Source organism: Pseudopodoces humilis, chromosome 14 (assembly GCF_049639895.1).
Source record: "Pseudopodoces humilis isolate 2021_Gansu_Grassland_sample_001 chromosome 14, ASM4963989v1, whole genome shotgun sequence".
NCBI classification, from domain to species: Eukaryota; Metazoa; Chordata; class Aves; order Passeriformes; family Paridae; genus Pseudopodoces; species Pseudopodoces humilis.
Genome location: NC_142213.1, coordinates 8,840,563 through 8,984,741, shown reverse-complemented (window position 1 = coordinate 8,984,741; position 144,179 = coordinate 8,840,563). Strand labels below are relative to the sequence as shown.

Below are 144,179 nucleotides of genomic sequence, written 5' to 3'. Positions count from 1 at the left end.
ACTTTTACTGATAAGCTGTTAATTACTCCTTTGCTGTTGTCATGTCATCCTTACTATAATTCTGTTATGAATTGGTTGCAGAGAAAGAACTCATTTTCTCCTAAGCTTTGTGTGTGTCATCGAAGCAAGCAGTGAGTCAACATCAGAGCAAATTTGACTGCAGTGGTACTGTGGTTTAACCCTCTGCAAGGTCCTTGTTTCAAGATGCTGCATCAGCAGCTTTCCAGTCCTCAGCACAGGACCACCGTTCTCTGCATTACCAACTGCTCAGAGCTGGTGTACAAACTTGTCTCAGTAGCAAAGTTAAAAATTATGAAATGCCTATCAATTCGAAATGGATATAATGGGTAATTTTCAACCCACTGCACTTGTAGTTTAGGACATAACTATAGGACTCATTTACTTTTCTAAATAAGGCACCCTATTTCAAAAGGTGTGTGGGAAGCTATGCACAAGTGCAGTCAGTAGGAATTTGTATGCTAAACTCCCACATTACATTAAAATGTCCTGCACCACAGGAGGTGGTATGTAGGAGTGGGTGGGCAAACTTCAGAACAGAAGAAGGTAGTGAATCACTCGAAAAATTCTCCTTACTCTTTATTTATGTATTCAATTACTTGTTCCAGTTTTTACCTCCTAAGCGCTCTTATTTTACATGGTTATTTCAAGGCTGAATAGAAGTGCTACATTCTTGATGCAAACCTGTCTTTACACCCACTTCCTCTTCTTTTTAAATTTGAGATGCAAAATTTTACTGAAACATGATGAACAAATTCCCAATGCAAGTTCCAAACCTAGCTTGCAGTTGTCTGTTGGTATCCAGGATTCCCAAAGATGTACCACAATTCTGCTACACTTGAATTTAAGGACATTCGTATTTTGTAGCCAAACAAGTCCAGTTCTGTAACTGTTCACATAAAGCAGGAGAGATATATGGCACATATTATAATACAAACTTTCATTGGGTGCATCAAGAAATGCAACTTTTCCTTTTGGTTCATCCAGGTCTTAGAACTGCCCCAGAGCTGGCAAACAAAATCTTCAGTGGTTAAGAAGATCTCCTAGAAAAAATAGCAGTGTTTGAATTCTAACTCTGCATGGCTAGAAAAGGGACAATAGGTAGGTGTCTGCATGATTCTAGAGCAGCAAAAACATCAGGACCAGCTGCTTGGACACACAGTTGTTATACCCTTGACCAAAGGCTGCATTTTTAAGTGGCCACAATTGATTCTAAAGTTGTGTGTTTATGCATTTCTCTTTTTACAGAGAATTCAAACCTGAGTTTATTGCATTTAAAACTCTCCTCAGCTTTACCATCAATCTGCTCTCTAAGTTAGACTTTCCTTGGAAAATCAACTATGGAAGAAAGCACATCTTCTAGTTTATTACTGAATTTTTTATTTCTGGTAACTTTCAAAACTTCTGCCTGAAAAAACTGCATTTAGTCCAGAGACTTATTATATCGTGCTTTAAAATTAGCTTGTGACTTTTAATTCCAGTTCTAGACTGGCAGGGTTTCATTAGAGATGTTTCCAAAACTTGTAATTATCCTCTTAATGAGCCCTGGAAGATAGTGTTTATATTTATAATTAGATGTACAGAGGATACTCAATCAGTTCAAACACAGCTGGGTGCATGATGCTGGCTGAGACAGTCAATCCACTGGAAAGTCCAGTCAGACACAATTGCCTTTTGACAAAGATCACTGAGCACTGAGAGCTGGCATCTTGCAATCTGTAAAGCTAATGAAAATACTGCTGCTTTGCATCTTCCACCATAAAAATGGTGATTCTCTGCCAGAGGAAAGATTTTTGATTTTTATTTTTTAATCAAGCTGACTCTCAGTTGTGTTCCTGCTGAGCTCTACAGTATTTGTGGATATTTGTGATTTTTTTATGGTGCTGGGGGAGGAAGTGGTGTCTCATTCACTGAGATACCTAGCCCAAGAACAAGGGGGAATGGCTTGTAACTGAAAAAGAGTAGGTTTAAGATGAATTTTATTTAGTCCTTTAAGTCAGAACTGTTAGGACAAGATGTACGAGTCCATGATCACATGGAAACTTTCTTAATGTACACCTGATGGCCAGTCCAGAAATAATGGGGCACAGCAGAGCACTAACTAAACACAAATCTACAAGCCAGACATTACAGCAATTCCTAATGTTTAATTTCTATGTTGCTAATAATAAGCAATGGCTTTGACTATTTAAGATCCAGAGATATTAAGAAGACAAAAGTATTTATGTACCTGGCAGGGTGATCTGAAAACTTGTAGAAGTACTTACCTATGTAGTTCCTAATGTTAATTATTCTTTACTGTGTAATTTCTTTCTTCTTCAATATCTTTTTACATTGCTTTTCTGTGCTCCATTTATTTCAGTGCATTTTCATTACCCACAGTACTGTTCTAACCTACAAACAAGCCCATGAAAACTAGAGGAGCTCCATGGAAACTAAGGTATTCCTTTTCAAACTGACTAATTTTCCTTACGTAACTGCCAGAAGATGATCTGGCAGAGCTAATGCATTGATGAACATGGCTAGAATATGCAGGCAATAATGTGTTTACCCAGACTGATGCTTGCTTTAAAAATTATTTTCTGTAGTCAAGTGCTGCTATTGTCTTCTGCAGCTGGAAACTAAACCAGGAAAGCTTTATGTTCCGTTTTCTCAGAGTGAACATGCCTCTTAAGCATACCAGCTGCAGAATAGAAGGCAAAGTTACAAAGTTGTTAGTAACATTCTAATTTAATATAGAAGTTTACACTGGGTTCTTAAGGCTGACTGACGAAACTTCCCCCTTAATTTAAAAATAAAAATTAATTAAAAAGTTAGGTTTCAGCTTTGTCACCCAGCTGCAGCAGCGTGTTCACACTCAATAATCTCCATTGCCATAGCAACACATGCTTGTCAGATCAGGGCTGACTTGATGCAGGAGCCTCCCTGCAGAAATCTGCTAACTCTCAGATATGCAACTCTAGTATTCACTAGAATTTCTTTTTACTTTTAGAAAGGATACAGGATAAACATCTCAATCTGATCTGAATCTGTGTGACTTCTACTACATCAGAGTTCAGAAGTGCTTCGTGCAGCTAGAAATAGAAGTAGATTATTCAGGTGACAGGTTTTCATGTAGGAAATAGTAAATGAAAATTGAATCATAGATTATGCTGAGTTGGAAGGGACCCACAAGGATCATCGAGTCTAACTCCTGACCCTGCACAGGACACCCCATAAATCCCACCTTGTGCCTGAGAGCATCATCCAAGTACTCCTCGAGTTCTGTTAGGTTTGGTGCTGTGATCACTGCCCTGGGGAGACTGTTCCAGAGCTCAAGCACACTCTGGGTGAAGAACCCTTTCCTAATATCCAACCTAATTATCCCCCAGCAGAACTCCAGCTCTTCCCTCGGGTCCTGTCACAGCAAGAAGAGATCGGTGCTGCCCCTCCACTGCCCCTCCTGAGGCAGCTGCAGCCCACGATGAGCTCTGTCCTCAGTCTCTTCTCCACGCTGAGCAAGCCAAGCGCCCTCAGCCACTCCTCATATGGCTTCCCCTTTATTTAGCATTTAAATAATAGTGCCCAAACACTGGATATCATCCTGTTCCCTTTGGAGTCAACAGAGAGTCCTTCCTCCTTTTATTCTTTGTGGAAAAATGTTCACTTTTCACCTACAGTCAGGCATAAGACGCTCAAATTCCATTGTCATCATGTACAGCTGGATTAAGAAAGGTAGGGGTGCAGAGATAAGTGATTTGTGCAAGTTAATGTATAAAGTTGGCATGACAAGCACTGTTCTGCAGCTCTGGATCAGTTATTACTGCATTTACCATTATTACATATGCTACCAGCTATATTTTCATCCTTACCTGATTAAAAGAAAAATAATAATAAAAATCTCTCAGCTAATGTTGCACATTTCTTCTGGTTCTGGGAATTCACCACATGGATTTCTAGGCCTGGCTGTCACTCCAGTATGCTGTGGTTTAGAGCTGTGGTATGTTATTAATCAACCAAGCTCCAACTGGGTTATCACAGCATTCCTAATTCAAGATGGAACATAAATACACAATTTAAATGTTAATCTTTAGAACAGACAGAATTTCAGGTTTGCAGTTAATAATCTACTCCCACAGAATATTTCTTCTTTTAAAAAATAAGTTTTGAAACCTTTAAAAATATAGAGCTAATTATGGACTTCTTAGTTTCAGGTTTTCTAGCCTCAGGGTCTGTGGTATTATAGAAATCATTAATTTCTACTATTCATTTTGTCTGGGTGCGAAAGGTTCCCACCCAAGGGTCCTGGGCTCCCAAACATACACACATACACTATGCCATCTGAGTACCCACACAATGTGTATGTGTGTGAGTGTGTGTGTTTATTCAGGCAGGAAAAAGTATGTGCACACATAGAAATTTAAACTAAATTTGCTACACTTACATACCTAGGCTACCATGCAATAGCAATGTTGCTATGGGAACAGGTTTTCAAAAAAGTAGATCACACATGACAGGCAGCACATTTTTGGATGTTTTGTGTATATTTTATGCCAGGGTGGATAGCAAGCATATCAAACTAAAGGCTAACTTAAAGTCTTATGCCCTGATCTACACTGAGATTCCACTGATAATTTTGCATTATATTTTTTTAAGGATTCTACAAAGCACTACTTGTTTCTAGGTGTGTAAGAACTCTTTTCCCTCATCTTTACATACTTTTTATTTAATTTGTAATTTCCTGTCTTCCTATCAGGTTCTCCCTTTTTATTTTGTTTTTCCCTAAATATATTCACAATGCTCATTTACTCATTCATTCTTCCTGTCCATTATATACCTCTTTCTTTCTTTTTTCACTCTCTCTCTACGTATATTTTACTCAGGATTTTGAACCCTCTTTTATGTATTTTGCAGTCTCCCTTTACTCATAGTATTAACCCCAGACAAAACACTCAGCATTTGCTCTGACACCAAGGTCAGCAGACACCCAGAGCCACTGTAACAATACTTAGACTAGCAAGTTTTCATTCAACAAAATGGAATATGTATTTCTTCTTTCCACTTCCTCAAAAGATAACATAAGAGGAAGAGTCACTTCTGCTTTTTATTTTATGCATTAAAAGAACTATGGCAAAATGACATACACTTTCATTTGTTCTTTTAAAATCTCTCAATAAATCCATTTTTCAGAGTTTATTTCCTACTGTGCAGAGTAGCAGGTATGATGTTTTCTGTAAACTGATGATATAGCCCTTACATCCTAGAAGGGAGTTTCAAAAGCTTACATCCCCAAAGCTTTAAAACTGTAAGGTAACACAGGCAGCCAGCTGAAGAACAGCTAGAGACTCTGCAAGTGTAGCAGTGCTCCAGAAATCCGTCGCATCAGTTCCCTCTTTTCAAATGCCCACGAAAATGTTATTAAAGATTTTTGTAGGTCTTGACATAAAAAATGGTATTTCGTGCCTTAATTTGACTTAATATGCATTGAAGAACTCTCTAGACTAATAACTTGCCTGATAAGCATCCTGTCCTGGGGTATAGAAGCCATATTGTGCTTCATTTGACATTTCGAGCTGTTAGTCAGACATCAGCAGTGTCAGGAAAACGTCATCCAAAGTGGAAGGTAATTTATTCAGATCAGTTCTACTTTTCCAGCTTTCTGATTTCTTCCTGTTCCATGATTATTCTTCTGCATCAACATTTGCAGGAATTTGTAATTCAAATATAGAATTTTTCAACCACCAGAAGCCCAAGTTCCATCTGGGATTTGAACAGTCAAGCTGAGCTCCTTCTGCTGCGCACAATACTTACACCACCACTGCCAATAAATATTGTGAAATTAGAATTCTGCAGGCAGACTTTCTAATGAACAGAACAACTTACTCTTTCACACTCTTACAATGATTCTAATTATGATTCCCATAAAAACTAATTTTGTGAGGTAACACTATTATATCCCAGTCAATCAAAATGTTAGTCACATAACCCTAAATACATGTGCATACTGAAGTTTTAAAAACTGAGTACGAGTGGCATGTCTACATGAACATGCACTGAAAGGTGTATAGCACCAATTTCCTTAAGTGATAGTGAACGGTGTGAATTGTATGAATCACTTTTGGCTTTTCTTTTCTTTTCTTTTTTTTCTTTTTTTTTTTTTTTTCTTCTTTCTGTTACAGAAACACAGAAGACTAAATGTAAGCTTTTGCAAAACTTAAAGTGCAACAAGAGTAGTGGTATAATTGGCTTATATATACAGAAACAGAAGAGATTTGAGAGTTACCCTGTTTAAACTGAATGTATTCAAATCATTAAAAACACCAAGATCTGCTATATTTCAATTGACATTAATTTTCAAATAAAAGTGTGTGTCATTTTTGTAAGATGTGCCATTTAATCTTTTCCATGTATAGTCTTCTACTTCACCTGCTGCTAAGTCAGAAATACAGTAGTTCTAAAGTTCACCATCATAGTAAAATTACTCACTATAAGCCGCTTCCCTTCTTCAACTACAATCAAGATAAAGTTGTATTTGTCTGGCAAGTACTTTAAACAGTTCTCATCTCAGATGAGATGGCTGCCAGACCACAAAACATACTGCTTCTGCACTGTTTTCTACACTGAAACTGTTAAAAATGAGGCTAGAAAATTGATCAACATAAATATCAGAAACACAAAGAGCTTGAATACAGTGAGTTTCTCTGTTTTTCCCTCTTGTTTTGATGAAAAAGAATGACGTATCATTATGTAAGTTATTGTGTGAGGTGGGAAAAAATCTCCCAGGTATTAATAGCTTTGTAAAAGGTCTTTAAGCATACATAACATACATACTGACTGCATGAAACCCCATCAGTTTGTAGGATAGAAGCAGAGTAAGTCAACGCTGACCAATTAAGCTTATTAAAAGACTATTCCATTGCATTACAAAGCATATTGATGAGTAATCCTTACAGAATCTCTGGGGCTATCAAGAGTTTTCCCTGCCCAGGTATATGCATTTAGAAGCCCTTAGAAAATTGTTTCTCTTTGTAATTTAACTTCTTTGTAAGTATAGGTTGAAGAGAGCACCCTCATATAACTGTTATACAGGTATAAACAGTTCCTTAGGCATAAACACCAAAATGCATGGCTGTAGCTGGGAAAAGAGTTTTTAAATAGATGTGTATCCACAGACAACAAGGGTTGTTGAGCAGAGCACTACATGGCAAATATTAAACAGTCAGTACAAACAGATGTAACCATTAGTTCTTTGCTGTTTATGATCAGTTTATTCCTGAACACCCAACATATAGAGAATCCCCTAACTCTCCAAGTGTACTGCTGATGAAGGATTTTACAGTGTTTTCCTCCTTTTGGGGAATGTGACACTAGATGGCACATCACACCATGAAATGTGTAATGAAGTATAGGTAAATGCTGCTTGCACTAGAACACACTACTCACCTAAAAAGCTCCTTAAATCAATACAGTAACACTTCTATATAAAACTCGAGGTCTGCTTCTGAAAAAGGTCCTTGAAGAATAAATTTCAAACAGTATTCATAGGTAGATGTTTAATTTACTACTAAATTAATCCTAACAGGCTTTATTATAAATTAAACTTCTATTACATTAGCTGATGCTGAAATACAATTTAATATCCACAGGAGAGTCATAGGTATTAAGTTATGCTTTTCTTTCAAAACCATTTGCAAAATAATACCACTATGGTTTAGTTTCACTAGTGATGTGTTACTGTCTAAAGTATTATTTTAATTCACACGGCTTTGAGTGTAACTGTCAAACTTGGAACTCTGAACTGGTAACAGTTCTCAGAACTCAGTGATTTTTTGCATATTAGAAATTACTTAGACTATAAAGTCTTATAGCTGTAGTCCTCCAGACCTCATTTTTTCATAAAGTAAGGTCGTATCCCAAATCATAATGGATCCTATGGTCAAAGCTCTACAGCTCAAGGTCTGGAGCTCGCCAGGCAACCACTATATTTTATTCATAAGGCAAGTATTAAGTGCATTTTTAGACCTGTAAAATCTATGATTCACCTAGGTATTATATTTGTGATGCATGGTTGCAAAAATCCCTTTAAATTAGGTCTGGATCTGTATTTCACATGCCTTGTAACAGCTTGCAAACATTTAAGTAGGAATCTAGCAGGCAGAGTATTCTTAAGCTACACTGATGTTTGATGCATGAATCCTGTAACGAAATGCAAAATAATCTCTGAGTAAGAATTGGCATGCACTTCTTTTAAGCTCCATGAATAAAAAAAAGAGAGCTTCTCTTTTAAAAATAGAAATAAAGGAAGATCTCATAGGAAAATAATTCAGTCAGTGGAAAACAGTGCTTATATTTGCCTTCATATGAAGGCAAGGAAGTGAGAACATAGAACAAAATGTAATTTTTTCTGGAAAATAAAAGTAATTTTTAGAACTCCATTTCATATAAACTGAGTCAAAAGCCTAGAATGTTTTAAATTACAATGTAATTGAAAGAAAAAGAAGTTAAATGGTTGCCATGGCTGCTTTCAAATGCCTTGATATGCTTTCCTGTCTTTATTTTTTATTCTAACTCTGAACTAAATCTGAATTTATGTCTTTTACTGCCATATCAGCCATTTTTCTTTAGAAGTCTATTCCACTGCTTGATATCTTTAACTGGTAAGGCCAGACAACTTTGGGATAGTAAATCTCCCAGTCCAATATTTCAGTTCAACGTTTTACATGTTAAAAACAAGACTGGAAAAGAATACTTCAGTATCTAGTTTCTCTGCTATTCAAAAATAACTGCAGTTAAACAGTTATTTACTTTCTCAGCATGACTGTTCTTGTCTCTGGGTAGATACCCAGCCTAGAATAAGGTTCTCTAACTGCATAACATGATTTGCTCCACTTACATAGGAAAAAGAGCCCATGGTGCTCTAAGTATAGCTAGGCAACCAGCACACTAACCACAGCTATTTCGGTAGCAACAGCACCTTACAAAGTGGGCTCCACAAAGATAATGTAGTTAAACTGTATCTCTCAAGGAGGTTAAATTGTCAAAAATAGCTTTCCCTCAAATGCAGTAATCAGGCTTGTATTTATGTGTTGAAATTACAGGCAGTTTTGCATTGCAAACAGCTTTGTGGCAAACCAAAAACACAGAGAGTTTTTTCCCTTCCCAATACCCACATGTTGATTTATGTCGTCCAATAGGTAGAAGGAAGTTTCCTCTGTGTTCAAAATAAAGCAATCCTTTAATAAAATGAGTTTGGACTTTGAAATGACAAAATAGTAGCTGGGATATTGTAATCCAAAAACAAGCTTTCTCCTGTCATAATGCTGTGGCTATAACTACCATAATCCCTTCAATTCCATTATTTTTGAAGAAAGATCCTGGCTTGTACTACCATCAATGAGGCTCTGTTTCCAACAGATTTACGCTCTAATTCAGATAGTTTAGATTATGCCATGTTTTACCCTGTAACTTAAGAGGCAAAATGGAAGTTCAAAGACTGGTCAGGTTCTTCATGAACAACTGATGCTAACAAATTATTAATGAAAGAACTGTGTTTGCTGTTATGTCATCACAGCGTGAGGGTGCTTTGAACAAATTTTACATAGAAATCACATTTTTTTTTTTTAAATTGCAGCATTATATAGCATTCCATCCTAGGATGGACAAATGAAATACAAATAATAAGCACTGGGGAGATCTATAATCTCAGCCAGCATCCAGATATATATGGCTACATAAACTGACAATTATCAGTGGGTTGGGAAGCCTTCATTTTATTTGTGTTATTTTAGTTAGTGATAGTGTTAGAATCAGAAGCTGAAGATCCAAGGATACAAAAGGATTCAGAGATAATAACACAGCCCTGAACTAATGACATACTCCTGTACTATAAGAAGAGCAGTTTAGGCTTTGAGGATAACAACCACTAACAGTTCTGAAGTCACTGTAGGATCATGTAGGAGCACAACCATATGCACAAACTTAAAATAGCAAAGAACATGAAACCAAATAACCAGATTAAAAGGCTACTCTTTCAAAAAATCTCTGGAACTGTGTGTTTTGTACTTTACCATTTCAAGCTCAGACTTACAGCCCTGTGTTAGCAATCAAAGTCTACAATTAAAGGGAGAGATTCTTTCAAGAAGTCAGCAGTTTCCATTTAGGATAGAAATGAAAGAACTAAGTCTCCTAAACTCCTGATCAACCAGCAAGTTCCAGTCAGTTCATGTATTTTTAACATGTCACTATTGAATTTTGAGGTCTAAATATGAATGAGGTCTTGTTAAATAGGATCTTTTATGCAGTGTGGACAAGAGGTATTTGAAAAATATTTTCCTTTAAAACATAGTTTTAAAAAACCAGAACCACCCCAACTAAATTGTCATCCAGTCTCTTACTGCAGCCACAGTGTTGTAATGACTGTACAGCAGTGCCACCTTATTTGCAGCAACAAAACCCCTACAGATCTGCCATCATAAAAGCAGAGTTTTGTAGCATGCCAGCTGGGTGCACTCCTTAGATTTGCATCCTTAATAAACACTAGACAGTTAAAAATCTGGTAAATTTATCCAGACATTTCTGATTTATTTCTTTCTTTGTAAAGGGTATATATTTTTTAACATTCCAAGTCTATACATCAGCAGAGAGCAAAAGTTGGAAAGCTGATCACAGTACAAAGCTGATTAAGGAGAAAATAAAAGACAACAATGTACATGCTTGGATCAGGAATGTGTTTGCACTGGTAGATAGTTTGTACACATCTCTACTCTATCTGAATTTATAGGAAGTAAAGCTAAGAGCAGAAGACTACTATCACTCAGGAGTGTAGCTCATGAAGTGAAGTGATGAAATTTCATGATTGAAGCTCATGAAAATTACTGAGTATTTTCTTTTAGTGTTTCAATCTAACTTTACAAATTGTGTTCTCCATTTTTTGCACTCATTGTAAACTACATAATTAAAAGACATACTCTGCCACTAAAGAATTCTCTGTTCTCATTCCATTTCCTGAAACAAATTCAAGTTAAGGTACATTATTATCATTGATGTCTAGGAAAGCAGAACACATCTAAAGCTTTTAAGTGCTCCTTCCCTAATTCAGTTATTCACTTTAAATTAAAAACTTTCACTTCAGAATGTGCAGTTGATATTGCTATGGCAACATTCAAGGAGTGAATCCAATTTTTGGAAAGATTCAGTATCCAGATTTGTTGCAGTATGACAAGCCAATGGTTCCACTCTGGGACCCACTGTATCTTACCACATTCAAGAATTGGGAATTAAAAGAACTAAGCAGGACCCTCTGCTGGACACTGCAGGTATTCATAGATTTAAAAGTGGCCTAGGAAAAATCTGGAAAGCAAAGGTAAAGACTCCTGATACCTTACCCAAAAAATGTCAATAAATTCCCTCAGTGTAGGAGAGCAAGCAATGACAGCAGAAGATTAAAGTCTTCCAGTCCTTGAGATGTCACAAATTTATGGACAACAGAGTAAGTCAGGTTGAACTGTAGTTCATTGCAAATTGAATTTATTACCAGCAGTAGAGATTAGGTGTTTTCACTCTGCATAGCAAAATTTTCCAGTAACTCACTGGAAAGGTTTAAGTAAACAGGAACAATTTGTTCAAGAAAAACGATATCTCTATGACTGTTATAAATGCCCTGTGTCATCTTATCTATAGCAAAAGCAAAGGAAGAAATTTAAATACCTAATACCAGAAAGAGACTTTACTTAGACATATGTCAACTATACTAGGCTTAGCTGAATACCATATGCCATGGAGACATGACTTACATTCATATGCATATGCAAGTTAGGTGACATTTTGCTTCTCTATCAAATTAATATATTAAAGGATATTGAAGACATGGTGGAAAAATGGTAAAAATCAGATTATATAGGTAGATTAGCATTTGGCATTCTCATTACTTTAAAAATACTTTCATATTGGTCTGTATCATTTAAGAATAACTCTTTAAAGAATAGAAGCCAAGATATAAGGAAAATTTAGACATAGATTCCATTTAATAAAATCTTGCCAGATCAAAGCCACCCTAGGCTTAATTTGAAATTCATATGTTTAAAACCACAGAATGGAAATGTCCAGTTGTATTGAAAGCCATGTTCTGCATATAGCCTTTCCCTTTTGGAAACTGGAACCACAGCCTTGCTCTTTATTTACTGAACTTTCTCTGTACTTGCTCATCACTGAAGTCTGTCATTACAGACTCTGCATAGTTCCAGGCCAAGAAGCAGAACTATTTATGAACTTTTGTAGTACCAGAGGTAAAATAGGGATACTAATAGGAATTCAAGGCATGTGTTAACATTCAGAATCTTGAGCAGAATTCTTTAGGCAAACAAGAATGAGCTGCAAATACTGTGTACATTAGTCCTAGACAAACATATGCAACAGAATAAAATGAGCTGTCATTCATTCACTTTACTTCTATTTTTTTCATTTTCATTTCCAAATGAACACATAGTTTGAAAGGAATCCTGCTTCCTGATCTTCTCTATGATTTGCCGAAACTAGAAAACTTGCCTGAGGTGTTTTCATGAAGAGAAGTGTAGTTTAATTTTTTCCCTTGTGTTCAGTTTTGAAGGATCAGTGAGTGAACAGCACATCTATCAACATGGAGAAAAAACTGGAATATTTCTTAATTATGATGTTGCAGCTATGCTGATGTAGGTATTAAGAAACAATGATTTTATAGTCTAAAAACTGTTTTATGAACAAACAGAAGCTCAGCAAGTAGAAAATTGTCACTGAAATATAGTCAATCTGGTACATGCTAACTAAAATCAGACATATTTAGCTGTTAATTTTGCCTTATAAAAAACAGTGATTATCTATCCTTATCACAGCTCTTTTTCAGTTTACTGCTTATTACAAAATACCATTTGTTAATGTAATCTTAATATTATTACAGTAATATTTTATTGATGCATGTCTGTGTGTGTAACAGAATTTTCTGGTTAACTATTGTTCAGCTTTTTATGGCTTAACAAGCAATGCGTACTCACAAGTGTTCACAGCCTAACTATTTAATCTCCTTTATTCTTCCAAGGATCTTATTATTAGCAGGAATTTGATTTGTTAATTCTAAATTTAATTGAAATTTAGAAGATTTATATAGTATTTGCACATCAATTGTAACATTAGCTCTTCATTCACAAAATTCTCTTTTTGGTGTCACGTGTCTCTTTTAGGTGGTCATCCCTATGTTTAACATAAAAATAATTGGGAAATTCTACATGGTTTGAGTAGGATAAATCAGCTTTTGTAACTATAAAAAACTCCAAGAAAGTGCAAATGAACAGTTCTACATATTTTCCATGAACAAACAAGCTAAAATAAGCAAAATAACTGGAACTATGAAAAAATAATCCTGTAATTGGAATTCCAAAAACAGCATAAGTAACCTACATTCCTTTTTTCTCCATTCCACACAAATTCTCTTGATAATCTTCCTTCCATCCAGAGATGAACCGTGAAAGGAGTAGAGACCATACATACATACACACATACATATATAAGAATAATCAAAATCAAAATGAAGAATGTACAGTCAGAGTAACCAGACTTTGCTATTTTTCTGGCCACACTTGATCTCATGAAGTCAGAAAATGAAGTGTCATTATGTGCCTTAAACAGAGCTTTTCATTCAATTTTTTGTCATTCCTCCAGAAGAGGAACTGTGTTTGGTGGATTTGAGTACTGCTCTTTTTTGCATGAAAAAAAACCAATCTTCTTCATTCTTCCTGTTCTATTTAAGTAGTTTCATTGCTGGCTCTGATGACAGTCATGTAATCTCCTAATTCACATGTAATGTAATATCTGGCTAATGAGTGGCAAGATTTATGTTCATATAACCGACTACATCTATAATGTGAAAATCTAGATGCTAGAAATATTCAGCATCTTAACTCTTACTTAACTTTTCTGATTTGCTTAGTTGAATCCCCTTAGAAATGGAGATATTAGTTGAATTTTCAGACTTTGAACAGAATGCTTGCTTATCATCTAAAATGAAATTATTTGCATTTTTAAAGAAAAATGTCTGTGCTTATCACTATAGTTGCCAGTGCAGAGAGGACCTATATCTAACAATGGGATGCACAATTAAAAATAAAAACAAAAAAACCCTCAAAACATCCACATGCATTAAAAAAAATGCAGTTTAAATCAGCAATTTAAGCCAGGGCTTAGAAAGAGGCATTAGGATACAATATGCTGCTGTATTTTATGCTCTACTGCAATGAAATGAAATTTTAAAATGAGCTGGAGGCTACACACTTCTCTAAAACACATGGCTATAGACACTCCTGGAATCATGATAAAGGCTAGTAATTTATCTTAGTTTTAAAAAAACTCCTATAAGTTCACATTTGCAATTAATTACTGCATCTAAAGAAAGAACATCAAGTGACGGAACAGGATGTTTTAGCACAGAGTTACAACTAAGTTCTCCTTTTTTTATCTGATCATCTCTGTAACACGCAAGGAAATACCACCAGGCATGGATTAGTGGTACTACTCCTGAAGCTGTGGGTAACTTGGAGAGATACTCCATAATCCTTCACTCATAGCAGAGTATCCCAGCTTCAGAGGGGCTCGTAGGAACACTCTATATTCAGCACATAATGAAGAGAGAAGCTTTGGGCAAGGCAAGTATGTAGGGAGAGGGAAGGTTGTAAATTATTAAATGTTTCAAGAACTATGATTGTTACTAAATGACTGCACAGTTACACACGCTATATCATTTGTAAAGGGATGTGATTGTGAAACAAAGCAGTATTAGAACAGAATGCTGAAATCAGTTTAAAGAACTCAAAAACTGTTCTCTCTTGAAAGGTTTATACCACAATATTCATAAAGTATCTATAAAGATAGATTTTTCAAAACCTAGAGAAACATTTAGCCACAGCATTCTGCTACTAACAAACAAACTAAATAAAGAAATAAGTGCTAGCTTGGATAGACTAAAAAATGCTGCAGTGTAATAAACATATCTATGCACTCTTACAGAGTGTTGATATTTTGATATGTTTCTGAGGAGGAAAACTAAGAATGTACAACTGTTTTGCATGTGATAGTTTGTGATAGACCAGGTGGCAAACCAATTACAAAATTTTGATTTGCTAAAGTTCTCATTATATTTTCTCTTACTCTAATTTTTTTTTATAAAGCTTCCACTTAAAATTATTTGTAATAAGCAGAAAAGAAGAATGCCCTTCAAATAACACTAAATTGGGTATGTCTCTACATAACAAAAGTCAAAATCAACATTCCAACTTGAATGTATGTTGTGCATCTCTTTGTTACAGGTAAAGTACATCTTACCTTTATCTTTGCCAATTATGTGCATCATCTTGAGCATTATTTTCTCTGAGAATTGCTGCTGCTTGTAAAACTGAAAAAACCAGAAACAAGAAATGGTCACATTGTACTTTCTTAAGGTCATAATATAAATTGTCACTCCTGTTACTATAGAAACAGAATGGATTTCATCATTCTAATGCATGCAGTGATAATTGTTCTGCTTTCACTCTATGGATAGGTAGTTAATGGTGCCAGTTGCTGTTAGCACAGACACAGACTATTGTCATCTAAGCACAAAGCTGCTGTCTCCTGTTCTGTCACTGTGAGCTTTCCTAACCATCAGCAATTCATAAGGGAACATTCAGGCAGAATGAAGAGCTGTTCACAGGCCTCCATTCTGTGGCTGAAATAGAATTCCCTGCAGGAATTATGTTTTCAAATGAAAACCAAATAAATACACAGAGTGCTTCTTCAGATTGTCCTGTCACATTATTGCACAAAACTGTTTTCTGAGTGGTAGCTTATAAAATTAAATTGTATTGAGTAAAGCTTCAGTTGACATCCTATCTATAGAGCAAGCTTTCAGTGGTACAGCCAGATACCATGACACACATCTCTGTGCAACTGCATATTTAAACCTTGAGATTATAAACAGATCAATGGGTACTAAATAAATGTAAATACTGCTGTTGTGAAAGGTTACAGTTCTTCCACGGGTGCTCGAATTTAGGCTCATTTAGAACATGGAAGTGGAAAGTAACACAAAGGGAAAGCAATATGGGATAAGAGAACAACTGTCCAAATTCCAGCATTATCTAGTCTCAATCCAAAACTTAGGTGCACCAGTTTTAAAACAGATGCACTCTCAAATAAGCAGATAGCGAGTTACTAAAACTATTGTTATCACTTTTACTCAGGTTTGGCTAAAAACATGAAATATTTATTCCCATTCAGTTATTCTCAGTTCATGTTAATTTGGTGATAATTAATGGAATATTATCCCCCATTATAACAGGGAATATTATCTCCTTATAAGAGATGCAGCTAATGTGTAGTTTAAATATTAATGAGGTTATTCTTTATAAGGATAACTGCAATGCTTAATATAGATTAGTCAAGCATACAGATACTTTTCTTAAAATTGACATGCTTCAAATCAATAGGGTTACAGGTTAACTATAAAACACTGTACTTAGCCTTCCTCACTCAACACCATGAAATACATAAATTGTACACAGGATTGTATTTCCCTCTGACATATGTTTGTGTAATTTGGTTCTGAAACTCTTTCAGAAACCAATACTATATGAAAAGCAATTGGCTTTTCTTGTCAGTTTTCCCAGTCTAAAACTGACAAAAATGCTGTAATGAGTTAGAGAAATGTATCATCAAAAATAGACATTTATTCAAAGTACTATGAAAACCGAATTATGGCTGGAATTATACTTGGAAAGGTCTGTTTAGATGTCCCATCTGTGAAGACAGAAAATTATAACAGATGAAATGTTGATGGTGGTATAATTTGTGAATACCTATAATGACATTAGCTGTTGCTGGACAGATAAAACCACCAAGCCATACAACTCCTGTACAGTTCTTCTCAGATCCTAAGAATTGTAGCATATAGATTCTTACTCATGAGATTTTATGCAGCGTATCCCTGAATGTCTCTGACTCCTGAGGTTTTCCCAATTTCCCTGGGAATCATCTCTCTGTTATTCATACATATGTACATACATACCCTACTTATTTTGTATTTAGGTCACATCAGCTATGCGCACACAGCAGCACCAAACAGGTCACCATATGTCCAAAAATTACACACATATTTGCCATGTATGTACATCCTGTAATGCATTCCATTTACTACAGTGAGCATATACATTTGTTCAGAAAAAATGTAACCACAAATAGAATTTTGGCAACATATCAGCTACACAGTAAACTCAGTCTTTTGTAGAAACATCAGGGTTCCTGCATGAGTGCTCTGTAGTGCACATATGCATACAAATTCCTCACAAATCTCAGGCAAATATGATAGTCTTGTGTTTTCTGAAGATTTTACTTTTTTGGCAGACAGCCAGGCTGAAAAGATTCTGCTGGAGCCCTATAAGCCATATTTGGTAATATCTCACTTCCTAGCAAGCATATATAAAATTACAGGAGAGAAGAAACAAGGATCTAATTCTCCCCCCTTTGACAAGAGCCCAGTGGAAAGAAAACCAGCAGTGTTTTCTGCCAGTGTGGCTTGGTGCAGAAATGGCTGTGACCATGATTCCTGCCCTTCAGGCCCTGGCACATTTGCCCACAACCTGGCTCATTTGCTCAGGACAGGCATTGAGCTGGGACTTGGAACAGAAACAAAGTGTGATCAGTGAAGTTGTGTTGACTTTTTTTTAGAAAGTGTTTGCTTTGAGCAAGTATAGATAAAATAAATAGACTATAATAAGAAGAGAGTAATTTAGGCATGTTTCAGTAGCCAACTTGACTCCCATAATACTTTGTTACAGGCAATATTAAATACTTCACTTTCATTAATGATACTGCAGTGTATCACAGTATACTGTTTTCTAACCTGAACTGCACCAGAATGCACTGTGTGGTAAAAAGGCAAAGGAAAATTAAGTAAGAAGAAATTACATACAGTGGTATGAAGAACAGCACTACAATTAAAATTTGGAGAGCAATAGTCCAGTAAAAGTGCTATTCTTTTTATATTCCAAATATCAGGTAACTACATCAGGACCTTGTAAGCAAAACTGAAGCATGTAAAAAAACCTGTAATACAAACATGCAATATTTCAAAACAAATCACCTATGCAATTGCAGCATTTTTTATGATGAACAGTACAATCATAAAAGGCTGAATGAACTCAAAGACAAACCAGTTAGAAAAAGTTCACTGCAAAATACATCTACAGCTCATTTGTGAGATACTTAGATGAGATTGCATCTCTTTTTCAGGGAAAGCTGGGGAGAGAATCTATATCTGTTATCCAGGACTTTTTGAAATCCAGACAGATATTGCACACAGAATAAAATCAGTTTGCTTTCTTACAGGTGTCTTTTGGACACAGCTGTTAATTTTCTTAATAGCTTTTGTGCTTTCCTTGTATTTTCCTATACTTGGCATGGTGGGCAACACCACAACAAACAGAAACATATGCACATTTACCAAAATCTAGAGCTCACAGTATACTTAATAGAACTTTTTAGACACTAATATGGAATACTTCCAGGCCACGCTCCCTTTATAGCTATTAGAGAGGGGATTGAGACAGGAAATTACTTATTAACAACATTTTAATGTAGGCTGCCTTGTTCAGCAAAGCAAATTTGGTCTGGGAAGAAACCTTTCCCCATCAGGTCTTAAAATGATTCAGGTAATATTCTGCCTGATCAAAAGACTAACCAATTTCCTGCTGACCACATCCTTCTCTACTCTGACAGTGAATGCCATGAAATAAAAGCCTGTAGGCACATGTTGAAGTAAAAATATTTTTAGATTTTTAATCCCCTGGCTGGATACAGCCATATTAAATATAGATTACTTTTCATGACTAGAGATAAAATGGAATGAAAGTAGGAAAATTGTCACAGAATAAAAAAGAAGTGTGGCAATGAAGTATATCATGTAGTGTAGATAATACAGTACAGAGAAATCTAATGTATAAGTTCATCATATGAGGCAGAACAATGAAGATAGTATTTCTGATGTATATAATTTAATAATAAATATATTCTTACTCTAATTCCATGCCTGAACCATTCCTGAATTTACAGGGTCTTATTTTAAAATGTCCTTTATACAAAATGAGATTCAAGCCCTGCAACCGCCATTTACATAGTCATGTCTCAGGACATAGAGAAAATATAACAATTTTCCATTAAAAAAAAATCTAAACCTCAGTGATATTTGTACTTAGTACACAAAACTTCAGTTGATTTTGCTAGTCTTGCAAAACAGAACAGTCCCATTGTGATGAAGGATTCCAAATACAGCTTAGTATTATAAATAGCATGACGAGCTGATCTTTCAACTAAGTTTTCATTGTACAGGTACAGACAACAAGTTGAAGTTTTCCTGTTATAATTATAAATATGTTGACTTTCCATTGAGGTTTCAGGATATCTTCTTTTGTTATGGATAACATTTATATTTTCTAGAAATACATCTGCCTTTAATACAGAAGTACCAACTGAGCAAACCAGCCAATCCTCTCTGTGTAGCTAACCATGCAAATGCCAAGAGTTCAGTGGGATGAAACTGTGTAGCTGCTGTGAGCAGCGAAATGACTGCTGGGAAGGACCTCTGTGACATTTGTCTGACTACCCACAGAACAGTTCAGCAGTAGACAGAGAGAAAAAACATTAAATACTATCTTTTAAACTATTACCCCCAATTTATCCAATTGATTGCAAGATTCATATAACCAATCTTTTCTGTCTGGAGCAGAGTGCATATAGGATGGATTGGGAAAAATTGAGGTGTTCCAAAGAATGACTCATAACATTTGCATTACCTTCAATGGAAGTAGCAAGGCTTTCCTGTGAAAATGCTTCTTTGACTACTCCAGAATCCAAATTCCAAAAAAGGTGGAAGCTTCCTTTCATTTAAAAACTTAAATCCTTTTCTTAGTACATCTTAATGACATATATTAAAACCCAAGGGCAAAGAAAAAGGAAAATAACTCCCTGCCCTTGGTGCACTTTTTTTCTACTCCAGTTACATAAATCAGTCATTTACAACAGGAAAAAAGGAACACCTTCACTTCCAACACAGGAGGAATATTGACGTATCTGACTACACAGCCAGTGGGGTGGTAAAAGTCCTGCATTTTTTAAAAAAAAGTATTCTTTGATTTCCCCCCACCCCCCCAAAATAGTACCATTTCATGTGTGATTTGTTCTGGTTAGGTTTGTTGGGTTTTTTTCCAGAACTAGCTCTTTTCTCAAAATGGCATGGCAGACATCTGAAACACTAATCAACTGAGAGACTGGAAAAGTTCTTAGTGGACACAACTCTGGCTAGTTTTCACAGAATAAACACGGCCACTTAGCAGTGACTGAATGTAAGGGCTCTGCTCCAAAAATAATGAAGAACTCCAGTTTTGCCTGTTGCATAGAAGGAAAAAACATTGGAGTTCAACATCTTTCTGCTGATGAAAAAGTGTTATTTGGGTTGAAACTCCATATTAAAGTGTAATGTTCATTTTTGTAAAGTAAGAATCATTAAATAACACTGAAGTATCTATTATTGCACAGTGTTTAAAACATTTTTAACTCATAGTTCTATTTCTGGATACTTCTTTGTCCCTGTTTGAAATTTTGAAATTGTTCACAGCTCAAAGAGGAAACTGAAGGCAGCCTTTAAATAATTGTCTCTGCAGATGAGAGATAACTAAATTTTGAAGATCTAAGGAGTCAAGAAGAGCACAGTAGCACACAAAGCCAGTTTGATTACAGAGGGTCAGACTAGCCTATGTTTCATCAAGTGTTATACATTCTATTTTAAAAAAACATTTAAACTTGTGGAAACTTTCAATACATTACAGTATGTGGAATTGAGAGCATAAGCCTTCACCCCTGATATTGAACTGCCTTTGCAGAATTCCTCTCTCAAAATGTCTTCTATGAAGACTTCATATTAGCTAAAACAGCATGTTCACAGAATTCTCCTCTTTTCATCACTCTTCCTAAGAAACAGGAGTCAGCAGACTGAAATTACTTCTGGTTCCAACGGTCCCTGCCCAGTTCTGAGTTCATGATCCATTCTCCAACTTCTGTTATTTTATTTATTTTCCTATTGGAAGATCATCTTCTACCAATGGCTGCCTGAAGGGAGGGTCATTTGAAAACCTCACCAGTTATGAGACAGTATTGTGCTCAAACCGGACACTGCTGTAAACCAGCAGGAGTCAGCAGACAGGCACCGGCTCATTCCAGAGCTGAATTTGATACTTTGTGTTTACATTAATTGTTTCACCATTTGAAACAAATGTTTATTTAAAGCTGATTGAGGTAAGAGCTGACACAGTGTGCCATTTATATCATCAGTGCCTTTGCCACTTCATCTCAGCAGGTTTTACTTTGAAGAAGCAAAAATAGCTTCATCAGACCCTGAAAGAAAATCTTAATGTTCTGGTTAATCAGCAGCAGTCTGTGAAGAAAACAGCAAAGTAATGAAATCTCCACTTCTGAATAAGGGAAGCAGTGAGATTCCAGCATAAATTAATTCCTAGCATCCAGCTCAGTTTTCAGCTAGAATCAATCAGTCAAGTACTGAAACTAAATTCACAGCTCTTCACAGCACACTCTTTCTGGTAGGATGCAGAAAGATTAAAAAAATAAAATAAAATTAAGACACTAAATTATTTTTTTCCTACTCAGGAGATCCATTATTTGTACAACAGAATTCATTTACTGATGCTGAGAATTTTAATAACCTTATGTTCTCAATGTTCCAAATCCAAGTGATGGAAGGCACATTGAGGTATATGCCTCAGAATTCTAACTAAATGTGATTTACTACTGGAGAAATGTTAGCAACTCTATCCTAACACCCCCAATCTTCTCTTGTTTTACATCACATGTGATCTTTGCTCAAAGTTCATAAAATACTCAACCATAAATTTTGAAGAGAAGTCCACATTAACCATGCTTCTCAGACTGAATTTCTCATCCTAACAACTTTTAAAAAGTATTTGAAAAAAAACAGCTGAAGGGCTCTTTAAGATATATATATACCATTAAACCTGGGGGCTTCACCACCTTCAGGTGACAGGGAAGAGAAGGAGCCAGGAAAAATTTTAGCCACAATAGTATTTTATGCAGTGTCAAGCATCCAGTCACAGAAAATGAAAATCGCATAAATAGAATGTAAGAGTAAGGTGTAAAATTACATCCTAGGTTAGAATTGGGCTGTTATGGCTGAGCCAAATGTAGGTCTAAGATCATTCCATTTTAGCTAATCAGAATTTACAACCTGCTCCAATTTAAGTCTCTGAAGTGCCTGAAAACATCTTTTTGTAATTTTATTCCGTCACTGCACACATCTGTCTCAAAGAAAAAGTGTCCTTAAATCCATGAATACAACATATGCTACTCATTCCATTCCTTTGGGTACTTGACCAGTCTTCCAGAGTCCAGTGAAATTTAAAAGCCATTAACAAACAGCAGAAATTCTAGACCAATTAGAGAGCTGATAAAGGACAAAATTTCTGTGGAAAAATATCCTTCTTGTGACTGGAATTAGCTAGAAAATGTCTCCATTATTCTGCTGTGCTTCAAGGCAAATGCCTAAACTTTTAACATCCCTCAAAAGTTTTAGCAATTTAAAAACCTAGAATTCTGAGAAACTTTTCTGAGGAGGAAAAAAGTAATTATTTTTTTACTAAGAAACCCATCATTAATTTAAACTCTAACTTGTGTAATCCCTAGAATCTAGCATTTTACAAAGTGGGATTTTTATCTGAAGAGAGACTCACTGTATTTCATCTTCAGACTACAATTTCATGGCTTCTGCTGAGGGCCTCATGACAAGGAAGTTGATCAGTTTTTGTGGTAAAGAACAGTTCACCCTAGAGATCAGTAATAATACCATATAATTTCAATATATATAACACCAACCACTGAAAAAGCATCCTGACAAAGGAGCATAAACTGTTCTGTGCTCAACAGGCCCATGTTTTCATCTAGGTGAGAAAGGAACTGAGAGTAAAAAGGTTTAAGTTTTCTAAAAATGTTATCAATACCAGGAACTGCATTCCTTAATATAATATGCCATTTTATATTAGAAAACAATATTATTTCAATTTTTGATCAATTAAGGAACTTCTCACTGTCTAGTAATCCCTGCATCACAAACAATTGATGTTGTCTCCAATTATCAAATTACTGAACTAACTTTAGTAAAACAACACTAAGAAAAAAAGTAAAACTAGTTTAGTAAAACTAACAGTAAAACAAAGACCGTTGTAAAACTGTGTGTGCAATGCTGTAGAATTAACAACCTTTACTCCAGTCTCTTTTGTACTGAGTGAATTTTTTTAACTTATGGTGGTGGGAGAATTACCTACCTATCTTACCATAAGAAGAAAACATGCACAATCTTTTGCTCTCTGATATTTTTTTTCACTTAGAGATCGTTTAAAAGCTAAAAGATATTTTAGACTCTATTTCAGCAAATTACTGAGCTAATGCTACAAGAATCCCCTCATTTGCTCTTTTTCCTTCACCTTCAACTAAAAGGGAAATAATTCATTAACCTGGGACCAAATCTGAAATGATCACAACAAAGAAACAGATCTGAGAATTAACAGTACAATAAACAGTTGTGTTTTCCAGAAAGATAACTGGAATGACTGTCAAGAAATAAGCATCCTAAGACTTCTGAAAAACAAACCAATTGGAAGCTTACTAATAAATGAATATTGCTGATAAGACAGAACACAGGGCACATAAACCTAAATATGATGGTTTTGCATCATTGCCACAAGAGACACATGCATAACCTTTCCTCTTGTCTCAGTTTGAAAGTCCTGCTGTAAATCTTTCTAAATCACATCAAGTTAGAAGCTGACCAAGAATCAACTTGGAGTTTAATGTTGTGAAATGGAGTGTAGTTTTCTTATTTCTCATCACTTTATGAAGGATGGTAATTCTTCTTTCCCCTTGATACAGAAGCTGAAAGCTCTCCATTCATTTGTTATGGTATCCCAGGAAATCAAGAGAGACAGAAATTACATTGTCATGACCACAGCTCTCACCATTTGCTTTCTGACTAATCTCAGATTTCAGTTTTGTTTTTAATGCTTACTAGTTACCCATATCAATGCAGTTTGAAGACAACATTATTATGTAAAAGTAGCTACAGAGTCCAAATTAAAGACCTCATAATTGATCTGATGGGTCTATCCATAGCAGAAGGCTTGAATTGCAAGGCTTGCTTCTCCTTAAACTAATGGTAGACTCCTCTGTGGTCTCAGTTTCACTCTTTATTGCTTAAATTAAAATATCAAAATACAGTAGTTAGTAAAGATGTTTTGGACCACATTCATCTCTGCAATTACTCCTGCAACTTGAAAAAGTAAAAGTAAGCATTTTTTCTTTAAAAAATCACAGTGGAACCAGTGTTTTACTGTGAGAAGAACTTATTGTTATTATATAGATATAATTTAATTATATCTATTAGAAATTTAGAAACAGAAAAATAAAGCTCAAGCAACAGCAAGAAATGAAAGATTTTAAACACTGTCTAGGTACCTGGCTGCACAGATGCAACAAACAAAAAATCCCAATTGGCTTAAACTAGTGGTTGTCCACTTTGTGGTCACTTGATATTAATTTCCATAGTTTGGGAAAACTTTAAAAGTTTAAAAAATTTTAAACTTGTTTCTTTGTGACAAAACTCAACATAACTGCAAAGTTGATGAAAATTATCATGAGCAGAGGAAAAGCAAGGTAGTAAAACTACTTTTTGCATACTGCAATAAAATTGTATAAAGCAATGTAGAAATGTCTTCCTTGGCAGTAGTTAACCACAGGTCAGTTTGTTTCAAGCCAGATTTTGGGTGCAACTCAGCCACTGTTTGCTACTCAAACTCTATCCAACATCATTGTAAAAATGATTTTACAAGCAGAAATTATTCAATGTCAACTGAAACAGAACTTTGGCCCTTGTTCTTTAATCAATAATGGACCACATATCACAAGAAGAAAGATGTTGGTGTATCACAGCTGCTATAAGAACTAGCAAAATCCTGGGAATGAGCAAGGCTGGAAAACTGTAGCAGCCAGCCCTGTGATGCTGCTACAGAAGACAAGAACATAAACTTCTTGCTGAAATACTTGGCATTATCAAAAACTATATAAACCACCTGAACAGACCAGCTCAGCAAGAAAGTGTCCACCTACCAAGGTTATCCATGACACTTGATTGATTTCTGTTATCCTCTAGGATTTAAAGAGCCTTATACCAACATAAACCAATGCAGTATAACCCTAGAACATCTCCTCTATCCCAGTTATTTCAAGTCAGAGATGTTTTAGGGATTCTGAAGGAGAATTCCATTGTAATGTAGTTCAACAGCTGCCAGTATCTAGCCAGTCAAACAGACCTAACAGCAGGACCCAAGGAAAACCCCCTTCCCTGTTGAGTTAACAGAAAGGCAAATGCGTAATCCCTGACATGGAAATGCACCCTCAATGTGACTTACCCATGGGCTCCTACATTCCTGCTCTCTCACTTTTGTGAGGGAAATTTATTTATGCCCCCTTCCCTTCCACCAGCACAGACATGTGCAGTCAATAAATCTGGGAGTGGAAAACCACATTTTCACCAAAGACCGATTTTCTGAAAAGCACAATCACAACACCACATATGCACCAGTGTCAGACCAGCAGCAGGTTGCAAATTTCTGATCACAGATGGCTGGGTTTGGCTTCAGTCTCCTAGGAACTATAGCCTAAGTTCTTACTGGTTTGTGTATTTTATAGTCCACTTGTACGTCAGTATAACTGAAACCCATTTCTATGTAATGCTCTCCGTGGTTTTAAAATGTATTAGTGTATCTCACAGATTCTCTGGTAGGAGATCAGTGATCCTGCCAGAGGGGGAAAAAAAAAATCTTTTAAAAGATCATGTTTACTACATTTGAAATTAAATGCTACTGATTTGCTATATGGAGAGATTAGGCAAAGTGCAACTAAGAAACACAACTGAGCTTTCTTTGGATACTGAATACTTTGTAACAGTCTACAGAAATTCTTTACAATTAACCTCAAGAAAACTGTTACTGCAGTTCATTTAATCAGAATTCTTCCTAGCACAATTTCTTGTCTACGCCTACTTACTGGGCAAGAAATCACTTACTACTGAGTCATTACAAAACCTCTCCTGGAAATTACTTTCACTGACAAAAACAAACAAAAGCCAAAATTCAATTCTGTATTGTTTAGTGTCCTCTCAAAAAGAGCCAGCACATAAAGATTAAAAACATTCATGTGAATGATGAAAGTAAGAATTTAATTTATGCCTTATTTTCAGCCTCTTGTTAAACAAACCTTTCATTTGTTTGTCAAGGAAGATTTCATCCTTAGGTCAGTTCTTTGCTACTATATGTAATCCTCACGTCAGATACTGTACAGAATACACATTTGTCTTCTACCTATAAATTAATCAAGCTAAAAAATTGCAACAGTTTTTCATTCTCACACGAAGACACTTGTGAATTCTAGTTGGTAAAACCAAAGAAATTAAAATATTCTTGTTATCTTCTGTGTTTTTTCCTGATTTCCATAATATAATGACAGAGATCAGAAAAAGCCCAAATGATGTAAAAAAGTTATTTTAATCTCATCCAAATCCATACTAATTATTCTAATACATTTATTTACAGAGTTCAGAAAAAAGAAATAGGAAGATGCATAGTGACTTTCCACTGGACTTTTATCTCTCCTTATGTTTTCTTAATCTATTCAGGGTGTCTGATGTAGCAACTGTTATTTTACATCTTTTAGTACTTAAATACAGTTTAACTGATATTTTATACACAGAGGAGTAAGTTATCTACTTGAGCAAAGACTTCAAAATTAGTACTTTCTGATGCTATTTTTACTCTACTGAGCAAGAAGCTAGAAAGACAAAAATTGTTATATTAGCTTGATTATGCCTGTGATTAGCTCAGTCTTGTCTCCAGTGCTGGCCAATATCAGACAGTGATTGCAAAAGCATAACAGTTTTAAATCTTTATAGGCAAACCAGGAAATTATTTTGTTAGGCTCCAGGCTTGCTGTAGAGGTGAAAGTTTTCTAATAATTCTTAAAACCCCACAACATTAATGCAGTAAAAATCATACTAAAGTGTACAAAAAGGCAAAATTCTATTCTGTAGTTAAAACTAGAAAAATTTGAAAACCAAACTTCCTATGTCAGCTTAGAAGTGTCTCTCTTCCAGAGGGCTCTAAAGTCAATTTCTCAACTGTTTAGTAATTCTGCTTCTAGATGCTAGGAGCAATATTTTACAGATCAGAAGATGGCCTGGGACCCTGCTGAAGGGAGGAGGTAAAATGCTCTATTGGATTTGTGGTAGAAGAGAACTCCATAGCAGATTTAACAGGCCCTGCAGAACCCAGTCTGGATGAACACAAAGGTCACAGCTGCAAAATAAGCAAGAAGGTTTCAGAGAAGTGATCATAGGAAGTACATAGAAAAGGCAGTCCTTTCTAAACTGAAAAGTGAGGATGTAAAACAAAGTCTGAGGTTCTGGGCATGGTTTTGATCCTCCTTAGGCTATAATCATGGTGATACAACAGCACCCAATTCTCACATCCATCTTATGTGAAAGATATCTACATTATTGTCTTGGTGAAGTCAGCACTAGGAGCTTAAATAATGAACTTTTAAAGAATTGGTCTAAGTGCTAATTTCTGTGAAGACTTTAGACCTCAGACCTCAGGTCTCTTTTTGCATGATTATTCCCTGTTCCTGCATACTAATTTCACAAACCTAAGACTTCATTTTAAGACACCAGAGAAGATCCATTTATTTCAGTTTCCTACTTTAACTTATAGTAAGAACTAGGCTAGATTTCCCATTACATTGTATGAACTACATTTGGATATATTTAGCATGCTCTATAATTCAGTATTTCAGCTTGATAAAACAGACAGAAGACCCCAGAAGTAGAGAAATGTATTAGTTTGTTATACCAAATGAATTCAGAGTGCATATGAGCAAAGGGACGGTAAAGAAAAACATGTCAAGGTGAACATCTTAATAATTTGTAAAGGTTTCTGGTTCTACAAATAATACAACCACTTATGTATTTGAAATTAGGTGTTTCCTGTGAATTCTTGTCACAGCTGGTGAGATCCCTGCTGCAGGTCATGCATGACAGTACAAGAAGAGTAAACAAAACCAGGCATAGCTTGTCCCAGAGAAAGGAGATGGGAACATTTTGCACAGAGATTGCATTTTAATTTGATTAAAACTTCAGCACTGCTCATGGCATTAAACCATTTAATTAATTTACTGGAAGATTAGTTTCAATGCTATGCCTTTTAATAGAAACTTTACCTGCAAGCCAAAGTTTCTGAAGTGAGCAAGACAACCAGCATACTTCAGAAACCAAAGTAACTCTTATTTAACGAAGTGTGTACATAATTCTAAAATAATCCCATTAAGATCTTGATTGACAGCAGGAACGCTCTGTTTTAGTCAGGGTAAAAAAAGGAGTTACTATCAAAAGTGAAGCTGGCAGAGAATTGTTTTTCCCATTCATCAGTGTTCTGACATGAAAAACAAATCCATTGCAGATCACAATGAAAGCAAGGCTTTATATGTGTTCATGGAAGTATAAGAGGGAACTCTTGTCTCAGGTATTCACTGTTAAATTCAGATCCAAATCCTTGGCTTAGGTAAGTCACCTGCTGCTAACATCCAAGCTACTGCCCATCCATCCAGACAACAGGTTTGCCTCATCACTTCCCTATTGATGGGATTTTATACCTGAACAGATCAACAAAGAAACAAATACTAAGAGCCGCAGCCTGAAAGCAAACCATTTAGAGATGAGAGCTCAAATGCAAACCAGCAAGTTCAGGAAAGAGATTATATTTCTCAAGGTGCTGTTGACAATGGCTGTAATTAATTTTTGGCTCACAGGTAGTAATTTTCAAAAAATAATGAGAATTTGTTGTGCTCCAGCACAGCTTCTGCACAGAGAAGCCGTGAAAATACACCGTTGTCAAGATTCACACAGTAAGAAGGAATGAAAAGAAGGATACTTGGCAGAAAATTTCTCCAATTTGCAGGGCAAGCTACGTGTCTCCTTCAACTTCTCTTTGTTAATAAACACAGATAAAAGGACATGACAACTGTGCAGGGCTCCTTTACATGAATGGAGAGCATATGAGAACATACATGATTTTTAAACTTTCTGTCTGAAAAAATGTACAGAATATGAAGTCCTTATGCTTGCTAGCTCATTCTTAAGTACATTCCATACCCAATTATCGTAAAATAGTGAAAGAAAAAAAGAAAACCATCACCAAACTTTAATGCTGTTCTCTACCTGTAACTAAGAAGTGTTTCCAAAGGACTCCAAGTGTATTTCAGCACTTTTTATTTTAGTCTTCTGACTGAAAATTTAATTTCTCTTGGTCCTCCTCTAATATCAGTCTTAGCAGACAATGTCTAATGACAACATTCTGGTATTTTATTAACAACAAAAAGAACAGCTGTCTTATTTTATGACCTGTGATTGGTTCTGCACCTCTTCTATATTACAGTTAGATTAAATAGTAAGTAAATATATTTCTTGGCAAGTTTTCATATCAAGTGACAATGGATTATGCATAAATAAATCCAACAAAGGGTAACCAAGTAAGGAAATATTCTTCCAATGCCACGGCATACAGCTTTTGGCAATGGTGATTATTATCATGAACAGTATAAAAAAAAAAACATAAAAAAATTTACCAGATTCAGAAAATAGTGAAATGGTTAACATTATACTGTGTTCCAGCTGACTCACAAGAACCACTATCACTCTTTTGGATGGTAGCTTGCCTCAGAAGAGCACAGCTCATATCAGAAGGAAGAGAGGATCAGGGATAAAGAATTTTTTTTTTTTTTTAACGAGGAAATAAATATGGAAATGAGAATTGTTGTTGTGTTAAGCTAGTTTAGGTTTGAAATGAAAGTCAGATATTTCAAAGTTATGATTCTCATAATTAGAAATTGCACTTCCCCTTCTCTGCCATGACACTGCAAAGCACCTGCTCATAGGAGCTTCACAGCAAAGAGATGAGAATCTTCTGCTCCAAAACCCACCTGTGAACTCCAAAACCAGAAGATAATGTTGTCTTTTATTTGCTGAACTTTGCTAGGATTCAGGGGTAAGCGAATACTGAGTATAAATGTGAAGTGGTCTAGAGCAAAGCCTCTGGGTGTGTCTGGGGTTTGTACAAAGGTCTGTTTGTAGAATGGAAAGATTTCATGCCGCCTTTCTTTGCTCTGAACTTATGCTTTGTTCAGCCCTGAGGAAGTGACCTGGAAAGAATGAACTTGCAAGATATGGGAAATAAAGTTTTAAAAATGCAAAGCACATAGCATTAGCAAAAGCAAACTGCCAGGTAGTAAATAAGCTTAATGAAGAAATCATACATATCTTGAAAAAAATCTTCTGGACACAATGTACAAAAATAAACAATGAATATTGCAGCAGTCGATCCACCTCTTTTGGCTAACACTGAGCCTGCTCACATTAAGAACAAACTTTTAAAATAAACTCTACACTAAAAGTTTTAAAGCCCTGTATGAGCTAATGCTTTTTTCAGTTCTCATTCCCTCTCCCAGGAGAAATTATCTTCATACCGTATTCAACAAATATGCATAATCAAAATATGCATGATCAAATGGGTATATTTTATTTCTGCATAAGTTGCTGAATTCCCTTGCTTACTTGGGCACTCTAAGCATTTGAAAATGAAAGATATTTCAATCATCTGCCAAAACAGGTGGCAGAACCTTTGACACCAATAATCTAGGGGGATGAACAACATAAATTTGGCAAGTCTGTTGCAATAAATTGACAAATTGCTTTTACAAAACTGCTCAGCCCCAAATGGTATATAGTAAATAGCAGAAGAGGTTCTTAGCACCTCATCAACATGAGGAAATTCAACACTTTGGATGTCACTGCCCATGGCAGGGGGATTGGACTAGATGACCCTTAAATGTCCCTTTCAACCCCAACTATCCTATGAGTAAACACTTCTAAAATTGAAGTATTGTATAATAAAATATCTGCATTTTAAGTTTAGATCTTGACTATTGGAAAGCTTGCTTTTAGCAGGAAATATTCAATAGCAATGGTGATTAAATAGCTTAACATTTCTGGCACTTCTACTGTCATATCTCTTGAACTCTTAACTTGCTACTTTTCTAGAGCGCACATCTTTATGGAAGCCATTAGTGAAGAATGGGGAAAAACTTTCTTTGGAGGAAATTGCACCTCATTCCCCTTTCCCCTCACCCCCTTCAGCCCCTCAATTCAATTCTTGATTCCAATTTCAGTGAAGATACGATTTTAAAAATTAAAAATTAGTTGAGAAGGAGAAATGAAGAGTTATTTAAATGGCTTTAAACAAAACCACATTTCTGTTCATTCTCAATTTCACATCTAAATGGCTTGTGGCAAATGTTCAGCATAGATAAAAGTTCATAATCCTTTTAATAACAATTTGCCTGCTGTTCAAATCCATTTTATGTTTTGGTTAACTGAAGATATTTGGAAAGTACCATAAAATCATAAGAAACCAATTACATTGTTTTGTTGGCACAATCCATTTTTTTATATCACAGGGTGTGAAACTGCTAAAATGCTAAAACTGGAAATTCAAGGATGAAGTCATACAGAAAAAGAACTCTGAGAAATAAATTAGGGTGTTCAGTGTCATCTTCATATTTTTTTAGTTAGCTTTGGAGAAAGGAGGTATTTTCCACAGAAATCCAATCTGCAACAAGTCTTCATCCTTCAGTTAGCATCCAGTCTGAATAGAGTTCTGAAGGTGAGATAATCTTGTACCTATTGTACAGTTTGAGGTAGTTCTGCAGCTACCAGTGAACACTTTCAAAAAATGCACTCAAGTGCCTGCAGAAGATAAAAGCGAGAAGCTTGGCAGTCTATCACTTGAAAAACAAATCTCTCTGATAGTAGAAGCCAAAAATGTTTCACTGGAGGAGAATACTCTGTCATATCAGAAAAAATGTTAACATCTTCAAATTCTGAGTCAGCAAGTCATTGAGATTTCCACTAAATTCATGTGTTCAGGTTCACTCTCCCTTCTGATTCACTTGTTGAATTGTCCTTAGAGGAATTAAGGATTTAAATAATCAGTAAGTTTTTATAACCAATTACCTAGTGGGAATATCTTTAATCAAAAAATTGTAGAACATATAGCTTTAAATGCTAAAATCTTTCTTTCAAACCCAGAAAGAATTACACAATAGAGGCAACTAGCAAGATCACCACAAGTAGCCACAAACATCTCCATGTGCTTGTTTGTGGATTTTTTTGGTTTGGTTTTTTTTTTGTTGGAATTTTTTCCATCAAGAAAATTAGAAGGAAATAGAGAAGCTGTTTAATTCTAGACTTTGCTCTGATCTTTTGATCTGTTTTATTACACAATGTGTTCATTTTGCCTCATCTCTCTAATATTTTTTCTCAGAGGTTTCTGTTTTAGCAGACAATTAATTTGTTTCATAAAGCTCATTAAACTTTTTCCTAACTTTTTATTACAGTAATTTTTTCACCAGATAGGCAGTATATGCCTTCAGTATGGACTAATACTTAATGAATCTTGTTTTAATCAATTTAATTATTTCCCTCCTCCCTGTACAACTTAATGATCTATATTCAGATCAAATATTCTTGAAATAATCTATTAACCAATGTTAACCTGAGAATCAAAGTCAATTTTTTTACTAGAACCTAATAAGGCAAACTGTTTATGGCAATTATTCAATATTAAACTAATCTGAATTACGAAGCATTCTGAAATTTCCCAACTTGGATGTCCAAATGTAGGAAGCTTGATCTATGCTTAGGAATCTAAATTAATGGTCTGGGTTTTCAAATACGCTATTTTTTTCCTCTAATAATGCCTAAATAATTACATCTGGCACAAAATTAGTATTTTTGAAGGATTATGAAAGGGGTAAATACTTGGTTTTCATTTCACAAATAATTTGCAAAAAGAATAATGATATTTTAATGTTTTTATACAAAAAAGTAATATGATAAGTGGCTTTCTACTCCAACATAAATAAAACATTAAACAAAACAGTAAAATCATCCATAACATCAATGGAGTTGTCTTCTAAAAACCAAAACATCCAATTCAAATGAATAATGAAAGGCTTCAGCACAGTTTTTACACTTACAGTATTTACTTATAGATCATCTAATTTCCTCCTAAGGCTAATGTAGAAACTGGAAGCTGCTACCATACACAATCAATAATCCTCTTAGAAGCTTAGTGTGAGATACAGGAGACATTGCCAAAAGTAGTCAGCCAGAAATTAAATTCATTTCCAGTTTTGTTGCTGTTGCTGTCGTTTGAAGGAAAATGCAACTCTAACAATTCCCAGCATCTCTCATTTTGCTTACTGACTTTTCCTTGCAAAGGATAATGTTCAAATCTTCTAAAGTTTTGTCTGACTGGCTGGACCTTATTAACATGATTTGAACTTGGAGAAAAAACAACAAAACATTTTGTAGTTCATGATTTCTGTGAAACATTGGTTACAATGCAGAGGGCAAATTCAGCTTGTCAGTCTTTACTGCTATTAAACATGCCTTGGGCCCTGAAGAAGGTCCAGTCACTTTGTGGGGGATGAAATTATCTGGTTGCATTAGAAAGCGGAATTCCAATAAAAGATCACATCTGATGAAAGGCACACACATTCTTCCTAGGGACAGCAGGAAGCAGAACCAAGTAGACTCAAATATACAAGATGTTGCACATTTTAACTCATGCTGTTCTCTGACAACATCAAATACCCCAATGCTCTGTGTGAATCGGCCTCTTTCACACTGAGGGAGAGAACCCATTTCAGGCCAACATGAAAAACATCCAGTTATGTAAAGTAGCTTAACTGAACCTCTGAATTTAACTACAGAGTCCAGCAGTATTTTCCAGTTTGTGTTCCTGAAGTCTAGATAGCTGCTCTTCTAGAAGGGATCCAGTCTGACTCATTAAAAGGATAACAATTTCAGAGAATGATCAGAATGGCCCACCACTAAATAGCTGCATCAGGCACTCCCAAGTAAAAAAGCATTCAAAAGAATTTAAAAGAATTATCCACTTCCTCTACAGTCACTTTAATTTCTAAGTTATTAAAATGTACATCCCAAGTGTTGAGTGAGAGATCTGTAGGCACATTTAAGTTTCCCTACCACTGGGCCATCCAGAAAAATAAACATTAAGCATGATTTGGAGAGCTTCCAAGGCAAATATAAGAACAAATTCTTAGATTCACTGACAAATTATTGCTTTAATGTTATTTTGTTCAAGCTTAGAACAGAAGGTCTGAAACCCCTTGTCTCCACAAAAGAAATTCAGACACTAAAAGTGAAGGGAAATAATCAATACAATGTGAGATGTAAGGAGAAGGCAGTCTATTATTCTGAAATGTCTATAATCCTCAAAACTTGGCAATACTATGCAAGGGGAGAGAACAGCTAAAAATCAAGTTAGGAGATTGCATCTACTACTTGGTATTAATTTTAATTCTGATTAAATTACAAAACCCAAAATCAAGAAACGACAAGCATTTAAAAAAAATCAGCATAAACTTTTAAACACTCTAAGTACAAAGGACTAATCAGAAAAATCCTTAAATTTAGTAACTGAGATGTAAGAGTATTTGGGGCACTGTGCTGACTCTAGTTTGCTTTTGGTTTTTAAATCAAGGTTCCCCTTTACTGGAGACTTTTCTATGTTACATAAATCCAGTAATGAAAGAATGTGTCTGCATTCCCAAGGATCGACAATGAACAAGAAGGAATACAGATGAGTGTACAGCTCTGAACAAAATGATTTAAAGTCAGAAACATTTTTATTTGCCGAGAGAAACCAGGTCTGTAGTGTCTATTACATGTCATTAAAACTGTTCACAGGACAAGAGCTTGAGATGCCCTGATGTTTCTGGTTATTAGGAGAAGACTAAAAGCAATCATCATCTTCTATTGCTCACTTGGAAGCTACAATTATCCTGGCCAGTAGGACTTGAAAAAGGATACCCATTCTCCCAGAAATCTGAAGCATAGTCTACTAGTCTGGATAATTAAATTCTTTGCTTAAATTGCAGATCTGACCATAATTATTCAATTTGCTGAGCAACAAAAAGATCTGAAGCTGGAAATAAACATTTGGCTCCTACTTTGCTGTCTTTTGTACATTCTACCTAGGAACATAAGAATGGATTGTGAGCCTTCAATCCAAGATTATGTGTTTTTCTGAGTGACTCATTTTAATCCTTCACTTTTACATTTTTTCTTCCACTAGAATCTTTCTAGATCTCAAGATATTTGTCAGATGGGATTTAAAATGAGATTTCTTTCTTAGACTTCTAATGAACAAAAAAGAAAAATACAGGTCAAGAGAGAGAAGAAAAAAATTCAGTCTGCTTTTCAATCCTGATGAGGTAAAAACAACCTACCTACAAACTTCAGAACATCTTGTTCCCTGAGGATATCCAGATACTAGATAAATCATTCACTCTCGTTACCTTATAAGAGGTAATAAAACCTCTTATTATTTTGAACTCAATAAATTTTTTTGGCACCAGATATCTGATGATAGCTAACTAAGTTAAGTGTAATACTGCTATCCTGAATTTAAACTCTGAGAGCTGAGAGAAATATTGATTGAAAAAAAGTACAAGAAAGTTGCTTTAATTATGCTGTTTTTAACTCTCAACATTTTCTAAATGCAATCTGCTCTATGCAGTTGATTTGACTACAATTTATATTAATGAAACATTCAATAGCATACTGCTTTGCAATAAAAAGCTTGTATCTACAAGCACAACACTGATTAAAATGAAGGTTTTGGTGGTGGTCTGAAGAAAGTTTTGTTGGGTTGTACCCAGTAACTGGGAGGGGTTGTGGTGCTTTTTTTCTCCCTACACGGAAATAGAAATAACCTGTCATGGTTAAAAATGATCTCAGATTAAAACTATTGCACTTTTTTTCCCTGTTAGAGGAAGATAATTCTCACCTATACCTGTAAAAAATTTCATCCATAAGTTATAGGCAGCCTCAAGCTAGTTCATGTACATAAAAAGCAAAAGAGAATACTCACTGTCAACTACGGGATGTCTTCATGTCTTAATCTATGGTAACTTGTCTTCTGGTTGTGTGGTCCAAAAGGTGATTTTGTAAGGCTGCAATAGTGATTTTATACACTGCAGGCCTTCAGGCCTTGAAGGTAAGCTGACTTAGAAGTAATTGCTACTCTCTTGTCAAGCAAATCCAAGTAATTTTGAAAGCTGGGGTTTATGGGCATTATTCTGATTGTATTTAAGAAGATGAACGAAATAATTTTCTTTTTAAGGATTCAGTGTTTAATTAGCACACTTGTTTTACTAAACTCAGTTATAGGGACATTATATGTTTGCCTGACTTTTGGAAACTGACACTGGAAATGCTACTCGGCTAAAGAAGTTAAACTAAAAGTGGTGCTTTTGGGGGACCATGTCAGTAAAATATTTTTCATTGTCAATACAACACAAGTAATGAAAAACCTACATAACTTTACTCTCTGGATCAACTTTTACCTTCTACTACCTTCAGATACAGTTTAGTCATTATGAGACCCCTTATCCTTCCTCGGTGACAGCAGAACAGTCAATATAATCCATTCTCTTTTTTTACACAAAGCACAGCTGCCTTATGATGAGCAAGACATAGAATTTTTCCCAGTAGAAAAAATATTCCTGCTTCAAGTTTCTGGCTGCTCATGTAGACTTCACAGTGAGGGTGCCAGAAGCCACAGCACAAAGTTAGACTGGAAAAATTAATTTCCCACTGTGGCTACTAATAAATAGAAGTATGCAATTAAATCATACCATAATTAAAAAGGTCTCTTCATAGCAGTAACAGACCAAAATTTGCTGGCAACAATTCCAATACCTACCCTATTGCCTTACTGTTCACTCTACCTTGCTTACTCTGCTTTTTTCATTCTCTACTTTTATTCCTTTACCTGACTTGCTTTCCAACAATTCAGCTCAGTTAGAGATACTGCATTGTGCTCCATTTCATTTCTGCAAACATGACAGCTGTTGTCACCTTCTGTGAAGTCACTTGACCACCTTCTTGGATTTTCCAGATCTCACAGAACTATGGCAAAAGATTGGACTGTCTAGTTAAAGTCTTTTAGCATTATTGTCTGACAGTTCCCTGTCATAATTATGAAGTCTTGCACATTTACAACTATTTCACACTTTTTTTCCCTCCTGGTTTGTTAACTGATGCTATAAACTGCTTTCTCAGTTCAGTCTATTCTGTCTGTGCATTTGACATCTACACTTAAACAGTGATAAACAAACCATTACAACTCCATACATAGAATACTGTGCCTTGGTGTCTCTTACTGATGAAACTGAACCTCCAGTGGCAGAATCATGAAAGACTTATGCAAGACACATCAAACCAGTTTGAAATACTCTCCATGTGAATTGAAAGGTCTAAAAACAATTTCAAAGCCCTATTTAGACAGTCACTACTTAAGGCCTGATTCAAGGCTGTATCTATGATTTTTTTTTAACAGTTGTACTTTTGAGCAAAATACCTTGAATTTCTTCTTTTCTATATCCTTTAAATTTTATGTTAACTATTACTGTATATGGCTGTGCCATTTATTTTAGCTATACCATTTGGCACAATCTCAGCTTTTCTATTCTGTTAACAATTTAAGAGAAATTATTCTTACTTTATTCTGTCAGTTTATTTCTTTGCAAGGCAAAGAAAATATTGACCCTGTATGGGTATAATTTACTGAGGATGAGAAAATGGAGGTAGTGAGGGTGAATCATCACATCTGCTGTTCTTTCATTTAATAAGAACAAACCTTTGAAAGCATAATTGGGCAGTCCTTAGACAGAATGATCAGTGATCCTTCAGTATGTCTAATTAAATGTTTACTAAGCCCATCAATAAGAATTTGGATGTACAAAACCTAAAAAGAAGAAACACATTGTGGTATCTGTTGAAAATAACAATAATTTTTTCTTGCTTTCCTTCATAAGACAGATGACCTACTGAGATAAATGCAGGAATTTCATTGAAATCAGGAAGAAATTTAATCTTCTATCTGGGTTTCCCCATATCTATTTTATGTGTGCAGGAAAATAGGAGGCACTGTCTCCAGGGTAAGCAGATTGGTTGCTGCTGACAACAGCACACTACAGCTGCTGTTAGCAGAAATCAGGATCCATGAATCCAGTGATTCAGCTGTACTTGAATGCCTGATATGGCTCCTCATGTAAGATCTCAAAGAACTTTTCATATTTGATTCGATAAAGAGATTCAAATTTTACTTCCATCTGAAATCAAGTCTAAGTGTAAAAACCTTAACCTAGCCAGACCTTATACCAGATTTGAAGGTAGTTCTCAGGAATTTCTATGAGAGCTTGGAAGCAAAGTAATGTTTGTTCTTCTATTTTGGTGCCCAGAAAGTTACAGTTCAGAACTGGGGACATGAAAGAAGAAAGTAGGAATGACGTGAGCATTTGATTAAGTTAATATATATTAAAGTAATTTGTATTAAATTGTTTCAGTCACTAAATCCTTTAATTAAAGATAATTTGAACAGTGTTATGGTTTGAACTAATATATTTAGATTATTCACAATTATTTCAAAAGTATTTTTAATTTGTCTATATTTCTATTTTCTTCTTTGCAAAGAATATGGTTTGTAGTTTAGCAGGACCCTTTCAGCTAACAAAAGAACAAACTTGGCTTCATTAAGATTAATGGGGTGAGGAGAAGAAGAGCAAGGAACAGGGAGTAGTGGTGGCTCTCCTCCACATTAGCACTAAAAGGTTTGCTTATTTGTGGTCTTGTAATTTGGGAGTGAGTGCCCTATAGCTGCCTATACTCCTGAAGGTTTTCCTCAGGCCTCGTGTTTGCTTCAGCCAGGCTCTGGCAAGGCAGGGCAGGTTTCCTGCTGGTCTCAGGCAGCCTTCTGGAAAGGGAGTCCCAATTGCACACTAAAGCCCCAGCCTTGAGGAAGTACATTCTACTGTTACATGAATGTGAAGGAGATGCTGAATGGAAGAAACTTTTTTCCGTAATTTGTTCTTTATTGTATCAAACCCATATCTTGAATAATCTCAAGAATCATTATTCAAAGTGAAGCGTTTGCCATATCTTCATAAATGCTTTCCACATCTACAAATGTGTTTTGGTCAAACAAAAGTTGGAATAAAGTAAAAGCTGTTTTATACTTATCTACTATACTTTGCTACAACTTTCTAATGCTGAAAAGTTCAGCAAGGTAGGGAACAGAATACGTAATTCTGATCTGAGTGAGTCTTGTGGAAACACTGGGGAAGGTACTTCAGGAAGCAATTTAGCAGTCAGCATGTAGCAAAGATGAGAATAATTATCAGACAGCTGTATATATTCCAAAGACTTATGCTGTGATCAAGTTAGCATGCTGGTGGCATAGCATGTCATATCATATCAGGCATCCATTACAAGAAATCTGGCAGTACTTTAAATCCATGTACCACTATGCAAAATGTAACATCAGTATCAACTTCTCAGCCTTTCAGGATGGCTGCAGAAGAGATCTTGCTCACTAGGGTGTGACTGTGTGATCCTGTTGTTCCCTGGGAAACCTATTACCTTTAAGAACTATCCAAAAAAGCATCCAAAAGTGGGCAAGTAATCATTATAATATCTACCCATTGAATAAAAAGAAGCAGTAAACCTAACTCCTGAATCACTGTATTAGAATAAACCACATAGTGACGAAGACAACCCAAAGGGAGGTTTTGCTAACACAGTATAAATAAAACATACTGCTCAGTTTATTTGGCTGTCCCAGATTTCTGTCATACTTTTTGAAAGCTGGCAGTACAGTTGCAAAAACCTTCTCCTAGATGAGGGCAATGCTTGGAAAACAGGATTTCAAAGCATCAAAAGCAGAGACCTTCATGCAGTTTGACCATACTGGATCCTTCACAAAAGCCTTCAGCATCTTTCAAGGCCACATAATTCAGAGTGAGATGGGAGCCCAGACTTCTAAATTTACTTGTTTACTATTTATTTTTTTTTTTAATAACACTTAATTTTTCTCATTATTATTGTACTCATTAGCAAAGGAGTAAATGAACTTCTAATTTAAAACTACATTAAATGATGACTTTTGATGAGCAAGTAAAGAGAAAATGCTTGGGAATACTGTACCATTTCATTTTTAAGTTAACTAATAACACATCCTACTTCAGAAAATGCTTCATAACTACATTAAAAGTCCTGTATAAACACAGATAACAGAGATGCCTTTCTAAAAGCCATTTACAATTGGATTACAGGCTTTTTTTGCTACATTTTCTGTGGTATTTTGCTTTTGATGAGGCAGAGTCCTGACTTTGTTTAGCTGCTCTAAACAGCTAAACACGTATTATACAACATACAACCAGTATCTTGTGTCTTCTGAATCTTAGTAGGAGGAAGGGAGGCAGCACAGCTTTCAGGATTCTCTCAAATACCCTAAGAACTATACTACCACTTTTTTTCCTCCCAAAAAAACAGCCCCCCAAAAAGGACAGTCAAACGTTATGGAAATGCTCTCCATATTAAACCAGAAGAGCCAGAAAGACAATTGCTGGGAGCAGGAAGGCAAGCGTTCAAAATCAGGTTGATGTGACTTGCATCAGTTCTGATGTTATTAGAGGTTCTCCAGTCTGAATAGAAATGTAGTACTTCTTAGATTCAGCGACTTGGCTCTTGTTATGCTTTTTCTTTTTCTTTCTTTTTTTTTTTTTACTAATGCTTCAGGTTCAGATATGTAATTAATTTCCAAGTTAGCATACATTCAATTTGTCTTGTATAGGCTTCAGAGTAGAAGATTTTGTGCTTTACTGTATTAAAAATTAGTTTTTTCTGCCCCCCCAAAAAAACAAAAACAAAAACAACCCAGAAAATAATAGAATCAAACATTTTGGAAAGTCCCCACACAAAGCGCAGCGCCGCAGCGCCAACACCCCGGTGCGGGGCAGCCGCGCCCCACGGGCCGCCGGGCGGTGGCTGCGGCCGCTCTCCCAAGGGGCTCCCGCCCGGGCAGAGGCGATGCGGCCGCCGGGATCAGCCCTCGCACGGCCCCCGGCACCGCCCAAGGGAGCTGGTGCTCTCCGCGCTCCGCAAGCGCCGGGACTACACCTCCCGGCTGTCCCCGGAGCGAAGCCGCCTCCTCTCCGCGGGGCGGCTGGGAAGTGTGGTCACGGCCGCCCGTTCCGCTCGGGCGCCGCCCGGGCCGGGGCCCCGCGGAGCGCAGCGGGGCGGGGCGGCCGCAGCGCGGCGGGAGGCGGGCGGAGCGCAGCACCCCCCGCGCCCAGGGGCGGGAGCGCGGCGCCGGCCCCGCCCGTGGCGCTCCGTGGAGCTGTTCAGCGCCCAGGTGCTGAGTCTCCCCGCGGCTTACGGAGGCTCCGGCGGCGTTCCCTTCGCACCGCTCCCTGGCGCGGCCATGGCCCCGGCGCTCAGCCGCCTCCGCCAGGCGTTCTGAGCGCCCGCCCGCCCGCCGCACTCCGGCGTGGATGCAGCAGCTCCAGGCGCCCCTGGCTCCGAGGGGGAAGGCGACAGGTAAAGCCTTTCCCTCCCCGCCCATCCGCATTGCATCCTCACCCGCCCTCCGCTCGGAGCCGCCGGCTCGGGGGGCTCTTGCCGAGCCAAGAGCCGGAGGCTGCCTGAGGCGTGAGTTGTGTGCAGGGAGCAAGCTCCGCGAGGCGGACCGCGGGGAACAAAGCGGTGCGGTCCAGATGTTTTTTGAGTAGTTTCGGTATTTTAGTTTCCGGGGAGTGGGGAGGGGAAGAGCGGGATGGCTGGTTAACTGCAAATATCTGTACTTAGATGTAGGGGGGAAATACCCCTACGTATATTAATATCCTCATGGAATCGCATTCCTATTCTCATGATTCAGCAGGGGAAAAGATGTGTTATACAGGTAAGATAGTGCTATAGTCAAGACTGCAAGATGGTTTCCTTGAGTACCCTCCTTAAGTGGAATGCTTGTATACATTTTGCACTGGAATAATTTCTTCCTTCTTTCCGTGGGGATTATCAGCCCCACTGAAGAGCTAGGACAAGCAGCAGAAGGTCAGACAGAGTAGCAGCCACAATGTTTCTGTAACAAGGTGTCAGAAGAAGAGAGGAAAAAAATTCCACTGTATTTAAGGCCAAATGGCAAGTTGCATTCTACATGAAGTCATTTACAGCCAAGCATTGTGCTGTTATGCCTGATGCTTCAGGCTCCCTCTTAGTGCTGCGTGATGAATAGGGAATTGAGCAAGCATATTAACCATGCATAATCAAGCAGCAAGTGTTCTTCACTGCCTGTATGTGTAGTACCTTCTGTTACAGGATCAGCGAGTATTCCTGAGCTTTCAAAAGACTGTTTCACCCTAAACTGAGTAGGATGCAGCTGCACCCTTTTTGTGTTGTTGGTAAGACAGTTTAATTTACTGAGACTGGCAGGGGAAAGGGAAGCCTGGCAAAATAGAAGCTCAGCACTTTTCTCAGGTGTAGGTGGTGAGAAAAGTTTAACCCAGGAGACTGCATGGAGTCAGACCGGGAACTTGTACAGTTTCTGTGCTGATTTTCAAAAGAAACTGAAGAACCAAACTAAGATTAAAAAAATAGCTTCATTTAGAAAATTAAATGCAGTCTAATTAGCATGCTCTTAGCACTTTGCCTTAACTTACTTCTGCCCTGTATCTAGAATTTGTGTATTAGGAATGTTTTGCTCCACGTGTTACTGTATCACTGTCAGAAGAAAAGAGCCAGAAAAACAATTGCAGGGAGCAGTAAGGTAAGTGTTTAAAAGCAGAAGTATGGGTCACATAAATTCCCATAATATTAAAGATTCTCCAGTCTGGACAGAAAGAGTACTTCTCATTTTCATTACTTGGCTTTCTTTTTTATTATTTTTTTGTACTAATGATTAAGGTTCAGGTTGTAATTCATCTCTAAGTTAGCATGCATTCAATTTGTCTTATAGGGGCTGCAGATTACCAGATTTTATGCTTTACTGTAATAAATAGAAGTTGAATAGATTGAATGTAGTCTCACAGTCATCTCATATCCAAAAGCTCTCCTTCCAATAGGCACCTTGGACATGCAGGGGCATAACATCTGGCTTTTAACAGTAGCCTTTTAGGGATCAATTGAGTTAATAATTACAATAATGCTTTACTGTAAAATTAAAAATCAATTTGTGCACATGTCTGTGTGCAAGGCAAGCTTCCCCTCACACCAGCAGAATTAGATTTCCTGACACAGCTCCTCCCTGCCTCTGCCTTTTAGTCTAACCATCAAAGGCTCAGAGCATGTGATCAGCTATGTGTGATTTAAGCGATGCTATTGAATTTTTTCCACAGGGAACAATTACTATAGAGTGACAAGTCAACCATTTTGATGTTAACAGATCCAGCTCTGTTTAGTGATGGTAACCATAGTATATTCTGCCTAACTCAGTCTGAATATCTCACTGTAGCAGTTTGCTTCTAATTTAAAAGAACACTGTTTAACCTTAAAATAGGTTCTCATTTTTGGGTAGGAATAAGAAGCTTTATAATAGAAGGACATTGTAGACATTTCAGCTCTATGTTTGCCATTGCTGCTGCCTTCAATAGCCCTCAAGAAGCCACTAAAATATGAGAAAAGCTAAGCAGCATGCTCTGACCACACCCCTACATTGCCATAATTCATAAACCAAGACTCTGTGCTTGCTGCCACATTCATATTTCTACCTGGTCAGTTAGGACAAAGACAAAGCTGCTTTGTCCTAATGAAGCCAGTGCAGCATGCTTTTAATAGAGCCAATGATCTGGGCTTCCCAAAATTTATTAAAAAGGACTCATGTGTTCCCCAACATTGTTTATGCTAAAGGCTATTGCAAATAGAATATTTCTGCTAATTACTTGTATGTCAGCTTGGACAACAAACAATCAATATTTTACTGATGTAGTACCCACTGCAACTTTCTGTGTCCAGTTATGCATTCAGCACAGTAAATTAGATCTCAAGTTGCAATTTCTTTGTGGAAATGTTTATTTTAACTTCTAAAGGAGACTGCTGAAGTAATGGAAATGTTTCTATTTCACTTAAGTGAAAGTCTATTTTTCAAAAAGGCTTGCACCAAAACCTGACCTGGATATATTTTTAATGTTACAGCCACTGTTATGATCACACTACACAGCAACACAGTAAGCACAGGGTTTTTTTATAAAACTAAAAAAAATCCTTATAAGCACAATCTGCACAAAAATGCTATAGTTAATAATCAACATGCTCTATAGAAAAGCAGAGACTTTTTAACTGCTGTCTGTATGACAGAGAATGACAGGACACATACCTTTATATTGTATGGAGAATCAAAGTACTCTGTATTACCAAAATGTGTTTTTAATATTGTCCCCTAGGTATGGCTGAGATGGCTTATGTATTTTCTACAGGTCTAAAAAGAGAAAAAATCATTTTATGTATTGTATAGTGCCAATTTTCTGCTTGAATTCTAGCAATTTTTGGCATTATATATAAACATAACTAGATTTTACTTATATCCATAAACGCCTTTAAATTGTTATATGTTACTCCCAAGTCTACTCTTTAAAAAAGGCATTTAAATGTACACTGCAATAAGCAATTATGGACTGCTTAATTTTAGAAGAAAGGGCCTGCTAACTAAAAACGAGCAATCCTAGTGACTTGCTTCAAGTAGCAGGTAATATTTTCAGTGATTTTTGAAGGTATAGCTTCTAACTTCTAAATATTTGTAATGTTTAAGCATTTAAGTTCTCCACAACAGAAGAAAATTGTAGCTGCACTACAGGCATTATTGCTGTAATCATGTAGTTTTATGTCTCATAGGTCAAAGTCACTCCAAAATCTGTGAAAATGTTAGACTATGGTTGAATTGTGACATTGTTGTAAAAAAGGGACAATCCATAATTGGAGCTGACAGCACAGTGCTGTCAAGATTTGCAGAAATATTCACTTCCATTTTACTTTGTCTTGAACAAGTAGTTTCTGAGAAATGGGCAGTTTGGAGACAGTATTTATGTAGAATTGCAATGAATACAAGATTTTCCTCCTTGAGTAAGTTCTACTCAGCTTTGTTTCTAGTGCTTGGGATGGGGGCAAGAAGAGGAAAACTGTGGGAGAGAGGGCAAGACCTGCACATACAGTTGCACTTATCCACTGGGAAGCCACCAGATTTTGGTGAGTCCTGACTTGGTCATGCACGTACTGCCCTTTGAGGGCTCTACTGTCAGAGCTACTCAACTTTTACTCTAAAAGGAGGCTGAATGCTGTCATACCTTAAAGAAGTGACCAGCAAACATCCTCTTGAGTAAAAGCAGGAGCAAGAAATTAGTGATTATAGAAAATGTCAGTGAATGTGAGGGAGACTGAGAAAACTCTCAGACTTGAATCTTGTGCTGCAAGTTTGAGGTTTCACAAGCATATTTAAAGAACGGAAAGCTCACTCTGTGCAAGCTGACCCCAGACTTCTCAGTGGGAATAAGTGCCTGGGCAGAATGCCTGCTCCTCTGTCAGCGATGATTATTCTCTCTGGCCTAATACTTGATAGTTTGCATTCTTCACTCACCTGCTATTTTACAGAGCAGAGGTGATGGACCTGGACTAGCTCCTGATTGCAACAACTGCATGAAAAAATTTGTTCTGTTATTTTTCAGATTTCTTTTTTTTTTTGCTTTTTTTTTGAGATGTGTCTGAGGCTGCTATCAAAAAATTACACTTGGGTATTTTTAGATCTCTTGCTACTTGTCCTCAAAAAATGCAACTTGACAAAACTTGCAAATACAGACATCTGATATATTCCACATGAAAAACACAGATCCAAATTATTGAAAATTTCTGAAACAAACAGAATTTCCATTAAAGTTCAATTTAAGATGGTTATACAGTCTTCTTTAAACTTGGAACCAAGATGTCTCAGAAATTATAAAAGAATAGTAACCCATACACAACCAATATTCCACTCACAAGAAGTTTATCCTTTGCCTGTCCCCTTAGCTTTATGCCAGCATAAAAGGATTATTCTTGCTGCATTTGCAGTAAAGAGTTGCTCTAGTGACACGGTTTGCTATCTTTGCTTTGGAAGTGCATTATAACTTCAGTATCACTTATACCAAGCAGAAAAAGCATTAAACTGGCATCCTAAAAGTATGGGAGATGATTTTTAAAGGTGCCTTTGTTAACATTCACACAACATCTGTTGAAACTTGCACTTTGGAAAATAGTGTGTGACCTATGACACAGCTCAACTACAGAATAAAAAAAAATGTAACAATTCAGTTCAGTTTTGAGATAATTAAAAATGCATATTCTTCAGATAATAAGATGTTTACTCTAGAAATATGTTACCAGGGAACAGGTTACAATTAAACAACATAGGCTATCAGAAATTCTGATTTAAATATGAATTACATCAATGCTTAGACTTACATCAGTGTCTTATGGAAAAAACCCTACAAGGTGCAGTATGATTTCAGAGCAAACTGCAGAGAGCACGTTCTGGGCTCTGTTCTGGGTAGCTGATTGCTGTCTCAAGAAGTACAGTAAAGGAAAGAGTTTAACGTGGGTTTACTGTACAATCACACCCCCACTCCCTTGTCTTCTAAAAGGCATCAACTTGAATAGCATTCTATTACTGTTACATAATTTCAAAGTTTAACCATATACAGCTGCTTAAATCTGAAAGCTGAGATAATAAATGCAAGACAAGTATTTTCTCTGAGGTACTTAAGACTTCTATTAACTACTGTTCCTCAAGTACAATCTATTTCAGTGTTAACAATAGCAAAAATACCCTTTAAAGTGACAAGCCACATCTGCCACTCAAAAGTACACAAATTTTAATATATTTTAAAACTGACTCAAGCAGAAGAGAGATAATCTCTCCCTCTTGACTATTTCTAAATGAGTTAAGAGTGATTAACAGTTTTGCTTTAACACAGGGTTTTGGTGATTTTTTAGCTCTTCTATATTGTGCTTGAAATAGAAGCTTTTCACTTTTAAGCAGGATGTCTTACTTCATCATTTTCTCTGCCAAAAGAAGAGTTAAGTGGTCATTTTATTCCTTTCACTTACTCCAAACATTGGTACAGCCATGTTGGGAAAAGGGGTAAAATTCCATAGATTTCTTTCAGGTAATTGCATTGCAAAGAGGATAGCAGGAAAATTCACTATCAAGAAGCTGTGAAACTTTGTTTTCTTTCTTTTCTAAGGAATTAGTGGCTGGAGAAAAAACAGAATTTAAGCCTTTCTGGGAAGAGATAGTATCTAAGGGAAGTAAGCAGATATCTGTTGAGGGGCTGTAGCTTTCTGTACAGGCTACTCCACGCTTCCTGTATTGCTAAGCAATACTGTCATTGAAAATAATGAGAGATTCTGTCTCAGTGCGAAATGATAAGTGAAAATACATCAGAATTATAAGCGTGCCCTGAAACACTTCAAGTATCACAGACTAGAAGAAAAAATACTCAGTTCCCGACTCCTTCATCACAGTTACTTCTGTGAAATCAGCACTGCCATAGAGATGAGAGATCAAAGATTTATAGCTTTTCCTCTAGGAGTCCTTCATTGAGCTTGAAGCTGAACTCTATTGATGACCCTACATGCAGAAAGGAAAAACAGGGAGAGTCTAGAAAACACAGCATGGACAGGAGTCTCTTATGCAAGCTAAGGAACTGGCAGCAAAAAGTGAAGAAAGATGAGAATCTTGTTAAGTTTATAATTTCTTTGTGAACTGGTATGTGTTAGTAGATCTAGTCAGAGGATTGAGAGCAGTTGGTGTTCTCTTGTTGCCATGAGTGAGAGAAAAGAAGGATAAAATCCCTCTTGGAATCCCTTAGTGCCTCTTTGAGAGAGAAAGAGAAGGAGGAAGAGACCCTGGCGATATGAATCCCTGGGCAGGTGGATACAGACACTGCTGGAACATGCTGGAGATGCAGATCCTTGCTAGTCCCAGAGGATGCACATACCACATTTTCACAACAGAGCTTTAAGTTGTTGTTACTCTGCAAGCATGGCAAGACAGAGTAAGTAAAGATGACTCTATAGTTTAAAAACAGTCCTTCATTGATTCTAATCCTGGGGAAACTTTTCTTACTCCCACAGCAAAGCTGGAAAAATTACTGAAAAAAATCTATTCCTGATAAGGTGCAATTGTGTAAATTACTCTATTTACTGCCAGGGTATCAGCTATATGATAAACATTCCTTTGAAAGGACAGTGTACAGTAGAAATGAAGCACAAGAAGCTGGCTATCATAGCCTGACAAACCTAATTCCAATGTATATTGCTGTAAACAAATGGGAATATCTTGGATATAAAAGGAATTTTATTCACTGTGAGAAGGCCCAAACTTGCCATTTCACCTTCCTTGTTAAACTATTAACTTTTAAATAAAATGAATGACAGAAGTAGATATTTGAAACTTTTTAAAAAACAGTTTCCTGATAATTTCTCAGAACCTCAGCTTTAGCCCAATATCCTCCTCTTTATTTCTTCCAAAGAAAACATAATGTAGCCAAGGGACATGGGGTGAAAAACTACAGGCACAGCTAAATCTTTACTGAACATTGACACATTTGTTGAAAGTTTGTCTGATGCATAGCACACAGGCTGCTGCTGCACACACCTAATGGCAACAGTCCTGCAAGAAAAGGCTATGAAACACAGAGGAATCAATGTATAGGTACAGAACCCTACCATACCAGACCACTAGGTCAGCACAAAAGAAGTGTTCTTTCTTATGTTGACTCTTTGGACTTTCCAAGACAGTCTTCACAAGTAACTTACAGCAAATATGTGACGTTCATCTCGGCCAGCTGATAAAATTAATTGCTTTCATTATTTCCCAATGGCAAGGTCCTTCAAGTCTAGCTTATACATTAACCTTGCAGATCTTACACATTAAACTTTAGTCAGCTAAGCCCAGTCCTAAAAGAGAATGAAAGAAGAAAAACCCCAATGGAGGTCTCATTTGGGTCTCTCATTCTCCTCATGTCTTAATGTTTTTAACTATTACTTCTCACACAATTTTTTCTTGAACAAACACATTTCAAATGTTACACCTAAGAGGAGAAGAAGGATTTTTAGTTTATTTAGTTATTGTGAATAAATACATCCATTATGCCTATTCACTCCTTTACCTGGTGGTCTCCCAGCAGCTACTTACACTTCTTCAAAAGGGCTCCATAACACAGCCACAAAGAAAGTTTTCCTCCATCAGTTTCAAATTAATCTATTTCCTTCCAATAGAAACTAGGAAAATCCTGACAGATGGAAGAACCAGTAAACAGCTTCAGTCCTGGAATGGCTGCATATTAACTCTATGTCAGGCAGAGATTACAGCTCTAATTTCATAATCTGCCTCTGAAGAGCTACTTCTGACAACACTGCAAGGCCCAGATCCAGATTTCTCCATTCAGAACTTATCTATAGAGTCTTTATATCTCTGCCACAACGCAGCCGTTTTTACAGAGTATGAAAAGTCACTTAATTTAGCTTCTTACTGAACACATTATAGGTAAATGGAATAGCATGCCATGCCCGGTTTTAAAAAGTAAGAAAAAGAATAGTAAACTCTACACAGTGATGTTCCTGTTGCTTTAGGATGTTGCAATGGGCATTTCTTGCCAACTGGGTGTGACTTGCTCACAAAGTTTTAATAAAATGTAAAACTATTTAATTATAATACAATGTAAAAGCTATGATAAAATTAAAGCCACAATGGAAAGATTTTATTAGCCTAATATAAAAATTAAGTTTTTATTTATTTCACGCTTCTTTAACTATATTGGTGGAAATTCCAGCTGGTGTGTTAGCAGTAATTCTCTTTGGTAACTGAGATTATTTAAAGCAAAAGCATAAAATCTTGAAATCTTGTGAGGCCTAACTTTTTTTTTTTTATTATTTTTTTTTTTTTAAAAAAGAGGGAATTAATTGAGATTCCTTTTAGTTAATAGCACGCTAAGTAGTAGCTAGCTTTTTCTAGCCTAGCATGTAACTAGATTTTGTTGGCTCTTAACATACCCTTCCAATGACATTTTGGTGAATAGTTTTATTCTTCTGAAACCAGTTTACATGTTATTTCAAGTAGAGTAAATTATCATAGGTGGTGTGTTCACCTAACAACAGCAACATTCCTTAATGTTCATGGGAAAATGCTTGGTTTGAACCCAAGCTACAGAGTATATCCTTGTAACAAAAAGGGAAGATAAGTTGTAGCTCACCAGTTTCTTCTTCAGCTTTCTTGAATCTGGATACTTGCTCTTCTTAGCCTAAGACATCTGTAGCTTCACTTAATGAGAGAAAAAGTATATTAGTTCTCTGTTGAAGATTTCTGGACAGTTCAAATTTCTTTGCCTCTGCTGGTTATATTTAATCATAAGACTTGCCGTGATCACATGAGTACCTCACTTAATAGGGTTTTGGAGACAATCACCTTCCTACTGAAGTCACATTCTGCATTTAGGGAGTTGATTTGCCTGAGACAAAGACAGAAAAGAAATTAATTTATTCTCACTCTCTTCTATGCTTCTGTCTTGTTTGACTGTTTTCACTTTCTGTGCACAAAGGAGAAAAGGCCTGAGCACTGGCAGAAAAACACTGTGTAACTTAGTAAAACTTTACTGTACCACTGGAATGATTTCTTATACTGGCAAAAATTCTGTTACTAATATAGTAATACAGTTTTAACTTTCTAGCCCAGAAGGGATGACTGTATTATGAACACACTTCTACCAGCATAAGAGCATCAGACTGTGAGTAGACCTGTTTCAGTGGCAATGTTTAATTTGGAAGCAAGCCTTTCTCAGATGGGCAGTCCCTCATGAGAGGCATTAAATGACAGGTATAAATTCATCCTGGAAATCATAAGTACACTTATAAGTACACATGGAGTAATAAAATCCATCTTACTAATTATTAGTTACGACTGTAAGTACACTCTGTTTTCTTTATCGTTAAGAAATGCCAAGTGTGGAAGAAATCCAGAAGATTACAAACAATGACATGCAAACCTGCAAATCGACTGGGAGTTTTAATCTTCTGGGGCTTCTTCATTGTGGACAGCTACCAGCTGCAGATGCTTTGCTGACTAATTTGCACTAGCAATAAACAATATTTGAATTTGTCCAGGAAAGGAACAGAAGGTCTGAGAAAGGATTATCAATACAATTAAAAAGAAGAAAGGCTGGTATGTCTCTGGTGAAGTTATTATCTGTGTGGTTCATTTCTACAACTGAAAATTGCACTAAACCCAAGTAGTTGTTTATAAAGCTTTCAACACTATTTAACTGATTCTTAGCTATTGGAAGATTATAAAGTGAGTATAGTGTACAAAAATAAACCAAACTGCTACTATAATAAGAAATACTATACTCTCAGGGCTTCATAAAGCAATTTTGCATCCAGGCCTGACTGACTTACAAGCAAATAGAACTTTTCATCACAAAGATTTCTAGATTGTTTAGCAGTATGCCAGCCCCTGAGCTATAAGACAATCTATCCTATCTGTAACACTGATACCACCACAAAGAAGTTATTATCTAACTTATTGACAAAAAAGGTAACAATCTTACACTTCTCAGGAGCTATTACTTGACTCCTGTAATATCCGAAAGTGCTTAGATGCTTCTTTCAGTGATTATAGAGTTACTGTGCCACATCAAAGAGAACTGGATTAGGCCTTCCTTGCATTCAGACATGCAATCCCCAGATAGAATTCAGGGACAAGTTATCAAATTGAAGAAAATTACCCTAAAACTTTCAGGAAAAGAAATTAAGTGATAGACAATTTGCAAAGGAACCTGTAAGAAGGAGGATGCAGAAGAAAGCAACCATTAAGAGACAAGGATGGGATAGAGAGAATTGAAATACAGAATATTTGTGTGCAGCAACAATTGTTTTAAAAGCTTCTGAATAAAAAATTAACAGCTGATGGCATACTCACTAGGACTTATATCTAGTCTGAGAAGGAGAGCTGTTAAGATAGTGAGTGAGCCAGCAAGACAGATGGCTGGTGAAGGAACTGACACTGCAAGAGCTGGAACATTCAGTAGAGAGGAAAAACAACAGCTATACCCATGAAGGGACTGCTGCCAAGCACGTAAGTGAAGTGAGCAGAATCACACAATTTCAACAGTTTCTATAGAAATGTTGATGATATGCTGAACTGCAGGCAATGTATAGGGCTCCAAGCTGACAGTTCCACATCAGCGCAGAAGCAAATAGACAAAGGAATAATTAAAGGTCATTACCTGAAAAAAACAGCAGCAAATAGCTCAGAGATATGAAATTGTACAAGTGAGTAAAAAGAGATTTTACAAGTGAGGAAATGCTCAATAGGCCTAAGCACAGAAGAGATGAATATATCCTCTAGAATTCATTTGAAAAAACTACCTCTTGTATTCAATATGAAAAACAGTGTCAGAAGCTAAGGATTATGACATCACCTCACCCCTCCTCCTCAATTTAAATCTGTCGACTAAGAATAAAATAGTTTCCACAAGGCTTGCATTTCTCACAGCTACAGATTTACTATCAGTAACATTCCAGACATTCATAACAGTCAACTTCAACACCTGCATCTTGAAACCCACTAAATATTTGCAGTAAAGTTTCCACATACTTTCAAATATTTTTAGTACAATCCACTTCTCTTTACACTGACAAAAAGCCCCTGAAAAATCTGGCCATAACAAGAAGAGGAAAACTGCATCCTTCTTTTGAGTTCTGGGATGGTGTTTCTGTATTTAGCATTACCACACAGACATACACTGAAGTACACATAGTTTTCATTAATCCTGCACTGTATAATAAGTGATTAAGCTGTACAGTTCAAGAAAAACAGCTCATTGCTGAAGACAGATCTCCAGGAATTCTTTAAGCACTGATGAGTTTATTACCACTACTGCAATAGAAAAATGACTGTGCCATAGACAAGTACAATATTAAAAATCATGTCAAATTTTGTACAGAATGTGATTGTCTTTCTGGTATTTGGGAAATTAGATTACTTTTCAAGATGCACAAAGATTTTAATATAGACACCAGGCAAACTAATTAAATAGACAGGATGGGACAGCTCCAAAACATTATAGATCACACCTTAATGCAAAAAGCCAACATAACTATGAAGAACTCAAGTCAGGCATGAATAAAGATAGTAGGGCTTTTTGATTATTATCAGTTAAGGCACCTTTTCACTGGTTTAAGAACTGTGTAGTTAAAAATTTGTTGCATACCATTAGAAAGATACAGGTTTCACCCTTCATAAGAGCACCTGACTCCCTGGAACAGGGTACTCTGACCAAATCCCCATAGCCACCACCGCCCCAGCGCCCTGAGCATCCCCGCCCTCACACTGCCCTCACACCGAGCTCCCGCCCTCACACCGAGCTCCCGCCCTCACACCGAGCTCCCGCCCTCACACCGCCCTCACACTGCCCTTACACCATGCTCCCGCCCTCACACCGAGCTCCCGCCCTCACACCTGCCTCACACCAAGCTCCCACCCTCACACCGTGGCCCCGCCCCCTCCACCAGACAGCCAATCAGAGCGCTCTCACCTCCGCCCCCACCGCCGGACAGCCAATGGGAGTGCACGTGGCGGGAAAGTGGGACCCAGCCGGCAGCGTGTGCGGATGGATGAGGGCACTGTGGCGGCTCCCTCGAGGCGGGCTGGGAGCACCGGCCGCTGTGGCTCTCCTCCCCATGGGTGTGTCCCTGTAGCCTTGCAGAAAGAGGGAGAATGAGGGAAAAGAAGTGAGGAAAAAGCCTGGAAGAGTGCAGGAATAGCAGCGCCTGAGAGAGGCCAGTGGGTGGGAGGCATGCCCACCATCTCCAGATGTTGAGGGTCATCTCCTCAGACCAGGACTTCGCCTTGTGAAACTCTCGGTTCGCTTTCTCCAGCGTTGGCATGGGAAATTAACCCTCCTGAAGCTGCTTAACAGCGTGAAGCAAAAAGGTGTTTAAATGGCAGTAGCATTACTAAGTAATTAAATTTTTTATTAACTAACTTGTTATTAAATAGGCATTGTTTTAATAGATAATTTTATTTCTGTCACTGTGCAGATCCTTACCCAGACTGAACCGAGCTGAAATCAAAGTTACAGTTTCTCTTGAAGGGAGATGCAAGGTGAGGCTCAGGGCAGATGTGCACATTTTCAGGGCATCTCATGAGGGAACAGCCCAGCGCACGAAATGGGGAGGTAGACAAAAAAAACATCAAATTATTAGTGAGTCTTGCAGGACAATGTCTTTCCTCTGAAAGAAAGAATGAAAATTTCTCTTACTGAGAAATGATGGAAGCACAGGAAGCACATGGATCTCCCATCCTCTCCCTCTTAAGTGAGTGAACCTGTAAATTGGGTAAGCACTCTTAATCCTCTAGGGTAGCCTGGGGTGGCTCTTCCCTAAGCCTCCATCAGATTTTATTGAGGGCTTTGGATCTTGAGATCAAATTGATTAGCTATTCTGTGTTGTATTTGCTCAAGGGACAGGAAGGAAACATTAAATTACACCCACCTGAGGTTACTTGCTAATGAATAATGTAATTATACACCAGGGTATTAGAAGGGTTTTACACTTAATCCCTTATGTTTTTGTTTTCTCTTAAGAATCATCTACGTTTAGATAAGCTAGAATTAACATTGCCTCTTTGAAAAGTCTGTATTTGTGACCACGGTAAAAATAGTTTTTGTTAAGAAAATAGCATGCTTAAATTATCAGGGCAGGTGGCAGAAGTAAAAATCCAAGCACTTCATGCGTATATTTTAAAGGCAGGAGTTCCTTAACAGATGTATGGAGACTTCTCCTCATAGCTTTGATCACAGCAGAAAAATGATGGTTCTTTTTCTATGTGGTAGTTCAGGGAACTAATGGAAAGTGACTTTCTAGTGTAATAACTATATGAATTGGCCAAAACTGTCATTTCAGTTTTACATTTGAACACAGAAGCATAAACAACAACTCTACTGCTAAATTCTAATATCCTCAAATAAACTCCAGTAACAGAACTTTTATTCCTGTCTTTGGTAAAAAGCATTGCGCTGAAGGCAGAATTTTGGCCTTGGTATTTCATATTTTATATTAAAGTTCAAAGTTGTGAAAGCTTTAAAATGTGTAATTCAATCTCATTTTGCACACTTTCTTTAAGGAAGTGAATTCTGGGGTGTGTGTTAAAGCTAAGTGATACCATTCTAGCCCACGTAAATAGCAAATGGTTATGTTCTTTTTCACAACTCTATAAATTTACAGTTGGATGAATATCCTGGGTTTTTTTTTCTTTTTTCCTATGGTGCGTAAACTGGTATAATTTACAGACATTGAACCGGATTTGGTTAAAGGAAAAGAAAGGTGTGAGGGATTGCTACATTTTCCTTCAGGCCAGCTCATTGTTCTGGCTCTTATCTACTGTCTCTAGCAACACCTCAGGCTGATATCAGTGAGGAATTGGCAAAAGGAAGATGTGCTCAGTTCTGGCTCAGAAAGACTAATACATAAATAAAAAAGAGGCTAAACCCAAAAGTGGCTAGTGCCAGTAAATGTAGTAGTAGTAAGCTGTGTGATTTCAAATAGATTTATTCAGTAGATTTACTCTGTTTTAGGTTGCCTCTTGCATTTTTCCTCCCCTTGTAGAAAAATACTGTCAGGACTCCCTTTAGTGACTGCAGTGTTGAACATACGAAAATGGATTTTTAAGAGCTTAGAGCCAGGTTTTCAAGTACTTGGCATCTATAATTGGGGCAGATTTTCAAAAGAGGTTAGCACTGACTGTTCTGAGCTCTTGTGAAGATTTGTCCATTTTGATTTTGTGCCTAACTGAACTGATTTGTTGAAAATCTGGTCTCTGTAGCTAAGCATGACATTCTTAGAAGGCTGTGAGGGCAGTAATAACACTTCCAAGAAAGAAAAAAAAAGCTGTACAGCACCCCCCACTCAGTTCAGTACCCCAAAACTGCCACCCAGAGCAGAGTATGAGTAAGGCAGGGTTATAAGTTGGTATGTGCTGCCAAACAGTTTTCTAGGATTTCACAGTGAAAACAAGTATGGTTTTGCTATTTCTCTTCTGGATGTGTTTATTTAAAGTAAAAGCTGCTGCGAAAGGAAGCTATAAATGCTAGTTATAAGAGTGCAAAAATGTCCTATGTGTTTGGGAAGCCACAAGAGGAAAATGCTTTAATTAAAATTTACTGTAGCTGTCATTAATAATGTGAATTCTGAGATAACAGCACTGCTTCTAGTGTTGTGCTGCCTTTTGACCTGGGGCCTGGGATAAACATTTTGATTGTCTATCACTGTAATCAATGGTGTATATCCTACTGAATTTGATTTAGCAGTGTTGAGTCCTACGTTAAAATAGTAGCAATATGAACAAAAGGAATGTTTTGTGTTGGGAAAAAAAAATTAAATCAGCCATGGACCATCTTTTTTACTGGCAGAGATGTTACAGGGTGGTAATATTGATTTATGTGGTCTTTCTGGCTAGTTATGTCACTTACTATTGCAGATTCCTGCAGAAGATTTCTATTTCTGTTTTCAAATAATTCCTTTTATTTGAAATTAATTTAGTGTCCATTTCTGCAATGTTTTGGCCTTGTCTTTGGTCTCTTAATCACTGTGTCTGAAGAATGAATTATTAATTGTTCCAGCTGAAGAAACAAACCAATTATTTTCTGTGGCCTTTTGAAGGGAAAAGACAAAACAAACCAAAACAGAGCTTTATTTTTGCACTGTACTACTTTTGTGCTGTGCTGGCACAGTTGAAATAAGGACTTCCAATAATCTAGGATAAGCAAACAATAATACTGTAATTTTCATGTAGGAAGTATGGGATACCTGTCTACGTGCTAGGGTTACATTTTTAGAATGGCTGAGTGAACCTCCAGTAAACGAAAATAAACTGAAAATTACTACATTTGAGTTGATAACTCTCAGAGCAGTAAGATTCAGACATTCACATAGAGGTGATAAGGGAAGAGAGATGAGCTATTGTTGAGATACCTGCTTTACAGACCTTTCATAAAATTGAGCTGGAGATTAAGGCATCATGCTATTTCTAGCTTTCCAGTGCTAGGAGGAGTGAATTCTAGGCTTTAAAAAATAAATAAATTAGAATAAGATGGTGATGGTAGAGATTGAAAAATCTTGCATGAAGGGAACTGCTCTTACACAGTCACTGCTCTGTGAGCTCCTGGTACAGTCCTATTTTGCTTCCATTGTCTGGGTGGTTGAATAGAGGTTGTATTTTGTTACTTAACTGTCATGTTGTGTCATTACTCTGCTTTGCTGGTGTCAATTGCAAGTAAGTTTACTATGAAAGCTTTGGACCAGACTTTGAGAAGTGTTCTTGAGTACCTTTTTAGCCATGGGCACAAAGGTCTGGAGTTGTCCTTGTACTGTGTCATATATACACACTAATAAACACATGGGTCCTCTGAAGTCAATGTGCCATATAGATTATATATTTACTGATATCAATTCCATGTAACAGTTGCTAATATTTAATCTTGTGATTTATTTTTTAGAAGTAAAACTTGTACACTGAAATGGCAAAGCAGAGTCTGTCCTACTCTGTAGTTCCCAAAGGTATTTTCCCAGGCACATGACTGGGTCACTGTGCTTTCTCTCTGTCTTTTATGACATGTACATCGGGGTCACATTGGTAAATAAACAGCTTGGAGAAGGGTATGTTTTAAAAAAAAATATTTTTACTGATTATTTATTATCTTTAGTCTTTGCATTGAAAGAATCTCAAGGCTAAAGAAGCCCCACAGCGCTCACAAGCCTCATTTTGAACGAAGAGTATTTGATGTCCTTATGATAAGACTGAGCATCCTTCTGTCACACTTTTGGAGTGGGTGGATAACTTAGCTCTGTTTTACATCTGTATCCCTTGAATGTCCTTCTACAAATGAAAATTTAATTTGGTCAGGTTAATACACTGAATTTGATTCAGTTTGCTCCTCACTGACATTGTGAGCCCATTATGGCATCATTACTTCCAATTACAGGCATGAAGGTGAGAAGTGACCTAGTAAGGAAGGGTACACACCCAGAACAGTGTAGTGGGAATTTTACATGAGGCAAAAGGGAAAAAAAAAATCTATTACGCTGATACCTGCCAAAAGACTGTTTCTCATAAGTGACTGCTTTGAAAGAGTCCCCAAGAAGGGCTTGTGCTGAGCATTACTGTGCTGTTGCTGGGATGTGTCTCGGGTGCAGATATCTACAATTTCTGTAGTTTTATGTACTACACAGTACCTGTACAGAAACAAGGTCAAGCAATTTGGTATCTTTGTATTTATTTAACTTGTGAGAACAATGTCTAAGCTACAGTTTAAAATAATGTAATATGGAATGAAATTTTCTGCTTTAGTGCTTAATGTTCTTTCAGTTTTAAAAAGAATACTTGGTGTCAAATGTAGTCTAGAAAACATAGATATTTACTAGCATTGTTAATTTATCAATTTAATTGTATTCTGTGGTTTAAGATATTAAAAACTAACTTTGTCTGCTTTTCCGAAATGTCTTTTCTCTTGTGTGAGTAGAATTTTGTGCAAGTAACTGTTATGAGATCCTACAGGATACATTTTTAGAGAAACTGCACCTGCTCTAGGATCATTTTATTGAGGCTGTTCTGAATATGCTGCAGTAAACTGAAGGCTCAAGAGGAAGCAGCAGGATAGTAAGTGTCAATAGGAGGCAGAGTCCATGTAAGTTACATTGTACTGAACAGTTTAATGCTACTTCAAACAGATGAGTATTTTCATTCTCAAGGAAGAACAGACCCACAGAGGACTGGTGGCCAGAGAAAATAGAATAAACCTGAGAAGAAAGAAAACAGCTTCTGGTACAGGACAAAGTGAGATCTAAGAAAAATGATAGAAGCAGAGGCAAAAGCTGCACATTCTTTTCAGAAGATGCATCTGAAATTTGAGGTCTTCTGGCAAAGGCATCCAGTGGAATATAAATAGTAAAGCTGTCAACTGGCAGAGTAGCAAGTAATAGGGAGTTTCATTTAGATTCTGGTTTTTTTCCTTTTACCAATTTATGAGTAGTCACATAAAGATACCAAAGTAGTCAGCTGCAGTGTGATGTCCTGAGGTGCTGTGTAATACTTTAGGAATGCAAACCCATGCTCAGTTTCAAGATGATTAAATTCTGTGCTGCTACACAGTTTTTATCTGCATCAATTCTTTGGTTTAGTTAACTGTGCAGGGCTGCATGAGCAGGGCTGCCAGTAACAAGTGCAAAAAATACCATGAAAACACATATAGCAGGTAGGAAAAAGTGCAAACCAATCCTTTCTGGTAAAGGTTCACAGTGGCCAAGTCAAAAGTTCTGTGAACAGATGAAAAATGATCTTGCACATAGTTTAGTTACTTCTTGCCATTTGGAATATTTTATTAAATTATTAAATGTCATCTTGCATTTAAATTTGTCCAGCTTTCTGCTCTGGTTTGCTTTCTGGAAAAAAAAAAATCACTGAAGTTTTCTAGGTGCTATGGAGACAATGCTGATGTCAGAAATGTTTTCAGTGGGGGCCTGGAAAGGGAACCAGATGGCTGCAGTTCCTGGTGAGCACGGCTGGCTGTTGGTGCATGACCGAGCAGTGGAGTGCAGTGAAGAATTGCTGAGCTGGCTGTGGATGGGGTGAGTCAGACTGGCAGAAAGGTGGGAGAGCCTGCAGAGAGGCACAGGCTCTGAACTTTCCCCTGGTCACTTTGTGCCCGGTGGTGTCCCCACAAGCACAGCCACACCACATGGCTGCGTTGGCTTCAATTCATGCCAGCTCAGGCACCCCCTCATTTGCAGATCTGGGCCAGATTACACTGCCTATTCAACTCTGCCTTTTTTTCCTGTCCGGGGAAATGATGAAGTATCTTTCTGGTACTTAGGTTGTCTTGACCTTTATAGACCTTTATTTTCTAGGTGGCTTCACAACTCATGGGGCTTTTATAAGGCCTGATGACCCAGGGGTGAGGAGACAGTATAGATGTAGCTTGAAGTGCCTCTGTTAATGAAATAATTTCTTGGGTTTTTTAAAGTATTAAACTTGGGTGATGTTAAATGCTGGTTTTTGCTTTTGAAAATTTATCACAGTTTTATCACATATTGCATTGAACTGAAGCAAAACCAGAAACAGTACCACCGAAGAAGCTTTTCAAATTCCAGACTTCTCCCACACTCTGAGAAGAACCTCCTCTTCTGTGAACCTTGCATCCAGTTTTGTGCAGTTGACATCAATGCAGAACTGTGCTGCTAAGGTCATTGGTTTGGCTCTTGAGTCAGCCCCGCTGCAGGGTTCTCCTGCTTGCATCTTAAGCACACGAGTGATGGGATCTTGCTAGCTGTTTAGCTTTGGTCTGCTGTGGCTTATCTATTGTGTCACTTGCTTTTAGTTTTTATTCTGAAGTGCAGATGAGCAAAGAGTCTTGGTGGTTTATTTATTGAACTTTATAACAAGCCTTTATTGTTTTACCTTTCCTTGTGTTTAGAAGAAGCTGCTTCTAAAAATTTCTTGGGGTTACCTTTCTTCCTTTCAAGTCCATCCCTTTGAAACTCTTAATTGCTGTGATACCTATAAAGACTTTACAGTGATTAAACAGTGCATATCGTGATGTTCACTTGTGTTTTCCAGTGACTATGTTCGGTTGTCTAAAAATAAAAAGAAATATTCTGTAAGCTCTTCAGAACAGAGACTGGCTTTTCATACAAGTGTTTAACACAGCAGGGCCCAGAAATCCAGGCAAGGGCCTATAATACCACTTCAAGAGAGAAGAAAAAAAAATGTTTCCAGGTATGAATTATTTTTTCATAGGAAGGTAAGTGTGAGGTGCTTTCAGGGATCATTTCTTTATAATGAAATGTGCATTAATTCTAAAAATATGCAATGATTTTTAATCAGGCTGACGTGGAAACAATGGCTACAATGGAAAGATCAAGATTTTTTTTATCAATGGTATTTAGGGCACCAGTAGCATTTATGTGAGCTTGAATGGTCTATGTGCCAAAATGATTCTGCTGGAAAGCTACAATTATTCTGTAAACTTCAAAATCCAGAATTCAAGATGAGAAGAGGCTGAGAATTTCTGCACTTGATTGGCTCAGGCTGAAAGCTGAAGAAAAAGCAGTTTGCCTTTTATGCATTCTGTCAGCTACAACAATGCTAACGAAAGAAAGTGTCATCTCCCTAGAGACTCTTTTCAGACAAATGTGCTATAGGGCAATAATGAATCTTAAAAGAATTTCAAGATAGGAAAAAGCAGTGTTTTGCATATAAATGTTTCTAATGGAGCTATAAGCATCAGTCTTTTGCTCTATTACTTTGAAAAATACCATGTGAATCCTTGTAGCTTTTAGTAATTCAAGATATGAAAGGTGTTATTTTTATTTGTGTTATGTTTCTTATAAAATAATAAATAATCCTTTGTCCAAAAGTACAATTAACTTTTTGAGACTCTACAGAGATATTATTTGTTACTTCAAAAGATTAAGTTGCTAATGGGTGACTTGGATAAACTGTGATCAGCAGAGACCAATTCCTACTGATCTCCTAGATGGGTAGGTAAGTAGAGTAAAATTTGTAAGGAAATATATTTCTCCAGTATTGTTGACCTGATGAGATTTTCAAGAACAAAGTTATACTTTAAAGCCCAAAAAAAGTCACTTAGATTTTGAAAAAAAACTCTTAGTTTTTCTCTTTGTATCACCTGTCTTTATCTTAAGGGCCTACACAGCACACATTTCAAGCTCATCTCTTTAGCCATGGGGAGTAAACTCCCTGACTGACAGTATTTTATTTTAAGATAATTAAGATCCCTGTAATTTGCTGGAACCTTACAAGAAAAAAATCCTAACTCCAACTATATTAGGAGTTGTTAATCAAAAGTCAGCTAGATCGACATTAAATTATAAAGAATATTAGATTTTTTTTTCTGCATTTCATGGGAAATTGATGACTGTTTTGATTGTCCATCTTCATGCCACAGCCATCCCAAATTCTGCCCACAGAATGTGTCATCAGGAAAATGCAACTGTGCTGAGATTTCACTGCTACATATGATTGAAACAAATTTTGACACTTCTTGGAAATTTCACAAGCACATATACAGGCTGAATACTGTGCATAGATTTTTTTGGACCAAGGAAATATTTTGCTGTTTGTACAAGTTTGTCCAAATTTGGCTGTTACAAAATGCTACTCTTAATATAGGAATAAATGGTAAGCTGCACATGGGTGTTCTTGTTTGTTTTTGTTCCTCGTCCTTGCAGAGGACATCTCCAGGGAATGACTATTACAGGATGATCTGACTGGAAAAATCTGTGTTCCATTAAGACTTTGGTAGAAGAAGCAATCCAGCCTATTTAGTAAATAGAAACTTTATCCCATTGTCTAGTTATTGTGTTCCAGTGGTGTTCCCTGAATAAGTTATGATAAAATAAAGGGTATTTGAGTCCTAATAAGTGGATGTAATGTCAACAGTACTTTTCTGTGGTTCTGGAAAATATTGACAACTAGTTTCATTTTTTCTCGGGTGTAACTATGACCTGGTTGCATTGTGCATAATAAGCATCTTCCCCAGTTACAGTTTTTCACTGGGAATAAACTTCTAAAATTCTAAAATAAAGTCACTCAGGAGTCCCTGGCACTTCTTGCAATAGGGAGGGGATGAGAAACTCAAATGACAAGCCCTAATTGCTTTCTGTGTTATGTTTTTCTTTGCTATTAGGAAGTACTGTAGTGATGGCTGCATGTTTCTAAGGCTTGTATGCAGTGATTGTATGCAGCAAGATTCTCTTTTCCTGACATAGCTGGGTTTTGGTGAGGGCTGCAAATATTTTTGCCTGAAGAGAACCAGTTATGATGTGGATTGTGCAGGTCAGTGCTTATTTTGCTGGAGTTTGGCAGTCAACAGTATCTAGTTAGTGGCTACAAAAATAGTGTAGAATACCTTGGGATGATAGTGCTGATTTAGAACTAAGAGACTTTGATTTCAAGCCTTAATGCAAGTCTGAAACTGGAGGAAGTGCACCTGATGAATATGGAGAGCAGCTAGTTCTGAGTTAAGTGTGCAGGCATTATTTGCTTTGCCATGAGCAACTTGTTTATCACAGATGTGGATTCCAAAATAGAGTTTCTTTTAACTAGGTTTTTCTCTCCTGGACTATTTTGATGATTTTTTAATACAAAGTTTTAAATATAGGGAACAATAAATTACTGTCTGACCTAAATGTACCTTTCACTTTAGAAGTCAAGTAGGCAATAAAAACCTACAAATAAGCTGGTATTGCATTCCAACTTTCATAACCAGAGGAATTTGAAAAAGGTTAAAAGTTGCAAATACAAAAGCATTTGTTGCTAGACTGTATTTGTGGACTCTAAAGATGATGGTGTTCTTTGAAATGTCTGTGGAACGACTCTTTGTATGAAAAATCTTTCATGATTTTCTCAGAAACATTGTGAAAGAATAGCAAACACTCTAGAGAGGGGGAAGAGAATACATGGGAAAATAAGACATGCTCAATTTGTAGTAGAGATTTTTTTTGTTCCCAAGTATTAGAAATCCACTTGTAACTGTATCAAAATCTTCCAATATTTCACATTCCTGAATTTTTGCCGATAAATAATCACCTATATATTCTTCATTCTTTACTGCTGGGCACTGAAAAAAAAATAAATATATATATAGACAACATTACAGCAGTCCTTATTGGTCCTAATATCATCAGTGTTTTGTTTTAGAGTCACAAATGCAAGGGTTTTCATGTGCCACATCACCAGAGGAATACTTTTCCTTAACAAGTTACACCTTTTCTCGCTTTAACAGTGACATCTCATAGAACTGACAGATAGATAGTTACTGTTCAATCTCTACAGAAAAGTAGAATTTAAATGAGTTTCCTATTTCTAATCCCTATTTGCAATACCATTCTGGGTAGCATGCTTTCTTTTCCTTAGTAAATCCTGTTTGAAAGATTTGTCTGGTTTCAGAAATTAGTTCTGCTCCATTGTTAACTTCACAATTCTTCATTTTCCTTTGCTGTAAATCTGACTTCTGAAAAAATCTGTTGTTTTTCAAAGGCAAAATATTTTTATTTTCTTTTTACATTTTGTGCATGGAACTCATTCATACTTTTACTCCTTGTTATAAAATATAATGAAATTTGATTTTAGCTAAGTTTGGGGGAGTGAAATTGATTTAGGCTGCCTTTTTGTTAAACTGTGGTTCTTCAGAAACACTGAAGAGGCTTTATGTACTGAGCGTAAGATTTAGGGACTGGGAGATCGGCATTCTTTCCTTGATGTTCCTTCATATTTTATCTGTGTGTCAAGTTGAAATCTTGCTTCCTTCTGCCTTTAGAAATGCTTACAAATTATCCCTGAAAAATGTGCTGAATTATAGATGATAGTGCACACAATGCTTAGCTTTGGATTTAGGTGTTTGAGTCGTGTGAGACCTTGTGCTGTCCCCCTATAGGAAAACTGTTGTCTTTGAATATTCTTAACTGCCAGTTCTTTCTGAAAATATAAAGACATTTTTTGGATACCCAGGTGTTTTTCTGCTCATGATTGTGGTTTTCTACAGTTTAATTAGAGCTGAATTTTTAAACTGGCATGGATTTATCAATACAAGTGACCTTTTCTGCTGCTATCTTCAAGAGAACAAGGACAATGAAACAGGTGTTCTGGCAGAAAGTTCAAAATGCTCAAAGTAGTTTCAAAGGCCAAGGGAAACATAGAGGTTACATTTCTGTGAGTAGTCAGCTTGTGTAGCTTTGTGCAACTACAGCATAAAACTCCAGTGTGCACAGCATCTCAGCTAATCCTCTGTACCTTTTCTGTGTTTTTTTCCCATTTTCAGTGGAAAGACATGGGTACCTCTGTAAGAAGTGTACTTTAACTTTGTAAATCTGAGTAAAAATAGTTTCTTTACAGAGATCAGAGCAGTCTGCCCTGGTATACCCAGAGCATTTCTTGGATATATTTGAAAGCAAAGCACAGCACAACACTTTATCACTTCAAATAATGTTTAAACTCAGTATGCTCAAATGTAGAACAGTTTTGTTTGGAGTAGGTTTTGTCCACACCTTATTGCTTGTAAGAGATGCAGTTACTAATTCACAGCACAGCAAAATGACTGCCAGCTCCTCACAGGGACTTGTGCCACCAGCAAGACATGCTTAATTTATCACATGCACTTTATAATGCTTTCATTTGAAAAGAGGAGCAGTCTATATTTACTGTCTGTATTTACTCCTTCTTGATGTCAGGTGGATGCTGATGTGTTGTTAACTCTGATGCTTGTGCTAAAGGCAACAATTAATTTAAATAATCAGAACTCAAAGAAAATAGGAAGAAACAACAGATCTAGGGAAAGAGAACATTGTAGTGTTACTTAAAAGCTAAAGCAGGCATCTGATGCAAAAAAAAATTGCAGTTTACAGAAGGTTATTCCTGCCTTCTGCCTTGTTTGCTCAGGTGAACTGTAATAGGAAGTGTAAAATATTATGGAAATCAGTGGTTTTTTCCAATTCTTCAAGACCATTAGAATTATGAATACCAAGCTTTTTGTGGGATTATGGTAAAGAATAGTTTGCCATTCCTGTGTCCTGCTTATGTATTTCTTTAGCCTTAATCCAAGAGAAAGTAAAACAACTTCATATATAACCCAGTTTGGATAAACACTGAAAATGTTACATACTTAGAAATTCCAATACTTTTGAAAAAATTTCACTAATATTAGTGTTGCTTTATAACCGAGGACACACTGAAGGGTAGGTAAAACTCAGCATTTCACATTGGCTAGGATGAAGGGAAAATAAACTGTAAAGGGTATCCATGTATAATCTATGCTGGTAAAGTAGCACCATCCCATTGATACTAATGTGATGTTGATGGTGACTATTTTGATGTAAAGTTGGGGATTCCCCACTGTACACCTTCCTTTTTATAAGAATCAGCATGTATGATGGTGTGATTTTGCAATTTGTTTTCTCTTTCCAGAGTTGTGGGAGATTTGCACATTCTGTTGTAGTGTGTATGAAAGACTGATTTCTGCATAGTTATATGGACTGGGCGTATGCAATTAAATACATAACATAGATTTTATACTTTTTATTTGTTTTGTTTATTTGGGTTTTTATTTTAATTTTTTCATTTTAATCTAAAACCAGTTGTAAGTAATCTTGTCAGTAGGTAACTATCTTCCAGATGTGTTGGTAGACTGTGGCTATCTTGTGCAACAAAACATGAATTAAAAATCCACATTAGAAATTTATATTTTAATACCATCTGAAGATAGGTGCCAATTTTTTTTCAGCAGGCCTACAATTGAAATAAATTGCATTGATATATCTTCAGTGTAGTTAAATGTACTAATTTCTGGTTTTACTGCATTACAAAACAAGTACTGCCTGTCATATCAACTGCAATGAAGTAGTACCTCTCCAGTCTTTTTTGTTTAAATCTGCATAGTTTTATGACTATGTCTTGTACTGCTGTTCCTGGACATAATGAATTTTGCCTTTAAAAGTGTAAGGAAGGCACTTTTCAGAAGATGTTTACTGTATATATGCAGAATTGTTCAATTAGATACGACTAAGCCTAAATAAAGGTATTTCTGTCAATGATATGGCTCAGAAGCTACTTCAGTGTAGGTTAAAAACAAACAAAAATGTGTAGTCTAACTAAGGTTTTAGACTTGTGCTTTCATATTCCAAATGATGGCTTGGTGATATTATGGTGTACTGTGGAAATGTGCTCTGACACATGGTCATCCATCACTATGAGCCTGTGATCCCATAATAAGAAGTACAGAGATTAATGTTTTATTACAGCAGGGTTGCTTTTACAATTACATATGTAATGAGAGAGGGAGCAGGGGGATTGCAAAGTCTCCATCTTTCTGGAATTAATATGGAACTTAAATGACCTAAAAATGAAGAACATTATGATCCTGGAAAAATTAGCTGGCTTAAGTTTCATTCTTCTCCCCATCATGGCTCGTTAATGAGGAAAATCCTTTCCATTGCTGTTTTGTTCAAAACGATATTCAGCAAGAACAGAGAGTGCTCATATCTTCTAGATGACACTGAACCTTCCCAACAGCCATACAGAATAATTTTATCTCTGCAATGAAATGTCTGTAGGTCACACTATGGTTCTTTCACTATGGTTTGTAGTAGTGAGGTAGCTCCTTTCAAGAGTTGTTCTTTGTGTTCTTATCTTAGAAATTACTGATAAGATAGGAGGAACAGCATTATGTCAGCTTGATTCTGCTTTCTCTCCTGCTCTTGGGCTTTCTAAAATTCACAAGCATGATCTGGTACAGAAGGTGATTACTTCACAAGTCATTACTGTTTTCCTTAGTAATTTACAGTTGTGAATGGTGGGAAAGTTTTTGATGTCATTGGTTCATTCCCTCAAATTGACTAATACTGACTAGTAAAACCAGGTTTGACTTGAATATTGGGTAGAGCAAGGTAAGGAAATCTACCCATAGTGACCAGAGTCATTCTATTTTGTTGTTTTCTTCTATTTCAACGCCAGTTCTGGATATGATAAACAGAGCAACTGATGTGCAGCCTTTAAAATCTGGGAATAGTCACTGAAAGCTACAAGATGAGAATTATGTACTGATGATGCTTGATTTAGTAACAGACTCATCAATTTCTCAAGATGCAACAAGACAGCTAACAGCCTGCTACACATTCTACAGCTGTCTCCTGAAATGTGAAGAGATCAATAGACCTGTAAAAGGTCAGGGAGTGGGGCAGTTTGAAAAGCCAGACAAACCCAGGAACAACTCATACTGAAGAAGGGTCATGGAAAGGAGAGAGAAGACGATTATCCAGCCAGCATCACAGCTTATCAGGGACACAACGCTAATGCAGCTAATCTGTATAAACCTATTATAGACAGCAACTAAAAATGGGGGGAAAGGCATGCTCTTGAAACCTGGGGGCAAGGAGAAATCCACCTAGTTGTTGATTTGCTATGGGTAGTACTTGCCAATATCAGCACGTCACAGTCAGTGGATAACCCAGGAGGTGTCTTGCTGATTTTATAACTGACATTTGGGAGGTGGGCACAGTGGTAGTAATGCTTCTCATGTCTGTTGTGTGTCACTGTATTGCCACTGTGCAGTGTAATAGGAATATGATTTAGGGAAGAGCCCGAAACTTATTGAAATTGATAGGTATTTTGTTTATCTGCAACTTTGCACTCAGGTTACATCCTTTAGTGTCGGATTTTGTAAAGCAATTAAACATTCTTAAACTGTCTTCAAGCTTGTTGCTTTCCCCCAATGAACTGCTGTCAGGAGAAAAGCAAACATAGCAACTGTTTCTCATTGACAGAATTAATAAAATAGAATGCAGACAGGATACAGAGCAAGTGTAATTTCAGGACTGCTGTTATACACCATTCTTCCAAAGCAGTGGAAGAGACAAGTTCAACTTGATATCCTGCAACAGCCCTCAAGGTGAATTCCTTTAAGTAAAGCTGTCAATTTTGTCATTACATCTCAAGTTTACATCAGAAGTATAGCTTCTGTTATCTATTCTCTCATTTTAAGGAGAAGGAAAAGAAAAAGAGTCTGATGCCAGAGTTGCTAGATTGATGTCAGAATTACTTGTTCCACTTCAGGGACTTGCATACTTGGTTGCCTTCCTGCTGTTAAATGTAACTGGGAACTTTAAAGGGCTGTTAAATTCTATGGAGGTGCTTGCAGGGTTATACCCTCATTTTTCTTCTGCTCACTGTTTTGCTCTATGACGGTTAACATTTAAGACCCTAGTTTGAACCATCTGTTAAATAGATTTAATATTAAATTTTGGAACTGACTGGATGCTCACATCAGCAGATAATGTTTTGGAATGGACATTGCTGCATGTTCAGACCAAAGAGGAAGAAGTGCAGTAGACAGTTAGAGGCTTTTGAGAGTCTGTGTTTTAATTAAACAACCCCCTCCCAAAATACATAATATGCAGAGTGGAAAATTAAATCAGCTCACGTTTGTTAATGCCTTATCACTAGATCAGTTTTTTTGGCACTGGAACCAAACACTGTGGGAGATGGATAGGAAGCAATTTCACATGGAATTTTATTTGGGTAAAGAGTTTGAGATAATTATTACAAAATTACTGTGGATCTATAGGGGAATAAGGCCATAAAAACTTTAGATTTATTGCTTTTTTATTAATGTAATTACTCTCTTGCTATAATAAAATATATTAAAATATTGCTTAAAGTATATCTTGTTAACCTCTCAGCAATCCCAGACATTTTTAAGCAGAGAAATTAACATTTGTTTAGAGCAAATAAAATTTTCAAGTTAGAAAGAGCTTATAGAGAGTTACAAGCTGTGCAGGATCATTTTTCATCCATTTTTCTTTTTTACCACAGTAATTAGGCAAGTTGCCAGGCAGCACAATGGAAAAGACATTTTCTTTAATAGCATATTTTTTTTACAGACACTGCTGGACACATACAGACATCTCCTGTATTTTTGTTCCCGGTGATGCTCTCTCCCTGGCTGTATTTTCCACGGGAAAGACTTTAGGTAATTTTTTTTTTTTTTTTCCCTAAGTTATCTACAAGGTATTTGGGGTTTGAGCCATTTCAGCTAGTAAGACAATTGCTCACACTGGCCAGAGTGTTTCTGAGGTTTTTTTGTCTTTGACATACCATGAGGATAATTGATACGGAGCAATGCTAAGTAGGGTGCTGCACGAAGAACATTCTGGAATAACTCGTACAAGTAACTGTCCTGCATGTTTTACAGCACTGCGAGCATTTGTGTGGTTGTACGAACCCTTCTGCAGCTTAGGCACTCGCCTCTGTAGCTCCCTCTGATTTCCAGCATGAGTCTATGTCAAGAAAAAAAACTTCACTGCAGTAGTTGCTTACCTCTTTGTTTTACACTGATTTTCTATCATTGTAGGATTGGCTATGTTTTCAAGAATATTTTCTTTGGCTGAAATGTTGAGAGCTTTTTGCAGACAACCAAGCTGCAGAGAAGGTTGTTTGTGTTCTGTCTCATTTAAAAGGCTGTAACACCATTTAACTCCTGTTATTGACCCATGGTACATGAGATTTCTAGAACCTTCAGTGTGCTTTTATGGTATTTCTAATTTTATTGAAATCTAGTCTACATGATGTGTGGATTTGGTAGCGTCTGTTTTTCATTCTGCTACTGTAGTTCAACTATTAGAGTATGAATAATCAAATCTGGAGTTGATTTTAAAAAAATCAGACTCTCAGCATTAGCTATTCACTTAGGAGTTGGAGGCACATTTATTTTCCCTTAAATATTTTTAAAGCTGAAGTTTAAACTGTCAGATATAAAATTTGAGATGTTTGGAATTAAATTAGTAATAAACAGATAATTCGAGTTTAACCAGTTTTCATGGTTTTGAAATGCATGACCTTGAAAAGATTTTGTATTGTAGGCTTTCATCAGCACTAATAAGTTATTTAGCAGAAACCTCTTCTTTTCCAAAATCTACCATGAATTCAAAAGTCCTCAGTGCTGTAAATCTTTTTTTTACTATAGTTCAGTGAGTTACTTTGCAAAAGTATACCTCCCCTACTGCAGAGGCAGCTGTCTTTTAATGTTTATTGTGCCTTTTAAGTGAGACTCCAGTCCCAGTTTGTGTTAATGTAGTCTTTTCAGGAGGATAAAACAGAGAACACAAAAATTTTTCAATTTCAAAAATTGTTCAAAATTACTTTATTTCAAAATTTGCATTCTAGACATGGGTTTGGGATTTTTTCATTAATTTTTTAATATATATTAGAATTCAAAGAAACTGAGTGGGGAGTCGAGGACTTTTTTTGTATGCTAAAGAAAGTGATTTTAGTATTAATGTTTCTAAGAGTAGGAAAAAATATCTACAGTTAAAAATTAATTGCCTATAGAAGACTACATTTGAAGTTGCCAGTAAAAAAGATATATAAGGTTTTGTTCATGGAAAATATAACACCTCTTCCACTACTTAGCTTCATGTGTATAATATACTGTCTTACTTGAAGATCTCTGTTGGGGTGGAACAATTTCACCTAGAGTATACAAAGATTAATATTATTGTCTGGCACACATCCTGCTGAAGGACCTGGGAAGTGTCAGAAATTTGGTTACTCAGGCTGAATTTTTTCAGTTTCTTGTTTAGTTTGTAAGGTCGTATAGCATGTGCTCTACAGGCATGTCTGTGTATGCTATAAACCTGCTGACATAATTTTTATCGCAGTGTCTTTACCTTTTTGATATAAAGTGATCATATTGAATACAGAAAATTAAATTAAAAAATAGTTGTGAGTTATGTTACGGTATTGAAAGAAAAATCCAAATGTGCTATTTTGCAATCTAATCACAAATGTTTTTACTTACAAAAAATAGGACTAATACTTGAATATTTGTTCCATCTTCATTCCCTCTACCATTTTCACTTGTTTATAAATATGTTGCAGACCACGTGTTGATTTTTTAAATCAACTTTTGTGATTCTTTCATGGATAACATTCTGTTCCCTTAGACTGCAGCTGGAAAATGGGGAAAATGGGTCACAACCATGGAAAACTGTTCATAGGCCCCAGATACCTAACTTGTATTTGTCTGGTTGGTAATTGGTTAAAAGCCAGTGTGGTACTAAATCTCAGCAGAAACTGCAGCATTTTCTTCCATGGTTCTTTCCAAGGAGCAGTCAGAGAACTGAGATACATCAGCAGCTGCTGTCCTTGTGGCCCTCAACACTGATGGAAGTTCTCTCTTCCCTTCAACCTAAAACAGATCAACTAATGCATTCTGGTAATAACTTTTTAGCTTGTAGTGACAGCATGTGTAGAGATATTTCATCTAAAAATTAATCCGAAATTGCAGTCCCTGTTAGGCAGCTGATGCTCTAAATCATTGCTGTTTCTTTCCTCTTCTGCCTCTGGCTTTAAAATGCTGCTAGGAAGGCTCAGAAGCTTGGTAGTTTTCCAGCAAGTAGGATGAAGTAGTAGCTGCACAGGAGCAGTTCCTTAGCTGTAGTTTCTGAGCCCAAGGTTGGTGCATTCTCTTATTTTACTGTATTAGCTGGAAGTTTTGTTCAGACTTAATACAAGCAGAAAGAACCTTCCCTATATAGAGAAGCTGTTTCATTATGTAACTTATTTTGTAAGTCTTCTGTCTATGTGAAATTTAATAATTTCTCAAAATTGTCAGTCACCTTAAAAAATCATATGCAAAGGCATTTTGTTATTTTAACTATGAAATATACAGTCGGATTATTTCAGACACATGTGAACCAATTTAAAATAGAAAACTAAGTGCTTTTCATTAAATCTGTTGATATTTTTTGACTGATAGCTATGTGCGAATACTTACGTTTTTAAGGGGAAAAAATTCTTTCACACTTTCATTTATTAAAAAAGAAGTTTAATAATCTTCATTTGTTTGTCTCAGAGGTGGCTCTTTTTATTAGAGATTTGCTGTCTCGTTTTTGAAAAGCCCATTGTTTGCTTCTGAAAGGTTCTTAATAGAGCTTTAACAGGAGACTAAATTTGAACAGCCAGAAATATTTGAATAGAAAGTTTGCTCATTCTCAGTCTGGGTTGTTTAAATTTTGATCTTTAGAACTGCAGCAAGAAACTTGAAGATGTCTCCACTCTGCCTCTGCTGCAATTTTAGCCTTTGAATTTTTTCTCTACCAGCAAAATCTTGTATGTGCTACTGATTATTAACATAATTATTATTTGTTACTAAAACTATACACATCAGCATTTTGCTTCTGAAATTAGATATTAGGAAATCTAATTTCTTTTGACATGTAGGGGAAAAAAAAGATATTTTATACACAGACTGTTCTAAAATGTTTGAAGTACTAGATTGTTGTAATTCTTGTAATAACTTGTCCCATTATTGCAAAGGTTGAACTTGTCCCATGTAGAAGACATGGGTTGGTAGTCCCAAGTTTCCTATTTTCTTTACAGTCAGATTTGACCAAAATATTAGCAACTAGCATGGCTTTTTCCTTTGTTTAACCACAGGGTACAAATCTCAGGTTTTTAACTGCCTCTAATCTGTTGCTGAGTCCCACTGAGGAGAAAAGGTTGCTGCATAATGATTTCCAAATAGACCTTTAAAATTAGAAAGCAATATTTTTATTGGGAAATTATACAAAGTTCTTCTTGTCTAATATTACGTTTGAAAGTTTTGCATTAGAAATATTTTGTGGAGCATTAGTTTGTCATGCTGCAGTATTCTTCAGGCAGAAATCATCTTCAGGGACCAGTTGCATACTCATGGTGAGGAAACTCTAAACTATGGGAATTGGAAAGTCACTTGGTTTTGTTTTCTTTTACAAATCTTCTCAAGAATTTGGTAATGGAATTGTGTTCTGGAATGTTTACACCAAGTAGCTGTGTAATCTTGATTGAAGTAGGTTGCTGGGAGGACTTTTTTTCTTTTGAAGAAAGCTGTTTATAGCTCTTGAGTGTAGAAAGATTGGTGCATGAAAATTGACTTGTGGAAGCAGAGGTGGTTATTTATAAGATAAATTTTGTGTTAGTAGCATTGCAGAAGCTTTTTCTTCCTTAAAGCCTTATATGAATAGTCACATTACTCTTATGTGTTCATAATCATTTATATTTAATCTTTCTTCCAGTAATAGCTGAGTATAGAACTATTCTCACCTTTGGCATGCTGGTATTGCTAAAATCAGAAGTGTGCGTGCTAGGACCTGGTGTGAATGTTCACCTGTGTGATTCCTGTTGATGAGAACAGAATAACAGAGCAAACTTCTAGGACCCAAATCTTCAGTTCAGGGAAGTCAAGAATGTGTATTCCTGACAGAATAGGAATGGTGCTGTCTTGCGATGTGGCCAGCACTGGAGGAGTTACAGGGGCTCTCTCCATGAGGACGGCAGGATGCGGCTGCAACCAGGATCTCTGCAAAACTGCAGTGATTATCTGCACTAGGATGAGGGGATGTGCTGAAGTCTGCTGCTGAGAGAGGAGGATGCTGAGCACAGTGCTGGAAATATCCACAGATGGCTGCTGAATATGGGAAAGAGAAATGGATGTGATTTAAAAAAAAAGAAAAAAAAAAGTCCTGAAAATTCTGATAGTAAACATTGTTTAGGAATATGCATATTGAATAGCCTTTGTTTATTTGTGAGATACAAATATTGTAAAAAAATGAAGATATTAGGCCTTTGGGAAGTCAGTGTGTTCAGATACCTGTGGATTTAAGACACATCTGCATGTCTGCTGTTAACTTTATTCTGTGTTACACAAAATGTTGAATCAGTCAGTGCCTCTGAAAACTGATATGGAGAGTGTGTCATTCTGTCTGGCTGATTCAGAATGAAGTACAATGAAAATCAGTCATTGTTTTTTCTTACCACTTCTGTGCCATATGTTCATTTACTGAAACGAGATGGTGACTGTAGAAGACTATCCAGTCTTCTCTACAGGATTGTCTGGAACTGTGTAAAGGGTTCCTGACAGGTGTTTGTAGTAACTGTTGAATTCAGAACTCAGCTGAACATTTCATTTAGCTTTTTTCACTTTTTTTGCGAGAAGTTTCTAAAGTGACTGGAGCATATTTTGCTTCAGAAATGTTGATTGTAAAGCCCTGCTTACTGCAGACAGTGCCTGAGGTGCTCAGTAATTCCAAATGGGATTTGTGGAACCTGATTGTGGAATAAAACCATAGAGCTAAATGTCAAGAATGAGGCACTGATATAAAGTAAAATCTCTCATTACCTGATTGCCAAAACCAGTCTTAATGACCATGATTGGGCACATACCTTTCTCATGCTTTGCTTGGCAAAGGTAAATACGTACAACTCTGAAAATGATGTTGTTGCATGATTCTATTTCAGCAGAAATCAGCAGTGCTTCCCTTGGAGTTTCCTCTTCAACAGGCATTGCTGAAATTTGAGAGATATGTCTCATGAATGATAGCAAGGCAAGCATACCGGTGGTAAAATGTATTTTTTCATTGAGGTTTTTTATTATTGTTATTTTGTGTGCTAGTTTTAAGTCTATTCTAATTGGAAAATGCTGAAGTGAGGAACATCTCAATTGTGGCAGAAATTCATGGCAGGGCTGAATGATGCAGTTGGAAGTAAAAAACAAATGTAATGCAATTTATTTGGCTTTGGTGACTTGCACTTCTCAGGAAAATCTGAGGTGTCTATTATGTGACAAATGTGCTGGTGAATCCAGGCTTGGAAACATAACTTTTGATTACTACAGGGAATACAGTACTTGATTTGTTGGGCAAGATTTGCCAAGAGCATAATGAGAATTGCTTTGTCATTTAATAGATGCTTAAAAGATGCAGTGAGCTTGGATGAGATGTGAGGGATCTCTATTAAGGAAGTGGTTACTGTAAGCCCCAGTGATGCTAGACTGCTAATACCATCTGCCCCTTTGTCTTCTGGTCTCATTTGCAAGATTTCTGCTTGTGTAGTTTTAGAAGCTGTAGTTCTTGAATGTGCAGGGTAGCTATAATAGTGGGTGGGGAAATTATTCATGTACCATTTACCATCTGACTATAAAGCATGATAAAAAGTGATTATTACTATTTTTTTAGTGTAGATAGTAGAACTGTCTTGTTGAACATTTGATATATATATTTACCAACTGGTATGCCAAAATCAATGACAGCATTTTCTGTTTATATGCATCCCTTGTGAAGGTTCTACGATTACAAGGCATATGATGTTTGACCAACTGGTGAGACGTATATGAAGGGGACATTTATTATCTTTTGTATGGAAAATTCTGAGGCTTGGCAGTAGATTTTTTCAAACATTGTTGCTTGGACACTGTATATTGTGCATGGCAGTTACCTGTATTTTTTCTAATAGCATCTGATACCCTGTTATGAATATACTGCTGCTCAGGAGCCCAAATCTTAACAGCAACCCCTAAAAGATCACCTCTTATTCTTTACTTAAACCTGTGTAATTTTTGTTGGTTTGCTAGGAGGGAATTATCTCATTGCAATTCCAAAATACAGTAAGGTTTGGATATTGGTTTCAGATTAAAAGGGAAGAGCAATAATAGAAAGGAGGAGGGCATTTTTGAACTCTAAATAACTCTGTAAAAAGACTGTTGAATTTCCAAAAGAATGGCATGCAGAGAGGTCAAAAATAATAAATAACATACTTAATAAAAGATGTAGCTAAGCAAGATTAAAGCAATAAAATATCTAATGCAAAGGGCTGGTGATTTCTTTTAGTCATGTTGGCAGTAATAAATTTCTAATGGCAAGTCTTGGTCAGTTTTAGACATTGACATGTACTGCTGTTCTTTAAGCAGAATTTGCTGTGTACAGAGAACAAATTAGATTACTTCTGTAAGATTAGAGGTTTACTAATATGTAAATCACTATACATATTCTGAGTGATTTCACATCTATTATTCTGTGAAGTGTTAGAATTCTCCAGTGTGAAGAATGAACAAATAAATTCAGCATTTGTTCCTGAGTGAAAATCACTCTCTGTGTTCTCCAAGTGGCTGATGGGATGATTAAACTGGTATGGGCTATCGACTCTCACAAAAAATATTACTCTTTGGGGCAGAAAGGGGAAGACACCAGGTGCAGGAGAAAATAGGGCTTCTCGCTGTGACTGTTAAGTAATGAATGATGACAGACACAGAAACTCAGATACAAAACTACCATTGCACCTGTTGCTCTCCTGCTTTGGTATTTCAATGGTAGGAACATCTAACAGTGTTTGAGAATAATTCTGGAACCATGTGTTTACCTTGCTATCTCAGTATCACACTCTATTTACTGTGGCACTTTGTTGTCCATTTATGGGGATGGACTTCCTGGGAATTCTATTTGAGTCAGTGAAATAAATTCTGGAAAAGAGCAGCCCTTTCCAGCATCTTGCACCTGACCTTTCAGAAGCTGAGATTCCAATTTCCTGATCCAGATGGTTGAGGAAATAGAATAAGTCTCTACAGAATCTTTACAGATGCAAACAGTTCATTAATAATTCAAATTGCCTGAATTGAGACAGTCATTCCATTCTTTATTCAGTGTCTGAATTAGTGTAATCTTATTTCCTTTATTTCCTGTACTGCCCTTACCAAATCTTATTTTGATATAGCATATGATTAGGCCATGCTATGAAATAGCATGTAAAGGGTTGTACTGAATGACTTTGGTCATAATGATTTAGACAGTGATGACTGGAATGTATTTGAAAAGAAATCTTTACATATATGATCCAGAACAAATAACTTGTAGTACTATATAATTATGTGCACTCATTTGCAGTTACATCAGGGTGACAATCTGGTCTAACAGTAATTTGGATAAGAACTTCCAGACATAACTAGGTCTTCTATTCAGTACATTCTGTATATCTAGTTTTATGTAATTTTGGTACTGTTTAAATATTAGCTGCTTTAGCATTCAGTCTTAAAATTATTCATGGTTGTTTTGTATTAAAAATGAGGTTACATTATTACTGTTGCAAATGAGCAGCTCTTTCACTATTAGGTGTTTTGAAATTAATCTTGTGCTTCCATTTTGGGCACTAAAGGTGTCCTCTCACACAGAGGAGCGTGAGAATCCTTAAAAATGCTAAGTTACAAAAGGAAGTAGGTGATCCTATGAGTTTAATTTAAATTAAATTTAATAAAATAAAATTTAAAGGTGTTTCAGGCCAATGGGAACAGTATGGAAAGGTGTGATAACACTTAAACTTTATGAGGAAAAAAAATTCTAATTTTTTAAACTCTCATTGTCCATATAAGAAATTTTATATTTAGATGGCAAGTTAATTCCAAAGCTGCTGTACAGAACTCTGTGTCAATTAGCCAGAAATGCCGGTTAACTTGTGCTGCCAAGCCTGGATTCTCACACTACAAGACATAGCAGAGCCCTGCAGAGTGAGGCTTATGTAGCTGAACTGAGCTCAAGTGGAGGTAAGATGCCCTTTTGTTCAATCAAGAGGAAAAGCTCTTAAATACTTATTTGAGTTCCTGATTGGTTTTTGTCCATACCTACTTAACCAGTATGCTGCCAACTACCTTTACTAGTGAGAACTGGACTCTCCAGAAAAGTAGGGATTGTAGGTACTAATCAGAGCAGGTTTGCATTTTTTTCCTTGATAGTAAAATTGTAAATGCAGCAAGCTGCTTCAGTTCTTCATCTTGCAAACATTTCTTTGAAACATAGATCCTCTCTCTTCTAGCTTCTTGTTTTAAAAAAGGGATTTTCTTTGAGAAGGAAAGAATTGCCTGATTTAGAGTATTTACCTTTCTAATAGGCTCTGTAATGCTCAGCTGTAGAATTGACTTGAAATTGGTTGCACTTTGAATTCTACAAAATTGAATGGTAAAGTAACAGCATAACGTGAAAGGCCCAGATCACCCCCTGTCACACCTGAGTCATTAGAAATGCCATTTCTGCAAACATCAGGCACAGAGCACTGGGAGTGACAAGGCTTTCTGGCTTCTCTGTCAGGTAGCAATTGTTAGATATGTGAACATGAATACAGAAAGGTTTCCACATCCACTAGTCCCATTGAGGATGGCCAAAGCATTTTGAATGCTTTTGTGAAAGGTCAGCTTTGTTGGTGGGAAGCAAGAAAGGGCAGTGGTTTCAGAGATCTAATGTTAGGGGAGGTGGAGTGGAAGAACTGAGATGTGGGAGGGATCTTGAAGCAGCCAAGACACTTCTGTTAATTATATTGCTTTTTAATATTTTTTTTCTAAAAGCTCTAAGGAACTGGAAAAGAATTAAGTGAGATTTGATTAATGGTTGCCTAGACTGCAGTTTGAAAGAAATGGATAGAGTGCTTTTGAAATAAATTTGACTTTTAAAAAAGAAAGATAATCTGTTATTGCTCTATTTCTTACATCATCGTCTGGCAAATGAGATCCACTCAAAAGAGCAAAACATAGCTGAGTGTGACAGCACATCTAATTCACAATCACAGAAACTTCCAGAAGGCATCAGAATCATGTTCTCTATTTGTTTCTGCAAGAAGAGATCGCACCACTCCTACATGTGTAGAGAGGCATCGCATACTATAGGTGTCTGTAATGCCTGGACTGTCGTTTTGTTCAAAAATAAACATTTCCTAAGCACTGAGTAAACTCCTGCATATCAAAAAGAAAAAGTTACATAAACCTTTAGATTGACAAGGCTACTTAGCTCACTCAGTATCTGTCATGGGATATATCATTGCCCCAGGGCATCCTCATAGCATGTCCACTACAAGCAGTGTCTAATGAATTCATAAGTGATTTGTTATGCACCATGTGCCTTTGAATGGATCATGTCAGCCTATATTGTGCAAATGGAATGTAGGAAAGGGCTACACTAATAGGAAATCATTCACTTGGTCATTGAGGCAATCCTGGAGGCACTTACAGGCAAGGTTAATCTGCATGCATTGTGATTTTGACTTTTTTTCTGATAGTCATCTAATATCTAGTGTTTCATTAGTCTGCAAGTTATTTTTCTGAGATAAAAATAATGGAAGTATGAAGCACTCTTTTCTTTGTTTTAAAATTTAAACTGCCATTTTCCCTATATATAAAATTAGATCCACTAAGATGATGATTGTAAAGACTTTTCCCAGTTCTGTCCATTCTTCTGCTCTTCTACTGAACAAGATAATGAAGAGTGAAAATTAAATTTAGCCTGTTCTGTCCTTAACATGACTCTAGACAAATTGAAAAAGTTGTTGTGTATTTTTTTGTGACACTCTTTTGAGGAGTATAGACATGAATAGCTTTTCTTTATAAGGCTTTTGGGGTTTTTTATTTGTTTGTTTTTGTTGTTGTTGTGTTGGGTTTTTGTTTGGGTTTTTTTTTTTTCAATCTATGTTGTGCTTCTGCTCTTTCCTCATGTAGGACTGGTTGTATTTTCAGACAAATCCTCTCTTCTCTTTTTTTTCCCCAAATAAGTAGTGCTACCAGTCCAAATTTACCTGATCCTGAAGCTAACAAAAAACTCATATGACTGCTAATAGGAAAAAAAAGAAAGACATAGAGCCTGCAGTTACCATGCCAACACTATTCCCTGGGGTGCAGCAACAGAGATGGATGCTGTGAAATTAAGATCTGTGTGATAGGTAGGAGGTACCTTTGCATGTGACTGTGCATGACTTGGAGCTTTCACTGTATTTTACTATTTGTACTTTTAATGTTATACACTAATCTGGTATTTATGTTGTTCCCTTCATTCTCTGTGTGCATATTACAGTTTCCTATTTTTGTGTAATGAGAGAATTTGGTGTTTCTAAATGTATATAGTAAGTTTCATGAAAAATGTATAATAAAATGGGTAAGATTTGATGAAGAAAGAATGGCTTCTGACTTGAATTCTATCTAGAATTTAATTTTCTCTGGAAAGCTGTTGGAGTGCTACTCTACTCTCACCTCATAAGTGCAGTCTTCGTGCAGGCAGTATGGGGATAAGCAAAATATTTCAGAAGAGAGCCACTTACAAAACTCACACACAGGAGTGGTGCAAGATAAAGGTTTTTTTTGTATTTTTCTGCTTATATGTGATTTTTCTATGTTTGCTTACAGCTGAACTTTAGGTATTTGTTAAATATCAAAGACAAACCTCCTTTTTCTTAATGTGCTTGATGTGTTTGCCTAATGCTGCATCCTTCTATGATTATTACAGCTTGCTCCTCACTATGTAAGTACTCCTTCCTTAGATTCAAGAAGAGGGCTCTGTTCCATATACTCTCTCCCACTCTGTGCTTTGTAGGTTGATGGGATGACAAGGAATTAGGGAATATAATTCTTAGTCAATATTTAAGATGTTCATAAATCATTAGGATCTTGATTAGAATTGTATGTTACAATTCTACAATATTGCCCCATTTGAATGTTTTGATTTAGTGACTGCTTTGAAAAGCCCTTTTTTATTACCTTCACACACTTCTTGAAGCAAAACTTTCTGAGTTAAACATCTCAATTAGTTTTCTTTTTTTCCTGCTGCTTTGTTTGTTTCTCCATCCTCCAGTCACAAATACATGCAAAGGAGAGGCAGAGCTGTTTATCACATGATGAAGTTGCCAGGTTGGTTTACTTGAACTTTTTTTGAAGACTGTGGATTGGTTATGTAAGTAGAAATTCTGTGGGATATTTTACTGACACTTTTTCAAGTCTCTGAGAGGTTACTTTGTGCACTAGAAATGCCAGTCTTGAAGACTGATATTGAAAGCAGCAGAAAACTCATCAGCTCCTAAATTTAATGTCTGTTTATATTTTTTTGTGAGTCATATTAAAGATAACAGTCTTTAACTCAATAGCAGCTAATTGAAAATATTTAAATTGCAGTGTTTTTGCATACTGATTTTTGCTGAGGTCACAAAGCAACAAAGTGATATTCATGGTAACTGCACTTATATAATGTCCCAATGAGGTTTCCTTCCTTCCAGGCCACAGCTACACAAGAAATGTTCAGCACAGCTGCAAATGCACTTTGTCAGTGTTAATAATTAACATTCAAAAAGCAGCTAAAACAAGAACTCAGCCAGAAAGGTAAATAAATCTATTACTGATAGTTATGTGAAAGTATAAAAGTATATATTAATATATGTTGCAATGAAATTTTGAAAGCAGTCTGCTACTGGATAGAAACTTATCAAACCAAAATACATGGCTTGTGGTTTAGATCTACTCGATACAGCTATGTATACTGGGGACTTCAAAATTAAAATTTAAAAGTAGCTGAGATGCTAATGCATCTGAGTCCTGTCAACCTCTGGTTCCTTCTGGGAGCGTTCTTTTGAGGTGGCAGCTAAAGTGTCACATATTTAAACCTTTGTATTGAACCAGGCTCAATGAAGCTGCTCTTGACATCTGCAAGCATCATGTTAATGAGGCTAAAGTATAGAAAGGTGGATGAGAGCAGAAAATCTAATTAGGAGCTGCCGCATAACAGCTGTTACATCAAAACATAGCACAGATACAGGAACAATACGCAGATGAGGGACACTAATTTTGTAAGATAAATGTATATTTTGTTTGTTATGCACATAATTGCCTGTCTTGGATATGTGTCTGATACAGTCTGTCTTGGGTTGCCTCAGTTGCATAGTAAACTACTTCCCTGTGACTCCAGAAGAAGAAGGAATTCCTTGAGCAATTGAGGCTAGCTCTTTATCTGTCTACAAAATTTGACTGTGACAGCCATGGGAGTTGCAATTCTGACTTAACAAAGATTTTCATAGCCTCAGTCCTTTCCTGTAAAACCTTATGAATTAATTAAGCTGAGGAAAAGGAACTGGAGCTATAAGTTACTAAAACTTACTCTTCATATTTTTAAAGAATTCCCTTGAACTGCTTATATTTTTCAGGTTGCAGCCTGTAGGGGTTGTGTATTGATCAGTATATAAAAGCAATGAACTTTTCCCTTGAAAATATCCATAATCATGTATCAACTTAGCAGAATTTTTCTTGTAAGCAAAAAAGCCTTTCGTCTTACACCATCAGTTTTGGATTTCTGTTGGCCTTTAAGCAACTGAATTGCATAATGCCAAATTCTGCAGCTGGAACTGGAGTGAAACTCCTGCTGCCACACAGAATGACCACTTGACATTATTCTTGAATGCCTGCTGATACTATGTTAAAAAGAATTCTGTTATTATCTTTGTGACCAAGCTTGGAGAAAAACATTTTCAAAATCAGTTGAATTTTTTCATTTGCTCATATTAGGTAATGAACTAAGTAGACCTCAAATATAACACATTTGTACAACAGTATGTATGAATCTACTTTCTGTAGAGGGTAACGACACTTTTGCAGCTATGTTAATGGATAAAGCCAGGAAACAGTGGGCCATGGCAGCTAGATGAGTCCTCTGTGCCTGAAATTAAACTGAAATTTTTAGGCCTGACTAGTGGTTTAAGCAAAGCTTTTTGATTGTAAATCAAAGGAAATCAGCTCACAGGATACTTTAATCATGCATTATCAGGTAGAGTACCTGGAAACATGATTTAAGTGGTAACTCTAAGTATGGCATCTACCTTCCTTGTGCTGCACAGGAAATGAGTTTGGTATACTGATGCATAAGTGAGGATATGCCTCTGGATTAAACCTGTCAGATTGTCTGAATGCAGAAGTTAACCACCTGATCGGAAATGTGCCTCACAAATATTAAAGCTAACTGCATTGGAAAATAGCAGATTATAACCTCCAGTTAATAAACAGATGCCTTCTCTTTAGCATGTTACCCCTTACCAACTCCCGTTTTCTTCAGGAATGTTTTCAGAGGATTGGCACTTCTCCTGTAGTGGATTAGTTTGTCAAACAAAGACCAGAAGCCTGGGGTTTGTGGCTCTGTCGTAGCGTGTGCTCGTGTGCTAATCTTCATATGCTGAGCAGCTTTCCAGCTTCAGTCCTGAAAGATGTACTTAAAATGGAGATTGTACATTCCCAAATAAGCCTCGATTTGCTGAGTGAAAGGGAAAATCACAGTCAAAGAATGGGCTTAAAAGGAGCTAGGCACAGATCACAATCCAGGGCTGGCAGCAGGGATTATAGTAAAAATATTACCAGCTGTATGACACTGGCAATGGGGGTCTCTCCCAGGAATCTCTTTGAATGTTTGAAGTCAGTGCAGCAGAGTAGTGTGATTAGGACTTCCCACGATGATAGTGAAGTCTGTTGAGTATCCCCATGCAGTTCTAAAATCTAAGAATAAAATTGACCTTGCTTAATTACTGCCCAAGCAAAAAAGCTGGCGTTGAACTGTATATCTGAGTAAAAAAATTAAGACCTCTATAATATGCTTGTAATTCTGATATCATGGAAAAGCAATTCTGAGTTTTGCTATGATGCTGCCTGACAGGGCTCAGTGCTACTTGTCAAGATTCCTGGTTTTTGCTGCAGGATTCTAAAAGCACTTGATCCATTGATCTTGGAAAGTTCTGAGCTTTTTCCCAAAGTCTTTCATACTTGGCTAACATCAAGTGAAATTTTTAGCAGTTTGATTCTAGCTGTAAGTAGAGGTGGATGAATCAAGAAATGTTTAATGATTTTAATTGAACTAGAGAATCAGGAAAATATATGTAAGAGAAATTTCCTCTTTCTGCAGTATATGTTTATAAAATTAGATGAATAATACAAGGATCTCAATAGGACACTGGTGCTTTCCTTGCAATCAGTAACTAAAAGTATATTTTTTTACTTTCTGCAGAACTTCCTGTCTGGTTTGCCCTACACTTACTCAGTTTTTAAACTTGTGTATGGAAAGGAGGCTTGTACTACGTGAGTCACAGGTTGTTTATTTCTTTGTATCTTAACAGTGTGTGTTTTAAATGTGTTTGTAATAGCACTTTTTTTTTTTCATAAATAACCACGTGCCTATTTATAGCATCACCTTAATATAAAATATTGAAAAGAAGAACAAATATGATTTTTTAAAATATTAATTTTTGAAATTTCCAAAATGTGAAAGGCTATTAGTAAATAATGTGAGATCCTAGTTCAAATCTAGAGTTGTAATGTGACAGATCCAAGGTGGAACAGTCCGCAGCTGGTGCTTATCTGTATGTCTGACAGAGCAAAGCTTGGACTTGAGTAACACATACCCTAACAATTCAAGTGTTATTTAGTTTATATATGCATTACCCAAGACCCTTTGCAGTTGGAGTCATTACTTTGCAATCCTTTTATGGAGAACTGTGAGCTTGCTGGTTCTCTGATCTTTATCCTATCCCAGCCTAATAGGGTAAGAGTAGTTGGGTAAATGACAGCAAAATCCTGCTAGCAGCCTTAAATAAGAATCAGCCCAAGTGTAAGCAGAGAAAAAATCAGAGAAAAGTTGTGACAGGTGTATTTTGGAGAACCTGTTATACCTTCATTCAGTTTTCCTATAGTTTGGGGATAGGAAGCAGGGACCTCCCACCTCTCTAAGTGCCACTGCTTTAGTAAACTCCTCTCTCCAAAATGGGGGATTTTGCTTCCTCCTTGCCTATTTCTCCGAGTGATTTTACTGTCTTCTGCTGCATTTTGGAATTGTTTAGACTAATATTCTCTGGGCAGTGCTGTATACTGGAGAGGCTTGGGTTAAAATTTCCTTGATCCCATAAAGGACAAAAAGCTAACTGACCATGTTGATAGATCAGTGAGGGAACTAGGGAAGGCAAACAAATCATTAAATAAATGACTGTTGTGGGCTGATACAAGAGGATTTAAATAAGAGATGCTTAGAAGAGATTGTTTGAAAAGATAATTATGGAAGCTCTGTAAACCCTGCAAAGCAAAGATGGAGACTTATTTAAGCTACTGACTTCTAAGGAGATCAGAAAATCCCACCTTCAATGCTCTGTGTGGGGGGAATTCTTAATTACAAGAAACTTGTTGCTCTTTCTGTAGAGGAGAAACAAAGGACTGACTTGCAGTGTTGGAAAAGTCAGAGCTGTAACACTAACTCACTTCCCTGGTGGCTTTCTATCAAAGATATTTTTAAAGGCATTTGAGCACCAAACTGTTCTTTGTGCCTTTGAAAAATGCCTTGTATGAAAGCAGGGGTGATTTAGAAAGGCTTATCATTTGGAAAACCTTTGATAACACCTCATACTGGTTTCACAATTTCAGGACAAACAATCTTAATTAATTCTCAATAGCAATCTGCTTACAAACTCACTCGTGCTTTCTCAAATGCATTCTTAGTAGTGAGGCCACAGTGAATGTTTGGATACCTGATGTGGATCCCTGAAAAGGATGAGCTGTGAGCAGCATCAGGCACCCTGAAAGAGGTGCCTAATAAAGAGCAGTGCTTCAGATCCTTGTTGACTTTTACACAAATGTGTATTAAATTTTCCAGAGTGCATCTCCATATTTATTGCAAACTGAATTTGGTGCTGGTGCTTTCCTTCATGTTTCCTTCCTAGCTTATTCCTAGCTTACAAACCATGTTGCCTTGGATCCCTGCTGAAGTAATTTGTTTTCCTGTGTAGTCAGGGTTGTTTCTCAGGTTGGAAGTTCTTATCAGCCTTGAGCTGCACGTTACCACTTAACTTCCATGAAGGTTATTCCATGGAGTATGCACAGGAACAAATGCTACTCTGGGGTACAAAATCAGTGTTGTTCCCTTATACTGGACACCATGTGGGGGGTCCTTGTGAGGCCAGTTGCTGCCACCCTGTTGGGGCAGTAAAAGAGCTGTTGCTGCAAAAAGGTGTAAAAGCTTTGAAGACAAGATGTAGATCATAACAATAGTGATGGAAAGTGCTTGTCATGTATTTGTCAAATACCCATCTCCACACAAAAATATGTCTTGGTGACTATTTTTAGGATCATCATGGCCAATGAAATGCCAAGTTTTTCTCTATTTCATTTATTTTCAATAATCATACTTCTGCTGCTGCAGATCTGAGGGAGAGACGCTGTATTTATGCCTTTGCTTAATGGTAAAACTAGCTTAATCTTCTGATTTCAGAGAGTTAACACAAACTGCATTTGAAAATGGTAATTTTCCTTTATGAAATGGTATTAATGGGACTAAAACTTGCTCAGTAGCTGCATGACATTTTAAAGAATTTTCTGATTTTTGTGTGCCATGTGGCATCAGTTTACAGTACTCTGTGTCCTTTTTAAGGAATGCAAGACTAGAAGGGACCATCTGGGTTATCAAACACAAAGCCTCACAATTTCAGGCAGAGAGAAACAGACCTAGTGCAGAAAGGCCCACAGAGTAGTTTTCTTTCAAGTATCCTCCCTTGCCAAACACAATAAAGTCATTCCCAGAACCTTACAACAAAGTAAAAATATTTTTAATTAAGAAGAAAGAAAACTACTGTGTCAGGCTTTATCAAGGCCAAGAAGAAAAGCTGAAGTGTAATAAATTGCATACAAGTTGGGAGGAAAGAAAGAGCACTTACAATTAACTGAGAACAGGATTCAGAAGACTTGCAAATTTTTCCAGTTTACTTATTGCCAACTGCATTTCTAAAAGCAAAAATGAGCACTACTTGGCACACAGGTTGTGTATAAACCTCTTACCAATTTGGAAGGGACACCAAAGCTATTGAAGAATCACACAACGAACTATGATTCCAAGATACAAGGAACATTTCATTTTATAGTATAAATTATTTTTGAGAGAAATATAAACTAACAATTATGAATAGATAGTCTAGTAATGCAGCTATTCATTGTAAGCAATTTTTAGTGTGTTGATTTCAAGTTAATTTTGAAAAACAGCATCTTTTGTTCAGAGAAAGGACCTGCATGTGTTTCCATAATATTATGCAGATCAGCTGCCATTACAGTAGCATTTATTTTAATAGGAGGAGGTTTTCCTGCTGCGAGGGGAGCAGGCAGTTGTTTAGTTCCTTCTTGAGTGCAATTCTTTTTCCTTAGTGTCTCTTGAAAGAGATATCCTTTTTTCTGTATCTGTGAGACAATGAACAGGTGTATGTATACTTAATGTATTTGGAGCTTCTTAATCCACAGGGGCATGTACTATATTGAATTAATCTCCAGAAGGGTTACACAAGGGAAATTGCTCTTCCCTGGCCCTTTCTTCTTCTCTGTACACATAAGAGAGAGATATTCCTACTGAGGATTAAGTATTTTTTATTCTTTGCATGTTATCTATGATTACTTCAAATTATTTTTCGTTGCTTTTAGGAAAGTTTTGTATCATAAAATAAAAATAATTTAATACTATGAAGAAGTGTGAGCTGGCAGTGTTAAACATACACCACAGTGAAATCACCAATTCTTTCCTACAGCTTTTACATGAATGATGATAAAATAGCTTAACAGTTATGCTTATCAATATTAATGTATGCAAATACATCCAGAATGTTGGTGTAGACCTACATAATCATCAGTTCATATAGAAGAAGTCTTGGGTGAGTAAAGTCAAGAGTGTGGTAAGCATGGTGCAGAGTAAGTTCCCTCTTGAGGACAAATTTTCCAGTGCTCCCGATTGGTTTTTGACAGGTGCCCCAGCTCCTGCCTGTGACAAAGTCCTCTAGCTCTTATTTAGATATAGTTTAGGTAAAACTTTCTTAATTTGATTAGAAATTTTGCCTAGTAGAGATTGAAAGATTTGTTTCTATGTGTTGTGTTTAATTTATATAGTACTCATACTTACTCAATTTACAATACTAACAAATTATCTAGACTTCAAAAATGCCTTTTTAAACATACTAATATACAACTGAAACAGTGGGAAGGAAAGTTATTAAATAACTTTGTTGATGGAAACAGAAATTTTAATTAAAATAATTAGGGTTATCTCATGCTTCCATAAAGCCAGTGCACAATATAGGAAGTACAGAACACTAGATACTACATTCCAGAATGTTAAGATGTAGAAATTAAAAAATAAAGCAGAATAAATAACAAAAATGCAAAAAAAAACTTAAAAAGAAAATCCCTGTGTATTTCTCCGGTGTTTGTGGAGCTCTGATTTTTTTTCTTAATGCAAAATGTTTCTGTCAAGGTAGGTTCTTTCCAAACCCTTGCAAAGAAATAGATTCAGATTCTGTTTCATTGCTCATGCACTGTGTAACTTCAATACTAGTAGGGTTTTTTTGACTGTTACCATCTACATCTGGTTTTAAAACTGTCTTGTTGGAGAAAAAAAAACTGTGGTTAGCATTTCCAGTGCAAGCACAGAAAACAAAAAATCTAACAAACATTGCACACTACTGAACATTTTTAAAAATGCTTAAGAACATTTAACACAGAATTACTAAGTGATACTGTAACAGCATTTTTCCTATGAAAGACAGGTAGCAATACCCTGCTGGTTAAATAAGCAGTATTACTGCTTTATTAGTTATGGGAGATTCATTATTTTTGCATTATTTTTATGAATGTAATATTGCTTGCTTCTCTTTTCTTGTTTCTCTTTGTTTCATGTTGCTTTGCTATTTGCATGCAAAGGGTTATCTCCTGTTAAGTTCCCGTCTTTTGCCTGCAGGAGACAATGAGCAGATTTCAAGAATCCCTTTGACATCATTTAGTAGATTTTACTGAGCGCTAATGGTGCTGTAAATTTTATTTTCAGTATCTCAGGGTGTGATACTAAATACGAGCTGAAGAGTTTCAGCATACCCAGACTGAACAAACCTTCTCTGGTTAAAAATGAAAAACAAACCCAGAATTGACTGAGGAGCACCTTGGAGCAGACAGAGCCCTCTCCCTAGGCGATACCGAAGCTGGGATAAGTAGACTCTAACATTTATGTTTTACCTCAGTAAGAATTTGGAAGAATTAATTTATTTTAATTCCTTCTTCTATTTACTATATTCCCATATGCAATTAGATAAAATTAATTTTGAAAGAGTCCTTCTGGATCTCTGCATTAGCACAATGGTCTCTGCTCTTTTGGAAGCTGAACTGTCAGCTGGTTGCCTTTGCTGAGAAGATGTGAATGAGAGTTCAGTTACCAGGGGCATTATAAATCAAGGGATGATGCAATTCTGCCTCAAGAGTCTGATCTTTCTGGGAATGCATTTCTAAGAAGGCCACAAAAATTTTAGACTGAAAGGTGGAGACTGCCCTACAGGAGACAAAGTCCAACTGAAGGAATATGAGAGATAGTTGTAGCTCTTACACAGCAGCCGGTAGCTCTCTGCGTGAATCTGATCTTTCCCTTAGTCCCTAGGTCATTGCAAATGATGCTCTTCTGTTTCTAATGACAATTCACTGGAGGATTCATGTGGGTCTTTACAATCAATAATAGGAATATGCTGAATGCTTAAAAATGTTTTCTGGGGTATGTGTATTTATTTGCTTTGTCAGAATTTGTTTTTGGGGGTAGGAGTGGGAAGGGGAAATTAATGCAAAATAAAGTAGGTAACAGTGTATGTCTTTAATGTGAAATAATTATGGCCGCTGTATGAGCCTTCTCTATGATACCAGTATAGCATCTGTCTTCCCTGTATTCTGCATTTGCACTGACATAATGATTCTGAACTTAGGATCAATAAGCTGAGAAAATTAGTCATTATATATGAGTATTGTGTTTTTTCCCAGGGAATTTAATCAGTAACACCATACACAATTAATTTGAACAAATCTAAGCAGGGTACAATGGGATCAGGAGCAAGAATATATTCTGAACCATCAGGCAATACCTACAATAACTGTTCAGATTAAAATTAGAATTTGAATTAAAATTCAAGTGATACCCATTTGCCTTTAACGAATTTCTTGGAAATAATCACTGCTGAAGTACATATTAAGCCCTTTCATTAACTCTAAAAGAATGCCTCTAAGTGTTGCTCCTTGGCTGAGATGTTAATATGCTAGTCATGCTGATGACCTGTTCACAAAAGCTGAATTACCAGCTGCATTTGCATTGATCTACAGATAAGGAGTGCTATTTCAGAACTGTGGTGTTCTCCAGCTACAACTGTATGCAATTATTTGAGTGATAATACAACAAACATTAATTATGTTGATGAAAATACATCCATTTTAATATGATGAGTATGAAATACATTATTTTATATACATGATGGGAAATCTTATACAACGAATAATAATTTTTCCATCAAAGGGACCAAAATAGGCAGTTACTGCACTCATAAAAGGTTATAGTGAAGGGATGAGACACAGGGCAAGAAATTGAGTGATCTCAGTAGGGAGAGTTGCTTGAGTAGCAATGCCCAGCTGATTGTTGCCTCAGAAAATGAAATTGCCTGCTTTCAGAGGACAGCTTCTCTTCTGATATGCTGACTGTCTGAGCTCCACAGCTCATGGGGTCCTGATCAGGGAGGTGCCTTCCTTACAAACCGTGCCTAAACCCGAGGTCTATCACAGCACAGAACTCAGGCAGGACTGGGAAAGGGAGCACTACTTCACTCTGCTTTGTTGTTTCTGGATCACTGTGGGCTTCCTTCTGTGTGAATGGCAAGGTATTTTGTTATTGATTAGCTTTTTCTTGTGTAGTTACACCTAACCTGTTCCTGTTGGGGGAATTTCCATAAAGTAATAATAATTCAGTTATACTCCCCAAATACGAAAAATATAAAAAAATTCAAAGGATTTTTTAAAAGTAAAAAGGATGTGGTCACAGCCCATAAGGAAAAAGAAATGGGGACAAATATTTTCAATACCCAGTAAATCACTAAAAACTAGGGCCAATAGGTCTGTATCATAAAGCAACACAGTTGAGTCACACATCCTGTGTCATGATTACTTTTAGTATTTGATAGTAAAGTTTCCTAGATTATCCATTTATAAATAAGATTTTTTTTTCATTGAATTACAGTGTAAAGTCTGTCCTTGCCTCACCATATGAAACTGAAATGAAGTAGTTAACCCTCATCAGCTTTCAGCCTCCTTGTATGAGGCACAGTGTCAAATAATCCTCAACTGTTCCTCATTCACTATTACTCAAGTCTTTTACTCTGAGATTTATCTTAAAATATAGCACTGGTACTGATGAGTATTAATCTGCTTTTTCAAATCTGTTTCAAAACATATCCCAAGATTACAAAAGAAGGTTGTCTTCTGAGCCCCTGTGGGGAGGTTGCTTAGAAGGTCCATGCATGGGTATAAAAAAGAAAAAATTTAGAAAAATTTAAAATTACTTTTACAAAATTCCCCTCAGAAAGCCAATAAACCTTTGGGTTATTTCAACTTCTCAAGTATTATACTAAGCACAATACAGCAGAGAAATGGTTTGGGTTGAGCTCTGTTCTGTAAAATAATTGGTGTCTGTGTGGCCTGGAGTATTTTGGAGTTTGAGTTCCTGATCTTTGCTCCTCTACCGAGCCAAGTTTTCCTTTGAACTACTTCTTTCACATGGCTGTTGCCACAAATAGATAGTATGAGTTTTTTCGGAGATTGACACTGATTGTAGCTGATTTTGGCATTCTTGAAAAGCCACAGCTACAATCTGAGAAAGGGTTAGGCCTGGCTGAATTGCTTGTTGCAAATCTGTTGTGTGGATTTGTGGGTATGAGCCATTGTAGGTGGACTTGGTGAAGAACTTTCAAAATAGGCTCCTAACTTAACATACACTGGGAGCTGTGAAGTATTTTACATAAAAAGTCATGTATAAATACGTGTTACATAACCACAGCAAGCAGCTGTAGTGGAGCTGGAGAATGCAAACAGCTTCCGAGAGACCAGGACAGGCAGCAGCCCACAGCCTGCCTGGAGAGATCAGTGTTAATTACAAAAGCAGTTGTTTCCTCAAAACTTGTTTGTCACAGTTCTTGCAATTGAAAAGAGGGATGAATGTGATAAAACAAAGCAGCTATTCGGTTTCCAAGAAATACTCACAAACATGGAATTAGTGCTTCTATTTGTTGTTGTTCTGCTTTGTTTGTTTTCAGATAATGCTGCAGCACAGAAAATACTGGGTTATAGAAAATGGAAAATGGCTTAGGATTTTATTTTATGTAGAAAATGGAAAATTATTTAAACCTGCATTTAAGTTACAGTTGACTTCAAAGAACACCTCTGATTCTGGAGGAGTGGGTTTGGAACTGAAGTGAATTTGCTTTGAATTTGCTTAGCTTCTATTCATGCCTTCCTTTCTTCTGTTGGTTGCTTATAATTTCATTGATGTATCTACCAGTGGTATATATAAAAACATGGCATGCTAATGACATAATTAATATGCCAAGCAGCATGTGAAAGCACCTTGACAGGTTTGTGATTTACCAATACTGGTTTTACAAGATTAGGCTGGAGCTCTACAGCTGCCTTACGTGAGTTGTTTACTCAGTCTCTCATAATTCCTAAAATCAAGTTGTTATCAGCTGAATGAGCAGCAAAGTGCTACCATCTTCAGTGCTTACCAGTTGGGCTTCTTTGCCTTAGTGAGTTAGTCATAATTTTCAATTAGTTTAAGGATAATAAATTCAGAGAAAAAATTTGATCTCAGCTACAAAATTACTTGTTTAAATGCTTTAGAGAGTTTGAGATACAAAGGAAAAAATATTCATATATAAGAAAAAAACCCCAACAAACCCAAAACACAAACTTTTTAAAATTTAGTAGAAGAGTTTTTCGTCTTTGGAAGGTTGAAATGGCTGGATGTTCCATGTAAGGGCCTTACAGCTTTTGGCCAGTAGTACAGTCCATCACAACAGATCAATAATCCTTTTAAGCAGAGTGAACACTGGAAGCAGCTGGTAGCACCTGTGCTCAGTGTTCTGTGCCAGTGCAGTGATCTCAGCCCAGCCTGATAACACTCACTACAAAATGCAGCAGCAATATTTAGAGACTTTGTGGTTGTTTTGGCTGTAGGGCTCGAGGGTGAATGAATGTGGCTTGTAAGTGAAAGCCTTCTGTTCCCTGGGAGAAGGTGATTCATTTTAGAGTAACTGTGTGGAGTGTGGATTGTGCTGTTGCCCAGGTGTCTCTGTGACAGCATTCTGCTGCTCAGAGCTAAGGCAGTTATGTCCCCTGATCAGATTGCAAGTTGTTGACCTTTTGGTGTTCGCAGTTTAATTGCATAGACATAAGTGATTTCTTGTCACCTGTAGCCAAGGCACAGTGGAATTGGAAGTTCTGCTGTGTTTGCTGTACAATATAGTTTTATGTCACACAAGGCCTCAGGTCTCTTCATTTAGCAGCTTAACACCTGTCAAATTCATAGAACAAAGTCAGAATAAAAATTAATGTTCTCTTTTGTGAATTCCCTTCACTAAAGGTAATCCAAAGGCTTTATTTCTTCACTTTTGCTGATGCATTTACTGCACATAACAATAATTATCTGAGATAAAAATCTGCTGTACTTTGACTCCCAGTGATAGTGAAGCTCATTACACCCCCATTATAATTATTATCCTCTTTATGTATACCTCGTTAAACACTTCAAAAGCTGGCATCCAGGAGATGCTGTTTTAAGAAACTATTTAAGTTATCAGGATGAATTATGTAAGATGCTAACAGTACGTTCCTTCTACATCACTTCAAATCTTACAAAATTTGGGGTGCATTATAATCAAAATTATACAAATAATATTATTCTGTCTAACAGTTCTCTGACACTTTCCCAGTATCTAGTTTGCTTCATTAATGCAAATTTATCTCTGGGAGCAGTTCTACTGAAGGCAATATAGGAGTAAAAGCCATGGCTAATAAACAAAGGGTATCTCTGCCTTCAATGCTCAAGTAAATGTATGTCCTGAAAAGTGTAGCACAGGCTAGGGGCAGCCAGCAGAAATAGAAATGCAATAGCCAACAAGGATAATTAACACAAAAAAACAAACATTTGTGTTTTATCAGAGAAGCCATACCATTCAAGACATGAACTCTTGGCTCTTGGTATGTGACAACTTCAGCTGTGTAGTGGGGATCAGTTAACCCAAAGCCACAGAGATTTCCAGTATCAGAAATGTTGCTTTTCACAATTTCCACCTTTTTCCTTGGCATTTCTTTGGCAACTGTTCTGTTACGTGCACGAGATAATGCAAACTCAGAATGAAATATTATTTTCATTTCAGTGCTGAAGAGCTGTACTTCCAAGAACACAGCATTCAATATATGAAAGCCTGCTTTTCTATTAAAGGCAATTGAATTTTTAGAAATGTATTTCTGCTCTGCAAAATGACTCTTAAAAATTGAATTCTGAAGTGAATCATAGGGCAAAATGAGTTTATTTAATAGCAGGACAAGACTATGCTGGTTTGGAATATGTAGCAAAAGTCTCTACAGTTTAGGCATTGCTATTGACAGTTCTGTGTGGGTGCTGTACTGTTTAGCAGTTGCACAAACCTGGTAATTTACACAGATATTTTACATGTGTGAGGATGCTCTTTGAAAATAATGGACTGCACAGTTAGTCCAAAGAATGAAGCAAACTTGACAAAAATGTCAATGCAGGTCTTGTAAAACCAGACTCCTAATTACCCTGCTGTGGTGGAATTGGTTGTGCAGAGTTTACTAAAAACAGCCTTTTAAAAAATGGTTTGTTGCTTGTACTGTGAATATGCATCAGAGGGATGGTTAAAAAAAAAGGTGATTTTTTTGTTTTTCTGACCATATTTAGACCAAATTTTAATGCACTTCATTTTTTCCCTCCCTGGAAGAGCAGTATATATCCATAGTATTTTTTGCTGAACTTTTGTAACAGTGAAGCTTACCTGAGTAAAAGCAGCAATAACATCTAAAATGCTTGCTTTGCATCCTAAAGCTAATACTGAAATCAAGTTGTTTATACTGGAGGTAGGCCCAGGTCTATTTGGAGTCATCATTTCTGATTCTCTACGCTTTTGTTATTTGGACTGAGATCTTATTTAACTTGTCTTATATTCTAGTGTATGAAAATATCATGCATGGAATGCCATGCATGAAAATCTAATCTGGAAATACCACGCATTTGTGCACACAGCTTCTGGTTATTTATTAAGGAACAGCTGTTTCAATTAAACATTTTACTTTTGGTCACCACAAAAAAACTAGTAATAGGTTGACTCAGAAGACATTTTTAAAAGCATATTAAATATTTAAACATTTTTTTTTCTGCTGATGGCTAAGAGAAGCATCTAGTGTACTTCATTTGTTGGTGATCACATAAGAACACTGCAGAGAGTCTTTTTAGATGTAAGCAAACACTGTCCCTCTTGCTCTGTCTGGATGTGGGAAACTTCCTGATTTCATTCTAGTTTCAAGAGTAAATAAAAAATGAGGTGTAAAATGAAATATCTGTAGATTGCCCTAATCTTTACAAATGTATTTAATAACAGAAAAAACTACAAACATTTGCTGTATTTTAAAGGAAATAAAAGTCCACAGAATATTGAGGTGAACTCTATATCCATATATGCATACCCCACTAAAGTAGTTGCTCATTTCCACTCATTCCTTGATTTTATTGTTTTAGTTTTTGTCTGTTACTGGGTTATGCTACTCTCTTGATTTAGAAGTGGTAGAATGTTGGGTATTTAGCACAGCTTCTCTTGTTTCTTTTCTAAGTATGGACCACTTTGATTACCAGTAATACAATTCTGATATGTCAGGTGTGTTATGGATTAAACATATATTTTGCATACTACAAAAAAATGAGATTACCCTTTATTCTTGTTTTTCCACAGTGTTACAAAAGCTTCAGGCTCAGAAATAAGATCCCCCTCTCCCTATCCCACCTCAAATTTGCGTTCACTTTTTTCTACCAAGTCCTTTCCCAACTCATGCACAAACCTGGAGCCTGAAATGTTGAAAGTGTTGAGGCATGAGCCAGGATTTCTTCTGCCAGCAGAAAATATGGGAGACTCTTGGGCAGTTCAGTGTAGAATGCCAGAAACCTGGTTCTTATCAGGCAATGTCAGACGACTTCAAAGGCTGCTTTGTGACTGAACATTGCTTCCTGTGCTGTAACACATCCAGAACAGACTGAGCATATTCTCAGTTTGTCAGGATGTCTTGGAAGGTGAAGAGGAAGGATCAGCATTTTCTGTGAAATTCAATGGTTAATAAAAAGTGAAGGAAGTTTTAGGATAAGTGGGAAACATATTGCAGTCCTTCTGTTTTGCATTCTTGTGAAAGTCAAAAAGATTTTTTTCAAGAATGCCATTTTGGTGGCAAACACATTTCAAAAACACATTGCAGGGTTGTGGTGTTCCACCCTGAAAGAAAGCACCCAAGATTTGTATATGCCCGTGGTTGAAAAGGAACCACAAATGTCAGAGGCTTTTAAAAAGACAGTTTTATTGGTAAATTATACACTTGGCATGGAAATTGGTATGTTAGTCCCTTATCTTCTCGTGTAAACACAGTGGTGGATTTTGAATAAAGGGTAGAGTGAAAGAGAGAGGGACAGACAGAAAGATCACCAGTGCTGGCTCCAGCATTGATCCAGCACACTGGGATGTGCGTACCGGGGCTTTGTGGAGGTAGGTTTTTACAGATAAGTTTTCCCCACCCTGGAGGTTACTTTCTCGCTTTTATGCAAGCTGTTGCAATGTGCGGTTCTTTCCTATTGGCATGTCTGGAAAAGGGTCAGAGCCCTTTGGGGGTCGGGGTGGTCTTGTTTTCTCCCTACTGAGCCAGCCTTTGGTCCATGTCTGCTTCTTGACCTCCCATGGCTGTGCTATGCTCTGCTTATTCCCAGGACCCAGAAAAAGGACATTTGTCCCAGAAAAGCACTGCCCTACCTCCCTTGTGGCCCCTTCTCCAGCCCCATCCTATTGTTTCTCACAGCATGTCCTTGCCAGTGATCTTTGTTGGCTCCGTGGCTGTCTGGCCATCGGTGTTTGAGACCTGCAATCAGCCCCTTGTCCCCGGGTGTCTGCAGGGGTGTCTGTACCAATGTGTAGCAGCAGAACGTGCTGTGAGTCAGTAGATTCCTGACATGGGTCTCTTTAGGTATCCCTGCTCTCCCAGAACTGCCCAGCCTAACAAGGAGGAGCGTGTTCTGTGGAGTAGCCAGCCAAATTTCATAGTTAGAACAAGCCATGAGGCTCCCTAGAATAAACCTGCACAACATCTTCTCTCTGCTTTCTTAGGGTGGTTTTAAGACAAGTCACCACACAGATTTTGTGGTTTTAAATAATTCATTCTTGAGTATTTGAGAGATTAGTTACTTTGTAATATCTGAGCTAAATTTAGCTATGCTTTATGTAAAGACAGCAACAAGTGTTCTTTTAGAGTGCTAAGTGATTGGATGGGATAATTTAAAAAATCATGCATTACTTTCTGTCTTCTTTTATGTCTTACTCTGTAAGAAGAAAATATGAGAGGATTGGTACACTTTAGTCTATCAGTGTATTACATTAATTAACAAATAAGTAAATATAATATTTTTGCTTGAACTTGCTATCACATTTGAAAAGTTTTAAGTGTCAAGTGCTCTGGGTTGGTTTTACTGGTTGGTGTTTTGGTTTTTTTAAAATAATTTTAATAGATGTATGTCTGGCTGTATGAAAACATGCAACAAAAGTACTCAGCCTATCTTGGAGCAATTTGATCGTAAAAAGCTTGAGTTTGAATTCTTTCATTTTTGTCAGAGTGGCTTGACATAGTAGCAAGTTTGGGGGATGGACTTGGTATTTATGTGTTGAGTTTTGAGCAATGCTGGTGTTTTTATGATTACCACCATACAATTGCATCCCTGGGTCTGGGGAAATACACCTTTTTCAGAAAAGCTGGAAACTGTGGAGTCTAGTCTTGGGGTTTCCATGAAAACTTATCCAAATTACAAAGGCTCTGCTTTTCCAATTTTCTGTAAGTGGAACATGAATAAATGTATTTTAATTTTCTTTATAAGGGTAGCTGTGTTTTAATTCAGTGGCATTTTATTTTAATTTCCTTTCTAAAGTATTTTGAGAATTGTAGGTAAGCATTTTCTATAGAGGAACAGATTTATTGGCAGGAATTTGTCTTGGATGTACTGTAGGTTAAGTTAACTTTTCTTTGGCACTTTTAAGAACAATTTCAACAGTATAAAAATATCCACTCTGTGGAAAAATGATTACTTTATACTTCTATTGAGCTGTCTTGGAGTAACCAGAAGCCTGGAGGCTCAAAGTGCTGCTTGAGAAAGTACAGCTTTTCATTTTACAGGGAGTCTGTGCCCCCTGACAATTTATGGGCAAGGCATGGCTGTGTTCAGACCTCTGTAGGATTTAGATGGTGAAAGATGAGTAGGGAAAATTTTATCTCCACTTCTGACTTGTGCACCTAAAGCCAATATTGTTCCATCTCACTGAGTTTTGTTAAACAAACCATCTACAAGGATCAGATTTATTTAGCTATTATTGAATTACTCCAGCTCCTGTAAAATATGAGGCCAAAGCACACTAAAAGGTGATTTTGTAAATAGAGCCCATTCTGTTTCTATTCTATAAACAGTGTTTAGTGTCACAGATTCATACTTTTGTAGGCTGCAGATGTCTCATTACTGAAGTTCACCAAATAAGGTCTCAAAACAGAGAGTGTTTAGCTTTCCAGGTGCTCAGTGACATCACCAAGTGGTCAGATGAACTTTTTTTTGTCTAAATCTTTCCTGATAGCAAAACTTTTCTGAAAACTTAGAGCTCTCTGTATTTGCAGTTATTTTCATCCATCAATATGCTATTGATTCTACTTCATATCAGTTCCCAAGGCCATAAATAGGGATTGATAATTTGGAAGTATGTGATTGTCCCCTCTACAAGAAGAGACAGTTCTGATGATTAGGATTTTTTTGGTATGAATTCTGAAGTAGTTACTTTAACAAATTTATGTTTTAAAGTAATGTCCTTGCAGATCAGAACTGACATTTGTTGTTACTTAGTTTGCATAACGATGATATTTTTAGAGGCCTTTATGGCACTGTCCCCTCTAAAATACAACAGAAACTGTCAGTCTGCTTTTATTTCCACTGAAATAAAAATAATTGAAGAAAGTTTATGGAGACCAGATTTTCAGATGAGTCTTCATGCCCTCCAGTGAAGTAGAACTAAATGCCCTTGTAAAAAGTTCCCACATGGCTTGTATTTGATTAATTAGCTGATGTTCACAGGCTGGTACTGGTGCACTCACAGGCAGTAACAGAATGCACAAAGCTTTGGAGGTGTATTTTAGAATTTGGTGCTGGATTGGTGAAGTTCTCTGGGTTTGGGACAGGCCTCCAGGGAGCAATTAATACAGCTGGTGTGTAAACACAGCATTCATTGTTGGGAGTGCAGTTTGTATGTGTGAAGTAAAGAAAAACCTCTCCTAGGCTTGAGAGCTGTGATATGTCCCTTCTGCAGTTATGACTCTGGATGTAAGTTTTGAGCAAGTATAATCTGTTGTGTCAGGGTAGACTCAGTGTTGCTTGCAGGAATATGAAAGCTGATTGTTTTCTGCAATAATGCATTCATCCATTTTGAAAGAAAAAAGGGACAAAGTGGACACAGTTTTAATGCTTTTCAATGAATTATAATTGTTTAGATCTTTTTTTCACCTGTGTTTCCACACATTAACATAATTGAATTTATATTTTATTAAGTTTAAAGTATAACCGAACTTAGGTAGCAGAAGGTGTGTGGGTCTGGGTTTTGGCCTAGGAATGTGATCTGGTACTACCAAAATCAAGTGATTTGCTTTTGGAAGTGAGAATCAGTTGCCATGGCCCATGTAACTATAAAGCTCAGAGCAAGTTTTACAGTGTGATCACAAACAAATTTTCAGCACTTTGAGAGAAAAGTTCCCATTTGGGGTGAGGAGGTACATAGGGCACCAAGCAGCCCAGTTTCTCTGCAGCTGCAGCCAGTCTTGTCAGAGGAAGGGGATGGCTCCTGTCCTTTTGGTGACCACAGGTACCTTGGTCACTGCTGATCCAGCTCCAGCACTGAGTGACCAATGGGCTCCAAGCGCTGGCTCAGCTCCCTTAAACTGTGGTTAACAACAGCACCACATCTCCTTCAATGTACAGCTTTTAGAAACATGCAGAGAGGTATCAGTGAGATTACATGGAGTCCTTAAGAAAATTTAACCCAAGTGCTTGATCCCTCCTTATTTCAAACAGAGATTGCATCATCACAAGTCTACTCCCTAAACAGGCTTCAGCAGCTCCCTGAACTTGTGGGGGTGCTTGGATTTTTTTTTCTGCAGACATGTGCTCAACTGCTGACATCACTGGTATTCAGTGAGACTTATAAATTCACACTCCTTAGTATTTTGGTTTTTACAGGTTTGTTCAATTAAGTTAGACACCTTGTTCATACTGACTTCTTACCTGATGGCAGCCTATGGACAGAAGAGACAAGTTGCAGAGCAGCCAGGCAGTATTTGATTACCTTCTTTAGAAGGAGGGGAGAGATTTTAGGCAGAAACTGGTAAATGAATATTGCAATGGCAAGTCTGCAAAATCACTGTCCTCCTTCCCTTTTCCTCCTGCCAAATCCTTAGTTTGAATGGGTTCTGCTTTATTCATCATTACCAGTGATTCACCAAATTCAGCTTCTCATACCAAAGAGGATCCATGTTTTTACTAAGTCTGTACAAAGACTTTCCTAAGGTCTAAATTGTTACTGATTTAGGTGGAGGTTAAGGTGAGCCACTAAGTTCTAGTTAAATTCCCTTAGCCTGCATTGTGAACTCCTTCATGGAATTCCCAACCAGGCTGACAGGATTTCAGTTAAAACATCAGGCTGTGAAATGATCTCAGGGGAACAAGAAAACATCTTCATTAGAGCCCACTGACCCCTTGAGATGGCTGCATCTCTGTAATTACAGTCATGTAATCAAGCATGGAAAGCAGTTCATGTGTTTTTGGCCTTTTAGAGTAGGGTTTTTTCCAGTAGGTTAGTTAGCTGTTGAACTAGACTCTAATTAAAAACATATATAAGAACAATCAGGGGAAAGACACTGAATAAAGGAAGGAAGATTTTTTGAAGTGTGTCTGGGAGGAAAACCAGATGAGAACAATGAGGAAAGCAAAAATTAAGTTGTGGTTTGTCTAATAAGTCTGAATGACGTCAGAGCCTGAGTGAGAATTCTCTCAGTCACCTCAGATTTTAATTTCACCTGTGCCCAGGTTTTTTTTTTTGCTGTTTCACATGGCGTAGTGGGACCATTTTTGTAAGATTGTTTTCTCCGATTCAAATTATAATGACAACAAAGAAATCAAGGTAACAAAAACCCACAGCCTAAAATAAACTGCTTTTCTATAACTCATTTTTAGATAAATGTTTCTACAATTTTCACTGGAGACCAACTGTCGGGATTCAAGAAACACTAGATTTAATGAATAGATGTAAATTATGATCTGAAGTTACCCATAGGGTAACTTTCCAAATCAGTTAGTCACTGCAGCAGTTTTATTTCTATTTTTAAATAAGTAACTGTTTTGCCAGTGATTTACTTACAGTTTTAAAAATACAGTTGATATTACTATCACCTTTGAAGAAATTTTAGTTGTCTGAATTTGAAAGTGTATTTTAGTTTCTAAGCAAAAGGAAGTTAAAACTTTTCTGACCATTTCTAGACTGTTCTCATAACCTTATTATTGCAAGATTCGTTGTTTTTCTTCCATTTCTCTTATCACTTGTTGGCTTGTATTGTCTTTTATTTAGTTTGCAAGCAGTGCTGGAGCTAGAAACATCTCTTTTGATCTATGATGTCTCTATCATACTTCTGGGCATAATTATAATCATAAAAATCTTTGAAACCTTTCTGCCTGATGTCTTGTTATCACTAAGGTTGAGATGTTCTATACTGCCACCATAAAAAAAATTAAATAAAGTCTATTTTTAGCCTTCAAACACTCACAAAGTAATAAAAACGACCAAACAAGGCTGCAGTTTACGTCTTTGTAGCATACAAAAATATCTGTTTCATTGCAACATCTTAAATTCTCCCTTAATCTCTCAAACCCCTATGAATAAAGCATTGGATTACCAAGTAATACCCTTCATCACAAGGAATTAGGCACTTTAGCTTTAGGCTCCATCTAAACCATTGCATTAGGAGAGATGTTACTGACGTCATGTTTTCCAAGTTCCTGTTGACTCACAGGGTGCCTTCCCTCACCCTTTAAGATCTTGTTGAGTTAAAATCTGTCTCTCATGACCCTCTTAATTCCCTTTTTTTGGGTGGCTTTGAGGCACTAGCATGCATAGGATTTTCTAGCATGGAGTAGGAAACTTCTCTGTGTGTGCCAGTGAGTCTGTAACAGAGCTTTGGCAAGTTTTGTGATTGCTTTCACCTGTAAGTTTAATAAGGCAAGATAATAATTTCCTTGTAAGAAGAGGCTTTTAAATTAGGACACTGACATGTCTGTATCTTCTGTCTGCAATATGCAAAAATTTAAAGGACATCCAGCTAATGGATCTCTTCCCTTTTGTCCAGCTATTATATTTTAAAACTTGCTTTGGTATCAGAGTTTTTGTACTTCTGTGTCATGAGTTGTTAGAATTCTATTAAAATGCATGGAATACAAGTGTGTACTCAAATCCTTATTGCCTCTTCACTTTAGCAGGCTGGTAGTGAAGAATGCAGCTGGCACCTGGTCAAAAACTCTCCTAATTTTGAAAGATACTCTCCCTTTTTAAGGCAGAGGAAGTGTAGGAGTCACCAATGTGACTCCATCATACAGGCTTCAGTGTTTACAAAGAGTCATGTTCTTGCTAAAAGTTGTTAAAACAAACCACAGTCCAAACCAGTTTGCTCATGACATGTGCTGTGCAATCTTGTCCCATGAAAAGATTTGTGACTGCATTAATTTTTTCTTTCATTTTTACAAATACACAATAGTATGTTGGATCTACAGTAAGCATGAGTTCCTTTTACACAGTATGTCCCCACAATCTGGATAATTGCTTTTGTGAAGCTGTTTTAGTTGGATGTTTCATGGTTTGCTGGACAGCTTTATCTTGTAGATTTATCTTGTAGATTATTGATACTGCAGTCCATAAAAGAATTGGCAAGAGTTGTATTGATTTTTTTCTTTTTTTTCCTTACTTCAGCACACCACCAAGCAGGCATTGACTGCTCTATCTACAAAACTGTCACTTGGTTTCATGTTCCCCAGGGACTTGTAACATCCTGTCATCATATACTCAAGGAAACACCTACTGAAGACCTAATTAGGCAATTTTTATGGATCCATTGTGCTTTTGTATTTTCTTCTGGTGTGTTATTTTAAAATAGTAAAAATCAAATTTGCCTTATATTCTGCAACACTACTACACCTTTCACCAGGAAGTCTGTCTGCCTTAAAGTTGGAATATAAGGTTTGCAGTCTGTCCTCACTTAACAGATCCCAAACACAATGTTCTGTTTACCCTTAGCACTGCTGTAAAGAATCTTTCTGGTCTGCTGAGTGATTATGTAAATAAGGCTTTTAAAAAGCATTTTAAGCACCCAATAGAACAGAATAGTTTCTTTAGAGCTTTTTCTTTCCTAATGGTAATTACATAATTGGATAGGTTTTAGATTTTTTTTTTTTTTCTATCTGATACGTAGATGCCAGAGTCACTTTTGAGCATTTTTACTGAAGAATCCTAAAAATCATTCAGGAAAACAAATCTGCCAGGCTCCCCTCTATTATCACCATCCCAAAATGCCTTTGGCAATGAGTAAATGCCAAACATTTGTTATTTGGCACTTGACTTGGCCTTATTTCTTTGAACTCAAACATGTTGCGTAAGATTGGTAAAGTTATGCTGAGCTAATAATTGAAAATAACCCAAAATCCTCCCTTGATTTAACCTTTACAGTTTCTATCTAAATACACTATATGCAATAAGCCTTTAATTGTTATGAGAAAAACTCAGTCTGCTTTAAACTTCCAATAAGTGTTACTTAAACTTCCAATATGTTTTGTCTTTTGTTTCTGCAGATTTCTGTTTTGCCTCTGGAGAGTTTCATTATGACAGCCCCCAATGAACAATGACATCCTTTGACAGATACAGATGCCAAAAAGCCAGACGAAAACAGTGGCCTTGTTTCATTTTTACTCCAACACAGTGAAATGGTGCTCTTAAAGTTTTGTTATTGACTCTCACTGAAAAAAATCAAACTCCTGACCGGACCTTTTTTCCCCAGCCCTCTCCCAGTGTTCTTATGGATGCTTGACACAGTGACATCATGTAGTAGGCCCTGAAGTGTTGTCATAATTGAGTTGCAATGGTTTTATACACTTCTCCATTTCCCAACAGCTTTCTGTCAGTTCTGCATTCTTTTTCCTGGGGCCTGATTTTCCCATGTTACTGGCTAGCAGACAGGCTCGTGGGCTCTTTTGTTCCAACCACCTATGAAAAACGTCAAAGAGCAGATGACCCATGCTATTTTCACGCCCTCTGCATCATTATTACCACTCCCATCTACCTGGCACTCTTGGTGGCCTCTCTTCCTTTTGCTCTGATTGGCTTCTTGCTCTGGTCCCCGCTGCAGTCAGTCAGAAGGCCCTATATCTACTCCAGACTGAAAGACAAGAACCATGCCAATGGAGCCACACTGCTCACTGAATGGAAGGCTGCAGGGAGCGGGAAAAGCTTCTGCTTTGGCAGTGCTAATGTTTGCCTGCTGCCAGATTCTCTGGCAAGATTTAATAATGTTTTCAACACACAGGCCAGGGCTAAAGAGATTGGCCGGAGGATCCGAAATGGGGCGAGCAGGCCACAGATTAAAATATACATAGATTCTCCTACCAACACATCCATCAGTGCAGCGAGTTTCAGCAGCCTGGTCTCCCCCCAGGCTGGAGATAACCGTACTGTTAATGCTGGCATCAAAAGGACAACATCAATGGAGTACAAGGGAGACAATTGTGGCTCAAACAACGGTGAGGAGAACAGAGAAGATAAAGGTGGAAGTGGAGAGCCACATGAGGGAGAAGAAAACACTTGCATTGTCCGTATCAATGGAGAGGAGAATGGCCACATGTCCGACACAGAAACAGACGCTGCCAATGGCCAGGCTCGTGCCAGTGGCCCAGCAGAGCCCTCACTGGAAGGTGATGCAGAGATCTCAAAAACACCAAACCACAAACAGAAGGAAGGAGATTCTGGGAGTTTAGATAGCTGCTCTGCCTCACGAGAGTCCCTAGTCAAAGTCCGTGTTGGAGATGGTACAGTGGACCAAAGCGCTGTCAACAACAAGCTCCTCTACAAAGCTTCAATCATGAAGAAGACTTCAGTGCGGAAAAAGAAACACACAGATGAGACCTTTGATCATGAGATCTCTGCTTTCTTCCCTGCCAACTTGGACTTTCTGTGCTTGCAGGAAGTGTTTGACAAAAGAGCTGCAGAGAAATTGAAAGAGCAGCTCCACCACTATTTTGAATACATTGTCTATGATGTTGGGGTCTACAGTTGCCATGGCTGCTGTAGCTTTAAGTTTGTGAACAGTGGTCTACTTTTTGCCAGCCGCTATCCTGTTATGGATGCTGCCTATCACTGTTACCCCAATGGAAGAGGAATGGACTCCTTGGCTTCCAAGGGAGCTTTGTTTCTCAAGGTAAGAGCCTTTTTGAAGCTGTAAGACTGTATATGTGGCAAGTTATAAAGTTACATTATTTTCTCATTTCTTTAGACTTCAACAGAGGCAATATTCAGATTTATATTTCCTGATATAACCTAATAGGTTATAGATATAATCTTTATGGGATTTGTAGCCTGAATATTGTGTTAAAATGATGGATGTGTCTGAAATAATAACGGACTTTTGGAGGTATAACTCAGGTATAATTTCAAGACTCAAAATTTGAAGTGGTTTTCGTGATATTTAATTTCTTTCTTTACCAAAATCTCTGTAATAAAATGCATTAATTCTAAGCCTCACAATATGAGTACAGTACAATGGGCATTACCATTGGAAACCAGCTTGTGCTCGTTGTGTGTCTGTCTGGCAGTCAAAAGACAATCAAAAGTCTAAATGTCAGTATAATAAAACTGAAAGAATTGCAGTGAAATGTATGGCTACTCCGCTCTCTTGCTTGCAAAAGAATTAGTAAGGAGAGATATGAAGAAGAATAAACAAGACAAATGTGCTTGGGACACTGGGGAGTACAGAGCTTTTTTGCGTTATTAACACTGTTTACTTAAATTAACTAATGGCAGAGAGAACAGGAGGCCTGGGGTTTTATGTCTGTAAATCATGAAAAGCAGGAATGAAAGTCTGCATGCAATGATTTGCTTTTCCAAGACATGGTGGCTGTTCGTGCTTAATTCTTGGGAGTATCTGGCTGAGCTCTTTCTAAACTGGAAAGAGGGCTTTTCTAATTTGTGATTAATTAAGGGCCAAAACTTTTTGCCAGAGATCCAAGTCTGTAGACTCAAACCTGGAAAGATCTGAAAGTGTCCAGAATACTGAATTTCAGATTTTGTGATTTAGTCACAGTTTGGAATGGGTTTCACTAACTAAATCATGAACTTCTTTTCTAATATTGGCAAAGTATATCCAATGTTCAATTTATAGGTACTTTCTAATCACAAGGCCTCCACAAAAGTCATTAAGAATATGGATTGTGAATAAGGATCAGTGGGACGCTTTCTACTCCGTTTGTAGTTTTTAACCAAAGCAAAAACTTTGGGTAATGTGACTTGTGTAAAAAAACCCCCAAATATTAGAATTTTTTTGGTTCTGATAATAGTTCAGTATTTCATGCACATAGACATAAACAAAAGCCAATCTCTATCTGAATGCAGGTTTCTAAAAACTGTGTTTAAGCTCTCTATGTTGCACTCTTACATGTTTATAAACAGCAACAATTTATTTTTTCATCACAAATTGCTGCAAGCAAAAAATGAACATAGATCTTGTGCAGTATAAATATATCTGGGGTCACAAAGACTACCCTTGAAATTATGCATATATTGGGGATTAAGAGATTAAAACCAATCTGTTTTTAACTGCCCATTGCTGAGTCATTGATTTGCCACCCTACTAGGCAGGCTGCAATGTCTCCATTTCTTTTGCAGAAAATTAAGCCTCTTTTCAAGATTCCACTGGGATGATGAACTTAATTATGGATCCAAGTTGTTAAATAATGTTACAGTTGAGCAGGGAATAGAGGCCAATTATTATGAAATTCCAAAGATTACTCCATTCTTTTGAATATAACAGAATTCTGCCCACCATGACTTTTTTTCCTCCTGTCTATGTCATTCTGATATACTTTTCTTCATACCTAAAATATTTTTCATTCTAAGTCTATCTTAACATGAATTTACTTTCTCTCTTAATTGTACATTAAATGACCAATTGTACATAGGTAGTTTATTTGATGGCAGCAACAACATAGAGTAGGAATAATTATTTAATTTTGTCTTTGAAGTAAAGTAGGTTTAGAGGTTTTTTCTTGATGTGGTGCTTAGTCAGCAACTGGGTGGGTGTGGACTCCAGAGACAAAAACTCCATGCAGTAAGTAAAAGCCTGGCTTGTTTTTGAATATTTAAAGAAAGTTGAAATGATTTGAAAATGACAAAACTGCTTTGGGGGACTCTGACACAAAACAGATCCCTACTGCCCTGGTACAAGTGTATTGCACATTTTTTCATTTTAGAGTGGATTCTGTTTCCAGTAAGTAAGAAATTATTTTCCATTGCCCTTGTCTTTCCTACTCTGTCTTCACTATCTAGATGGTAAAGTTCAGGTAGAGATTTGGAAGGATTTAAGAGATTTGCTTAGTCGTACAAAATTATTTTACCTGAGAGACTTAGAGAGCTCAAGGATTATTATTAGTAGCTGTAATAACAATCAGCTCTTACCTACTGCTTTTCATTCCTAAATCTCAGAGTGCATAATGAAGAAAGGTCAATATCTGCTTAATAGAAGGAGAAACTAAAGTACAGGAAGGTAAAGTGATTTGACTGTGGCTTAACACCTAGGGTGTCACAGCCAAGGAACCAAGCTGGAAGTAAATTGCAGAGGCTTTTAGCACAGTTTCATGCTACCTAACAGCTATCTGGAGGCCCATGCAAAGGAAGTCTGACTCTGTTCTCCTCCTAAGGATGGAGCCACAAAAGGTGCTACTGCTGGCATTTTCCTGACAGAGATCAGACTGGTTTTTCCATCTGATGCTTTCCAGGTCAGGATGAAGACATGAGGATGACATAGTTGTGAGGAGCCATTGTGTGAAGTCCATTTCTGCAAAGCTGGAGGGCTGATTTGCATTTGGCACTTGGAACTCTTCAAACTCTGCCAGTGTTTTTGTCTCCAATCTGAGGGTCTTATTGGCATGTAAAACAACCCACGGTCATGGCAAAAAATAGTATATATGAAGGGGGAAATGTCACACCCAAGTGACAGTTTCATGTCTGAAGTGTTAAACCATTGTTCCTATTGCCACTAAAGACTCGGAGGACAAGTTAGCAAATACATAGATCAGTCAATCCATTTTCATACTTTGACAGTCTGGGCCCTTGGGAGACTCTGCCGTGACTCTCTGTTCTAGCATGGCTTTTCACATTAATTTAAAATGCCGAAGAGAAGAGCCCTGGAGTCACTTTGTCGGTTTTCTACCTCCCCTTGTGTCTGCTGCAGGCAGAGGTGGGAAGTGGGCCTGGCACAGCTGCTGTGCTGGTGACTGGCACTGCAAAGCTGGCTTGGACAGGTCTGTGTGGAACATGGTGCAGATTGCAGTGCTCTCAGCTCCTCTGCAGCTGCAGGTTTGACACACACATAATGGTAATACACTGTAATCTGGATGGATTTAAAGGCAGTTATGAAATACACATCCTTTTCAGAAACTAGGTGTTGATTTTACAAATCAGCATTATCAAATCAAGTTTAAAAGGTCTTAATGAGTGCTGAGCAGAAATTGTGTAATGCATCATTTGTCTGTAATTTACTAGAGGGTTTCAAAATGTCAATGTCCCTTTTTAGACAGAGGCTCTAATGTGGAGCCTTAGTTATGCTGTGCCAGGGATGCCGTGTAAGTTTTGGACAGTAGTGTGACAAAAATGGAAAGCATCCCTAACTTGCTGTGGTGAGTTTGTCCATATTTTTCCAGCTATAGCAATATAATAAAAACTTACTTTTGCTGACAAATTTCGCCTCTCTTATCCTTAAATTCTAATAGTTGTAACAGTAATGTAAATCTAAACTATCCAAGAGATGTAGAAGCAGAGTCAGAGAGGGAGGTGAGTGAAAGAGGCATCATTCCCAAAATGGCTGTTGACTGAGAGGTTTTGGCAGCTTCTTCCTCCCAATGGCACTGGGAGATACAAAAGCATGGTGTGTAGAAGGCTGCTCTTCCTACTGTTCCTAGTAGGAAACTATTCTGGGCTTTGGCATCTGCCAAGAGAGTCAATTTTAGCAAAAACAAGAATTCTAAGTTAAAACACAGTATGTGAACATAATGCAAAACTACAGTGTGATGTGGGATGTTTGAACAGTTAATAGTATTCTTCAGAATCAAAAGGAAAAAGAATGTCTTGTGTATTTTGCTAAATTTCTGGAAGAACTTGTGTTTAATTAATATTAATTCCTAAGGTTATTAACAGATTTACTTTTCAAATTCTCTGAAAAATGAAGGCTGTTCTCAGGGAGTACAGTAATTGTGCAGAGAACGTGTTATTATTCATTGCTTAAAGGGAACCTAGCAACCTTTGCTTTGTGTGCAAAGCTCAACTTGTTTTCCAAAGAGCTGATATGGTGGTAACAGATGGTAGAAGGAGCAGCAGCTCTGATTGCAAAACTGTTTTGAAGCACAGTTTTTGCTGTTTTCTCCTCTCGAGGAGCCTGCTTTGTGTGAGAAAATGAGGGTTCCCTGAATTAACCTCTGTGATTCTCCTTTTTGATATTTCTGATGCAGATGCATTTTGCTTGGGTAATTTAAGCTGCCTTTGTTGTCCCAAGCCAGGCTGTGTTTGGAGTGCAGGGGCAGCTGCTGCAGTTCCTCGCTGGGTTGAGGGGAAGATTTTGGATCCAGGAGTGCACAGAAAAGGGGAATGGCTGCTTTCTGACCCCAGTGAAAGAACACCTGGAGTTCTCAGTGCTTAGATTTTCTTGTCCTTGATCAGTTGTCCAGTACCTACAGTCATCTCAAGATGTATAAAAGAAATGTTTAGTGCTGCTCACAAATTTGTTTAGATGATTCTAAAGCTGTGCCATTTTAGGCAGGACAGTAACCTAAACATTTTCCACACGCTGAGTTTCTGCTGTAAAATGTTAATGCAGTAATTGGATAGAGTCCAATACACTGAGAGTTTTTAAAAAAAGAACAAAAATACTCTACCATGGCACTGTACCATGTTCCTTTCCTTTGGTATAATTAATGTGATTAATCACAGTCCTTTCCCCCCTCATTAATGAGAATAAATAAAAACTGTTGTGCAGAATGAAATACAGATTTGAGAAAATGTGAGTTGTGGGCTTTATCCTCTTCAGAAGAGAAAGAGCCCTTCATTTGTGGCACCAATTCACAGCCACTTTCCCTCACATATAAGCTTAATGAAGCTTTGCCAAATAACAAATTCTCTGAGTTCATGGAACAGTAATTGTTGCATGTGGCAGGTGGGAAAAAGTAGGATTCTGAAATAATCAAGTGCAAATGTAGCTAGAAAGAATTGCAGAGCACCTCACACTTTTGATCTGACTTCTATAACATTTTAAACTTCTTCAATATACTTAAATAACATATTTATAAATTAGAGATTTAACTCTTGTGTCTTCTTTAGAAGCTGCTACATATTTCTGAATGCAAAAGGCAGAGCTGTTACAGGACTGAAAATAAGATAGACGTTTTTGCACCATGCCTAAGCTAACCAAAAATACATCTTTCTTGGGAGTTATGACTAATCCAAGTCATCTCTGTGGAACAGGAATGTTTGAAGTGGGAATGGGAGTAGCTGCAAGTTCTCCTTGGCATCTTCTGTTAACAGTAGCAGGAATGAGGACTGGGACACATTTTGGCTGTTCCAGTTAGGTTCTTAATGCTGACTCTCCTGCTTGTATTGGAAATTTGCTGAAATGGGAAAAAAAGTCCAGGAGCGGTTGATACAATTTGGAAGATGACAGAAATACTCTAAGGGAAAGAAAACAAATTGTATTTTCCACTTCTTTCTTTTCCCTTGCCCACTGTTAACTCATTATAATTGCACTGGATTACATAATGACATCCCCTCTGCAGTGGAAATGGGGAGGTACAAAGTCTGCTACCAGCACGTCTCAGAGCACTACCCCTGCAGTGTGTGTGGAAATACCACTCCTTGTGCATCTTTATCCACAGTCATTCAGTTGAATCTCAGGCTCTTTTTAAGGGAGCTTCCCTTGAACTTAAACAATATTGGCTACATATGGTAAGATGAATATTTCTGTGGGAGTAATTCACATCGACTGTAAATTCTGTTTCTGTGCCCTGCACTTACTCTCTGTCTGAGGTGTTTTATTTCCAGCACAAAGAGTTACTCAAGGCCCCTGTGCAGATGATGTTCTGTACAAATGCCATGTTCATACCTTTTTTTTTAGGGAGAGAGTGTTTTTTTCCCCCTCAGAGCATGCAGAAGTGCTTTCAGCCTGGTTAGTTTTTCTTCATAATATGAACATCATTAGTGTGGTTCCTGTCATGACTGTGAATTCATTTCCTGCAAAGCTCTGTACTTTATCCTTAAGAGGCGACTTATCCTCTTCAGAAGAGCAATGCAGGGAGCAGTACTATGGTTCACATTTATTTCAGTGACAAAATTGACACCTCCATGGTCACCTAAGTGAATGAAATGGATGGTTTTGCTCATTTACTGCCCAAGATGTGATTAAACTATTCTGGTTGAAGCTGGAGCTATACTGTGGAGATCTCAATTTACCTTAAGGAGTCTCAGTGTTACAGGCAGATTATTTACCTTTCCCAGCTCTGGCTTCATTGGCCACATGGAGATTCTGGGGTGACAGACATTGTGAAGGACTTTTTCCATGAGTATGCCAAAATTTTAGCTCTCATCTGGTTTGCATGCCAGGATTTGCTTCCCCTGAAGGGAGAGGCAATGGCATATGCTTGGACTTGTAAGTAAATAACTCCTTTGTTTTGGAAGGTACACATTTAAGAAACTATTTTATTTTGCATATTTTTGAATGGCTCCCTCCTAGCAATGTGAAGCTTCTAAAAAGTGTCACTAAAGATTAAGTTCTCATAACAAACACTTTGGTTTTGTGTACATATTATTGGTCAGTATTTGAGACTCTAGATTTAATCAAGCGAGATTTCTCATGCGCAATTCAAATTTTTAATCATTAAAGAGCATTTCCTTCAAAGCACTTGAATGATTTGCTAACACAGCAATGACTTATCTGAAGCTGTTTTTCAAGGTGGTAAAGAAATGCCCCAGTACTGAAGTAGCATTCTCATGGGTTTTGTTTAAGTATCTGTTGATGCTTTTCTTAACATCCAGATGTGATAGAATTGTTTTGCACTGCTGGAGCAGATGTCTGTAAATATAAGCTCTTAAGAGACAAGGTATTTGTCAAGTTTGCAGCTATGTATATTTACTATGGTAGCATATGGGAAAGACGAGATGTGCAAGATTTTCCAGTTAGCCCAGGAAATTCCCATGATAGCAAGCAGTGTGATTAAATTTAAAGTTATTCTCCCTTGCTGTGGCTCTAAAATTTCAGTTCTTGCTACTCATTAGTTTTCTTTCCTGTCAACAAGAATCTTTCTGACATAACCTTGTTGGCTTGATTTCTTTCATGAGCCATTTATTACCTGATACCAATCTCAGTGGAGGACAGACCACCCCTCAGTCATGCAGAACAAGATTTTGCAAAACAATTCTAGGAATATCCCCAGTCTTGCATAGCACAGCACAGTCCCAGCGTGGTCTCTCCAGCAGATTGTACCAATGTGCTGTGGCATTGAGATGAAATCTTTTAATAAAAAGTACTTGATGGCAAAGTACTTTTGTGTGCTTGATGCAGCCAGCATTTGAAAAACAAAAATTCAGAGACGTCAGTTTTGCTCTTATTTATTTCATTTACAGGTAGGGGAAAAATATAAATATGCAGCAGCAGAAACTGGCATTTTGGATTCCTTAATAGGATTTCCCCCTTAAGGCACGAATTCTCTTTCCCGTCTGTAATGAGATTTTTATGCCCCCCTCCCAAGAGCAAACAAATTGTAATGGTCAGTGTTGTAGTAGGGATCTGAATCCACTCTTAGCTTCTCAATGTTTGACTAATTTGATTATTGCAAATCTAGTGAGAATTGGAATATATCTTGCATATTTCAGCATAATTGTGAAAAATGCTAATTTTTTAATGTGAAAGTCATATAACTGGACACTTCATTAAACCAAAAATAGGTTCTGTCAGATTTAATTTTACTTCTAGGTAACACTAGAGTTTAACAGGTCATCACATACCTTTTTCCTCCTATAATAATTTAAAAATAAATATTTTAATACATTAGGACCTTATATTTGGATATTATCTTCCTCTACATTTCCATACACAAAGAGGAATGGTTCATGGCACAACCATACAAGCCTGTACGATGATTTTTGAGGAAGCAGTGCCTGAAGTAGGTCCCTGCAGAAGGATGATTTAATAAATGTGTTATTGACACACAGCTACCAATGCAGAGCAGCTGAGGTGAGCTTAAGTCAGGCCTATGGTGGCAGAGCCACTCTGGCTTACTTGTTACATATATTTTCTTTGTAAATGTGACTTTGGACATTTCTTCTGTGTTAAGCAGCTAAAATTATATTTCTGAAGTGCTGTCTTGGTGTGGTGGAAATAGAGCCTTCCTGCCAAGGTCCACGTTGGAGGCTGAGCTGAAGGCTTGGCCTTGTCCGCGTGCCACGTCGCTGCCCCGGCCCAGTCACCACCACATAATATACCCTGGAAAATGCAACAGTCTGAAATAGCTGCAGTACTTGGCCACACAAAAGAATGTTTTTATGTAGAATTATAGGGCTTGCAGTATTTCAGAGGTCAAGTAGGTTTCCTGTCTGCGCAGTACACAATCCTTGTCCATCTGTGAAATACCAAATTAGACTGAACAAACAGGTTTTTTTTACTATTTTACTTCAGATTGTGTTTAATACAGTAGTGCCTCTACTGTAGCTGGGAACTGACTAGGAGGATGAAAAGGTATTTATTTACTGTCCTAGTAGTTGTCACAAATATTTGTCTCCATTATGATTATATACCAAATATACACTCAGTTTAGTGGTTGCCGTCAGTACTGCCTCTCAAAAGAAACTACAAACCCCTAAAAGTCAAAAAAGTTGGAGAAAATGTGGACTCTGGGAGATGAGCTGCTTTGGAGGCATTTCCATGCTGGCAGTTTCCAAGGAAATTCTAATTATGTTAATGTCTTCAGCTCTTGCTTTTTAGCTTTATTTTTTTGATTAACAGAGTATTTATGAAAGCCTCTCTGCTTTCCCCGTGGGCTGTGTGCTCCAGCAGAGCCTGGGCACTGTCCCTGCGGGCATTTGCTGAGCTCAGCCCCATCCTTACAGCACAGCCAGGCTTCATCCTGGGCCATTCCTTACAATTCTTTGAGAGGGAAAGATCCCAAGTCCATTTCAGCAGATCTGTGCACACAGGCACACTGAAGAGCACACATTTATTCATGATTAATGGAAATTAGTATGATCCTGTGCACAAGTTGGTTGTTGAGGAGTACAAGGCCTTGTCAGGCACTTCATTAATGCTGCATGAAAAATTCTAAAGCCAGTTTGAGCTGACTCTTTTTCTCAATTGGGCTATAATTTATGTTTGGATGTTCAGCTTTCACACTTAAATCTTTTATGCTTTTTGAATAGAAACACTGGAATGATTTCATCTGCTTTATCCAATGAGGAGATTATAAGGAGCACATTCCTGCTAAGGCAGAACACTTTATATGCAATATTTTTCTTCCAGAGTGGTTATGGTGGATGATGTTGAAAGGCATGTGATGTCCACACTTATCTTCTGCTGCAGGAAACACTGCACATTTGCAAACAACTGGAGACTTTTTTATAGTTTAGGAGATTTTTATAGCATTGAACAGAAACCCTGATTTTGAATTACTAAGTTTGGAAAATATGGTTCATTCACGTGCCTGTTCTAGACAGCAGAGGAAATAAAGTGTTTTCCACTTTTCTACTGGAATGGCATATGCTGCACAAAAGAGTTGGAGAGAAAGCTCCTTATGATTCAGCAGTGACACTGAGATGTTCAGGCAGCTGGAGGGAGAGGTGTGTGCAGTGCAGCTCCTGCAGCAGTCCTGGCAGCTGTGCAGCAGAGCTGCCCATCCTCGGAGACTGCTGCAGTCTTGGGAGCTCAGGAGAATCTCCTGCTGTGGGGGTGGATGCACCAGGGAGTGCCTGTGCCTGCCTTGTGTCCCTCTGCCTCCCTGCAGCAGGTTAGCTGAATGGGGATAGCAATAAGAACACCATCAATATCCATTTGTAAAACTGTCTAAAAAAGGACTGAACAGACTGAGGACAGAATAATGCCAGTTGTTTATTACCAACTCCCCTGGCTGGCACAAATCCTCAAAGTTAACAAGGCATTGTTAAGTACAAATGACTTCTAAATTCACTTACTGCAAAGCTGCCTTTTCAGTTATAAAATGAATCAGATTGTTCTTGAATAGCTGAAAAACAAGAAAAGCAACCAAGCTGACAGAATTGTGTCCATATGAAATTGAGCTCAGCTTGTTATTTAGAGGTGTCAGATAAAATTTATGTCTAGCCTTGTGAAGTAGAGTCATCTGTGGTGGTGTTTTCTAAGCCCTGGGTACAACTTTCCTCTGTGGGCATTTTCTTTAATTTAATCAGTGTTGCCATATAAACTATCAACAAGAAAACTGTAAACTCAAACTAGTTTCTTGCCACAATCCAAAACTTATCCACTTATCATTGGGAATTTTGATTTACTGATAAGTCCTGGTCTGCCAACATTTTCAATAGAGTTGAAAACCTGAACCAGAACGTGATTGTAATTTGCTTGTGTGTCTACCTTAAAGTACATTTTTAAGGGATTGTAGCTTAAGATATAGATGAGGAATTATACTACATTCCAGCTTCCCTGGAAGCTCTTCCTCTTCTGTATGTAAGAACAGGATTCCACATAGTGTTTTTTATCTGCTTGACAGGCATGGGGGCTGCTGCTGTGAGCTGAAGGATGCAAACACTGCTCAGGTACACCAAGGCCCTACACACCTCTGCAGAAGAATTTAAAAAATCCATCAAAACCCAAAACTTACTGTGGAATGGAGAAAACATGATCAAACCCAATATTTATTTCACATTTCATCCTTTCCCCGAGATGCCCTTGGCATTTTTCCTTTTACATTCTAGTCATACACAGGTAGCAAGAATTAGGCTGCTGGTAATGCCACTTTCATAAGGCACTTGAGTGGTGGGGATGAATCACACAGGATTGAGAGCTAGGACAGGGAACCAGTGGGACTGTGAAGAACAGCAGAAAGTAACATTTTTTATGTGTTGCAGATCAAAATCAAAACACTGAACATGGTATTGTGCAAAGGGTCAGTGTGTGCTGGCCACAAGCCCCAGTAAGGCCAGTAAGCCTCGGTGTGTGTCTCTGGTGGTTTTTTCTGGTTTCAAAATGGAGTTGGCTGGAAAGAATGGTAAAAAAGGCTGCAGAGATGGGCTTGGCAGCAGAGTTGTATGAGCTCTTCCATTAATCACCTTTTTATTTTTTCCCTTCCAGGTGCAAGTGGGAAGTACACCTCAGGACCAAAGAATTGTGGGATACATTTCCTGCACTCACTTGCAAGCTATTGCAGGTACTGTCCCAAGATTCATATCTTTGTTTGTCACTATTTCCAGGTCTAGGGTGGTATTTCTGTGCACAAGAGCCACAGTGTTGCCCCTCCTGTTTCTGACAGTCAAGTGCAATGTCAAGAAGGGTAGAGGAGTGTCCCCAACCCTTCACCTCTTCAGTCTTAGAGTAATTATTATAGAGCACAAACAAAAAACTAACCCTTGGGAACTTCTCTTTGCTCTCTCTTAACCAAATGTTGGTATTTTAGAAATACATTACTACCCTTGGTACTCAACAGCATTTAACAACCCATTCTGTGAGTATCAGCATGTAAACAAAAATTTCTTTGTACATGACTGGGGCATAATCAGAAGATACATGTTGGGACAGTAATTCTAGCTGCTGATTTCTGGTGGAAAAAGCCAAAATTCTCTGGCTTTTGACCTGCAAATTTCATCCATAAATGACTAGCAAGTTACTATACTCACTGGATAATTCACTTGGTCATATGTTTAAAAGCAGTTCTGTACTTAGAGTGGGTGTAGTTATAAAACCCAAATCTACAGACCTTTACTCTGAGTATGATCAGCATTTTATTTAGCCAGAGGGTTGGATACTCTTCATTTATTCAATATGAGTGAGATTCTTGTGCTCCTGGCTGCTGGAAGCAGGACAGCCCTGTCAGACTGGCTGCTGACAGCCCATGTGCTGGGACTGAGGCAGGGCAGGGCTGCACGTGGATGGAACCCGTGTGGGGTGTCCTGCTGCTCCATCCCTGCCTCAGCCACACACGGACCTGGGAACTAAACTGCCAGTCCCTCAAGTCCATTAGAGACACTGGATGGTTCTAAAAAAGATTAATGAATTTTTCAGCTACTTTTTAACAATGTAACATCCTTCTCTGCTTTTCTATTTTTAACTTACAGTAATGTACTGCGAGGCTGCTCTTGTGGAACTGAGATTTATTGCTGTTCCAGTTTAGTTTAGTTTTTTGGGTTTTGTTTCTAGGTTTAGGTCCTGCTCCTTTTTACTACCTGGTCATGTATTCTCAGTTAGTCCTTGATAGCCACATTGTGAAATCCCTAAAATATTAAAGAGACAGAGGGGGGATGGAAGAAGAAAGGAAAACTAATGTTCTATTTTCAAAATCAACCTAAAGTTTGTTCAAGGGTAAAACACAACCTTTTGTTTTCCTGCTTCGTATTTTTAGGCTTATCTGGTTCAAACTACATTCAAATAGAGCAGACAATGCTTTAAGAGTCTGTCCCTAGATATATCATATTTGTTTATGTAATGAAATGGAAAACTAAAGTTCGTAAGTTCGCCAGAGCTGTGCTTTCTGATTTGCATCATTTGATTCATAACATTCATGCATTAAACCAATTATCCAAAAACCCAGTTTAACGATGTAAAGATGTGTAACTATAAAAACAAGCAGTGTTTAAAAGGTCAGCCATTTAAATCATCTAATCACACATGGCTGAGTGCAACCTGGTTTCCCTTCTAGGATACATAAACTTACACTTGGCAGTTCCGATACTTACATAGGTATAAAGTGAAATGATCCAACTGCTTATGATCAGGGACTAATGCTTTTCTCAAGGTATGTTCTGGCTTAACTCTGTTCTGAGCAATTACTATTTGTTCAGACCTGACCCTCAAACTTTTTCAAGAAACTTTGGAATTAGATGTAGCTTTTCCTCTCAGGTGGTTCCTCTGCCCAGTACTGGTTGCTGCTATGAAGAAGCTCTTTATTTGCACTGTGGAAACAGTTGCATTTCAGTGACAAATGAAGGGATCCTTTAATGAGATTTGATGTAATTATTTTCCATGGGGCTGTTAATTTTACATGGTTCTTTTATGTCTGTTGATTAGTCAGTGATTAATGTTCTGGACAGGTTTTGCTGCCTTGAATCCACCCACATCCTGAGTCGCGTTGCACCACAGCTCTCAGACACCCCACCAAGCCATCAGTACAGAGTAAGCCTCAAGCTACTCCAGCCCCAGTTCGAGTGATGCTGGATGCTATCTCACAACCTGTTCCCATCCCTGTTCTGCATTTAGTGTGAATGCAGCCATTGGCAGCTCAGCTGCTGGGAACCCACACTTCTCTAGCCCAAATTTCAGCCTCCCAAGCCTACACAGAGCTGAAGCAGAACTCAGCACTGAAAAAGCTCTCTCAGTGTTTGAAATTGTGGTGGTGCAATCAGGAGTAGCTCCAGTGCTGAGCATCCTTAGGCAGTGATTCCAGATGTTCCTGAAGCAGCAGAGCCTGCATAGCCACAGCAGGGCAGCCAGTCCTTCCCCCTCCTCCCAGCTGTGCTACCCCAGCTGTTGTAGGCTGTGCTGTGCTTGGCTGGGGACCTGACCTAGCTGAAAAGGAACCCAGCAGAATAAAAGGGGACTTTTTTCCTTTGGGTTTTTAGGTGGTTTGTTCTTACTATGGTTTATTTGATTTCCTCTAATACCCTGGATTGTTATAAGTGCAGGGGTCTGCAGACAGTCGGGTGTGACACAGCCTGTCTCACAGCTGAACTGAAGCCTTTGGTTTGTGACTTGGAAACAATTTTGACTTGTGATTAGGCTTAACATCCTACACTTTGCAAGATTTTTTTGCTCTTCTTCCCCAGGTTCCCTGCCAATATATCCCATACTGCACTGCCTCCACTAGATCTTTTAATTTTCTGTGACTAGGGCTGTGTCTGCTTTGTCCTACAACCATAGTGCTCCTTCCAATGTTTTTCAGAATAGAACAGTCAGTACATAATACTTGCCTGAGTTCTAACTGAAGCCAGGGGTTCACTCAAGTGTTTTCAAGGTGAATGGAAAGGGCAAGTATGATTATTCTACAATGAACAAAGGTGAAGTATTTATTTATGCTGGCTGAAGTTTCCCATATTACCCTTTCATCCTTCTACAAAATTTGACGCTGAAAGGAGCTTTCAGAGAATTTGGAAATGCTGACGGCAGGAACCAGTCACGACACAATTATGTGCATTTTTCCAGGCCAGTTACTGAAGAAAAGAGTGGAGAGCAATTAGCACAAATATGTGTTCTTTGACTAATCCCTGGTGGAACTCAGATCACTGATTCTATCTGAATGTTTAAGATGTTGAACCTTTGTTGGGAGTTACTACCTAGTTCTCTTAATATTTACTGAAATGTCTGTTCCCCTGAGTGTGCTGGATGCAACTTTGGCTTCCCTTCCACTTGGGTGTCTGCTGAGTTGACTTATCTTCATCTCCAAAGCAACTGATCATTGGGAGCTGCTGAGACCGGGGTCTGAGCAGTACCTTTTGTATGTGGATACATGCAGTACCTGCTGAGAGCTGTAGTGAGCTGGATAATACTAATCTCAGAAAACAATTACATTGAAGTAATTCATTAGAGAGATCCCATCCTGTGTCCTGGAAATGTAGCTGAATATATGCCCCTGCTCCCAGTAGTGCCCTGAAGAGCAATTACTTCTATGACCTCTAGTGGGGATAGTCAGGGATGCTGGGCTGTCACAAGTCCACACTTTACTAAAGACAGATGAAAGTCATGTTCCCAGAGCTCCAAGGCTCCTGTTTACCTGTGAGCCCTGAGGTTAAAAGCTGTACAGGGCTGTTACAAAGGCTCAGCATCCTCAGAGAGAGATGAATGTCACTATGCAGTTAATGCTTTTCTAGTAACAACTATGCATCTTCTCAGACACAACATCATTTTTCCTGTGCATCTCTTGTTTTTCTCAAGATTTTCCTGTTGGAGAATTTTACCTTTTTGTGTTTCAGTTAAGTGGGTTTGCTGTATTTTTCACACTATTCTGGGACAGGTTGCTGCCTGAGTTTTATGCCCATGTGGTAATTGCCCTGTTATTTTATTTCTCATTTGGTGAAGCCATTCCAGATGGATAATTCGGAGAAAATGAGTAAGAAATCCTTGGCCATTCAGGAATGTAAAAGCACATCTTAGAAAATGAAGTAATTTATATAATTGGGACTTTGTGGGGAATGAGATTTTGCTGCATTCTTGTCAACAAGCACCATGCTTAAAAGTTATCTTACGAGGAAACAATGGCAGGTCAGAAAAAGTACAGCCTAAGGAGAGGAGACAGGAGAGGAAGATTCAGATGCTGCAAAAGGAGGACAGTCCATGAATTTGAATGAGCTTCACCAGGAATGAGAAAGCTGGGGCAGCTTCAGGAGAAAGCTCTCTCCCAGGTGTAAATACCTGATGGGAGGCTGCAAGGAATGTTGAGGCAGCCTCCCCTCACTGGGTCCAGTAATGGGACAAGAGGTGCTGGGCACAAGCTGAAATGCCATTTAAACACAGGAAAATGGTTTTTATTGCAAGGATGATGAGGCACCAGAACAGGCTACCCAGAGGTTATGGAGTCTCCAACTACAGAGATTTTCAAAATCTGACTGGACAACTGCTGTGGGTGATCCCTCCTTGGGCAGAAGGCTGGGGCTGGATGATCTGCAGAGGTGCCTTTCACAAGCTCATCCGTTCCATGAATCTGTGATTTCACCCATCTTTAGCTAAGCAGGATGGATCTGTTAGTCACGCACACCTTTTGTAGTGAGTGTCACCTGCTCCAGGCTCTATTTATTCCACGTGACCTATTTCCTGTGCTTTTGTTTAGCTCCATCTTCACGGTGGGGCTTTCTTGTGCTGTCTTAGCAGGGGCTTTCCCGAGTACATTGTGTCAAGCTATGTGAGTAAGGTACAATGGGAACCTGAGGTACAAGTAACTAGAAGGTTACTGTAGGTTAAGGAGTAGATCTGGGAAACACATCTGCTTTTATATTACAGCTCAGCTGGTGAAGGTTTGTTAGGAGTAACACAAACAGAAGAAAAAGATCAGATTTTTGCCGTTGGAATCACCTGCCTGAAGAGATGAGTCAATGTCAGAACCTACCTAAAACCCTCTTTCCCTAGTCATGGTCTTCTCAGTATTTCTTTTCATTATTTAGCATTGTATCAAATAATCCTTGGTTGAACATTTCTGATTCTGTTTGTATTTAAGTGCTGCTTTAACACCTCCCTGCTCACTCCTGCCCTGAGATGATGTTGAAATTCCAACCTTTCACAGGGTAATAGTGATAGGAAGGTGAAGCCCTAGTGTTGGAGCCTGTGTGTGCTAATGCAGTCACAGTGCTAATGCTGCAGAGCTCACTTTTTAAAGTCTCTGAAGAGTTCTGGTGACAGCTGCAGTTGAGATGAGTGATTAATAAACTGTGAGGGTGCAGACTTAAATATTCACCATCTCCACAGTGGCCTCTGAAAGCAGCTCTGGACATACATAACTAAACAGATTTTACAAAGTAGTAAATTATGTTGAAGTAAATTTCTACTCAGACTAAATAATTTTGGGCTCACTGCTTTTCCTTCTGATTCTGGCATTTAAAAACACATCTTTTATTTTGAAGAAAAGTAATGTTGTTCTCACTTGATATATCTTTAAAAGTCTGAAACGAGCAGCTGGTAGCTGTTAACTCTAGGGACAGTGAAAACAAAACAAAATGAAAGAAAATATGGTAAAAAAATGTTTCTAGAATATATCTTTCTTCTCCTATGTCCATATCAAAATGATTTGTTGTAATCATTGTAAGAGACAGACAGTAATCATTTTTTATTAGACTTCATGTCACCTGATGTGCTCAAAGTTAAGTGTAGTTAGTTGCTGTAATTAAAGAGCTGTTTTGTGTGTCAGATGGTTTCATTTGGCAACTAATCAATTTCATGTATATCAATCAATCTCCCTTCCATGTATAACTGGTGAAAAAAATCTGGGTCTTTATTTCTGAATTTCTGCCTACCAAAACCTGTACCTTTAAAAATATGAAAAAATACTTTCAGTTTAGGCATTCTCCTCTTGACTATAAATAAAACCCTTCCTCAGATGGACTACTACAGTATAAGTAAGCTGAATGTGCCACTGATGTATATTTACTATTTACACTTGAAAGCTAAACCTTTCCTTTTTAAAAATTAGAAAGCAAATCAAGATGAAGTGATTTACCCTAGAACATACTGTCAAATTTTGTCTGAAGCAGGGTTTTAACTCTGAATTCTTGATTATAAATGTAGTGCATCAGATTCTCCTATAACAAGAAACATCATTGTTTTGGGTGGTTGTCTGCAGCACAGGGAACTTGTCTTCTGATTTCTTCAGCTGTGCCTGGTTCCAGAAGGAGATAGTTAAAACCATCAAAAAGTGTGATTCCTAATGGAGTTCCTAACACACTCAGCACTGTGAGCTCACTTCTGGCCACACCATTTCTTATCTTGCAGCCTTTTTCTCAGGATGTCTGCCAATAGCTCAGCAACTCATACACGGCTGAGTAACATTCTAACAGGAGGTCTTGCTCCTTGTTTTGGTTGTTTGTTTGCCACAGGAGACACTACTGTTCGATGTGAGCAACTGGATATGCTTCAAGATTGGCTGTCTGAATTCAGAAAATCTACCTCCTCCTCCAGTACAGCCAATCCAGAGGAGCTGGTGGCTTTTGATGTACTCTGTGGAGATCTCAACTTTGATAACTGCTCCTCTGGTAAGACAAGGTTTGCCTTTTCCTGGTGTCTACCAGTCCTGAAAATGAATAGGAATGTTTTTGAGCCCTGTGGGTTATAGCAGTATATGACAATATACTAAATTACCACTGGCTTTTGCTAGGAAAAACTTAATTGTGGCAGACACTTCTAAAATATGAATTTTGAGTGTGAGCTATTCACCTTGGCTCATCCCATGAGTTCTGTGGAATTATTAAGCATGATGGGTTTTAAGGCACAAAGAGCAATAATTGGTGACTTGTGGTAGCAATAATGAGGACAGATCCAGTGGTTTAACTTTACTTGAATTAAGTAGGCATTTACTGTGCAACAGTTTTAGTTACTGATGAGAGAAATGTATGGGATTTTTGTGGAGAAAAAGTAGTAAATTAATGCAGTTAAAAATAATTTGGTAGTGCATGTATGCAGACATAGGAGACTAATGCTGCAGACAGAATTCAACATTGCTGAATCAGTCCTAGAAAAAAAATAACTCATGCTATGTACTTTTGAGGTTTTTTATTTTAAGAAATTTGTTTTTTCCTTTTAATTGGATGCTGAGGGTACTAGAAAAAGAACTCCACAAAACCATAATTAATGGGTGGTGAGTTCACAGAGATGGAAGCTTTTTCCTACCATGAATGCTGTGTAAAGTTGAATTGCTGCTGTGGAGTGCAGAGCATTGTGTCTGTCTCCTCTGTGGCTCCCTGCTCTGCCCGGCTCAGGCACCCAGCAGAGTTCCCTGCTGCCACATGGATCTGGGGCTGAGGGGACACAGCTGAGATGGTGCCACACAGAGAGCACGGGGCAGGGCTGGGGAGGGGGCTCATCACAGGGACACTGCCCTGGGGAGCTCAGGCTGCAGCATCCAAAGTGGGATTCAGCAATTCAGATCAGGGTTTGTGGAACAACAGGAGAATTTGGCAACAGCACCTGGTGGATTCTGTAGTCTTTATGAGAAGTCTCAGGTAACTGAGATAGAGAGCAACAACTGTACTAGAAGCGATTTCAACAAAAAGCGTTGTCTGATCTAAAAACCCCCAAACTGTTAACTCTAATCTTGTTACTTGTATCAGACACTTGAAATGGAGGATTTTAGCAAAGCTTGGTGGAAAAGACCCCAGCCCTTCTCTCACTTGTTTCTAGCTCATGTGCACAAACAGTAAATCCATCACAACTTTGGCTCTGAGGTAAACTCGGGATGGTCGGAGTGCTGGCCCGTGCTCTGACTGGTGGAGAGGAACAGTAAGTGCCAATGGCTACAGAATGCTGCAGTCAGACAAACACATTTTAGGGTGAAGAATGATGCAGCAGGGGGAGTGAGTTTTTGAGGAAGTACAGGAAGGAAAGGGTCAAAACCAGCTCCTCAGCTGCCCAAGCTGCCACACAGGCCGAGGAGGCTGCAGCAGTGCCAGGTAAGGGAGGCAGAAGCCTGGGACACAAATAGACACATCTGCTGTGATTTGACCATTTCACTTGCAGTATTGTTGGCTGGATGGAGTGGCCTGGAGGCAAAGGTGTCCATCAAGGAAATAAACAAGCTGCTGCAAACTAAATGGGAGACTGCCCAGTCAGATCACAAAGGGAGAGTGAATGGGAGGAGAGGGAGATGGGAGTGAAGCTGTGAGGCAGAACATATGGTCAGGACTCTCCACCTGGGAAGCATTGGCACTCTACCCAAGATCTTGCACAAGAAGCACAAAGCATAATTAATGCAATTCTGAGCTGTCTTTTTAATGAAAAAGTAAAAATAACAATTTGCTTCTGCAAATAATAGTTGTAAACATTGCAACTACTGCTAAAGAGGATTGAAAAATGGGTTATAAAAATTAAGTTTATCTTTGCTATCTCTGACACTTATTTACATCACCCTCCCCTTTAAAATGCACCCAGCCTGGAAACTGGAATTAAGCTGGCTATTTAATTTTTTTCTTTTCAGATTGCTTTCTTTCCATATGTACTAAGTAGGATTAATGCAATGTTTTAAAGTTCTCCCTTTTTACATTACTCATTGTTTTAGGAACATTTGTTAGCATTATAGGTTAATTGAGTATCTAAAGTTTTTTAAAGCAATAATCAGCTTCCTTTAATTCTCTTTGTGATTTTCTGTATCCTTTCCCACTCCACAGACTGATACAACAGCTAATTAATGTTTCAGTGAATACCAAGCTTCTATTCTTAGTTATATTGACAGTACAGTTCTCAAATGTCTTTAGGTCCATGAGTGACCTTATGCTTATGACAAATTTTCTGCAACTCAGTGTTCCCCTACATCTTTACAGAACATTATGGCAACATTTGTACAGGGAATTCACACTCAGTGGGAATGTTGTCAGAAAGTTACTTATTGTCACGTTGCTTTGGACTGACTTGTGTAAATGTAACATTTTAATTATGTTTGTAAACCTTTTAGCATAAGAAAAAAAGCCTTCCAATCAGATGGGCAAAGTTTTGTGTCATCAGCTGTGACTTGTCATGGTCAACCCCACAGTTGTAAATTAATATTTTCTTAATCTATCTTGGTTTTGAGGGAGATTCTGTAGACATATGATACAACAAGGGAAAACTTGGAGAAATGAAAAATGGCAAAATTTTAATCTTCTACTTTTTCATAAACATTAAACAAACCAATTGGCTGCTCAGACAGAAAGAGCAATTCTCTGTGTCACCCACATGGCAGAGCTTAGGGAGGGTCAGTCCTCCAGTCATCTGCCACAACTCCAGGATTCCCTAAAAATTAGTTTTCCAATCTCCTTGCAGTTCTGAGGATGTTCTCAAGACTGAGAGCTAGCTGGAAAGATGTAATGAGACAGATGAACTGTCAGCCAGCTGTCCTAAAGACTCTGAATAACAAAATGGCAAACGAGCCGACAGCTGTGTGCACAGCACTGCTTCTCTCCACCTTTTTGTTCAGCAAGAGATCAGCAGCTTCTTCCTTGGCAAGACCAGAGTTTTACACGAGGAGATTTGATGTGATCCTTGGTGTGTGGGCTGGGCTCTGTCAAGAGGCACAGCTCACAGTTCAGAGTTTTGCTTTGGACTTTATTTCCCATTTTCACACGTGCTCTTGGCATAGACAGTGACAAATACACAACAGCAGCAGCTCCAAACTCAGGTGAATATTCTCCCGAGAGACACTTCAGGTGTTGCGAAGATGTTCTAGCCTTGTAAAGGGTGCAAGTGCTGTGAGGAAGTTTTCAGGAGCTGTTTGCAGTTTCTTTGCCATTTAACAGAAGAACTGCAGCTGTTTGTTTCCTGGCTGTGGTGATTGTGTTGATAAGCAGCGCACACAGAACTGGAACTTGCTGGTTTGCTCGGGGTCTGAAACGCTGGTGTGTGCAGTTTTGTGGGATATCTTACCAAGTGATCATAGGACCTTGATTTGCTGTATGCTTTCAATGCAAGGAGCACAGTAGCAACTAGGAAGAATTTAATTTAAAGTTTGATAGGTCATGCTGATTATGTTTAGGATGGCTTTAACGCTGTAGATAACATCCCAAACAAATTATCAATTGCCCATCCTTTCTCTTATCTGTTATAGCTTGGAAAACATTCAGTCTGAATTCTTCTGAAGCAAAGAAAGCATAAGGTTTTATCTTCAAACTTGCTGAGATGTGTAAATATGCCCACAAACAGGCATTTCCTTTGCTATTGGGAAGCCAGCCCAGCTCTCCTCTGGGTGTTCTATCTCAACAAGAATTTCGTACTGTGTAAGCAAACAGTGGCAATAGCAGAGGGAAGAGATACACTGGAAAACTTTAAGCTTAGAGCTAAAAATTACAAAAATATTTTCCATTGAAAAGACTTCTTAAGAAAGCATAGGAAAGCACTTTTAATAACAAGCATTTGCTGGAATTTCTGACCGAGGCAAGATCCTGCTGTGCAGTAAAGCTGCGGCTGAAGTGGCTCAAATCAAACCTATGGATTTAGGATTCTGCTCCTGAGGAGAAATGAGGGCTTGGTGTTGCTCTTGTGGCAGAGCACACAGCTGTGCACAGGTTCACAGCCAGGAGCTGATGTGCCTTTTCTTGGGGCTGTTCTTTCCCTGCAGAGGACAAGCTGGAGCAGCAGCATTCTCTGTTTACACACTACAAAGACCCGTGTCGAGTTGGTCCTGGGGACGATAAGCCTTGGGCAATCGGTAAGACCTTCTCTAGCTCAGTGTGGGAACACCTACCTGTCTGTCACCCACAGCCAGCTCTAAGCAGCAGCTGCTTCAGCTGACCAGCAGTTACACTTTGGTGGAGGACAAATATTTATAAGGGGTATTTCCATACCATAAATTTTATAGACCTTAACAATATCTTGTGGAATGCTAACTAAGAACCAAACAGAGATCTTGAACTGCAGTCCACATTCTAGAAGTCATGCATCAAGCTACCTGAATTCCTTCCCCATATATTCTATTTTTAAAATAATTTCTAGATTATTTGAAGGGGAAGGTAGCCAAATTTTTGTTTCTGTACTTTGTGCATGCAGTGAAAGCCTGCAGCTTCTGCTCAGTGTTCCATTTGGTGCTCAGTAAATACTGTCAGTGAGGATGCAACAAAGCAAATCAACTCTATGAATTTGTAAGGTTTGTATTATAAAAGATTTCCTGGAACTCTGAGATATTAATACCTGGTAAGACTCAGTTGAACTTGCTGAAATTTTAGAGCAGGAATTAATACTTTCTCCAGAGGAGCTTTAATAACTGTGAAGATACTAAAGATAAGTAGAACCTTTTAATAATGAGGTTTTATTCTGTGGTAAGAGAAAAACAAATTGGAGTCATGGGGGCTGAGAAAGTGGAAGTGTGGAGACATTTGCAAGGTGTCAGGCAGAAGGGAGGTCTGGAGAGAGAAGTGAACACACTGCTCTCAGAGCAGTTCCTCTCTCTCCCACACACTTGCGCCTCTGCAAGTTTCCCAAGAGGCACATCCCAGGAGCTATGCTGGGACACTCACATCTCCCTTTCTGTTCACAGGTACCCTGTTGGATCCTGAAGGATTATATGATGAAGAAGTGTGCACCCCAGATAACCTGCAGAAGTATGCAATTCCTAACCTTTCTACGTGTTTTAGACAGTTCTGCAACAAGCAAGTTCATTGCTTGCTGCTTAACATTTCAGATGTTCAGACTGAGAGGTATTTTATGGACTAAAACAAAACAAATCATCAAAGGGATGTTTGGGGAAGAGGATAAAAGGCTCAGGAAAAGAGGTTCTCTAAGTCAAATAGGGTTGGCTTCAGTGGGTGAAGAGATGAGAGCAGCTGCAGGCAGCTCTGTACAGTGTCTTTTGTACATTTTAGAGCAGCACTTAATGAATGTGGTGATCCTTTTGTCACCTTCTCTACCATGAAGGCGAGTTTACTGTGCTAAATAAATACCTCAGCCTCATGACTAACTATAAAAGATATTCTAACTATGCATTACCAAAATATATTATAGAGGTAAAGTTAATTAAATTGAGAAGTCATCCCAGATGTTTCTGTTGACACACATAATGGAAATGGTACATTATAGAAAGTTGATGCTGCAATTACTCACCAAGCACAGTACACTCCGTGGCATAGATGGACACTTGGTTTAATGTATTGAGGCCACACCCTGGAGTTTTCTTTCAGTTTTGACTAAAGACATTAAATTCTAGACATCAGGTTTGGCTTTAGTTTACATTAAAAAGAAAATTTTTTTACAGCAAACCCTTCTTTGCACATTTGAGAGATTACAAAATTCCCAGACATTTCTATTCACATGTTAAAAACATAACTTCCGTACATGTGAAAGGGATTTTTGGAAAGCAAAAATAAGGTAATTTGGCCATACAATCAAGTTTGCTACTGCAAATCTGTACGTGGGTGTAACATTACATTTTATGCCTTCAAGAGCAGGTTTGGAGAATTTTAAAAAAGCCAAAACAAAACCTAACCCCCTTCATCCCCTAAGGAAACCAAACCAAATCAAAAACAAACAAAACCCAAACAAAACCTGTGTTTTAAAGTGGCCTTTTCAGACAATGTGGCACAAAATTCCTTTTGGGGTATTATGCTTTATTCCCTGAAGAGCTACTTGTGTTCAGCTATTATGTTCCACTGTCAAATACATGACTGATTAAATAGGGAGCCATCAAATAATCAATAACAAATTAAGAATACTACTTCTGCTACCTCTGGGTATGCACAGCACCTCTGTGTGTGACAACTGGAAAACAGCCCTGAGTGCTAGGAATAGAATATATATAAGGTTTCTTATGTATAGGTGTGCTAAGAGTGGCTTTCAGCTTTCTGCAATGTGTTATAGTTCTTTTGCACTGATGAGATAAGTCTCTATGAGACTGTAATTTCCCCTGGCTCTGTCTGCAGCTCTGCAGGGACACAGGGCTCTGCATGTGTGCATTGTGTGGAGGAGCCCATGCACTGGAGAAGCCACGGTTTCCATGAGAGGCCGAGGGAGCTGTCTCTGCAAAGGACTGGCAAACAGGGAATTGCAGAGAAATTCAGGGAAATGTAAAGCAATTAATGGAATCTGGTCTTTAAAGACATTTAAATGTTAAATAGTAGAGTGGCTGTGAGGCACTATCTAGGTAACAAATATTGTTTATATACACAGCAAACCAGGGTACTGCCTAGAATTGATCCATTCTCAAATTTTTCAAAAATAAATCTTGATAAAGCTTTAAAGACATTTAAATTGGCAATGTCAGCTATCCAGAGAATTATTTCTTCATCAGCATTCTTCTCTGGTTTATAAATAAAATTATTTTACATTACTAAAATAAATAGGCCATAAAAGCAACAGAACAGCCCATTCTTAACTGTCTCTTTTGTGTTAAGGGCAGTGTACATTAAACATCAGACTAGAACAGACTTAGTACAAATAATGAGCAAGTCATATTTATAATTATCAAACAATTAATTAGCAAGAAGTAACAACCTGGGCCCTGCCACAGTCCTGGAAGACACACAAGCTTCTGCTCAGAAGCATTCAAGAAATGCACACAAATAATCCCATCTGACAGATGATTGCCATCTTTAAGTTAAGCACTGGAATAAGGCCATTTTTACCTCTGAACCCTGAGCAGAGGCCAGCCTAGGAGAGCACATGCCAGCACAACTAAGAAAAAATTTGAATGCAATTTTTTCCAGTCTCCTCTGCTAGACAGAGGCTCACAGTTCTGGGCTAAAGACTTCAGTACCAGTGAGAAAAGTTTTCCTTAGCTCAGGTGCTTCTGGCCAGAATGAGAGATGGTCCCTCAAGGTTTGGGATGAGGGAGTTTTTCTTTATGGCTCCCTTGCAGTCACTGCTCTTGGTGCTCCTTTGCTCACTGCCACTGGGTCAGCACCACACAACCAACAGAGGGCTTTCACACTCCAGCTCTGGGGAGTCTGGGACTGAAGCCCTGTCAGGGAGAAACAAAGTTCAGGTTATTTTATCCTCCCTTTCTTTGTAACCTATGGATCAAGACAGTTATTCTGATAAAACTGAGGTTTAGTTGTGCATCTCAGTCATGATTAGAAATGTTCCCTCAAATTGTCAGCGTTTAACTGCCAGCACGGCAGAGGCAGCTGTCCTGTACTGGTGTCAGCTTCCTGGAGAGACAAACAGCACTCCCCTGTGCACAGAGAGGTGCAAGTTCTCAGCAGCAGCACATGCATACACATTTACAATTTGCTTCCCTCGTGTATTTGAAATTAATATTCCCTTCCATGAGCACTTGTGCAGGTTAAGTGAATACCCAACACTCACAGACTTTTTAAGACATAACTGAAGCTGAAACAAGTTCATATTTTAAATTAATGCAAATAATATTTTTATAGTAGTGCTGCAGAGCTAATCAGCAGTTTCTTCTATTTTGTTACTTAATTAGCTTTGCCAAATATAAATACAATTTTTGAAAGAGGTCAGTACCATCAAAGAACTTGCTTCCTTGAACCTAGAAAAACAACTAAGGAATCATTTGCAAGAGCTCTTTGGAGAATCAAAATGGGGTGCAGACAATAAGCTAATTTAATGTGAGTTATTATTAAAACAAAGCAACACATAAAAGAAAGTTTACTTTCATAAACTAATTACAATAAGCTCTAAGAACCTTCAATACCTCCCTAAGTCCAAAGCGGGGAGTAAGAAAAGTTCTGATCAAACAACTCAGAGTTTTGTCATTGTTATCTGTTGCAGCACATTAAGCTCATCTCAAATGTATCAATTGACCCGAATTTAGAGATTATTACACTACTGAGACCTAATCAGCTGTAGCCAGTGCTGGGTCCCATTTGCCACCATTCAGGTCCTTCCAAAACCCCAAAATTTGACAAAGCAACCATCTGAATCTCACACATTAAAACATACCACGAGAGCTTGTCCCTTGTTTTTTCCCCATTCTGTACTCTCACATGTATGCATTAAAAAAATTCCTGCCCCATGAAACCCATCTAAGTCAAGTCTTAAAACCCGGGTGATCAAAAATATCTTACTTTTTTTTTCCCAAGGTGAAATTAAAGGCTTTGTGCCTGCCAGGACCCAAGTTCATGGCTCAGTGTTTCTCCTGCAACTGTTGATGATGCAACTCTTACAAGGGAAACCACAGAACCGTGAGCTCAGGTTTTGGCACGTGAGTAAAGGAAGGAGATTTTCGAGGAGGTGGTTTTGAAAGTTTGTGTTTTAAGGCAGATATAACAAAACCACAGCCTGAGCAGCCCTTCTCTGTGTGGGCTGTGCTACTCACCCCTGCTGGATTTGATGTCACCCTGTGGCACAAACCCCAGCGCAGGCAGGTCCCAGTCCAGCTTTTGCTCACACGGCTGGGGCTGCTCCCCTCGGTGCTCCTTTGGCAGAGCTTTTAAATAGAACACAGGAGGGTAAAACAAGTTTCCTTCAAAATCCAGCACAAAAGCAAAACAACACAGAACGCACAGGTTTACTGGAAAAACAGTGACAGGGACCCTTGTGGGGTACCTGGTCCAGGGTCATGTTTGAAGCTGGGCTCAGTTCAAAGTTAGATGGAGTTGTTCAGGGCCTTAACAGTCTTCTGTTTAAAACCTACAGGTAATGTGTAGGCACCCCAAATAAGTATTTTAATGGGAGAGCAGCATTTTATTTCCTTGAACACAAGACTGGTACCTAGAAAACCAATTCTCAGTTTTGAGTGCTTCTGTATGTGGGCTTGGGCTGGGTAATCTTGCAAGGTGGGGGCAGTGCTAACACACCTGCTGAGTAAATCCTCCATGTGGAGGAGTTAGCAGTGTCACATACAGGAATCAAGTAAATGAAGCTGTAATTTCTAGTGAAGGAAGAGCTTGGGGTCCAAGACACAGTAATCTGATGCTGAAACCTGCTCAAAACCACCCACCATGTGCCCAGATGTGTGTTCTTGCACCCATACCCTGTCCCTAAACCTGGATGTTGTAATTTCAGGAGTTGCTCTGATCAGAATGGAGAGGTTTGTATCAAAGTGATCAGGTTTGTACTAAAGCAATCCAGGAAACAACTTCCTCCTCTGCCAGTTTCAGCAACATTGGAAATTGGAAAAACAGAGGGGCTCTGAGCTGCCTTACATTACTGATAGCAGGTTCCCCTCTCAGTGCTTGTTCTCCTGGCTTCAAGGGAGCTCGAGGACAGCACCAGTGATACCAAGCCTGCCATGAGGCTTTAAGAGCACTGTCAGCAGTTAGAGCAGCCTCATACTGGAAATCACACTTGGAGAAAGATGTGCTTTGCAGGTTTAACAGTCCTTTGGGACTGGGATTATTCTTACCAGGGATTTGGAGAGAACCTTGGGTAAAGCTTAAATAGCCAGGATGTGCAAACATTTAAACATTTAAACTTGCTTTGTTTGTTTTTTTTTAATGAAATAGGGTGCTGGAAAGTGAAGAAGGAAGGAAAGGATACTTAGTCTTTCCCACCAGCAAGAACCACAGTTCCAGTCAGAAGGGGAGGAAGGCATCACTGAAGGGAAATGGGAGGAGGATTGACTATATGCTCTATACAGAAGAAGGTCTCTACCTGGAATGGAAAGTGGTGAGTTTCAGAGCTGCCAAAAAGGCTGTAACCTGCACAACACACTTCTCTGAAAGGCACTGCAGCCTGTTCTGCTTGGATTAACACTCACTCCTGGGAAGATCTGCTGCTTTGCTATTTTCCACTTCTGCATGCAGGTACCATGTTTGTAAAGCTACTACATAACAAAGTTGAGTTTGAGGATTCCAGCAGCAGCACTGGTAGGTGTACTGCTCTTCTAAAACAACCAACTAACCTCGATTTCACTCCTTTCAAGCTTTTTCCTGTTTTGCCTGATGTTTTTCCCTTGCCTGCAATCTGAATATTTTAAATCTTTTCAAGTGTCTGAATGTTCTCTTATGCCTATATAAACCTACCTAAGTTACAACTCTGCAATATGCAGGCAGAAGCTGACATGAGCTACCCAGAGGGGGAACTTGTAGGGCACAGTCTGTTTCCTAGTGTAGGGCCTTGTCTTGTACAGAGTTCCATGATGAAAACAAGAAGCTCATTCACATCTATTTACCATACCCTGCACATGGATCACCTACTGCAGCACTGCAGATGACTCCATCTGGAACAACACAGATGTTACTGTAAACAGAAAGAAAAGGTACAACAGATTTCATCCAGCATGCAGCACACTGCCGTGCCCTGAGTGGCAGTTCCACATTAGCCCAGCCAAACCAGGCTGATCCTACACCTCTGTAATACACTGAGGTAGTTCAAAGAGGCTGAGTTCTGATGTGCAGAATGACAGACCGATTTTCCAGCTTCTTATCTTACTTTTGTTCTCCTTCTGCAGGAAGTGGAAGAGTTCAGCTTTATTACCCAGTTGGCAGGCCTGACAGACCACCTACCGGTAGCAATGCGTCTCATGGTATCTACGGGAGAGGATGATCCTTAAAACTGACCAGCTCTGAGAGATTAGAAGAGGGAAACATGAATGATATTTCAAAAATATCAGAGGATAAGAATGAACTATTCTGGTGCCACGTTAGGAAAGATGACCAGACCTGACCTGGGCTACTCCCAGAAAGTACCAACAATGTGGATCTAAAAAGGGAAGAAGTGGAAGGGGCTGTGGCCAAAAGCCAGTCACAAGTGGCTCAGGCAACAGGGGAGGCCTGTACTACAATGCTTTCACTGTGGACCGAACGGAACCAAGATGGAAGTCCTAATTCCTTCTGAACCAGTGCCATTCTTACTAAAACATGTTTTTATACTAATATATAGCACAATTTAGTTTGTACTTAGTCTGTGAGTTAGTGCTGCTCAATGGTTTTTTGCATCATTTCTTTGTCTAACTACGAAGCTGCAGCTTTTTCTCTTTCTTTAGCCTGTGACAGTTGTAGTTCGTGCTTGCAGCAGCCGCATGCGCCCGCACTGCATGCACCGGAGAGAAACCGGGCAGAGAAACCTGGCAACGGCAGCAGGGAAGGGAGGGCACAAAGCAGGCCCAGCCAAAGTGTGCTGGGACTGGAAACCCTTCTGTCAGTACAGGTAGACCTTAAACCAAACAACTGTCTTCAATTTGCAGACCAGTATCTTCCTGTCTGATTTAAGGATAATTAAAAGATTTGGAATTGAGACTTCAAGAACACAGTCCCACCCTTATTCCAGCTGTGTTCCCACTGAAATTATGAACTGTTTTGTCTGAATGATGACTCCAGAATCAGGCCTTCAGCTTTCTAAATGCAACTTATTCTCTTAAGAAGAAATAGTTTCCCTGTAATGTCTTTTTTTCCCATGTGTGGGACAGTTCTGAATTATGGTATGGGATATGTATATTACAGTAGAGTGAATAGATTCCTGTAGTACCATTGGTAACACCAGAACCAACATTCTGCCTTAGCTAGAAAGGGTAAGTGGGAAATGAATTGTAAAATGCATGCTAGATATAGAGTAAAAATAAACATAAGTGACATTTGGGGGGAAAAAGGTGTAGAACAGTGTATGATCGGTAAGGCAGAATAACCTGACAATTTTCTAAAGGAATCAGTGCACTTAAAGGGGAAGTGGAACATGGCCAGCAGGAGAGTAGAGAATAGAACTGTGACTCTTGGCCTTAGGTAACTGCTTCCCAGGAACAGAGGCTGTTTTGATGTCTGTGTGACATGATTCTCCATTTGTTATGCACTCATAGACTTGAATGGGGGTCTTGCCATCTGATTCACAGGTCCTTTCCACTAAAGTTCTTCAAATGTGGGGCTGCCCTCTGCCAACTTGCTCCCATGACCTGACCTATCCAGCCTCTGTAACATTAAGAAAAATAATGAAAAACTGAGAATCAGGTCCATAATGAAACTTGGCATTTTTTTAGGGATTTAATTTCAGAGGATTTGTGTTGTTGAGAGAACAATGAGACTCCTTCTGTTTTAACTATTACTTAGTTTCTTCTGCCTATCTCTTGTTCAAGTTTAGTGTTATTTCCTCTTGTATTACAAATTCCCCCTGTTAAGAAGAGTTAACCCAATATTAGATGTACTCCATTAAATAACCTCTTTTAGTTTCGCTGCCCACAAACTCCTGAGGTTGTTTTGGTTTAGTTTAGACCTGCTGTGGATCAGCTTGAGCTAAATGAGAATAGATCTAAATTAGAAATCTCAGTCTGCACAGCCTCTGGTACTCGCTTAGTTAGCTACAGTAAACAACAGAACTTGTACTTAGATCTGATTTTGCAAATAGTGAAGCTCGTAATAGTCATGAGAGTAGAGGACTAACAGTATTGGCTCGTTCCAAGGAGGCAGCAAGGCCACTGCTCACACTCTCCCGCTGCACCTGGTCTTGACACATCTTATGCCTCGTTTTCCAGTCCTGGGGTTCCTTCAGCAGAGACTGCCTCTTAGAAGTGTACTGTGCCAAACCGTGGGTAAGTCTGAAGTGTAACCCATGGCGATTCAAAAATGGAACCAGACTCAGTTCCCCTTTTTATAAAATTAGGAATTCAAGTTTACAGAATCAGAGACTTTAGTGTACTACCCCAGTGCACCACCAGTTTCCCACTTTGTATGTCTGTCTTTATACAGAGGGTGCACAAATGTGCAATGTGTTTTTCGGGTTTCTTATTGCTCCACTCGATTCAGAAAAACTTGTACCCAAACCAATGCTTTTTAATCCTATTTTCTACCTTGCTTGTATTTTATTAATCTTTTTTAAAAAACCCAAAACCCAGTAGCAATTTGTGTGCTGTCCAGCAGCTATTTCTCAGTAGTAAGACTAACTACAAGGTACGGTATTTTTAATAGTTTTCCTAACAATGTAAATTACGATTTGATATCAATTTCACCAAGTATCAGTTTCAGGAGCTGAATTTGACACTGTGAGGGATACAAACATAAAACTACTGCCAACCAATGTTACATTATTTACAGTAAAACTAACATGGTCTAAATTACTTTAAAATTTGTTCTGTGGCTTTGTGCTGACTGAAAAATCAGCCACTTTGGTCAACTTTTTGAGATATGCTGAGAAATATTTTTTTCAAATTTGAAGTAAACTGTTTTAGATTTTGATGCTCCTAATTCCTCAGTGCTCAAGAACTGGCTAGTTGTAAAATGTTCTCTTACACAATACACATACATTTAACCAGTGTAAGTAGTTCTTTCTAATTACTGTCTTAGGGGTGTGACCTTGCAAGGGAGTGATGCTGGGAGGTTCAGCATTGTGGCACCACTGTACAGATGCTCCTTGGTTTTTTGCATTGATCCTGTGCCTTCTGATGCCTTGGCAATGCTTGCAGGGGTCAGAGCGTGTCTGTAGCAGTGAGCTGGAATGAACAGGTTTCCCCTTCCACAACAGTGACCTCCGGGAGAAAAATGAGTTTTGCCTACACCAACTCCAGCCACCGCAGTTCCAACCAACACCCCTCTGAGAATCCACTCAGACAATGCCTGTACTGCCACGGTATCAATCATCACAGGCCTTAGGCAGACACTATAGAATAGAATATTTGCATTCCAAAAAAAAGGGAGGGGGGCGGGGCTGGGGGGGGGTGAAGAGACCACACCCAGGACATCAAACCCTGGAAAGCTTTTTCAGATGCCAATCCTACTTTGCTTATGGATAGCATGACCCAATTTATAAGTAGAATGTTATTTATAAGAAATCAAGTAAGTAAGCTTACTCTGTGCTTATCCCACTTTGTACTGGGATTTCAGGCATCTTCAAGAAGTGAGTGATAAGACTATGCTTGGTTTAGTACCTGCCCCTCACCAGGGATACTGCAATGAAGTGTCATCTTTTTATAAAAGCATCTTCCGTTTCTTGTGTTTGCATTTTACAAGAGCACTTCTAGACCAAGTGAACAAAAGGCCCAAAGAGGACAGCTGAAAACCAAGCATTTCCAGAATTTTTGAAGGTGTCAGGTCCTGACAAAGTTGGTAACTTTAGATCACTTCAAAAATGCACCCTAGAGATGGAGCCAGTGAGCACCAGGGAGGTAACACTCAGCCTCATGCTGGGGGAAAAGGCATTTGACTCATTCCAGTGGTGCCCAGTTTTAGTCTGTTCCAACCTGGACACGTGGTAGAAGCTGCCTAAAGCACCCAAACAGAAACTACCAGAGCCTGGCTCCAGGAGAAGCCTGCAGCCCGAGAAGATGTGTCCTGCTGGCTGCAGAAGGAGTTTACCTGCCTTGTGCCAGTATCATGAGGAAGTTTTATCCCAGAAACACTCTCAGTCTGGCTAGACCCTCAGGCCTGCTTGTTGGGTAAGACAGTAAGATTTAAGGAACATACAATTCCAATATGGATTTTTTTTTTTGTTTGGTGGTCCAGATGAAGCCGATCTGACTGTCCCCAGTTTGGTGTGTGAGCTACCCTGGATCACACAGCAGCACAGCAGTGTCAGCACATATCATCAGCTCAGAAATGAAGCAGTTTTGCCTCCTCCTGGCACCACAGGATGAGGACAGAAATACAATTCAAGCACTTTGAAAACCTCCCAGTTTTATCCATTACGAGGGTCAAATTGTTACTGAAGGTCTCACTTTTCCATGCCATTTTGTTTTAAATATAATCTTAATGCTTTTAAAGACTTGTATTATTGCTGAGGTTTAGAAGTCCTGTAATAAGAATAACCTTTTTTTATTTCAATGATTTTTCGGTATTGTATCCTTCTGGAACCTAATGTTTTTATATGGTAAGCACACACCTTCTGACATTTTGTTATAAATGTATTTAAAAAAAAAAAGGAAAAATTTAAATATTTTCATTGGTTTCTTTACCTGCAAGAAAACCACAATCACAGACCTGATAAAAACAAGGTATTTTAAACAATATGGAGGGGTTTTTGTCTTTTATTGGTGCTGAAAGGAATAACTGGTTGATGCAAACAAGATAATAAAATTTCAAGGCTCAAATGATTCTGTGCAGTCACTGTCTCTGGTTTTGTGATGTGGAGTCTGATGTCACCAACATAGATCTGACTCCAAATCACAGTCTAGTGGGTGGGTCAAGTACAGCTCACTGTGCTACACCTGTTCTAGTGAACTTGCAGAAAATACTTGCAGGATGAAATAAATGAGTCCTTTTAACTCCCCCTCCACTGCCTGCACAGCTCCTGCACAAATACCCTCAGCAGTTTTCCAGGTGTGCAGCCTCCCTGCAGAGCATTCCCGGTGCATCTCACACCAAGTCCCTGCTTTAAGGACAGGGCTCTGCACTGGAGCCTGGCCCCAGACTGCAGCACAGGGCAGGAGCACAGCTGGGCACCACAACAGTGACCTGGCCCCTGAGCTCAGGGAGAGAAGGCTTTTATTTTTTATTTTATGCTGTCCAAAGATAAAAAACACACATCACTCTCCTTGTACAGTTGTTAACAGAACAATGTCAAAAGAAAAGAATTTAACTGGTTTAGTCTTGCCAAACAGTCCTATAAAAGCCAGTAGGGAACCGTTTCTTGAAGAATTTATTTTTTCCACAAGCAGAAAGGATGACATCAGTGGAATGCAAATGACTAAGAAAAAGGACAGTGCACAAGTTTCTTGTCATTGCCTCAGGAAAGCACCACCCCATCCTGTGAGACAGGACATCAGAGATGGATTTCTGCAGCTTTCTCCATTGCTGCACAGGTGATTTTTGTCTGCATTCTGATGCTACCACTGCATTATACTTTGACAGACTTGATTTTTCAGTGGTAGATTCCTAGACTGCCTCTTTTGCAATACTTGACCTATTTTCCCATTGCTGCAGTTGGTTATTATGTGAGCAGCTCATGAGTGGGTTCCCTTCTATGAAGTGCTAAGGAATTACAAGTTAAAAACACAGTAATTTCTTGGATATTTGCATATTGCAGACAGTTATAAGAACAAGTACAGAAAACTTTTGCTCCCTGTGCCAGGAGTTGCAGTGTAGTTCATGGTGAACTCATGTCCACAGCTGCCTGTGGGTCAGCACTGTAACAGCATTGCCATCTGACTGCCTATTTTACAGACTCTCTTGGCAAAGCACAATTATTAAAACACAAACCTCCCTATTCCACTGAAATTCCTGCTCAGAATGCTGCTGAAACCATTATTCTTGTAGCCCTTTTCTTTGACTATTTAATACTTTGGTGTAGAAATTCTCCTTGCTGCAGCAAACTGAAGTGGCTCATCCACATTTTCATGACCTTTCAGAAGATTATTCCAGATTTCCCATCTACCACTCCTAAATCTGTATGCCGATTTTCTTCCATACTTTCCCTGACATTTAGGGAAGCCTCCAAGAAGCCACTTGTGAAATCAGTGTGTGTGGTTTACTAGGAAGACTAGCAGAAGAACAACAATCCCATTTCTCATATTTTACATAATGGTAGATTTAACCACTGCTCCTTACAAGCATTAAATGTGGACAGGAAAAAAATATACATTAATTAAAGGAAAGATTAGAAGAAATTGGGAGGAGTAAAAAAGATCTGAGAATATGACACAAAAAGATGGAATCTCCATCAACATTTAAGTCAGGAAGTATATTCCTCCTCCCCAAACACCCTCAAAACTCCTCCCTGAGTCTGATAAACATATCATACTATTGCAGATCACATGAACTGCTAAGGTTGTGCTCAGCCACTGATACCTCCCCCCTGTGGTATCAAGAACCACATCTGAATGGACAACTAATCAGAAAAGGAGATTAACTCTAGTAGAAAAATGCTACAGCTTTCCTGTGTGCTTTAAAGGATGAGATAATTGAATATAACCACAAAATAAAGGGGCATTTTCTGCATGTTCCTATTAACACAACAGCTTTCAGCTGGCTCCCCTGTCTGGAAATGGTAGAATTCCTAGAAAACAGCACCCGCTTATTCTGCCCCTCTGGAAGTTTCTCTAAGCTGACACTTCACCTGCTGCTGCTCCCACAGGAGCATCTCACCAACTCACAGAGTGCCCACCACTGCCAAACCCTCCCTTCCCCTTTTGTAAGGAAACCTTTGATATCTCCAAAGCCAAACCCAGAAGAATAACTTCAAAGTGCTTCAAGTGGCACAGTATTTGGTAGCCAGGTGTATCAGAATATCCTTTGTAAACATTGCAACAAAAGCCCAAAGCTCCATACAGCTTTCACTGCTACAGTATAGCTGATACACCAGAGGTTGTGCCAAGCTCTCCTAAAGCTCCTCAAGACACAGCAGTTTGTGTCCAAAGCAACCAAAAGCCTTTAAAGTCCCATTCCTATTTGCAAATGATTTGACCCTTCCAAATCCCAGCAACACGATGCGTCAGCGTGCTGAGCTCGATAGAGACCTTAATGTGATCCTGAATGCTGGGTTGTCATTAGGACACGGAATATTGATATCCCTGACCACTTTCCACCCAGCTAAAATGGAATTTGCCTCACAGATACACACATTAAACACTGTATTAGCTACTAACTGATATAAATCCTTCTGCCTTATTAAGCCCAAATGGAGGATGGTGGCCAAGACAGTGCAGTGTCAGGGCAGGGAACTAGAACTGTGCAAAGGATAGAATCTGCAGCAGGGACAGACCCCATGGCTGGGACCTGGGACCCACAGATGCTTAGCAGGATGGCTCATGCAGAGTTCAGGATGCAGCTGTGCTAGTAACTGCTTTATTCCACAACAATACTGCTGTAATTTTAAGATTCTGGATTCAGGGTTGTCCCATCCCTTAAAGTGTTCCAGTCTCTGCTGGATGACAGCCTGAGTAACCTGATCCAGTAAATGACATCCTGCCCATGACAGAGGGGCTGGAACTTGATGGTCTTTAAGGTCTTATGTTCCAGCCAAAGTCATTCTGGGATTCTGTGGATTCAAACAACTGAAGGAGTTTCCAATTCTGCCCCAGCATCACATGTCTGCTCAGAAACCTCTAAACACCTTGGTAGTGTGATGTGGGAGTTCAAAACCTGAAGTTCCCCAGTGTATCTGATCCCACCACAATGAACAGAAAGAGATGAGCATGATGAGGGGAAGACGACATCTTTCCACATCAAAAATAATTAGGTACCTTTTTTCTCTCTAAAGAGGTTCATGAACTTCTAAATGAGCAGAGGATTCTCAGTTTGAACATCCAGCCCTGCTACACTTTGGGTAATGTCCTCTCTACCTTTTCAGACCTTCCTAGGTATAATTGCTACCTTCTTTGTAACAGGTTCTTAAATACCTTCTAAAGGCCAACTCAGAATTTTGAACACCTGGCAAAATCCAGCTGAACCTTTCTCTACATTTAAAACACTTTTCCTGAGGTCAATTGCTACATTACCACCAACTCCAGCAAAGCCAAAACTGAATGTTTTATATTGCCTTAGTAAAGGTATCAAGGGTATCAAGGAACAAAAGACAGCTGCAAGGTCTACAGGACACCAATCAATCAACCAAAAATACTGGGCCTAGCGTGGTGCCAAGAACTATGCTAAATGCATTTCTAATGAAAGGTGTATCACACAAGAAAAACTAATTCTCAGTATTCAACCTGGTCCATTATCTCAGCCCCAAAATCAGACTGTTATGAAACAGGTATTTAAAACTCTATTTTCTGTTATTCCTTGGTTACATTTAATTCCTCTTTCCCACATTTGCCAACAAAGTTTTTTATAGCCACAGCAAACTCAGACTTTTAACTAAACTTGTCTTGTGTGCCACAGTAAGCACAAAAGAAGACTTAATGCTGCAGCCACTTCATTATAAAGTTCTGAAACTCTGTGCCACTTTTGAACTCACAGTGCTTACCTGGTGAAATCCTTTTGCCCACAGCTGACCTTGAGTGTCCTTTCACCTCTGCAGAAACCTCACCATGCTGCAGCTCTGTTCCAGTCAGAGCAAATTAGAAGGTGTAAATGTAGTATTTATTATACACTGGCAGAAAGAAACGCTGAGTCTGGTCAAGGGCTGGGCAGTGGCTCCACACCCAGTGTAAGAGGTCCTTGTCCAGGCCTGGATTCCTGGGCTGACAATTAGAAGGTTTCTGACCACAAGATCAGGAAAGTTCAAAACCAGCTTCCAAATTACCACAATGGAATGCAAAATAAACAAAAAAAAATTCCTCTCTGAAACCCCAGTGCTTTTAAAACAGAGCTGAATGTACTTTTACAGAGTTTCTATGCTTGAGCTGAGCTGCAGGAAGGGATGATACAGAAAACCCAGAAGGTCCCACTCAGTCCCGTGTTTGGTTTGAGAACAGGGGGAAAATTCAGAATTTCTTCTGCTCCTAGGTTATGCTTATTTATAAGGGAAGTATAATTATCTGTTTGGGACCTTCAGTTTATTATTTAAAAACCCCCAACACTGCTATTTTTACTCATATTTTAAACAAGGACAGAACTGGAGCTAAGAAGCAGAAACTCGAAGTATGAATAGCTGCCTGTCAAGGCTCTGTGTGAGAAGACTGTACTTAAAGCACAGGGGGCAGAGGGGAATGGAAGGAAAAGGAATGGGAAGAGATACTTGATCTGCAGACGTACTGCACAGATAGGAGAACATCTAAAAAGAATTTTAAAAACGCAACCGAAAAAGTTAGGTACATTAAGAAAGATTAAATGGCCCTTAATTGCTCAGGAAACATTCCCCAGAACACACACTGCTGACTAGTTCTGTTGGTGACAAGCATGACTACACCTTGCCTTTATTTTTAGACATGCTTTTTTTGTTAAATCTTATTTTAAATGTAATTATTTGATTAGCTGTTGCCCAGCCAACCCAGGGAATGCAAATACAGACTGTCTGAAAAAGAGAGTCACAGCTCTCAGCTTCTAGGGGAAGTAAAAAATGGAGCAGTGTATCTCATGCCCAGCTAGAGGCAGGGACACAAGTGGAATATTCTCCCTGCAAGCAAAAGGATATGGGCAGCAGCATCCAAGAAAGCAGCAGGAAGCTGGCACTGGATGTAAGGCACTGCATTGACCTGAACAGATGATCTCCTGTGAGAAAATCCCAGTATTTATTCAGGGCCTGCCTGACTGGCACAGGGACACAACAGAAATGGCACCATTCTAAATGGGGACACATCTGCCATCGAGGCT

General features: G+C 38.0%; 1 protein-coding gene across 4 annotated transcripts; it reads left to right on the top strand.

Annotated features, from left to right (window-relative positions):
* Positions 1–41,498: 41,498 nt before the first annotated feature.
* Positions 41,499–139,081, top strand: SMPD3 (sphingomyelin phosphodiesterase 3). Of its 4 annotated transcripts, XM_088062327.1 has the most exons (9): positions 41,499–41,704; positions 84,344–84,425; positions 104,384–106,002; positions 117,151–117,226; positions 123,588–123,743; positions 127,793–127,882; positions 128,708–128,771; positions 133,575–133,737; positions 134,522–139,081. In XM_088062327.1, exons 3-9 carry the CDS (start codon positions 104,671–104,673, stop codon positions 134,621–134,623), a joined length of 1,983 nt encoding a protein of 660 aa, XP_087918453.1. In that variant the 5' UTR covers positions 41,499–41,704; positions 84,344–84,425; positions 104,384–104,670; the 3' UTR covers positions 134,624–139,081. The 4 variants fall into 4 exon arrangements, with proteins under 4 accessions (XP_087918453.1, XP_005526395.1, XP_087918454.1 ...); XM_005526338.3 differs by lacking the exon at positions 84,344–84,425; XM_088062328.1 differs by lacking the exons at positions 41,499–41,704; positions 84,344–84,425 and adding an exon at positions 69,653–69,723.
* Positions 139,082–144,179: the final 5,098 nt, after the last annotated feature.

Bases quoted from the DNA above. Each gene is read 5' to 3' on its own strand.
- SMPD3 (XM_005526338.3), top strand. From the start codon at position 104,671: ATGGTTTTATACACTTCTCCATTTCCCAACAGCTTTCTGTCAGTTCTG. The intron at 127,883-128,707 runs GTAAGACCTTCT...TTCTGTTCACAG, and splicing joins CGATAAGCCTTGGGCAATCG to GTACCCTGTTGGATCCTGAA. The intron at 128,772-133,574 runs GTATGCAATTCC...TTAATGAAATAG, and splicing joins ACCCCAGATAACCTGCAGAA to GGTGCTGGAAAGTGAAGAAG.